Raw genomic sequence first — 123,691 nt, 5'->3', positions numbered from 1 at the left:
TGTTGATTCAGTGACCATTATGAACATGGGTATCATCATGTAATGTCTCATTACTCTCAGAAGTGTGAAGGGACTAAGAATTGGAGTTAAATTTCATATTGTGACTAAAATAATGTCCACAAGATACATGCAACAAAATATGCAGCTTGTTTTGGAAGCAGGTTTCTTCCCAACAGCTTTGCCTTTTACATTTAGAATTTTTCTGTCTGTTTGGTAAGATGCAAGTCCAAAAGTAGTCTAATATCTACACTTACACAAGTACACAACCCCCCACATACATCACTAGTAAATAATCAGACTGCAGACAAGAGATTTGTAAAAGTAATAAAACCCTTTGATGCTCCATATTTTTGCTGGCAAATACCTCTCCTGATATAAAAGGCACTTTGAAAACCCAATATGGTTTGGTTCATTAAGTTTGCAAAGTACAAACAATCGTACAAACATACAATTATATTGAAGCATGTCAGCCATTGTGACATTATCTACAAAACAAGTTTCCAATTGTTGATAACACTGGTTTTATGGGAATGAGCAGTGGTTTCAGCAGCTTTACTGAAGACATGACAGGGTTTCCAGTACCACAATCTTAGTAAGTAAAAAACCCTCAAAACCTTGCAAGTTTAGGGGCCACAAAAAGACAAGACCCAAAGTCCGTAACATTCATTCAATATTTCCTCCTTAGAAGTGAACTCCATGTGTAGCCCAAGGGCAGAAATCTATTCGGCCGATTCCAGAGCGGTGGCGGAGGCGGCTCTGTCTTGAGAAATCAGTTGTTACACCGTTACAGCACAGAAAACTTTGGTCCAACAGCACAATTTCAGAAATTCACTACATGGCTGCGACATCAATCTGAATGTAAAGCTGTCTTACTCCTGCCTACGGAAAAGAGAGGGAGAGTTACAAAAGAGAACTGTAAAGCCAAAGCAGTTGAGCTGTCTTGAACTGCAGTCCACACCAGTAAGTCAACTATCAAAAAATCTTAGCATCTTATTTTTCTGTAATTCATCTTCCATATTTAGCACACCATTCACCAAGATCCTACAAACTTTGAGAGCACTGTATGGATACACAGGTCTTCACACAATCAAGTGCACATAGGTAATTTTATATTAACATCAGCTTTGCTACATTACTTTTTCCTATTCATCCTAAATAGCTGTCACACGTGAAGCTGCACGAAAGCAGTTCTTACTTTTGTACAAGTTTAAGTTCCTGAAAAGCGAGCTGCTGGAAGAGCTGTCAGTTTAAAATGGAGCTAAGCACAAGAGCATAACATGGGATTTGTTGTTAGAACCAGTTCTACATTAAGATTTTAGCAAGAAACAACAACGGCTACAGTGAATTTACATCACGTCATGACACACTAGAATAATTTTTGGTAAAGGTATGTGAATTGTATGGAAGGCCTTCTCCTCTCAGAAGTCCTAATTAATTACGCTTACATGGGCTTGCTTTTATCATAATTCAGTATGAAACAGTATTAAAAATCACTTAGTCATTCATTCTAATGTCAGCAGCAGGCCAGCAACAATGGTGCGATGGTCTCTGGTGGTGCAACGTGAACCCGAAGCGTCAGGCTGAGCACTGACTGCAGAGCGGATCGGCTCCAACATCACCAGCTCGCCTTCAGCTCAGTTCAGGGGTAAAACCAACCGTCATATTAAGATAATGAGGGCAAATATTACTGAAGAGAAAAATATCTACTTGCTCCAACTGTTCCTCTGCTTATTACCATAGGTCACTTAAGAAAAAAGAGAGACCTTGTTCTCCCAGTTCCCTTCCTAGACATGTGGTTCTTGGTACCTCTGCAGCTACAAAGTGGCCAAAGAGCTAACAACTCAGCTGGAAATGCAAACCTTTGGGGACTTTACGTTAAAACTAATTTTACACCTGAAAGAACGTTCTGCATAGTCCTTCCCCAAAATACCCCTCAGTTTCTACATGGTCTGCAGGATAAGCCATACGGACAGAGTTCTACCTGCACCATAATCTGGAGCTGTATGTGATACATCACCACAAAAAGGACCAAACTTTGCGAATAAAGTTTGATTTTAGAATATCTGTAACAACAAATCCTCCTTCCTTAAGTGTCAAACATAACAACAAGTGCGTGTGTTTATTTTTACTGGGTTCTCCATGACTGACTACTTCAAAATGCCTTAAACTTCCCGGAGTTCACAAGAACTCAAGCACTCAGGAGCACAGTGCAGGGTTGGCTTCAGTGGTGAGAGTCCAGAAACGGAGAGAATCCAGTCTGGATTTTCTAAGAAATGTTCTAATACAGTTAATTAGAGGGTGCTTATCAGATGCATAAACAAGTCACTAGGCCATCACATACACAAGCTGCCAATGCCACAGACCAGCAGAACATTTAGCACAAGGGAAATAACATGCATGTGAGCACACAAGGACCTTCCCCACTGTAGAAACCTTTGAGAAAGCACTAAACTGTTGGCAGAAGGGCATTTTTATTTACTGTGTGAAATATACCTGATCAGAAACTCCCTTTCTTACTGTCCAACTGACACAGAAAAGTCACTAATTTACGTATCTCCAAAGTATTACACTCTAACTGACAATATTTTGTTACCTAAACCACTGGTTATAAACAGCAGTATTTGTCTCCTTTTCAGCTACAGAACTCTTTGTAATTCAAAAGCAGAGAAAGGACATTATGAGAAAACATAACAGTTTTTTTTCAAACACAGTCCTCCAACACCATGAATAGAACCAGGATGTTTGGCCCTGGATGGTGTAAGAGAGAGTAAGTTTCCAGCTTTATTCTTTACAAAGTTTGCTTGCTGGACTAGAATTTTCTATTTTACCTTAATAGACTCTAGGCTCTACTTGTAAACCATTCATACCCAGTAGCTATACTGGAATAGGCAGCCAAACTGAATCTCATGTTTAATGGTTGAAAGTATAAGAAAACAACAGGAAAAGCTTTCTCAAATTTGTAAGATTTTAATCATAAGGCAAGAACTATCAACTTCTAATAAAGTTTCTCTCATCCACAAGAATTCCAGCGATTCCTATCAGCTACAAGTGCTATCAAACACCCCACCATCTACATATATATATATATGACAACTGATGGTTACATTTTAACTAGTGATCACCACAGCATGGATCTTACTAAAAGACAACAAAATATGCTGAGATCATGGATTCTTACAAGTATAGAAATGAATGACAAACACAGCATCAGCACAGTGAAAAACTGACGTAGGTCCAGTCTGTGGTCAGCAGCCCTATCTTGAGGGAAACCTCATTTATTTTCTTGGTTCCTCACAGGTCAATATAGAGTTTCAACCGAATTTGATACACCTCAGACAACTACAGCTGTTATTCCCCTTAAGTGGCATAAAAAAACCCTAATGCAGGGTGGTACAGTAATTCCATCTACACTGATGGAATTGTTCCACACAGCGGAAGCAGAGTAGCTTTTCAAAACACACATACCAACACCACAAACATTTACTTTTTCTTGATAAGAATTCAAATGCCACATCACATGACAGGCAGTTTCCACTTTGAGATGTGATCTCCACTGACGAGACGTACCTGAGTAAAAATGTTGTGAGTCTGGCTTAGAATCCACCTCCCATCAGCATCAGGAGCTACTAATAATTTCAAAGTCCCTATATAAACATCAGTACAGAGAGTCCAGAAGTGTGGATCATGTAAACTGTAAACTCCCTGCAACTGCTGCACCTAAAAATACAAGCACATTTTAAAAAATATATTTCAGAAAATATTTATCCATGCTGTTTTTTATAGAAAATATAAAAGCTGATGTATTCTTTTCTTTCCAGTCCATTGTACAATTTGTGATATTTCACCTAAATTCCTTATTATTATCTCAGTAATTGCAAGGAAGGTGAAAACACACCGATTGCATGTATGTGGCATCTAGCTGCATTTACATTCTACATATATTTTACTGAAACCATTTCTGAAAACAGTGGTATCCAAGAAAGAAAAATCAGTTAATAAATTGAGAGGGCATTCAATCAAAACAGCAATTTTTGCAAATGTAGGAATCTCCCCATAAGACAATTTGTGAGAGATTCTAACTATTAACAGAAATGTATTAATATCTGTGTAAATATTTTGTGAGGGCTTCGGTTTGTCCTGTCAATTCATCTGTACAATTTTAGCAAACCCTCCACGCAACGATAACAATCCTTTATCTTCCTGAGCACAGATGGCACTTCTACAAGTGCTCTGTATTATTTTTGCAAAGGTGCTTCAAGTGTTCAGGTCATGACACAGTATTAGATTAGAAACAGGGGTACCAGGAGAGAGATCAAATTCCGAGTAATCTGTGTACTCTAAATACGCTTCCAATGTTACTCCACCTCACTTTAGTAAAGACAGAACTAGATTTTGAGGGAGACAAAAACTGAACCAAACAGAAAAACATTATGCGCTTTGTATTAACATGAAGTACTTTGAGAGGAAAAGCTTCAGGATCTGTTTTTCTAAACCAACATAGCTGATATTAAAATACAAAGTTGAAGCTATATACAACTTAGGACTTCAGCAAGAGAAGAATCAAACTGGTACCTCCACTTATACATCTATGGAACCTTTCACAGGCACTACTGGAAAACCATCACAAAATATCCTCACACACACAGTTCAGGGTCATTCAGTCAGCAGCTTGACCTGAAGCAAAAATGGTCCAAGAGCTCACCCTCTGGTAGCACTGAGGCAGCACTTTTTCCAGGGAAGGAGGAGTTCGCTGCATCAAAATTCCAATGGATTCCCTTAAAAGTGGAACAATACTGGAAAGAAAAAAGGAAGTTAGCTACCATTACATTTTCAAAAGATGCAGAACAAAGAGCAACACAACATTCCTTAATGGTCTTGAAGAATTTTTCTTTAATTGTTTCACCAGAAACTGAGAAAGTCAACATGAAAACCTGTTACAGAAAACGAAAGAACTGACAAAATTGCTATGGTGTCTTACTAAAGAGAAGATTACTTCTCTCCCCAGTTTTCCACAGAGACAAGTAGTGGACATTCTCAAAAGACTAACAGTTAAATCACGGGATCCGACAGCATCTCTCTTAGGGTCTTAAAAGTTATACGACAAAGCAGCTGATGAGTACGGCTCAAAACCCAAACCCTACTTCAATGGCAATCACTCGCAATCAACCATAAAAATATGCAGCTGGAATGGCGTGTTTTGCTTTTGTGTTTGGCTTAACGCATATTTTTCTTATGAACTAAGATAATAATGGGGAGAACATAAAACTAAATTAGTATGAACCAGTCCAGCTATAACAAAGTTATTTTGTCAGAAACAGAAAACGTAGCATATTCTTGAAGGGAACTAAGTGCAGGGTCTCATCCAAGCTCAAGGATTAAACATTTGGAAGCAATTATGAGTTCCCTCTTGGCCAAATGGTCTTGTTTAAGCCACAAGCTAAGATGACACTTAATACCCTCTACTATTATTATTATTATTATTCCTTTCCTTCCCATCCCCCCACCCGCCAAACAGTAAGCCCATACCATGAAGCTACCACTAAAAATTTATACTTTTATTAAGTATTCAGTATGATGATCTTTTCTTTAGGAGTAGTGCATCACGTTTGGCTCAGTAAAGCATCTTAAAATTTTCAAGAGGATGACAAATATTTATAGCTCAATACAGAAACTTCAATAGCAACCTAATTTCAAGAGCATATTAATCACCTAACTCTCTAGAACAAAAGTGTTGATATATTTCAGAAATCATAAGCTGAATTTCAGTGTTTGGCACTGGCATGACAGCTGGACTATAGAGTGACGGGATAAAAAGCAACCAGAAAACGTTTGTAAGAGATTAACTGAGCCACCTGTTCAAGGAAACTGCAGCAGCTTAGTTTAAAAATCTCACGAAGTAACACAGAACACACTGCGTAGACCAGCTGTATATTTGCAGATGGCGAACAGCATGACTGAACCATTCCAGCCCGTTTCAAAAGAGATGGCTCCATGTCCATGTGGAAGCAGCGCTGCCCATCACCTGCTCATGCTGAGCCCGGCGCAGGAGGCAAGTGGAGGGCGCTCGACTCTTGTCTAGTGCACCTCTGGAAAAACAATGAGCCTAAAATTAAGTCTCCTTGGAGGCACACTGGTTACTCCAGCCCAGTTCACTGCCTGATGCACCCCGCACGTGGCCAAACAGTCACACTGCTACCGAGGAATCAGCTCAGAAATAGGAAGAAGCAATTAAGAGGCAGGCAGGAGCTGCCTAAACCAGACCTCTCATGAAGATAATTAAACATTTAGCAATGCAATAAGTGTCAATCTGTCTAAAGGAAGCTTAATTGGAGCGTCACATTCTACAGACAGTGGATTACAGAAGTTTAGGGAAAAAGGTTCTCTTATTAATGGACCCATCTCACTAAATAATGTCCATGTCACAAGCATTACATCAAAGGGAGCAGGAGCTGCCAAAATACTCCATTGCTGAATTGATTTTAGTTTAACTCACTATTTAAAATGCAGGTTTGCTTCTTAATAAAAACCTTGAAGACCAACACACAAGCTCAGAATGCAAACTGCATACAAAGTTTTTGAACGCTGACTCCATCCCCATAAATTTAACAAGGCCCCTCTAAAACATGCATCCAAAGGCTTCAAAAAACACACAAGTACAGGCTGCATATTTCTTCCCAGAGAAAGGACGAAGGACATGGAGAATGTAGGAGCTTGCCTTTTTATTGGAACATACCACTACGAGTGGAGAAAAATAAAATCCACAATAGCAATGTCAGCAAGATAGGTCAGACTGGCGCAACTGTGGCGGATGCACTCGACCCCTCCATTACATTATTTGATATTATTTACATTATTGGATAAAACTGATGTACACAATCTGATGGAATGGAAATGAATTGGCAAGTAGGAGATATGGAGAGGCAGCCTACAGAAATTCAATACTATCAGGTTGGGAACTCTGAAAAAGGATTTGCTCAGTGAAAGTGATTGACTCATTCTGGAACAGGATGCACGTTGAAAAGTGAAAGTTAAAACCCCGTTAGAGCTCTGCAGCTGAACATGAATTTAAAATTAAGATCTGCTTCATTGTGAAAACCTTGCTGCCTTAAGAAACTGATCTTCCAAGTGAAAGTCTCCGCAATCAGCAAGGTGTGTGCAAGCATCAGAGACTGTCTCTCCTTGCCAGTCAATGGGGTGCAGTTTTAAAGTGGCACATATCGGAATCATTAGCTCAAATCAACTAATATACAAAAAGATACATGACAAAATACACTCCACTCTTAGTATGGGTGGTACAGCTTAAAAGATAGTCTCCTTACTGGCAAGATTTAAGAGAGAAACCTTCTGTGCCAGTTTTTGGCAATAATGCTGCACGAGTTGTCCTTTTATCCAAATTACAAAAATCCTAAAGCCATGAAGTTTAACTGAAACAGCAATATACTAAAAGTCCAAAGAACAGAGGTAAATCAGGATGTGGTTTGATAGTGTAGGTGGAATATCAAGCATATCCCAGGTCACCCCTCCCTCCTCTAACTTAGAGAAAGCGTTCAGCTACAAATTTACGTTTTGCAAAGCTGAAAAGGCCAATAGAAAGCTGCAGTGATGCGATATGTCCTTACAGACGCCGTTAGAGCACAAAGCCCCTGCACTCAATTCTGTACCCAAAGGGACACTATCTTACGAGGCAGTCTTATGGTAAGCCAAACTAACACGACAAACTATAAAATCCAGTTTTCTGATGTCTCAGATTTTCCGTTGTTTCATACATACTACTGAAGTACAAAACCTTTAATTAAAACCCAAAACTCCACACAGTATGCTCTTTTCTCAAACACTAAAACACAGTATTACTTAATGACCAGGAGGCGCTAGTAATATTAGTTCCATCTCATATGACTGAAGAAAGCACTAGGAAACATGATGATACCAAACAGGCTCAGAATGTGGTTAGAGAACTTGACCAAGCTTTCCTTTGTTTTGGATTAGTCATTAGTGCAAAATACACGTGGTTGTCTGCAACAGCTATTGCACTGGTACTTCTCCTTTTTTTTTCCTTTATAAAAAGATTAAGGAAAATAAAAAATGCTGAATTCTCACTAAGTGGGGAGTTTTTTTCATGCATAAGCAGTCTATAAGCTTCTCTGCTAAAGCAAACACAGCTTTCCGATGGTCTCTGGTTACCAAGCCCTGAATCTAAAATATCACATTCTTTCACAAGACAATGGAATTTGAAAGAGCACTAACCCACAGCAAGATTCAGGACAAAAACACGTCCTCTATGAAAGCCATAATAGCAAAAGCGGATGGTGTGTGCTAAAGGAGTTAGCAGCACATCCCGCTTTCACATACACTGTTACAGAAGAAGCAAAAGGTCTTCAAACAGATAAAAGCCACTGACGTGAACTTGATAAATCCAGCCTGACACTACTACACATGGCCTGGTTAATATTAAAGAGTGAAAGCAGCAGACTCTCAATCAACTTGCATCACATTCAGATAGTACTCACATCCATTCCAGTCCCATCTTGTTTATGCCACTGTTTTTGCAGGCAGAGCTGGTGAGATTCTGGCACTGTCATGATGTCAGAACTTTAATAAATTTTTTCTATTAGGCAACTGTGATTTTAATCAGATTGCAGGCTTTGCTCAAGACAAAGATCACAGCTTTAATATTTACTTCTCCAATTTTAAATTGTCTCTTCTTACAATAATGTAGTACTTTCATTTACAGGGTAACGGTACCTGCCAGCCTTGCTTGAAAATCAAGGTAGCGCATGCCGTTTAGCAATGACGGCTCGAAACAACGCCAAGGACAAGCATGATAGTTTGGGGGAATTTTGCTATAGAACATTCCTTCAGAATCTTAGGTAACATAGCACTTCATTTAAAGAAGTATTCTTTAATACTGTTATGTCTCAAACATTGTATGGTATATATACACCCAACGTTTCGGGCATGTCCTCCACCCAAGCTCTTTCATATATTGTATCATGTTCAAGCAGCTCTAGACTTCAAGTAAAAATGATGTAACCCATGGAAACAACTTCACTAAACAACCGAAGTAAATTGCCTCTTTTCTTTGACCACTTAATATGTAGTCGGCATGCTCTGTCCCATCTAGTATCATATTTAGTCCACGATGACTTTCTAGAAACATGTGGCTCTAATAGTGGTTTCAGAGAAACTTCTTGCTTTATAATGGAGTTGTGGCTTTTGCTTGATGACTAATTTCACAGAGATGATGGAAATACTAAAGTTGCTTCAAAATTTCAGAATAAGGTTTAGAAACTTAGGGCTAAAAAATAAATGAACATTTAGTTTTAAGTATTAAAAGCAGTTTGAGATTTGAAAAATTACATTAGGAGGAAAACACCTTGGAAGATGCTTGGAGAGTGTCAACCACTACAACTATGAAATGGCTTCAAACAAAATGCTAGTGAAACAGACTTGTCTATTGTAAACATGTCCTATTTGCACTTTATATTTAAATTGACATTTGCATGAGATGGTACAGAAAGTAATCAAAGAAAGATTCATTGCATATTAGTGGTAGCAACCAGGAACACTCAGAGCTACAACCCCTCACCCACACCAGCTTCACCCTCTGCAACAGGCCATAGATAGATGATGCAGAGATTTTAAAAGATCACAGTATACAACCCTTCAATTGAGAAACCGCAAACTACCAAGCCCTCTCCTTGTCAAGGCTCAACAGATAAATACATGAACAGAGAAACGCAACTTTCTACAGCAAGTAAAAGCATAATGGAATTTGCAAGGCGAACAGTATCTGACTTCATGCCTTTCCCTCTATCAGAACAGTAATACGTGGGCTAGTTTTCTTCCTCTAAAAAGATTTGAAAGCATGAGCTGTAATAGGTATTAACAATATTTCGATATAATTCTACTGAAGACAGGCTTTGACTGGGATGTAAACAGTCCCAGTCTGCCAAAGAGAAGTGGCTGATCTTACCTCTGTTTAATAAGAGCTGCCTAAATTCTGCTTCTGCTAAGCTTGGAAGTGTATTTATATGTCCGTGAAAACAACCTCAGAGAATCCCACACCGGATTTTCACTGCACAGCCAGAATGTTCCGTGCTAACTCACGAGGAGTTTGGCAGCAAATACGTCACCTTAGAGCAGCCTTAGCAAAGGACCACAGGAGCGACCGTGTCAGTAGCTGACAATTGCACTAATGTTGTCTACAGGAAGGCTCAACCATTTGAATTAAAATCACTGCTTGACTTCCCAGGAGAGGTGATGCACAACCGCCGTGCATCCGCACAAGACAAAACAGGTTACAAATTGTGCAGCTTTATATTGCAATGATAAATGCTTTAGTCATCCTATACAGGTATTTCTGTGATTTCTTTTGGCAAGTGTTGCCATCATTTCAGAAAACCGAATAGAGCAGGAGACCCACTAATAGGAGCAGGCAAGACTCAACTGCCCAACACTGAAACAAATGCTCAACATAAAATGAACAGCTACTCTATCCAGACACACACAGTCCTGGATTAGGAGCAACGACTCTGGTCTGCACTTGCATGTGACCACTTTGATATTCTACTGGCTTAACAGACACAGTTCCACAGAAGGTAATAAGGATTTGTGTTTTGCCTTTATTTCCTTTGGATACATAAGTATCCTGGAAAGAAAAAGAATTTAAATTAAAAACCAAAACAACAAAAAACCTCCCACCACTCAACAACAAAACAACCTACACACTCTATAAGTCAGACTCAGACCATTAAGCAATAACTTGGGGGATATGTGATTAAAGTCAAATCACTACCAGGTATATGCACATTTTATGCAGAAAAAATAACATATATATATATATATATATATATATATCTCTCCAAAAAAGCCCCCAATCCCCACACTTCATTAAACCCTTAAACAACTAAAAATGTACAAAGTATTAAACACTAAAATCACTGACTGCACAGTGATTTCTTAATTTTAGTTCTTTCATTTTTCATTTACCATTTTCTTGAAAATTTCCTTGTTAAAAAGCAAACTATTAAAATGCTCCTCAAAGAGTCTCTTGAACCTCTAAAAGCATCTCAAACAAACTCTATACAGCTTATGCCTTTGCCTGATACATTTGAACTACAAAATATGTTCTATATACATTCCTACAGTGTATGCATTTTGTATTTAAAAATCCAATGGCCTGTATGAACTCAGCATCAGACCTTCAACAAAAATCACAGCTTACTGCAATGGCATGAAAAAAAATCACAACAGCTAATCAATCACCTTGAAGTACGCTAAAAACGTAAGTGCACTACAATAACCACATTTTGATTAAATATCTGCTTGGACATGCAAAGTGTAACATACTAATGCCGATTTACTGACATATATTTTTAAATTAAGCTATGTTTAATTGTCAGCTTCAGAAAAATGATGAAATTAAATTGCAAAGTATTTATTTTGGTAAAATTTGAGACAAAATTCAGTGAGATAATTATTTTTCCATTTCAAGAAAATTTCAATACATACTCAGTTAACAAAGTAGCTGGAGTTGAGAAACTGAAAGTTCTTGGTGACAGTTCTGTTACTTCACTATACTCGTTTGCTAATTTAAGAAAGCAAGAGCAAAATATCATGTGATTTCATAAACACTATCTCACATCCAGTAATGGATACCAAATTCAATACGTGATAATCTTCCATTCTAATCTCGTTCTTTTCTAAATTACGTTGTACTACTTGCATCACAGTATCTTTACAGGATGTAAAAGCTGCGAGTTGGTTATACAATGGTGCCACATTAGTGCATTACCTAGATCTTCCTATTACAATCCCTCATCGGGCCAAAAAACATGACAATGTAATTTGTTAAAGAGACAGAATGGATTCTCACTAGTCTCAAACCAACATAGCTAACTACTGTCACACCATTATCTTTGCTCCTCCTGCACCTATTACCAAAAAAATTCCTCTTTTATATACATATACCTAAACTTCAGCATCAGGAAATAAACCTGGTTTTGTTGAAAATAATTCAGGCACGTTTCTGAAGACATATTTCCAATAATACCCATCATACTGCAAGAATATAATCTTTCCCAAATCCCAACAGTATCCCAGATTGTTCAGCTGATTAAGAAAATTACTTTTTAAAGTTAAGAATCCAAAGGCTTCTTTAAAGGTACCTTATTGTACTGTTTACAAGAATGCTGTTTATCCTGTAGAAGACTCCTGCCTAGAATTTACATCTATAATTCTGTCCTAATATGCAAGCTCATTCCAGCTGGAAAGCGTACTAACTACTCAGATTAAACACACATCCAAAGTGCCCTGTAATCTAGACTGGTCTGAAGAGCCTTCTCTTAGGGGAGAACACCACCAACCAGCATGAGAAAAAATTCATTTATCAGTCTGTATTTTATTGGGAATTTCCACCTTACGAAAACGATTTGCTCAATGTATACTTTATTTTCATATACAACCAAGCAGAGTTCCTAGACTGTAACATTCAGAATAGTGTATCGTCATTACTTAAAAATTAACAGAAAAGATTCAAGTTTGGACTGCTCTTCCACCATGACTTTAGTTTTACAATCATGTAGCCATCTGCAATATTCACAACTGTTTCCTAAGATACCTTCCTGATGACAGAACAGCACCCATATTATAAGCAAGTGTTATTCCAAGACTGCAATTTGGCATTTGAGAAGTGACGAAGGCCAGCACAACAAGAGCTCAAAGATACACACACATACAGACATTCTCCAAGGAAAGAAGTCTCCCTCCCAATTAACAAGCCCAGAGCAAAAGCATTTCCATACACATTTTGACATTTCAACTGCTTTATTTTAAAGCTTCAGAGTACTCAAAGACATAAAAGAAGATCCACACTCAGGGTTTTGCTTTCACTAAGAGCTGTTGGTAGATATTAACAGCAGTAAGGAGAGTATTGCCTGCTCAAGTTCATCAGTTAATAACTAACAGATTTTATGTAGAATCCAGAGGTCTAAGCAGCTAATTAAAGTGTAAATGGACAGTTTCATATACTTATAATTGGAGTCAGGCAAAAGAGCTTTGGAAGATCAGCAATAAAATACACTACTACTTAGATTTAAACCATCAGCTACCCTAGTAAGAAGAGCCAGCACTTTGGGGCTTTCACACAACCTCGTTTGATAGAAGCAAAGCTTTACAGCCCCAACTTGGGGAAAGTCCTCAGAAAGCATTCAAACTTTTGGACAACTTTATCAGACTGGCTTTTGCTTTCAGACTCAAAACTACGCTTACTTTATTACAGCCACAAAGAACAGATTCCAATTTTGAAACACGCACGGGTCTGCTTGCTGGGGCAGACATGTACTCTTACCCCACTCCGCCTTAGCCAAGTTGGTATAACTAACAAAATGGACAAAAAAATGGGCTACAAGTAAAATTGACAAATATGCCTCTAAAACAGCAGACAATTATTTAAGCTAAAGCCAAATCCCCACCCCCCCAAGTTATTTATCCAGGTTGCAAACAGTTTAGTGTCTTTTTGCAAACCACGTTTTCCCCCTCAAATTTTAAATTTCACAACATTTCAGTATAATATTTTCTCTTGGTTAGATTTAGGTGACTTGAAAAGATTAAGGACAAAACTATTGTAAATCGTATCAATCACCAGTTGGGCGCCTGTATTACTGTTACAGAAGATCACTTTATGGGAAAATCTGAAAAAATCTTTTGCATTGATTTTAGAAAAGCACTTCACACACACAGCATAGTGAAGAGTAAGGCAGAATAAACAATGGGTTTATGTCCAGAAGCATAAATGGAGATAGCTAAAGTCAAACAACACAAAAGGAGACTTCAAGCTCTGAAAGAATATCCATCTGAAATTGTCAGTCATCTTGTTTATAATCACGTTTAAGTGCATTTCAGGCAAGGCCATCACTAGTTAAGTCTATTGGATTGCTTAAAAAAATAATTAAAAAACCAACAACCAACCCAAAGTTGCAATTAGTGTTTGCTCCACTACTGTGCTAGGATATGTTAGTCTGCAAGAAATGCAGGCTTGCTTCTGCTGGCTGTGATGCACTGACTGCACTCACCACAATGACTCTAGAGACCATTTATAGCGACATGGACCGACAAAATAACATTACAGGCTGAGGTCTGGTATCAGGTCAAATGACACACCAAACCGTGAACTTTTCCACCATTTCCAGCACAGAATACAGACCTCAGATGTTCCTCCTAACTGTGCTAGAAGACCTATAAAGCTTTATTATGAAACTTCTATTAGGGAAGGTAGTCTTTTTCCAACCTCTGTATGAATGGGGAAAAAAAATATACTCTAATTCATGTGGTATTTTCTGATCAGCACTCCACATCTGCTTCGCTGCACACAAAGCCAGACCCTTAAAATACTGGGTGTATGGAAACCTATGTTTTATTTAACTATCACCTTACCAATAGTTTCTTTCCCTTGGTAACATGAACATTTTCTCTCCCATTTTTTGAGGTTTCAGTTACAGAATTAGTTTGTAATACTTTGTCCTTTATGAAATTACAGAAGGTTTAAGTGAAAATATAAAGTTGATATTAAAGTGGTAATTTAATAGCGGGCATTCAGTGCCTGAAGCATGTTGCCCATCTCTGATAAACAGGGAGATTCGCATCAATAATTCTGTGAATGCTGCCATGCGTATGGCATAAACACACCATATATGGCGTAAGCATAAGTTGCTGCAGTTTATCAGATGACATTCACCACTGCTGGAGAGACAAAGGTGTTCAGTTATTAGGCTGTAACTGGATTTGTGGCGCTCTGCCCTATGCTGCCATTGAAACTGCTGCCAGAAAAGCCTCAGTAACAGTATCACTGAATGAAATGTTTGCTTGTCCAGCCTAATCCAAATGGCTGCACGTTTGGCTTCACATCGTGTCACAGACCTTGATAAGCAACAACCGGGAAAGCCCACAACTACTTGAAGCACTTCCATCAGATCTTAAAAGGAATAAGGACGTCTCAGAACACAAAGACAAAGGAAAAGACAGTTCTTGCTGGCGGGGGGGGGTGGGGAAATTACCGGCCTTGGTTTGTCAAGGACAAGGGCACATCCTGTGCCAGCAGCGCTGCCCTGCAGCCATTCTGCTCCAGTTACTGGAGAACATGGGCTTACGTAAGCCTGGACTAAATACAGAGAGGAAGCTTTTTACAGTTTGAACCTGAAAGACATTTTTGTAGTATTATGCAAACACGGGTAAAATATGCAGATCAGGAGTGAAAGCTGTAGAAAAGGAAAAGAAACATCTCATGTAAGAGCGCACCAGAACAGCTGCAGAGAACAGAGGTAACATCTCACTCTCGGAAGAAAAGCAAACGTCATAAGCCATTAACACACCAGACAAATCTTTTTTTTCTGAGCTGTAATTTGTGCTGGAACTAGCACCAAAAATACTACCAAATATCAGTGATGGCAACACTTACCTTACACCTATAAGTATTGCTATCAGCATTGAACAAATAGGATCTGCTATCATTAGACCATAGTTCTGCATCAATAGAGCAGATATGATTACACCGATACTTCCAAGCGTGTCCGCAACAATGTGCAGAAATACACCTGTAAGAGATTAATCGACATGATTACAACTTGGTATTCTCAAAGCTAACGGAGTATTTCAAAGACAGTTTATGGAGAAGAGTTGCAAGACCTAGATAACATGACTTATGCTTGTTAAATTTGTGGTTAATTTTTGGTCAAACATACAGAAAGTGATCACAAGATTTCAATGTATTTGTAGAATACAAAGCATTTGAAGAATTTACATTATTTTCTGCACTTAGCAGTAAGGGGTATTTCATGGCATGGCAGTGATTAAGAGATGTTGCTAATTCTTTTTTCATTCAATACTCATCCATATTACAGTGAAGAAACTCATGTTCCCTGATGCCTAGAGACAACAGCAAGTACTGTGCAAAATGGAAAGACTTAACAGGAACAGTTCTGTAAAACTCTGAAAGATGCCAATGTTTTATCTACAACATCTTGTAGAAGTTATTTGGCAAAGAAATATGAAAGAAAATTATTTTGAGAATTAAACAATACTGCAGACATGAACAACTTCACTCTTATTTCAAAGAATAACAGTCTACCTTAATAGATAAAGAAACAAGCACTTTGCAGCTGGCTAAAATTTAGCTTTTGGAGCTCTCTGCTGGCAATGACAGGAATAGTCATTCAGAAACAGTTTTCTGAATACAATCTCCAGATTCAGGTAATCCCTTCTCACAAAAAACAACACGCAACTAGAAATCAGCTCTTTAGTGATTTTTCCAAGTCTACATTTGTACTGGGTCTGGCTGGGATGGATTTAATTTTCTTCACAGCAGCCTGCATGATGCCGTGGTGGAGACTTGTGACTAGAACCGCGGTTTAGCTCTTGCCAAGCAGCGCTTGCACAGCACCAAGGCCGCCTGTTTCCCACTGGGCCCCCACAGCAGGCAGGCTGGGGTGAGCAAGATTCTGGGGGGGCCCATGGCCAGGACAGCTGACCCCAACTGGCCACAGGGGTATTCGCCACCACGTAGCATCACCCTCAGCAACAAAACCGGGGTGTTGTCTGTTCAAAATAGCTGTTGCTCAGAGACTTCCTGGTGGAAGGTGATGGGTGATTATCTTTGCACTGCTTGTGGGGTTTGTTTTGCTGGGTTTTGGGTGTTTTAGTTGTTTTTTTCATGGTTGTTTGGTTGGGTTGGTTGGTTTTTGGTTTGGTGTTGGGTTTTTTTGTTGTTTTGTTTAGTTTCTTTCCCCCCCACTCTCCTTCCCCCCTCCCCTTCACTTACTAAACTGTCTTTATCTCAATTAAAGAGTATTTTTTGCTTTTACTCTTCTAATTCTCTTCCCCATCCCACTGCAGCAGTGAACAAGCAGCTGATGGGTGCTTAGTTGCTGGCCAGGAACCAACCCACCACAGCATTGAAAATGAAACTATATAAAATTGAGTCTTTTAAATACACTTTAATTACAATGTGCCTCTCATGAAAAGACTTTGAAATGTCTTCTACCAAAGTACTGAATATACATAACACAGTATACTTTAGATTCTCAGAGTCAAAAATGTTCCTTTTCCAGGACCATAAACAAGACAGAACATCATCCAATAAGAGAACACAGTATGTACATTTTGGTATGCCAAATAATTACTACCTCTTACCTTACCTAATTTTCTCCCTCTAACTTTTGAGCATTAAAAAAAAAATAAAAATAACCAGAGCTCAAAAGTTATTAATAAATTATCAATAATTTATTTACACTAATGCTCAGGAGATCATGGACTCCAACAGTCCTTCAAGCAATTTAGAGTGAATTACCATCTGGTCTAAACCAACTGTAATAGCTTGATGAAATGCAAGTTTTAAGCTCGGGTACTCTTTCGGCTCCTTTGGTTTCTGCTTTTAACTACTCTTTCCTAGATTATTATTATTTAACTTTTCAACATCAGTAATAGAAGCTGAATCCCAGCTCCTGGGATCTCTCTTTAAAATTGTGTTGACACTGCACCACATTTACACTTGAGGGAACACAGCTCAGCACCTGGCCATGCCCAGAGTCCAGCCCTGCTCTGTTTACAGCTGGAAAGGGACTTCATAAAATATCTCCTCTAAGATGAAATGTAGCATTTACCTAGACACATCTTCCAAAACAGATGTGTGACAAACATGTCACAAGCATGAAAAAACTAATACCGCTATAGTTGTTCTCATCATACCTTGTAAAATTTGTTTGCTGGATCCAGCCATCCCTTCCAGCGAATGGTCATCTGTGAAGACAATCATTGGCACGTTAACCTACACAAAGGCTCTCCCTAGTGGTATATTCTGTTATAGTCTTCCTTGCTGAAATTTCTTGAACAAACAAGCTGCTGGCAGTGACCAGCTTTTACCCTAGCTATTGTTTTATAAAGCACCAATTAAGTCTTAAAACACATTTTTAAAAATAAAATACCACTTTACTCAACAGATTTTATCTATGTACACAAAACGATCAACATTTGTTTTTTTAATGAAAACAAACTGAGAAATAAGGCCTTTCTAGTATTTAGCAAAATAAGGCACTCACGAATACAAGGCACACACACAAATGAGTAAGGTCAAATAAATTTACTAATCAGAAATATTTCACTTGAGCAAGCATTTATACCTAACGTAAAACAAGGATAAGACTTGGAGAAGGAAGAACTAAATCAAAAAGTCCTCTCGTCCAAGCAAATTAATGCCTCTATGGAACATATCAGAAAAATATTTCAAGAAAAATTTGTTAAAGGATAACAAATTACGTCTAATAAAGATATATAATAATGTATGCAAAAGTAGATTTGAATACCAAATTGCACAAAACAGATAGTTGTATTCCCTGTTCCACTGGGGTGGGGGGCACAGACAGAGCAAAGAAGAGGCAGGAGGGGGGAGCTCTTGCTTTCCAACCAAATTCCAGGACAACACTTGGAAAACAAGCACCAATTTTCTACTAAAAATATCAAGGAAGGGACAAGTAAATATGATTAATAGTCTTTGTCACCTCCTGTCTGCAAGCTACCACACTATTCTCCGCCCTGAACACGCACATTTTCAGCCACATCAGATTCTAGTTTATGGTTTAGGCTGAAAGGACTGAAAATCCTGCATTATAGTAAGGCTTTCATTTGTGTTGGTTCAAACAGGTAGCAACCAGTCTTTTCTCCCACAGTGAAGGCTGCTGATCACATTCTGCACAGATGTCTCCCCATAGATAGCTTGCCTTTGTAGAAGACAAGCATAGCTAAGATACCATGTACCTTTTCCGTAACCAGCTTTAAAACAGATTACAACTACTCAAAATCAGAAAAATCTCATATTTGAGATCCCAAACCAAGTACGACATAACAGTCCCTAAGTACCCGAAGTAAAATTGCCTGTTCACCGTTCTAATTATCTTGATCTGTAAAATTGTTCAAATGGAGAACACCAGCAAAGCAGGTTAACTTTGTCTATTGATTTTAATAAAAAATTGAAAAGAGAGTACTTGATAACTGACTTCATTATACTGCTGTAGCATACATCTGCTTTGCCAACACATTACGGTGAACATTCAAAAAACACAAGTAAAGCAAAATCTTTCAAAACTAACACTGAACTTCCTGCAAGCAAAAAATCATTTACCAAAATGAGTCACAAAACATGGCGGTGGCACAGCACACCACACATTCAGTGAAACTATTTCCATGTATGCTCTCAATGAGCTGCCAGCACCCTCTTGTTTTTTTCCAGTAAATCATTATTGGCAAATTTTAATTGAGTCACAATGGTATGTGACATTAGCTAAGTACTTACCATGACAATAACTCTGACCGTGAGAGTGTCCATGGCCGTGATCATGAGTGTGTCCATGGCCATGTTTATGTTCATGGCTGTGACCATGACCTCCGTGACTATGTCCATGGCTGAGGCCACCATTAAATAGAGAATGGCTGTGTTCATGCCCTATAAACAAATATCATTGTCAGAATATAAATTTAAGTGTTGAATAAAAGTGTGCTTACATTTGTTTCTAAGCTACTTGAAACTTATTCATCTTTCACGTCATCTTATAGTATGGCTCTAAATAAGTTAAGAAAATTAACACAAGCTGCTTGTCTTCTAAATCCGTGCTGTACAGCTGTATAATATATCTGATTTGAGAAGTCAAGTGCTTTTATACATTCCCACTTCTGAGAAAAGTTGTGCTACACTTTTAGTACAATTTGAAAAAGGTACACATAATTTGATACAAGCACATTAAAAATAGCTGTTTTAAGAAACCAGAAATCAGCTATCATTCATATATTAAAAATTCAAGCTTAAATTGCTGCTTAAAGACCAAAGTATTTTGTTCCACGAGTCTATATCAGTTTAATACGTTAACCTGAAAGTGACAGCATTTAGCTTTGCAGTAAAAAGCTTACCATATGTATTTAGACAAATTCTACATTTAAATTCCAAAGACACTAAGATGAGAAGCATCTGAAGCTGAATCATCCCATACTTAAAATGTGGTTCAGCCACTGTTTTGTAACTTTTCCAACCAAGAAAGACCTTGCTTAACTACAGCTTAATTTTTTCCAGACGACACTTTGCAAAATCTCTTCCAGTAAGGTGCACAAGAGTGCATGTTCTGGAGTTCTAGGTCTTCCAGTTAATGGATATTAACATGACAAGTACGGTAGTGACAAATCAGGGCTGGTGATAAAACATAAAAGTCAATATTGCAAAAGATCACATACGCATTTGGCTAGGATTGCCACTAAAAAGACATTTAAACTTAATACTGGGGTTCTCACTGGAGGATTATAAGGTCCTGCAACACAAGTTGCCAAGAAAAAAGCACAGTACTGAAAATTCTAGACATCCTACCAGAGCCATGTGAATGTCCATGACCTCCATGTTGAAAAACAAATATCCCTATAAGATTGACAATAAATCCTAGTATAGAAACAGGAAGGAGTCTCTCATGATGCACGTCAGGAGGTTCAAGCGCTCTCTAAAAAAAAAACACAAACACCACAAAACAAAACAACAAAGCAGGAAACAAACAGAGTTTTACAATCTCTACTAAAAGGCACAGAAAAAAACCAACTTAAACACAGAAGCATTCTCATACATGGAGGCATATATAAAGACATAATTAGAAATTACTCGGGACTTTCAGTTTTTGGGATGGTACACAGACTAATTCTTACTGCCTGAAGTCAAAGCTCTGCTATGAAAGCTATGAAAATATAGTAGAGTGTTCTGATATCTAGCTAACTTTTACTGTAGGACTTCATTACGCTGCAGGATGTGGCTTAACACCATATGAAAACATTCAAGTTTGTTGTAGTACATGGATTGCCCAAGTCATCCAAACAATGCCCAAGAGCCTAAAATGTCACTTCTTCCTTTCTCCTTAGAAGTGTGAGAGGATGAGGGCAATGAAATGAAGACTGAGAACAAATAGTGGCATTTTTAGAAATTACTAAAATCTAGATTGATTTTTTTAAAAATTCTTTTTACCCTGTTTTCTTTGGAAGGTTTTTTTTCAAAGAGACAGGCCTAACACAATTTGCATCTGAAGCTAAGTGTTGAAAGGGAAAGAAACATTCACCATCTGCCCACGGGGCTGAAAGGTATAGGCAACAGTGAGACAAGGAAACTTAGATCAGATGTAAAATTTTGGATTGACAGTGCAAAGCGGATACTTAGCATGGGAGCTCAGACCAGGGAAAAGAATGATGTTTCAACACTACCTTTGACCCTTCCAGTAGCAGTTTTTCATTTTTCTACTAAGTTTTGTTGCTGTTTCTAGCTTTGGAGTGGTTTTCCCAAGCTTTTAGGCACTTTTAGCCCAGTTTGTATTGATTTTTAATTATTTACAGGCTTATTCATGTAGACGATCTGTTCCTGAAAGCTCTTCCTAGTTCTCTAATAACTAAAATAAGCCCACTAGAATGTGTTTGGAACTACAAGTCTAAACAAACCTATAGTACCTCTCCCATTAAAAAGTAAAAGCATTAATACGAGCTGATGAGAATCAGTTATCAATTCTTAATTCTACCTCACTTCGGTACAGACACCCTCGATGTCTAAATTTTAATCTTGAAATGATCACCTGAACCAAATCAAGAAAAGTGCCCTTCTAGATATGAAAGCTATTACTACTTGGCATTTATATCAGACTTCAAGATTGGAAGATAATGCTCTTTTTTAAATGACTTAGTCAAACTTCTTTGCAGAATGTATTTCCATTTCTTATGGCTAACTTCTCTCCACTGAATGACTAGTTTTGGCCTTATTTGTCCTTTAACAATGTGAAGATCTTTCTATGACACACTTAGGTGGCAGAAAAAGGATAGGGTAAACCTCATAGAATCTTTACACACAACTAAAATACACTATTTAAGAAGCTAGCACAGCTACACTGAAAAAGCTGGGCTTCTGTGCCACAAAGTAGCAACTTCAGATGGTCCTATTCTCTGTTCACATCACAGATTTTTAAACAATTGTGAACATAATCAATTTCAATAATTCTATCCCCATTAAATATGCTTTACAAATGGAAATGTGACAAGGATACAGCAATATCACATCATACCTCAACACCTTCAGAAAAAATGAAGAATGCTGTAAAGATGAGGAATAAACCATTTACAAAACCAGCAAGTACTTCTGCTCGAACATACCTGCAAGAAACAAAAAGCAATAGCATATATTACCACCTCCATTTAAATGCTGAAAGCTAAAAGTCAAACTTAGAAACTGGAGTACCATCTTCTACATTTCAAGCAGTTGTATCACACATGGATTTGCTAAATGTAAGATTTCAGTATATAAACTAGAGAAAAGTATATAAAATTAACTATGTTGTATTTTGACAGAAATTACCTGATCTAGATTAGCCATTAAGGGATCTACATGGAAGAAAACTTTCAATACATCAAAATCTTCCCATTTAAGATCACCTCTATTGAAAGTTATGGTATAAATGTATATTTGGAAGACACAGAGTAAGATAAACATGTAAGATGTCATCAAATTATGCTAATGTAAAGTTCTGTGTAATATAAAATAGCCATACATTAATTTGCTCCCCCGCTAGTAGGGGGATTTTTAATAAAAGTAGAAATTAGTATTTCAGCTACTAAATTCTGGCAATAAAAACCAGTCAGGTTAGAACAACATATAATTCCAACGTAGCAAACATCAGACTTAATAAATTGTGTCTGTTCTCTAATAAATGAAACACCAGCTGTTTAAATGCATAGTTGTAATTAATACAGAAACTGCTTTCATTGCAATTAGTTCACGGTACAACCAATTCTTCCTAAATTGATTTCTAGGCACACTGGAGCTTCCATCTTAATTAAACAGTGCTTTAAGTTTCAGACTACATGATCCATGCTTAGGCAAGACAGCTGAAAGTAAATGCTGACATTCAGGCCAGTAATGCTACAGGGAACACAAGAACCCTTGTAACACCTCATTTGCTGTTAATTAATCAGTATCACCAATTAATAATACTGCATCACCAGTATTGTTTCAGAGGGCACAGCTGCCGTATGCAATACAACCAAGTCCCTGCCGCAGCTCCAGCTGTGAAGGGCAGCACAGGGTGACCAAGCTCAGCCCTGAGGATCCGGGTTCAAGGCGGCCACAGCTGCTGCAGCTGCTGGTTCTGGAAGTGGGGCTCACATCTCAGGTGCAGCACCACAGAATCTTGGCTCCTTCCAGTTGGAACTTTCTGTTCCAAAGGTGGCACAGGGCACCAGCAACCTGAGATTGCCTGTGTGGCACCTTGCTGAGCTGCAGGGACAAGCCCACGAGCAGCTGCTCTTACTGCACTGGTGCCACAACCACAGGGGAATGCAGCTCTCTGGTGTGTGACGTGGTTCCACTAGTACAATCACAGAGATCTCAGAAGAAATAAACCTACTCCCCAATGGCAATGTCTTCACATTTTTACTATTTCTAGGGGGATATTAACTTTAAAGTTAAAATAACTCAACTTAAAACACCCCCCCCATACACTTTCAATATAGCTTTTTCCATGTTCTGCAAAAAGAGGTTTTGTTCGTGCAGTGAAAAATTAGCACCTAGACATTTACTAAAATACATTAAGGTAACAACTTGAAGTTTCTTACCCATATGAGAAAGCATCGTTTGACCTCCATTTTGAAATAACGGAAGCTGCTAATCCAGCCAATAGAGCAGTACAGTCGAAAAACATATGAAAGGAATCTGATATTAGACCTAAGCTGGAAAAGAACAAGAAAAAAAAGTTATGTTCCATATGCTGTATGTTCAGTACAAAAAAAAAGCAGCATTTAATCTTTTACACACTAGCAGAACACACCGTGTGTCTAAAGCTTCAGGGGTGGTTTTGCTAGCACAGAGGAGAAACTCTGATACAAATGGATGACAAAACAAATATTATGAGAAAACTGCTTTTGTCAGCTGAGGGAAGGCGCTTTGGAAGAGCCCTTGGCAAAAAATCCTCCCAGCATATGATTTCGGTGGTAGCAGGAGGTGGTTTCCACTGACACAGACCAAATCCCCAGGGGTAGATACGCCCACAGACATATCTCTCACCAACATAATTCTATTGGCAGGTATTCGTTCCTATATTTTGATTTATAGTTTGGCCATATGAGCAACTTTGGCTAGAAAAACATATACATGAGTCACATTTAAATGCTGACCCCACAAAAGTCATAAAAGTAGTATTCCACATCTAGTTAAAAAGAAAATTTGGTTTAAAGATACTGCTTTTGGGTATCTATAATACACAGTGTATATATAGGTTAACTATTGCAATAAAACAAATTATTCTGTTGAAAACTACCAATACCACCAGAGTGATGGCACTAAGCATTTACAAAAGCAATATTTTCAAATCCATTTTCAAACTTGATATTTGGGAAGAGTTTTGACATATAAAAAATTGGTCGAAAACTCATGTCTGTAGGAAAGAAAAAAAAAAAAAAAGAGGTGAATCAATGAAATAAAGTTTCCTAAAATGTTGACAAACATATGCCTGTGACAAAGTATTTTAGGCCTGTAAACACTGTAGTCTTCCACTTAAAATTTTAGTTCATTATGTCAAAAATTCCAAGACTGCAAAGTCTACCTCACTATTAATGTTATCCTCTCAAGTATCTTATTTCAGAGCTAACACATCATCAGATAAGAGTCTGTCTTTAACATTCATTCACACTGCAGCAACTTGACACTTTCTATGAGTAGGGCAGGCTGAAAAAATGGAGTTTCAGTACACAGGGAATTTTAAGATCATATTCTCTTTTGCCTGAAATAAAAGCAGACCAGCAAGCCATATACTCCTTAAGTGCTTTTGACTACCACATACATTTTTTAAATAAACATCTTATGTTTACATGTGGTTTTTACCTGAGCAGAGAAGCAATCTTTGTCTTACCAGCTGGAAGGAATTGACTAGAACACACACACTCCCCTTCCATCTGGAAGCTGAAGGAAGCAGAGGCTGAAAAGACCACTTCCTAAATGGTTTATTTCAATGACCAATGCACACCTACAATCTCGATTGCCTAACACAGGATAAGTTTAGCATGCTGTTTTACCCTATGAAGTTCAAAGAACTCAACCTAGTTCATGAGTTACCCAGTCAGCAGAACTCACGAGTTTGTAGGCTGTATGTAAATTGGATTTAACACCACACACAATGGTGGCCAAATTTTACTAAACTACTAATCATAGACAGGTTCTGTAAGTCTGTAAGGAGGTATGTGCATCAAAACACAAAAATTGCTTCATATTGGATAAGACATTCGATACAGGGGTACTGATATCGTTCCAGAAGTTCCATTTTCCCAGTCCTTTGGTTTTCTAAGAACAATTACATATACAATTCAGTTATTGCAAACCTAAAAACAACAGGTTACGTAGTAACAAGTTCTGGAGGACAGCCATATGTTCACATTGAAGTCAAATACAAAGTTTCATTAGCCAAAGTTTGACCTACTTCACATTAAGAAACAAAACCATTTCAGCCTGACTGCAATAAATTTCAAGATTAATCTGAAGCGTTTCAGACAAAACACTCAACTGTGGAAGAGGTGGGTTTGGAGGAGAGAGAACAGAAACCTTGCTGTCTCTATTTATTTACATATATACTCTATGTACACATACAGAGATATATAAACATACAACTATAACACACTTTTAAGGCAGAGGATGATGTAACGATAAATTGTCCTTAGGTGCTGCAGCCACCCAAGTGGGAAACATAGGAAGTAATTCTGAACAAACCTTAAAGGAAGACCAAAGACTTTAGCTGGACGCCTATGAAGCAGTAGAATGGAACCCCTATCAAATTCTTGAAAGGTGAGAGCTTCATTTGACCTCCATTTCATTTTCCCCCTCCCCAAAACCAGGTGACATCCCTAAGAAAACAGCTCATTTTAGGTTTGGTTCTGAGCAGTAAGGAAGATCAGTGGGGAAACAAAAACAAACAAAAAACCCACACAACCCAAACACATCAAACATTCAGTTAGAATTCGGGTGACAATAACAGTAAGTTTGCAGTGATTTAACACCACACACAATGGTGGCCAAATTTTACTAAACTACTAATCATAAACAGGTTCTGTAAGTCAGTAAGGAAGTATGTGCATCAAAACACAAAAATTGCTTCATATTTGATAAGACATTCGATACAGAGGTATTGCTTTTGAAATTGAAGGAATAAGTATGGTTAAATAGAGATAGCTAGTGGTTTCTGAGAGATTTTTTTTGTACAAAGTCTCCTGGGAAAGACTATAAGGACTGTTACCGAAACAAAATCCCACACTAGCTCTAGAACCAGAAATCAAACAGCAAGTTATCACAGTACTGTGCTCACACCTGCAAATCTTCCAGAGGTGACACTTACCATAAGTGCAACAACAAGACTGCTGTGCTGCCATCTCCAAGCAGCCAGAGGCATGTGGATTTATCAACAGGGGTCAGTCCAGACTGTGTCTACAAGGCAAGTCACCCATGGCATGAACACGCTCTGTGTTACACCTACGGCTGTGAGAGATTCGACTGCACAAACCATAGGAAGTCCAGTAAGAAGCCAATCTGATTTTACATGAGGCTTTTTAAAAATGACCTGTAAATTAAAGGGACCTTGAAAAACAGGTGCAAAGTGACTCGTGAAGTAAACAACTGATCCCTTCAACCATTTGCAACATGGGGCATATGCAAGAACTTCCATCAGAACTGGAACACATGATCCAGAGTATAATCCAGTAGAAACCCTGTACTCAACCACATTGTGTCTGAATGAGGATGCTTTAGTGAGGACTTAATAACACAATTTTAACACTGAATTACATAAGTATGCATGTAATAGTGTTTTAAAACAGAACAGCCCAAATAGTAGATTTCAACTTCAAAGAAGCTCTCAGGTAGCAAAATACCACATGCGGTTCTGTTGTCCATGCTTCAAGAACATCAATAAAGCAGAGTATTTGTAAGAGGATCATAAAGATGACAAAACACTTATGTGAGTTCAGGAAATAAATTACTTGGCAAACATAAGCTAAGGAGAAAGTAAGAAGTAAGCATTAAAAAATCAAAATTATTAGAACTGAAGACTTTTAGAGCTTGCTGACAAAAATTTGGGGGGCTGAAATCATTAGATTTGATTTTGAAATAAGCATCAGGCACTGGCCATACCCAAGACAGGCCACAGTGAAATAAAGAAGAGCTCCAAGAAGATACACAAAATCCCCTTTACAAATGTTCTATTTCCAGATCTCACAGATGGAGAGCAAAGGAACAGTGTTTTTTGAACTCAATAAATAATTTTCCCTATAGGGCTCCTTGTTTGCTTGTCACGTGTTTGTTGTTCCAAGGCATGAACCATCTGCTTTCACTGAAGGCATTCCTCACCTCTCTGCTACTCCTCTCTACTAAGAGATGCTTGCTAAGATACTGTTCTATTCCAGCCCAAAATCCAGACTTAACATAAAGATACCTGAACGTAGTGGTATAACAAGAGGTCCAACTGATGACTATTGAGCAAATCCCAATTCTTAATATCTATAATGAACAAAAATAAGTAAGAGTCTTCTCAATTCCAGTAAGCCAAATTCTTCAGTGATGAATTTCTAGAAAGTGTCTCAGTTTCTCTGCTTAACCTTCTCCTATACTGAATGTTTTCTGGCATAGATTTCATTTCTGGTCACGCCATCAAAAAGTTATTACGCTTATAAGAAAGACATGAGAACAAACTCTCACAAACATTTAGTTCTTTATATATGAACCATTAAGAAAAATATTTATGTCTTCTGAGCTCTTAAAAAAAATCTGTTCTTGACCAGACTACACCTACAATAATCCTCAGACAACTGCACAGTGACTCAACATCACAGTCAAAACCAAGCACATCCAAGATGGTCTGCACGTTGTCAAGACAGCACTGAGTTCTCACTAGTGCTACAGTAGCAATTACTGCAACCAAGGTTAAGGATTTTATAGTATGATTTGAGATTCAGAGAAACATGACAAATAGTAGGATACAACTATCTCCAAATCTGCATTGCTGCATTCACTCAAGGCTCTTAGATTAAGAGCACTAGTAATCCCTGTCCATACTGCGGCTTCTGATAAAGACAACTAAGTTCCATGTGGAAGGAGACACTGTTGGGCTTAAATGACATTTCCATGTTTGTCCACTTCAAACTGAAGTACCAACTTATAGACTGAAATACCACCATAAAACAACTCTGTCAAGAATGAAGTATGATGGAGACACTACTACCATTGTCTGTTCTCTACCTGTACACTGTACAGAGTACTAAAGTTATTTTGAATTTCTGCTTATATTTTACTACAGATTTTTCAGTAGCAATTTAGTCAAGTCCCTACTGTTTTTTCCCCCTTTGTGGATTTACGTGCTACATAAAGCATCACTTAGTTATACCATGATGTGTTAATTCCTGCTTCTCACTGCGAGACAAGGATGTTTGCTGTAGCGCTGGTTTTTGCCACAGAGCTATCAACTTACAAATGAAACCACATCCCCAGACAAAGGATCCTGTAGGAAGCAGCAGGCACGAAACGGTTACAAGCCCTGGGTCCTGTACCTTATGCCAAGGCCAGGCTTCCTCCTCAGCAAAACGCCTGGCAGCGCGGCCAGCAAGATGCCAGGTTCTAAAAGCACTCCTCCAGAAAGCGCCGAGTCGCGTCCCCAAGACGGAGCGCACCCCCCGAGACGCTGGGCTCCAGCTGAGGGGCTGTGGGAGCCGGTCGCTCCCCACGGGAGCGCTCCCGGTCGGAGGAAGCTCTCCAGCAGCTCCCAGCGCTCTGCTCTGCCGACCGGCCCCTCCGGACGGCGGGCCCGGAGGCCCGGCCTGCCCACTCGGCCCCGGCCCGCGGCGCCCCAGCCCGGCCCCGCCGAGAGGCAGACGTGGCACTGGCCGCGGCGGGAGGCGCCGCTTCCTGCGCGCTGGGAGCCGCTCCCACCCCGAGCCCCTCGGGCCGGTACCTGTTACTCCAGATGCCGTAGAGCAGCTCCACGAAGGCGAAGGAGAGGTTGAGGCAGAGGAAGAAGAAGAGGTTGCGGGAGGTCTTGTCCGCTAGGATGGACCTGCGCACGGAGCACACAGCGGGTCACTCGCAGCCGGCCCAGCGGGAGGCAGCAGCAGGAGGCCGGAACCGCTGGACCGGCGGCCCAGACGCCCCCACCATCAGCCTTCCCCAGCCCCTCCGCGGGGGCTCGGCCGCGGCCCCGGCCCCCACTGCTCCCGGCCCGTCCCACCCTGGGCTGCTCACCTGAACCAGCCCGACACCTTCCTGAGCAGGTTGAACTTAGGCGGCTTGTACTCATCGTCCTTGATGGAGAGGGGCAACATGTTCCCGGCGCCGAAGCCGCGGCGTGCCCGGCGAGCAGGCGGGGCGGCAGCGCTGCCCCCGGCCGGCCCACACGCCACTCACACTTCCGGCCTACGCCTGCGCGCCGCCGCCGCCGCACATGGCGCTGCGGGGGGCGTGGCGGAGCGGGCGTGCCGCCGCGGCGGCGGGCGCGGAGGGCGGGGCTGCCCGCGGAGGGCGGGGCTGCCGGCGGGCGCCGCCCGGGCCGGGCGCTGTCCGGGCTCCGAGGTGCCGGTCACAGGGCAGAGCGCGCGCTGCCCGTGCTGGCGCGGCCAACAGGAAAACCGAACCAGGCTCCAGAACGGGAATTCTCGCCCGCGCCCCGCTCACCATGCCCGGTGCTCCCGGAACAGCTGCTGCGGCAGCTCTCGGTTCGGGGCTGGGGCGGCGGTCTGGTCCCCCGCGGCCGGGCCCGGGCTGTGGCGTACCGCCGCGCCCTGGGAACCTGTGTGACAGCCAGTGCCGGGCGGCGGGAGGACTCCCTGCCCGCGGCAGCACCCCGAACTACAACCCGCGGCCTGCCGGGAGGAAGCGGAGAGACGCCCCACAGGAAGCGGGATACGGCGGCGCCGCCGTAGCGCTGCGGCGATCCCGCCTGGGCCACCTCTGAGTCACCGGAGCGGCCTGCGCGGGCGGGCCCAGCCGATCTGTGGGGTGCCGGGCCGGCACCTCCTCTGCCGTGCCCTGCCCTGCCCTGCCGCCGTCTCGCTGCTGTTGGCGACGCCTCGGAAGCCCAGCCCAGCTGCGGAGAGCGCCGCACCGGCGGGGAAGCGAGCGGCGGCACTGGCGCCCTCCCGAACGTGAGCGAAACCGCGCGGGAGGGGCGGCCGGGCTGCGCGGGGCGCTCCGGCAGCCGGAGCTGCTGCGGCGCGGCGGCGGGTGATAGCTGTGAAATGCTGTGGGGAGGTGCTGCCCACGGAGAGACGGGAACTCCTTCAAGAGCTCTTTTTCTTGGAAGGAGGATTAAAGTACTGTATTTTGATGAGGGGTTTTTATTTTCGTCAGTTGTATTTTGAAAAGGTCTTCTCTACAGGGGATAGTTTAAGAAGTTTTTAAAGAGGTAAATCGTACAATGCAATTTCATAACTCAGTTGGCAAAACTGATCATCGGTTTCTTACTGGAAGGTGCTATGATGCTAATTCTAAAGATTTTTATATAGATGTTTATTTTAATAAGAGAACAGATAATAATATCCTTACTTACTGTTACAGCCTGTTGAGTAAATACAAGAATCTATGGCAAGCCAGGGAGTCTCATTACCACAGTGAACAACATCTACACTTTCATCTTAACTATGTTTTTAAACTAAGTAATTGTTATGGTAGAATTGGTAAGTATTGTTGTGTCAAGGTTGCAAATGGGGAAAGAGAGTCTAAGGTCCACCTTTTTACTAGCACATATGGCCAATATATGGTATGATTGTTTACACCTATAAAATGAAGCAATCAAAAATTAAGTTCTGAAAATAGTTTCAATGACCTCTCCAGCCTCACAAAGTCAGTCAGTGGTAAAAATGGAACTTAAATTTGGAAGACCTGTATGTATGGATATATTCAGATATCTGGTATCCATACAAGCTGACAAGTCTGTACTTTTAAGAAGTAAGCTTATAGAACCTAAACAAATTACTCTTACAAAATTTCACGTAGATTTGATTATTAAATACAGCTTCTTGCTCTCTGTATTTTTATAGTACCATTGCTACATAAAAAGTAAAAACTCCCTTTTCTTTGTTCAGCTAGTCTTAGAAGAACAAAAATCCCTCCAACAACCTAGGAGCCTTAACAGACACACATTCTTAAGTTGCAGTCCTACATATTGTGCATCCTTCTTTTTTTGTGCTTATGCTCATATTTGCTTTCCCTTCTGCCAAGCTGCCAAACCAGATGGGAAAAACAAAATGCTGTGTCTTAAACCTCTAACACAACTGGTAAGCTTAGTTGAAAGAGAGTGTGAAGGGTATGAGCCAGAAAAGAGTGTGGTAGCCAAATACATATTTTAGTGGTGCCTGGTGAATAAAGCAACAGAAGTTCTGGAGACCTACTTGTATCTCTGTAGTTGACCCACAGGACGGAACACATAGACATCGCATTGGTACAAAACAATAATTTTCCAAGCAGAGACGTATGCTGTGCTTTTCTTTCTAACCAGCTGGTGTAATAACTTCATTCTGGAGTGTTCATTGAAAGGCAGAGACAGTTATTCAACTGAGCAACAGGAAGAGGGATTGGATAATTACCAAGAATATGTACTTCAATCAAGAATTGAGAGGAATGTTTACTTGTATAAGAATGCTGGGTAGCATGTGGGAATAACTGTTAATCTTCAGTTATAGAGTCCCTTTCATTTCCAACAGATTCAAAGATCACAAACAACTGTCCTGGAAAAACAATCCTACCTGGCAACTATGAGGTAAGTGGAGAGGTTTTTTAGACTAAAATAATTTACATTCATATTTTAAGGATGGTATATGCACTGTGGATAAAAAGTGATCAAAACTTGTGAGGGAAAAACGCACAGATACTCTCTTGTGAGAGATGAGGCTGTCCTGGATCACTTAATTTGATCAGAACTCCCTGCTGAAGTCTTAGAACTTACTAATGGCGTACCATGAGTAGTATCTATAGATGAGTAACTGTTTAGTAGTAAGCTCAGAATATTCATCTTTTATTCAATTCATACTAATCTTGCAAGTAAAGGAGGAAGAACACATGTGGATGACACATTTGAGGTGCAAACTGTGGAATGCAGTGGCTGCTGGATCCTGCTCAGATTACAGTTTATGAATGTCTGGAGAACTGGTAGTGCTACCTAAGAGACCTGAATGTCGGGGCTACCTTTGTAGGAGCTGCGTTTTAAGAGCTCCTGTTTGGTTCCAAAAGTGGGAGGATCCAGAAACCCCTGCCTTGCACTAAGGCTGTTCTCCCATTTAGCTGATACATAACACCCAGCCTCTGACATTTCCCATTTCCACTGAGTTCTAGATTTAGCAGACCAGCTGTTACTGATGTTGTTGCATTCCTACATTACCCCATTTAGCACATTTCTTGTGCTCCCCCTGTGCTAATAGCCCCAGTTAGTATGAACAGAATTGTATTTTCCAATAACCATTACTGAGCAGATATACAAACTATTGACAAAATGGCCAGCAAATCAGTGATAGATTGTTCCTTCTGTTTATGGCGCCTGAGCAACGGAAAAAGAAAGAGCATTTAACTTCTTCTTTTCTGCCACAGCTCTTGAGGAGGCACCTTCTCTGCCTTTTGTTTCCCAGCTGAGGCAGAGCTCCTGCAATGCTGAAAATACTAAATCTCTGTACAAATTTGCTTTCTAATGTCAGCTGAATGGGTCTGGTGAAGTATGTAGATGTTCAATCAAAAATGCAGTACTGAGAAAATAAGAGACAATGAACAATCTAGAGTTAAAGAATTGCTCTTGATTCATTTTTACAGAACAATGAAATTCAAAGTTAACAAAAAAAAGGTGAAAAGCAAGTTAACGTAGAAGCTAAGTACCAGAAATATGTGTCTTGCTAGCTGCAAGTAATTGACCCAAGCCCTGAAATCCTCCGTATTTATTACTTAAACAAAAGTCTACTTAACATTATGGGAGTTTTGCTCAAGTAAGGGAGGTAACTATACATGGGATTAATGACTTTTCCTTTCCTGTTACTTGTTTTAAAGGTATTTTCACTTTTGTAAGCTTCCAGGAAGAGTTATGGGAATCCGCCTACTACGCTTCACTTCTGTCGTGATCATTGTCTTACTTCTTGTGGCAGGTGCTTTAACAGCTTTGCTTCCCAGTATCAAAGATGACAAAATGCCCAATTTGAAAAGGGAATCAAAAACCCACAGTCAGTCTGCCTTGGATTCATTTACTCTTATTATGCAGACATACAACAGAACTGACTTACTGCTAAAGCTTTTAAATCATTATCAAGCCATCCCCCACCTACATAAAGTAATTGTTGTGTGGAATAACATTGGTGAGAAGATACCAGAGGAAATGTGGAATTCCTTGGGGCCTCATCCTGTCCCTGTTGTCTTTAAAGTTCAAACTGTAAATCGCATGAGGAACAGACTTCAGAATTTCCCTGAGCTGGAAACAAAAGGTAATCAGCAGTTCATATCACTACTACTAATATTATTTTCACACTTAAAATCTGAATGCTAAAAGAGAGATGGTTTGAGTTATATTATGTAATAAACCCATGGATCTGTTTGGCTACTTAATAGAATGTGGGTAATATAGAATAAACCTATTTTAATGATATCGGATGCACACCACCAGCAGCAGGCTAGAGGCTGTCAATGAAGAGTAAGGAAAAAAGGGATGTCAAATGCGTTTCATGGGTTTTTGCAACTGTGTCTGTTCTGCAGTTTCTTTGTCACCTAAACACAGGTAGTTCAGCCTCCCTTTTGTAGTGTAAACTAAAATTCATAGTGCATGTATCTGTTGAGTCTCTGCATTAACTTGGACTTGTTATCTGATAAAGACTTGATTTAATCCTTTCATTTTAAGACTAAGTTCTCAAGCATGTTCTGTTCTTCAGAGAAGCTTCCCTCTCTAGCTGTCTGGTTTCCTATCTCAAATTATTCATCCTTTTAAAGAATATTCTTCCCAGTCTTTTGGCTATTCACTGAAATAGTCTTCCTAAGCTCTTTCCAGGAGAAGAAACAAACAAGGCTTATTGCTGTGCAAGTGGAAAAAAATCCCAGATGTTGCATTACAGACCTGACCTTACTCATGATTAGTAAAGATAATTCTATTTACTCCCCCCTTCCTAACATGCCTTGCTACTCAAAATCCATGACTTCTAGGAACACTAGAAGTCACTAGAAACTTCAGCTTCCCGAGTGTGTTACTTACTGTAATAGGATTTATTCTGACTATAAACTTAAAAATCTTTAATGCCTCTGGAGTTCTGATCTAAGAAGCTCTTTCCTTTTCCACTTGCTGATAGTCTTTTGCCTAAAATTTAAGGTAAAGATTCTTCATTCTGTAGTTAATCATATTGAAAGTTGCCAGTGCAATTTATTAAGCTTGCTTATTTAGAACTTGTAAGGAGTGAGGAGACGGGTAACATTTTATACTAAGAATCCTGTATAAATCTCATACACTAAAGAATGGTATCTAAGTATCATACACAAAATAATGGTATCTAACTCTTTATTTGAGTTGTATTTTTAAACAAGATCAGTAGAATTTTAAGTTGCTTTGTCAAACACTCCCAAGTTTTCCAACACATATCTGACCAGCTGTCCTACAGATAATCAAAGTTGCTGAGTTTTGTGGCAAATAATCTATAACTTAGGTTTGCTTCCAGTTACCACAAAGCTGCAAACTTGCTTTAGCTTTGAAATCTAAATGTTTTCTCAATCTATTTTCAAGGAGTTACGATTCAGTTCTGCAGTTCAGCTTAATGGTTATAGAAGTTGCATAGCTACCGTGTCAAATACTGTGCTGCGTATTGTGCTCATGTATTTAATCTGTTGGTAAGGTAAAAGTTTTTATTTTTTTTTCCTCCCTTCAGCTGTTTTAATGATGGATGATGATACACTAGTCAGTGCTCACGACCTTGCTTTTGCCTTTTCTGTTTGGCAGGTAATGTTTTGCACCTTCGTAAGGCAGTATTTGTGAGTTACAATTGAGATTAATGGTTTTAATTAGAGTAACATTATATCATAATGTTTTACCATTGATTTTCTAGCTATAAATTTTAGGAGGATTGAAGTAGTAGAAGTTGTAAAAAATATTCTTCAGTAGTAGCTATACCTGTAATGTATAACTTTCAAATTTTTAACTCTTCTTGTACACAGTCACTGAAGTTGCTGACTGCTGAATTTATTTAAATTTATAGCAAGCTGGAAAAAAAAAAAAGTGGAGTTTTTTTCTCTCTAGGAAAAACTGTCTATAAACAATGTTGAGTGCCAAATACACAGCTACAAATAGTGGATAGGTGTTTCTTGGCACTACATGATGTGGAATGAGGCATATTGTGTCAGTTTTGAAAAAAACTGTATTTAATTGCAGCATTTATGCAGATCAAAGGACCATATGCCAACAATTTAATTCTTTCCTGGCAATAATTTTGTGCTCCTCTCATTTAAAAAAAAGCATAAACCTGTATAATGAAAATGCTTAACACACATTTCACAGTGTGGCTTCATTCTGATTTTTTTAAATTTCTTTTTTCTTTCAGCAATTTCCAGAGCATATAGTGGGATTTGTTCCTAGAAAGCACATTTCTACTCCTTCGGGTGTATATAGTTATGGCAGCTTCGAATTGCAGAACCCCGGATTTGGAAACGGAGACCAATATTCTATGGTTCTTATTGGTGCAGCATTTTTTCATAGTCGCTATTTAGAAGACTTTCAAAGACAGCCAGAAGCTGTTTACACCTTAATAGATGAAACTCAAAATTGTGATGATATTGCTATGAATTTTCTGGTAGCCAAGCACACTGGAAAGCCTTCAGGAGTGTTTGTGAAGCCTGTTGATATAAGAAATTTAGAAAAAGACACTAACAGTGGCTATTCTGGAATGTGGCACCGAGCAGAACATTTGTTACAGAGATCTTACTGTGTAAATAAACTGGTTAATATTTATGATGGCATGCCTTTAAAATACTCTAATATCATGATTTCTCAGTTTGGTTTTCCTAATTATGCCAATCACAAAAATAAAATGTAAGCCAATGAATTTAAGGTGTTAGATGTTAAGCAGTACTCAGTGAATTGTAGAGAGTTCAAGGACAGAAGGTGTAATTTGCCATCTTTATTTGTAGCCTCTGAATTTTTTCCATTTGGCTTTTAATGTATTTTTTTTTTTCCTTTCTTACTAATTCTCCATGGTAAGTTCTGAGAAAACTTAAAAAATAGATATAAATGTTTAGTTATGATAAAATCATCCTCTTTACTTAAAACCTGAAAAGCTATTATGATTAATTAGACAGGTTCTTCAGAAACCTGCAGACAAGAATGCACTCCTACCCTTCAGTATGTATGGTTGGTTTGTTTCTTGTATGTTGGTTTTTTGGTTTGGTTGGTTGGGTGGGTTTTTTTTGGGAGGGGGAGAAAAGGGGGAACATTGTGTTTTCTTTTTTTTTTTTTTTTCTTTTTAATTATATGTAATTAGTCAAATGAGGTCTGGGCATATTTTTGATAGTGACATGTTGAGATGCTTCCCTGCCTTCCCCCTCCTCAATTCCTCCTGCACAGTTCCCAGTGCAACTACAGAAGGGCTACAGTGAAGTGTTGGCCAGGCTTCCACACTCCTGTATAAAACCCCTCTGAAGTTTGTATATAAGTTATTCTGTATTGAGATGTTCCTAAAGCTGCTAGGAAGGCAAGCCAGAAGAGAGTACCTCACCTTAGTCTCAGATAGTCCTAAAACCATTGCCTACAATATCTACTACTGCTGAGATAGTAATAAATGATCTCTGATGTGGCTTTTTTTCCTGTTATTAATTTGTCTAGAGTTGCTGAAACACTGCAAGCAGCTGAAAGGTAAAACCTAGCAGTTGGAAATGTAAGAAACATGAATACATGAAATAGGAAAGTTATATAAGCACCCAGAAGAAATGGATGGGATATTACTTATTAATACTCTACTTAGTACTTATTTTTGTGTCATTATTTGCATGGGCATTGTTACAAAAATGTGCCTAAGAAAATCCTCACTTTTAAAAAATGTCTTTTTTACAGTTCCTAATAAGATCAAGTTGTTCTACATTTGCTACATGGTGCATTTTGTAATATTACAGGTCTACTGGGTTTTTTTAGCTACTCTTTCAAATTAATATTTATTTTACTCTTGGTTCCTTTCGTCTTTGTTTTTGGTGTCTATGACAACAGAATTAAAATGTGTAATGAATGGGTAAAGCGTTAATACAAAAAAGTATTTTAAGGTACAGTGATATTTGACAGGGCTGGACTGTTATCAGTCTCTGAATTCCCTGGCTTCATTCATAGCAAGAAACAGAGCTGTTACTAACAGCTTTTGTTAGATTGGAACTCTGTATTTCTGGAGACACTGTGTTAACATAAACAGGACAAACCTTTTCCATTGCAGTTACAGATTTTTTTTCTGGTGTGGAGGAAAGAACAAAACCCAATGATTTTCCTGTATCACAGTGAGTAATCGAATCGGGCATCCAGAGTAGATTTAGTTTCACCTGCATCAGCTTTTAATTGATTCTTAGTATCAGTTCAAAGGTATTGATGGGCTATCAAAATTAGCTTATTCCTAGTACACAAATAGCATCTGCACAAATTGTGTATAATTCTATAATTTTTTGTAATAAGTTAGCTGAACAAAAAGTGGTTGAAAATGTGACACATTCCTTACAGCAGGGCTGATTCTGGGTGTGAGTCTTTGGGTTTCTTTCGGGAAATGGAGGATTCCTTTGCCTTGTTCTATCAGTGTTAAAGGATTTGGCTTCTGTTCAGTGAAGTCTTCCTAGTACTTTTGAAAGATTTAAAGGGCAAAATCTTAAAACGGCAATGTAAAGTCTGCTTAATTTTGTTGTAATAATGAAAAGTAGCTTTTTATTATTGTGCTGTAGTGGTAAGTAGTATACAAACAGGTCTATGATCTCTCCAGAAATGCAACTTTCCTAGTGGTAGTTTACTGCATTTTATTTACTTTACTGGTCTTCTGTAGCTTCTGTGCAGTATCAACTACAATTGTGGGAACTCACAGATGTTGTTTACCTTACTTTTAAAATGTGAAAGGAACTGTCAACTCAGCCAAATCTTAGTATTGGGTTCTTTGTCGGGGGAAGGAGTTGTTCTGGGTTGGTTGTTTTTTTGTTCTTCTGTATCAGTGAAAGAATTAATAGAACAAGCTTTTATTATACTGGTAAATTTAATTTGTACCATTGTCAAATAAATACATAAAACAGATTTGTGATGGATTTATTTTCAGATTATTGAACAAGTTTTTCAGTGTTAGATGGCTAAATTAAACTCACAGTTTGCACACAGATGAGTAGCACCAGGATTTCCTTTTTTTTTTAAATGTGTACTTGTTGGCACATTCACTTAATTTATGTAAGGTCCACTCATGAGGAAAAAGGGCCATTAAAAACCACAGCCTTAAGGAGTTAGGCTTAGATAGCAAAGAAAATTCAAAGACTTCAGCTCTAGCCATAATTCATTGTGTTTAGGAAACAAAAAGGGTTTGTTTGTTGATTTTTTTAAAAGCTGGTAACTTTTTATCCCTTGATGGTTAAAAAAGTGCCTGGAGGTTCTTTAATGAAATGTATTACCGAGAATTTATTTTATAACAAAATAATATCCATGTCATGATTTCTTCTACGAGATTTTTCTAGATGTCATTTGGAAATATTTTGGAGTCTAAACAGATTAATTTCTACAGAACATTCAGAGGTGGTGATCAATGTTTATGCAACTCAGGATTTTTGAAATGGTATCGAAAAGATATATTTTAAAAGTCCTCGTTGAAAAATCAGGATGAAGTCTTAAAACGATGCAATGAGACAACAAGAAAATTGCTTCTTTACCTATAGTTAAAAATTCCACAAGATGTCACTGTAGCCTCGATATTTGATACCATCAAATGTTAAAAATAGTAATTGGAATTGATTATAATAAAATTGTATGAGGTGAAAACATTTTAAAGCTAGCATTTTAGAGGGTGAAGTTCATTAGAAAATTATAGTAAAAGCCATGAGACATAATACTGGAACTGAAAAACATGGAGGTTATTTTGTACATATTTTTACAGGGAGGAAGAGAGAGATTGTTTTAGGTACTTTTTCTGCTCACAGACGTGCTAGCTAACTGCCACAAATGAGAACTTATATGCAACCAAAACAATATTTGTGATCTTGCAAAAGGTATATAAGTGGTGTACAAACAACGTTTGATAGTGAGGCTTCAGTTTCCAGTCATGTTTGCCTCCTAGATTGACCAGCCTAACTATATGGATTTACAAATAATAGGCTTTAACACAAACTGTGTATCTAGAGATTCTAAATACTGGATAGCTACCCCATTGCACTGCTCTATCTTTGCTTCTTTTGCCCAATATACCTTAGTTAAAGCTAATTTGAGTGTGCTCACACAAACTCCCCTCAATTGCAGCACAGGCTTAGAAATGTATGTTACATTGAACTATAGTGAAAGTTTGAGTAAAAAATTGTGCTAAAAACTATGGTTCTGGGGAAAATACATTGATACCTCTTTTCTTACGCAGGATATGTTACCCCTTACAGAGCTGCTTGTAAATAAGAAAATAAATATTTGATTTAAATAAGAGTTAAATATGTGTGAAAGTCATATAGAACAATACAGAAAAAGAGGAATGCATTTATTTCCAGAAAAAGCAAGTACTCTCCAACAACCTTTATTTAATTTGCTTTTTACAGAAGACTATGGTCTCTGTCTTGCAAGCAGCCTGCATGGAATAGCACTTACCATTCAGAAAGGGGTTTCTTACCTAAATTCACAGGACCAGGCCCAAAGAGAGTCATATTCAGCAATATTAGTTCTGGAGCTATGAAAAGAAGGAAAAAAGAGGAATGTAAGAACACAGGTACAAATTATTAGAACCAAAAAAACCCAAGCAACTACAAAACAATTGCATGGGATAAGTACTTTCAGTAGTGCTTCAGCATGTGTGTAAGGCTTCAAAAGGCTATGCAGTGCTAGACACTAGATTAAAAACTGAAGAATCTAAGGTGTTTTATACTCATATTTAGCCTCATCTGCAGACACACTAGAATTAATTAGATTAACTGGTAGTTACAGTAGGTTATTTATAGTGTTAGGAAAGCAGTGATAAAGATGTGGACCTCTGGGCTGCATATTGCTTTATATTACAATGTTTTTAGTGTTTTTGTTTTGGGAAGAATAAAATTTTTCTTTTTTTTTCTCCTGAAGGCCCCTTTACCAACCTTTTGCCTGTTTAGTGGTAAAAATGAGACAGTCTGTCTGCTGTTTGATGCTTACTAATTCTTTGTGGAGAAACAGGTGGTGAAGAAACGCATTTCTAACACTTCCAATGCTTCTGTTTCTTTGGCAGTAAGTTAATTGCAGAGTACAAGCTAGTTCAGCTTTTGCAAATGAGCTACCAGAAAGCCAATATTTCACTTCGCTAAACCATCAAGCTACACGTGATTTTGTGTAATTTTATAACAGCCTTAGAAGCATATGTGAAATCTTCGTCGCTGGATGGCTCCTCTGTAAGAGCGAGATCCCACGGCTCGAACCGTGTTGAGAGAGCTTCGTGAGAAAGCCGCGTGTGTCGCAATCGGCTTCTCCGAGGTCTTGCTCCCTCTCAGTTCTCCCAAGCACACAAAACTCTCCTGAGGGAGCGAGGGTCCCGCAGGTGACAGAAACCCCGGCGGGCGGGCAGGAGGCGCGGCTCCGGGGCTCCGCTGAGGAGAGCCGCGCGCCCGGTGGCAGCCCCCTCTTCACTGCTCGCTCATTGGCTGGAGACGTAGCAAGGCAGCCTTTGATTGGTGGGTCAGTTTGTCTATCAGGGTAAATGGAGGTGCAGACCCATCCGGGCCAGGCCCCGCGCGAATGGGTGAGCAGAGCACTCCGCCTTGCCCCTGAGGCGGCCTCCTGAGCGCGGCTCGCTCACCTGTATCCTGGGCTGGACCCGCACTGCCGAGGTACTCGCTCCGGCCCAGGCGCTGTGTCTCAAAACTCCTATGTCTCTGTGGGGCGTTTTGCCACGGGCCGCCCTCGGGCGGGGGAAATGGAGCAAAAAGGGCCCCGGGGCGGAGAAGTCCGTGCTGTGCCGGAGCGGGGCGTGCGGTAGGGCGGAGCTGTGCGGGGCGCAGAGCCGCTCCCTGGCGGATCAGGGCGCTGCCGCCCCGCTGCTTACAGGCGCTGTGCGGCGGAGGGCGGGGCTGTCGGGCCGGGGGGCGAGGGGGGGCCGGTCACTCGCACGCCTCGGCCCCGGGCCAGGCGAAACAAAGGCTCGGTAACGCGGTTGCTAGAGCGCCGTCGGTCGCCTGGTAACCGCCCGCTGCCTCTTTATCCGGGGGCGTCTGCGGGCTGGGGTGGAGTTTGAGTCCCTGCAGGCGCCCGTCCGGCGGCTCGCCGTGTCCCGGAGCTACTTCTCGCCTCCGCTCCCGTTCCTATGCGGGCTGCAGCAGCGGCGCTCCCAGCAGCGTGGCCCCTGGCGGGCGGCCCCTCTGGGCAACGGGTCGCTTCCCAGCGAGCCCGGCCCCGGCCCCGCCGGGGCTGCCCGGGAGCGCCATGAGTTCGGAACCGCCCCGTGCCTCGCTGCTCCGCGCCCTGTTTAAGATGGAGCCGGCGGCAGCCGCCTCCGAAGTGCTGGGGGGAGCCTCGGAGTTCGTGAAAGGTGAGAACGGGCCGGGGAGCCCTCCCGTCCCCTGGCCACGGGGGTCCCGCTCGCCGGAGCCTCCCTCAGAAAAGAAACCCGCTGGCTTCTTTCCCGTCCTCCCCCGGTCCCGTGGGCTTTGCTGCGTCCCCGGCTCAGCTTCGGCCCCCTTTCCCTTGCGGTTTTCGCGGGCCGCCTGCCCCTCGGCTGCTGCGGGGCGCGCCTCAGCGGTTCCTTCCTCCGCTCTTTTCCGGCGAGAAGCGGGGCCGGCACCTGTTGCTACGTGTTGCCGTGTTTTGGGTCAGAACCCCCCCTCGCTCTCCTGAAGTCGTACCCGAGGGGTACCCGGCCCGTCGGAAGGGGCGGGGGGGTCCTGGCGGGCTGGGCCCGCGGGGGGGCGGCTGCTCCCGCCGCCGCTCACGCAGGAGAAAAAGGCTCCGCGGGGCCGCTTCCGCTCGTGGGCCGTGGGTTCGGTGCCCGTCGGCGGTGACAGGCGCTGGGGAAAGGGCCGGTTGCCTCATCGTCCCTGCACTGCTGCCCTGCTCTGTCTTTCAGATCGGTTGTACTTCGCTACTTTACGAAATAAACCGAAAAATACTGTGAATACCCATTACTTCTGTACCGATGAGGAGCTGGTCTATGAAAAGTAAGTGTTCTGTTTGTTTTGCGTACTCAAAGTCGTCACCTGAGATTCTTCCCAGCACACTTTACTATATAGAATATTTTTTTCCCTATTTAGCTGCTTGCACAAAGCATCAGTATAAAATTAGCCTGAACATATTTATATGTTAGCTGAAAGTAATTTAACAAGATTACTTAAAGCAAACAAACAAAACCACAGAAACCCACCCACAAAAACAGCTACAAGACCAGTTAAATGGCTTAAATTGTGGTTGAGCTACAGGAAGGATGTCTGAGCTTTGTAAGATTTGTTGTAAGGTGGAGAAAATCTCTTAATTAGATGTTATTAAATGGTGTCTTAAATAGAAGACTTATTTGCTATGAGTAGATGTAACAATAGTTTCATATGTATTTTCCTGTATAGGGAGTATGAAGTGATCACCTTTTATACAGAATCATAAGAATGTGAAACTTAAATGTGCTTTTGAAGAACATCTGCAACTTTTTGTAAGTCTGCAGGTTTTGAGATGAGCACTTCCTGTTGGCTTTTGTAGCTTTAGAATAGCAGAAGAAGTATTTTCTGTGAAGTAAGAGCTTCATGTGTTTAGAAGACACTGGTAGCACATAGGTCAACAGTAAAATTGATTGTAGTGTGACTACTATTAAAGGACATAAAATACATTAAACAAATAATTGCTCTGTGCTGTGGTTGAAAAGTAGCTGCTCTACACTGTGTTCCTAGCTGTTTCATGTGTGATAATTTATCTAGCCGCTTGACAACGGGTTTGCTGTAGCACAAGTGAAACAAAAACCATAATTTTATTTTAAATACAACTTTCTGTATGGGTTGAAGAAGTTGTGAATATCAGCCATTCCTTCTTCCCTTCTCCAGTGACTTCAGTACTGCTTCTTTGAAGGTGTAAAACAATCTTCCTTGGTTTCTAGCTTACTTTCTATGCACAGCTTATGATTTTAGCATTTCTTTTCTACATGTTTTTTTGAGTCTTCATTATCTTAAGCTGTGTGTCTTCTACTGGTGTTCCCAATGATTTGTTGCCGAAGTTGACTCTTGTAATTAACTGTGTGGGTTGGGAGTAGGTTCTGTAATGATCATTAACTGACTTAGTTTGGAAGGGGAGCTCAGGAGTACCTTAACGCAAGGTTGACCTAATATTAAAAGCAGAATTCAACTGGAAAAGGTCCAGAGCAACCAGTGTTACAGGAATATGTTCCATTTAAATGACAGAAAAATTTGATTTTGTATCTCTCTTAAAACTTCTGTGTTATACTTGACCTGAGATATTTTTTTTGTTTGTTTCTAATTCTTAATATGCTTCTAGGAAAGGTGAAGGAATCTTACGTGGGATTTGATCTTAGGAGTGGGAAGGGGGACCAGTTCTGTACTCCGTTAGTTACAGATGATTGTACTAAACAAGAACCATAACTGGGGTATTTTGTGTGAGGACAGTGTCATATTTTTTTAAAAAGCACTGAGAAATTTGAGGAGGGAAAAGTAATTTTCTTTAACATGGAAAAAGGAAATTCAGTAACTCTACTCCTTAACCCAGTTACGTGTTGACTGCATACTCAGGTGTAACTTGATATCAGATATAATTATAAGATAATGGTGGGAAGCAAAGGACACATATCAAGATTTTGGACATATAACTCAGTGTATTTTCTGAATTGATAGTTCCTAAGCTATTTGGTCTTTTTTGAAGCTATCATTCTATATTTGATACTGTAATAGTGCTCTCCATTTTGTTCTCTCAAATTAAAATACTAAAACATGATATGAGGTAGAAATTAAGTGACAGTTACCAGGTGGTATGGATAAGTTTTGTGTAATAACCTCGTTTATGTAAACTTCCCCAGATATTTGTATTGCAGCATCCATCACTATCAGTGTATACAATGCTTGGTAATAAAACCATGCCCAATTTTATTTTTTTTCCTCTTTTTCTTCTCCTCTCCAAGGAAGGTTATATTGTCTCAGGGAAGTAAAAGCTAGTGTAAGTAGGGTTACAGTTTTTTTTCCCAATATGTTTCTGAAATTGGAAAGCTAGAGGCAAAATAAGGGATCAAATACAAGTCTCTTGTTTCTTGGGGAAATGCTGATTTTTCCTGTAGCTTCCCTTTTCCTTATGCTGGTCAGTGAGCTTGCTGTCGGTCTGTTGTGTTTCACAGGCTGCACAGTAAAATAAGTGGCCTGACATCAGCGGTTGTCTGTAAGTAGTAGTGGAGTGTGAATTTAATACACCAGATTGGATCTTCTTATTTTCTCAAGAATGCAGCCTTCTTTTTTCTGAGAAGGTGATGAGAAATACTTGCTACATGATGGCAAAATAAACATTTGTGAGTTTTGGAGTGCTGTAGCTCAGGATAGTTGTTTCCAGAGTCTTCGTGCAAAATGGCCTGTGTATTCTGTTCTTGCTGATCGGAATTTCATGACCACTTCTGCTTTTTAATCAAATGAGTTATACAGATTGTTACAAGGAGGGCAGGAGATGTCTACTCAAGGACAAAATCATCAGTACCTGTGAGGTAATTTTGCTACTATGACTGTTTATTGTCTTGATTTTGTTTAGGTGCATCATTTTAGTGAGAAGAGGGATACTTCATTGTGCATGGAAGTAAACTGCTTTGCTTTGGGCTGTTATTCTCCTAACTTTAGTGATAAATTTGTGTAACACTTCATACTTTAAGAGTTATATAGCTGACTTTACTGAGGTATCAGTTTGCTTTCACTAAAGCAATATATGACCTGAAAACCTCGTGAATACATAGGTTTGGGGGTTGTCTGATAACAGAGCATGTTATTGGATCACATAATACTTCAAATCTCACAGCCTCACTTCCTTTATTTTTTTTTCCACCACTCTTGAAGAGACATAAGGAAGTAATAGTGCATGTTAATATTATGTCCCATTTATTAATCAGAATGGCTGTAGTGCTAGATCTGATGGTTTTGGAAGCTTTGGTCTGATAAATGCTGACTTGCTCTTGGAGTTTGTCATGTGGTTTATCACTAAATTGTACACAAAGTGTGGTTATGTAATCTTGAGTACTTCAGCCTTCAGTTTTCACTTAAAGTTGTCAGCTGTTCTAATTAATTCATAACACTGTCTTCACTTTTTTGAACGTTCACGCTTTAAAAATAATAAAGATAGGCTTAAATGCTTTTAAGAACATCTCAAATGCTAGCTGACTAGGAACTTGCTACTAGAACTGTCACTATTTTGGTTAAATGTGCTGCAATTTGATCTTGAACCTATTATGCTAGGGAAATGGTATGTAAATTCCTCAGCTGAGGGAACAAGAAAACTGAATGAATTTATCCAATCTGAATTATTTTTTTGATCTGTTTCTGTAAGATTTTGTCAGTCTCTGAAACTCTGAGGTCCTTCCTGAGAAAGTCTGCACTGCTGCTTATAAGGGAATACAATCTTTCAGGGTAATGTAGTACAGGTGACTATTATTCCAGGAAAATGGAGTTAATGAGAAATAATCCAGCTTGATGGAGACTGTCATTTGGCAAATAGACAAGCCTTGCTTTGGCAAGACCTCAATTAATTAGTTAGGCACTAGTAAGAAGCTTTTTATTCTCTAAGAATAGTGTCTTTCATGTTTCACCTTTCAGTAAACAGATCTGGGTTGAGAATACTACACTTGACTGGTTAATTTGACTTTCACATATTTTCATTAAAGCAACTTTTTATTGTCCTTCTTATTGCTGTTTTCTCAAACAAAATTAAAGCTTAAATAATGGGAAATTGGAATCTCTGATAAGTAATAATGGCAGCTTTCAAAAATCATAATGTTTTTATTCAGTCACTTGTTGTGATTTTGGATCTCTTGTATAAACAGATTTTTGCAGATCTCATCTCTGACATCCTGTGAGCAGCTGTAAAAGTAATTAATATGATATTCCCTGTACATCATATGTTTTACACTAAACTTTCTTTCAAGCCATTTTGTGTTACTTGCCCATTTTACAGCGGTCTTATGGTAGCGACTACTTTGAGTTCAAGCAGCAGTAGAATAAGACTCTCAAATACTTAGCTACAACAGTACTAAATGAGTGCTTTTTGGACCTTGATTTGTAGGACAAATTTCCTTTACTGCATGTATATGCAAAGAAGCAGTTTCTTTTTCCTGTGAGAAGAGTAAGAGTTAACTTGTTTATTTTTACTTTGGCTAAATGAGTCTTTTCTGTGGCTATCCAGTAAGAGTACTTGCATAGGAAACCTGAACTACACCATCATTCTCTGGCTTATATCATTTGAAAGGAAAAAGAAAACTTAAACTTAGCCTTGTTACAACAAACAGAGCAGTCACTTCACACAGAGAACAGGGAGTTCCTTTTCCATATCACTAGGTTTTGAGGACTTGAACCTGACTATCAGATGACCAAGATAACTTAGTAAGCTGAAGTCCACAAAAAAAAATTAGGAGATTTCCCAACTTCTAAATTCTATCAATGTGACTCTAAATACAGAGCTTTGTATACTAATACCGGCTTTTGTATGTCTAATTCTTACAGCTGAGTATTAAGAATAGTACTCCAGCTTTATTTTGTTTTCCATCTTAAAATGAGAGATTTTAAATACACTCCAAACAAGGAAATCAGAAGATCTAGGAACTGAGAGTGTCAGCTTTTCCTTCAGACACTAACTACTGATGTAATTTTATATTTGAAACTTGTAAAGTGCTATCCATTAACATTTATGATGTTCTCTCCAGTCCAACAGTTTCATGAATTTTATACCCACATGTTGCTTTACTAAATCCATCTTCACTTTTTTGTGTGGAAAAAATAAAAGAAATTGCCAAAACTGTTGAGGAATTTTTTTTGTTTGTTTGCAGTAAATCTGTTTTCTAGGCTCTAGTTTTATACTGGAGTGTAGCTTGACATAGGAAACCCCTTAGAAGAAACTTGGTCTCTGTTGACTTTTTTTCCATAGAGAGTAGGTTTTAACATGACCTGAAGATTATTCCAGAGGGAAACCTTTTATGGGAGAACTTCACTGATGTTTTGTTCTTGGTGTTGAGGAGCATTATATCAAAAATATGTGGTTTGGGATAGCTATTTAATTATCTATAAGTTGAATCTATGAGTTCTTGTTAGATTTTGAAGAATTGGGAGCCTGAGGAAGATTTGGAACATTCAAAGGAAAATGGAGTGAGTACCTGTTGTTGTGTATAATCCAGAGCCTCTGCATTATTCCATTATTCAGATGCAAGCGGTGAGGTGATACTTCATTTCTAGGGTTGTATAATATTTGCTGTGTCATCCTTTGTCTATTCAGAAGCATGCAATCCCTAATTAGCATTAAGTGTTAAGGATTGTGTCTCAGCCCGGATAAGAAGGCTTCTAGCAATTGACGTGTTACTGGAATTGGTGGGGCTAGAGCAGGGACACGGTGCTGTGGAGCAGCCAGCCTTTGTTCCTGTGTTTGGGAGGGAGGAAGGATGAACATGCTCTAGGGAACAGGAGCTGGAGAAAGATGACTGAATAGGTAGGATTTCCTGAACAGCAGTTAGTAATGAGTGTGTGGACTGGTCCTCTTGGCTTTCATCCAGAAGTTTTGTGGCATATTCAGCTTATGATTTGAAGCATTTATCTGTAGTAGCCCCATGGCCACTTCTGCAGTAGCTGGTTCTTGTGCTGCTTAATGGCGAGATTCAGAGCACATGCAGTAAGTGCCTTACAGTGACCTGAATGTTGCAGCAATCCAGCCTAGTAAAGGAGAGGAAAGCAAGTGGAGAATGTTTTCCAACTTGTTCTGATTCAGTCTCATTGCTTAATTTTAATAGTAAGATGGCTCTTTGTAAAATGCTGAGAAATTAGTGTGATTTTTTGCAGTTAGGAAGCTGTATTTCTGCTAGTTCCTGAAGTTCTTGAGGTTAAACTTCTTGACTTGAGTAATTGCAAGCCTTTGGTTCTCCTGTTTTTGCAGAAAAAAAAAAGATTTAATGTGGTTGATGGTCTCCAAGAATGCAAGCTTCCTACCTGAAGGAGAAGTTATACTTCAATTCTGGTGTACATACTGCAGAAAGTCACTGCAATTGCTAAACTGTGCCTCCATTTTCAAGTTGCAAAACCACTAATTGAGTAAGCTGCCATGCAAGTAATGTCATCCCCTCTGAGCATTATTGCGTTGTTAGGAACTGATCCACCAAGCCAGTTTTATCCCCCACACACACCATATGGTAATTAGGCTTTAGACCATATTCAGACTATTGGAAATGCCTATGGTAAGAATGCATTCGTACCCCCATGTTCAGTGTAGCAATAACACTGAACTCACACTGCTCTGTCATGAAGAAAAGAATCCTGAAATAGCTTTTCAGATGGGAATTTCCTATCCTTTCATCTGTACCTCTGTTTCATTATCACAAAACTGCTAAGTGAATGGCAGTATAAAACCACTGCTCTGATGTATTCATCTGTGGGTAAAAAGTATGAGGCTTGTGGGGTAAAGTAGAAGCAGTGCAATTTACCTTTGAAAGATAACTTGATACCTTGACTGTAAGTAGATTAACAGTGATGTTAATATGGAGGTTATAAATTCATTTCAAAGTCTGCAAGGCTGTAGTATTCCTTCATTGACCATAACTAGTCTCCATCGAATAGTTCAAGATGTGAAAGTTGTTTATTGTTCTAGTGCTGTACTAGGATCAATGGTATTCAGATGCTTAGTGAAAAGGGACTGGAGCATTCAGAAGAGGTACCCAAAGCTTGAGCTGACTCTGATACCTTCACATGGCTTCTCATGGAACTGTGGTGAGAAACAGCTTGTGCTATGGTCCTAAAGAGTTGTGGGCTACATTTCTTTGACCAATAAATTCCGTGAAAGAACATAGAGTAACTGCTTGCATGACAAAGACCAACAAGCTCTTTATGGGCTGGCCTTTCTAGGTGGATGACCATTCCTATGATACAATACAGCAAATAACTCAGATGTTAGGCTGTAAGAACTGGTAGGAAGGAGTGGCTCTAGGAGCCTCTTCTGTGGAAAATACAGATACAAGAAAGCGATGTTACTGCTTCCAGGTAGCATTATGATAGTATTTTTGAAGTATTTAAATATTCATCTAGTATATTCTGGGGTTTTGCTGTTTCTTAGTTGGAGAAGCATAAGGATAGCAAATTTCCATTGATGAGCTGGAAGAATAATTTAAGCCGTCATCTAAATACTTGATTAAAACAAAATATAATTAAATGTAGATTAATTCCGTACTTGCCTTCTGTTCCTCATATCTGGTTCCCACATCCATTGCAAATGACTGTGTCTCTTAACTGGCTTAGGCTTCAGAGGCATCCTGACTTCCTATTATGTATAAAAGCTTATTAAAACATCTAGATACAAAGAAAGTGTATAACCTGTAAAAGAGGGGGGAGTAAAATAATATTGGGTAGATTATCAGTAACTATCATATAATAAGATTTTATTTCTTTTACGTTTTGTCTTCAAGTACTGTGAGATAAAGTTCTTTATTCAGACGATGACTTGGTGTGTCATTTCTTCCCCATAGCCCACATATCCCATCTTCTGCTTATATTTAACTCTATGTCAAAATTCTCTTCTTAAGAAGAAAATCGTCTGGGTGTGTGAGGGTGAAGTGTCTCTAATTCAAGTATAAAAATGGCCAGTTATGCTAAAAGTAATGAGGGTGCGTAAGATTAAACCCTTCATTTTAATCATGACAGAAACAGTATTTAGTTCTAAGGTTATAAATTGAAGAAGGGTTTTGTAGATCAGAGTTCATTGACTTCAGTACAGAGCCTTGTGCTACCTTTCAGAGAACTCTTTGGAGATTTGTAAAGCACTGTTTCACTTAGGACATTCAAGCTGATTCCAATTTAGAGGTTTTAAGTAGAGAAAGTTAGACTTATATATGTAATAAATCAACTTTCTCCATTCCTCATGGATCTACAACAACGTTTTCTCAATGTAGCCAGTGACCGGCTTACGCTGCCTGCATGATGTTATGTAAATAACCTGGCAATTGCCAGGTAATAATTCTGGTGCAACAGTGACCTAAATGCCTTTCACTTATGATTGTGTTTGGTTTCTGAGAAGTACCTTGTTTCTGCAGCATAGACAAACAGTGATAGTACCAGAGTCTTAAACACTGATACTCCCCCCTGCCTCCTCTGTTTAAAAGAAGGACAGCATACTTCGTGGTAATGAGTGATGGAGGAATAGTCAGTCTAAGATTGTAACATCTTAGAGTTCAGCAGCTGAGAGAATCTGAATGGCGTTATTTTGTAGAAACAGAATAACTTCATGGACAGACTAAATGCATTTTATCCTTATCCCCGCCAAAATAGTAAGTAATTTGTCTGTTGTGGATAAAATGATTTGTAAATTAATTTTAATGAGCTTTTCCTGTGCTTCTGTTTGAGTTTAGTCATGTGTGAAAGTAGAACCGAATGTATGCCTTCATATCGATGTACTTCCAGCAGATGAATAGTAATAGAAACTTATTATCCTAAAGCATGCTGTAGTTCTTCAGTGCTCTAGATGAACTATGTGTTCACTTACATCTTCCAGCAGATAAAAGCTACTTTTTTCACACTGGTTTAAAAAAAGTATCCTGTATTCTAGTAATCATCATATTCCACACTTTTTCACAATACTTTAAAAAGTATTTTTCCCAGAATCTTAAAATCCTAAATTCTACTCTACTATCACATATTTAAGTGAAAGAATGCTCTACAGTTAAGGGAACAAAGTTTTTAGATTTAGAGATGGTGTTGGTGCAGCAAAATGGGAGGAAATGTTAGTAAGCCTTTTATATAGCTTTTTTAGAAGCTACTTTCACTGTAGTATTGTTAGAGCTCCAGTTTTAACTTATTTGTCATAACTCCTACTTGTCCTTCTTAGAACATTTTTTTTCATCTTGATTAAAAACTGTGGAGGGTTTAATTTTAAAAATAACTATTAACTGTTGACCATATCTGGCAGATTTATCTAAGAAAAGGTGAGGAATTCCAAAGTCAAACCCTGCTTTACTGCTACTGCAATTTCCCCTTCAGTTAGTTAACTTTGGTGCAACCTACAAATGAAGTCCTGAGAGCTGGACAGCTTAGTCTTTGACACAGCTAATGAGTGTTATATTTTGTACTGAAGCGTTGAACTGAATCTCAACAAACGTTATTTGACGTTGTAAAGTAGATGATATTGAAAGAGCACTGGTGTGGCAGGTGGGCTGTCATTCTAGATGGTGATCAAACTAATGTAATTCTCTTTTTGCACTGCTTTTGGCTTTGTTTTCTTTGAGAGAATGTGAGGAGGAGGATACTAATAAAGTTTAAGCACCAAAAAGATAGGGGACTCCTACTTCGTTTTTGTATCCATTTAGAAGAATGGCTGAAGCTGGAGGGCACCTCTGGAGATTGTCTACTCCAACCCCTGGGCTCAAAGCAAGGTCAACAAGAGCAGGTCGCTCAGAGTCTTGTGCAATTGGCTTGTGGTTCCACAGCCTCCTTGAGCAACCTCTTCCAGATGTTTGACTGCCCTCAAAGTAAAAGTTCCCTTCCTTTGTTTAATTGGAACATAATTAACTTTCCTGAAAAATAAACCCTCTGCCAATGGAGAAGAAAGCTTGAAAGGTACTACCCACCTAATCTATCATCTGATTTCAGTAAGTTTTCACTCTTCAAAGCCCAGAAGTCATAGAGTAGAGTTAACTTTTCTGTTGTCATTCCCCAAATAACATGTATTGAGATGCTGATGGCCTATTTTATTTGTCAATAGACAGGAAGTGCCCTGTCTCTTGTCAAGGCTTAAGACAGAACTTATTAAAACAATTTAAGTTATAGTCCATTCTCACTGTAATTTATAAGCTGTACATCAACAGATTTTCTTAGACGAAGACAGACCTTCTACAGACAAAAAGGAAAAATATTGGAGAAAGCTTGCAATGTAAATTTTGAGCAATTTTGCATTATGGGTGGGGAGGGAGAAAACTCTGGGAGGTGTCACTCTAAGTTGCTTGCATAAAGGCTCCTATTAGTTGTAAAGGCACCAATGTGAAAGGTTTGCTAGGATGGACACTGTGAACCCCTACCAAGAGCTTTTGTTGTGCAATGATTTTCCTGTACAGACTACTGCTATTAGCTCTTACCCTAATGACAGTGATTGCTGCTTCAAAGGTAATATGAGTGTTTAAGAAGAATCTGAAAGAGAGAAACAAGAACAATCACAAGACATGAAATTAATAAATTGCAAGAAGAGCACAGAGACAAGAGGATTGGGGGGACAGAGGGAAACATAATTATATGTGAAGTGTATATGTAATATGTAACCTCTGAAATAGTGGAGAATGGGATAAAAAGAAATAAGTTTAAATTTTGGGCAGAGATTGAGACTGGACATTATTTAATAAATTTTACTACCAAGAAGAAGTTCTGTTTAGTGTATTCTTCATAATATCTAATTAGGTAGTCTTATCTTAAGCAGTTGTAGAACCTTTATCTAGGGTGACATCAGTGTGGCTTAAAGGAGATTAGATCATGTCTTGAAGTTGTTCTCTGTAGCTTTGTCCAAAACCAGAACTGGTTATTATGGGACGGAGAAAAAGTTCCGTACTTAGTGTGTGTATATAATGGAAAAGGTAGTGACCAGAGCATCTGAAGCTGAAGCTACAAATACTTTCAAAGTAATTGTAGCTATTCTTCTGTTAAATTAATTGATAAAGGGTTTATTGTTGCTCCATATATATTGGCTACTCAATATCCTCCTGAAGTTACTGATTTGGCAGCTTTAACTTTCAACGACATGCATGTTGAAATTTGCTTAGCTCTTTTATATAAATAACACTTTTTCTTGTTCTTTTTCTCCCAGTTTCTATGGAGATTTTGGCCCGTTAAATTTGGCAATGTTATACAGATACTGCTGTAAACTAAATAAGAAATTGAAGGTAAGCTTTGTTTAAAAACAATATTCTTTTTTTGTTGTTGTTTGTTTGTTTTGAAATTCGGCTAAGATGTATTATCCAGTTTGGTTCTTAGGTGCTCATTCTAGATGGTTACTACTAAGCTTCAAGGTTGTTCTTTGTTCTGAATTATTTTCTGTCTTACTCATGGAAGTGTCACTTGCTGTCAATTAATTTGTAGAAGCTTCCTTATTTTCTTGCTTCCATATAATGATTGTTGATTCAAGGCAATTTTGAGTTGCTGTTCACTGGAGAGAGAAAATTTTAGTCTCTTGTTTGGATACCACATTAGCTTTTTTGTTTGGCTGAAAAATGTTGGTCCATCCTTTATAAAGCTGACTAGAATCTGTAAATGCAGCAGTCAGTTCTGAAGATCACTGTGACTGTGTTTTGTTGTAACAACACCGTCTTGTCATGAAACCACAAGCCTGAGCTGACTCTGGCCAGAAACTGAACCCCTGGCAGCAGGAGACCCTTCACCAAATATTACAGATTTAAAATCTTTATACAATAGTAGACCTGTAGGGGAAAATGGGACAACAGATATGATAACTTTGGCCACTGTTAAGAGGATTCCTGTATCAAAAATGACATTATGTTGTGACTAATGTTTGCTGCATAAATGAACCCATTATGCAAGTTGATTCACTCTCTCTGTTACTTCCAGAGGCACACTGACTTTAAGTCAGTTTTAAGAGGAGGTTTTGCAAATTGATGCATTTGTAGAGTTGCTATAACTTTTTTTTTTTTTAAAGTGTTTCTAGTGAAAACTAACTTTGCTTCTTAATACAGTGAGTAAGGAACAGCACAGAGAAATCTCGTGTGGATCAGCTGCAGTCTCAGCTGGGAGGAGGTGCTGTTTGCTGCTGCTGCCTTACCAGAGGCTAATTCCGAATAGGTTAATTTAAACTACTAGTGCATAATAGAGTAACCTGATAGAGCAACCACTTGAAAGTAATACCTGATTCTAACAGCTAAAGCATGGAATACCACCTGAGTGGTACAGAAACTTAGACATGAATAGATTCCAGTCTGGCACTACCCCTGAGGTAGGTCACTACCTGCTAACGTAAGCTTTGCTCTTCTGGTAGTTAATATATATGCCAGCCCAGGTTCTAATGTAAATACTATATGCAGTGGCTGAATAGGCTTGTAAGACCAAAGGCCAGGGCTGAAGTGTGCACCTGATGTGTGCTATAGGCCTGGCTACCAAAAACTACTGCTGAGCTTCACTAGTCAAGAATGATGGATTCACAGTTTCTACCCTTCCACCCCTCACCTTCTCATGTCCGTCCCTTGCACCTGTCCCTGAGAAGATTCCTGAGGCCTGAACTAGTGTGTGTAAAACAGAAGTTCTTGACCTGTGACTTAGCTGCCAGCAAGGCTTTGATGCAATGAGCAACTGCAGCAGAAGTGTGGTAATTCTCACGTGGCATCAGGGGACACACAGGCAGCCTGTGAGCAGTGTTTTGGACACGGGGAGCACAGATTTTAATAATGACATGGAGAAAGAAAGAGTCCTGTTTGACAGTCTGGTGCTTGCATACCCATGCGGGAAGGGTGGCCGTGCCCAGCAGCAGGAGCTGGCTGATCCCAGTCAGGAAAAGGCCCTGCAGGTTGTCCTGCTCTGCAACTCCAGCCTCTCCTGCGGGGTGATTGCTGCTGCACTACAACACTTTTGGGACTATGAGGCAATCCCAGTGCTTAAGCTCAGATGACTCCTGCCATGATTTGGTCTATACCTGGTTGGGTATGCACTTTATGTACTTTTCTTACATAAAGAGCCTTTAAAAGAAGCATGGCACCAAAAAAAAATTCACAAGCCACAACAGTTTTTATGTGGCTGTGGTGTTCCTATTTATAAAAGTTTTAAACTTAGTAATTAGAGTATAAAAACTCATTAAAACAAACTTCACAAGCTTCTTCTCAAAGGCTTTCAGCTGTATCTGGTTTTGTTTTGAGAGAAGAATTAGATATGGAGGCAATTTTCTGCTTTCTTACCCCCTTTCTTGGGGCAAGTGGGGAAGGAGAAGGGTACCAGTTGAAATGTGCTAATAGCAGACCAACATTTTAAAGTAAGCTGTTGTAACTTCGTGCTGACTGATGTTAAGAACAGTAAATAGTTCTCTTCTGAAGAGCTGAACAATTTAGTCAGATATCTGTTTGCTGAGAAAGTCACAAGTCAAGTCCTAGTTATGCTTTACAGGAAAACCTTTCTGACCTTGTTATGTTTGTAATGTTTTGATTACTGTGGAGATGATCTTGACTAGCCAAGTCAACAGCAAGAAAAAATGCTTTGCCATGCTATCTTTCTACTTGGTCTTTAAATTCTGTTTGAGGGAAAAATGCCTGACTAAGCAACTGTGATTAATTTATGAAAGAAATCTTTTTTCTTCTGTTTAAATAAGTCTCATTTCATTAAAAACTACTTTAAAAACCCTGTGTTTTATGCATACATAGCCTTACACAATCTCAATAAATTCAGAAGGAGGGGTAATCAGAGAGAGAGTGCTGAGATAAATGATACAAGTACAGAAGATCAAAGGCAGGAGAGGGAAGGTTCTGGCCAACGTATGAACTATGCGGTTAACATTTCTTGTATGCTAACTGTATTGCTGCTCAATCACAGGAGTTGGTTTAGTATAAGCAAACTGCTGGGCATTCACATGGCACTATAGTAATTGCAAGTATCTCCTTTAAGACAGCTTAGATTTTTAGGCAGGTTTCCTTTACATGTTTGAATACATAATTTTCTATGAACAGCTTGCCAGTCTTGTAATCACTGCTATTCATATGTACAGATTACATATATATACACATGTATATATTTAAACAGTATTTGTGTTGGTCCAGGCTTATTAAACACAGTGCAGTAACTTCTTGCTTGAACAATGCAAGTACATTAAGCCATATCCATTAAATAAAACACCATCAAATACTTTGATTCTAAACAGGTGTCAATCTAGTTATTCTCCACAATAGCACCTTCTAAGGCTGTGGAACCCTCTCATAAACCAAATGAGTTAGTTTTATCACCTAAAACAAAACCTGCCACACTTTTCATGTAACCTTTGCTTTTAGTTTAAAAGATTGAGTGTAACTCCTCTGGGATGTATCTTGACAGTTACTGTTCTGTTATATTGTTACATTGTGTCTTGTAATGATGTGTGAAACTGCTATAATTTTCTTACTGGTAAAGAAAAATATCTTTAGTGCTTTATAGTATGTCCGTTAGTTTTGTTTTAGAAAAAAGTTTATTTTCACCTATGTTTTCTATATCTCCAGCTATTCTGTAGACTGAAAAATTTATCGTTGAGACATTTTTGGTTCTTCCGAGTTGCGCAGTATCTAAGGGAACTAAAGCCAAGAGCCACTCAGGTAGAGCTTTGGAGCGTAAAACAGTCACCTCAAAGAACTGTCTTTAACACTTTTTATCATTGTGCTTAGCCAAAGGAATAGACTTAACTTATTAATCAGGGTCAGAAAATCAGTATTTTTTAGAAATAGATCATATGGCTTAGTATTGATATGGAAAGTGTTGAGAATTTGTGTGTTAATGTTAACGGAGGCATTACACTGACACTTCAGCAAACACTGTAAAACTTTATTTGCACATGAGTTAGAGAAAATCAAGACAGTAGTTTGGTTTATAGGCTTCTGAAAAGTAAAACCCTGATGCAGTTTTCCTCTGGTTGCTATGCTGTAAGCTGTTAATGTAGGTTTTCAATTTTGTGTTAAAGCTTTCATCAGGATTCAAAATATATTTGTTTCATATAGCAAAATGGTTTGTAAGAATTAAACCCTTATATTTTGAAAACGAAACAATGAAAATGATCTATTTCTTTCATTTAAAAGTTCTGGAAACTTTTAAGCTGAGCTGTCCCTTTTTGGCTACTTCAGGTACAATTGTGTCTCAAAATCTGAATGACTTCATATACCCGTATGATTTAAAAAATCCATTCTGTAAAATAAAACAAGAAACATGGTCCTTTTCCGTAGAACTTACTTCTGGCTCGGTACATGCTTTTTGCAGTTTAAAATAGTATTTCAGGTGAACTGTAAACTGTTGCAATGAACTTCACTTTAAAATAAGTAGTAGTCAACAAGTTATAATTGAAGTTCTGTCACTGTTGCATAACTAGTGTAATCTTATCCCACCCACACATCATGGGTGGAATTGCAGTTAGAGAACACTAAAATTAAAAAATTGAAGAGGGGGAAGAAAGGAGGGATCTTAAAATACTGGGATTAATTTTGTCAAGTTTTAATAATAATTGAATGCTTCACTAATTAAATAACTACTTGTGCTTTGTATGTTTGCACATACACTGAAGGAGATGTTGCTGTTGGTCTCAAGATAAAACCTCTTCCAATCAACAGCAACCAGCTATCTTAGGAATTACAGTCCTTTTTAGAAATACTCAGTTGCATTAACTCTCACTCCTCCTACCTATGGAAGTTGTGAGTAATAAAACCAGACTAGAATGTACAGTTAAAACTGCTAGTAAGGGTGCTGCTTCTGGGGATGTGGGAGTAGGAAGCTGACCATGATATTATACGTACATCGGTTTTCTCCTGAGTTTATCAGCTATTTGGGGTTTTTTTGCCAAATGTGATTCTGTGGTTAAAGTTGTCCTAAAATTTGCAATAAGGTTTAAGATGAGAGCCTGCATTTGCAGGTTTCTGGAACTGAAATACAGTTGGCATGAATTAAATGAAACACAATTCTGCAGCAGTTACCTTATCTCCACACACCCAAGTGTCATTAGTGCCAAGAGTAAGAAAAGTAAATTAAAGTTGTCCAATTGGAGTTAAAAACCTGAAGCTGAGTAACAGGATCACTGGTATAAAGGCATTTTATAAAATGTGCAGTTTTTATGAATAGAAACACACCTCAAATATTTAGAAGCAGAATCCAGTATGTTTATCTGACTTCCTCAAAACTGTACTAGTACTGCAGAAAACTGTCAGGAAAAACATGTGCAATAGTGCTGCAGAATATAATAAAGACGTAGCAATTCATGAAGCTAAAAAAATAATAATAATAATGCAAGAAACCGTCCAACTTGTCGTTTTTAAGTGACAATTTTATATCTTTCTGGCTTTAAATGTTTTGCTGCAGTTTGCCATTATTGTTCTTTTCTGGTGCTTGTTGGTCTGGTTTTCAATGGGAGTTTTGTGCACAGGATTCTGACAGAGGCTTCTTTTCTAACTAAAGAAAGAAGAATTGCAAGTGTTACTAGTTTAGTCTCTGCATACCCTTTTTCAGGCTTTTCGCTGATGCAATAATTGAATTTTTTCTTGTATAAATTCTTGCCGTTGAAGCTTTCTAAAGATGTCTGTCACCGCATTTTTAGGTAGCAGAGATGGAAGATGGTGTTCAACTTATAAAATGCCTGTAAGATTGATTGCTTCAGTTTTTCCACTGTCTTCTCCACAGAATTATGCGCTAAAGCGATGTAGCTCATAGGAGGATGTTTTAGTCTGAAAATTTCAATCTCCTTAATCAACATTCATAAGCTGTTGTTCAAATATTTAAAACTTGGAAATATAAATCCAGAATTTTGTACTGAACATTTTGGTTCAACTGCATTTTATAGGATATTTTTGCACAGCAACTAAGAAACCCACACTGATACAGTGGCTGTTGTCCTGCACTCTTATCTATTAGTTAAGAAGATTTTTTGTGGTATTGGTAATTTTTTTCTCCTTTAAGAATCTTCTCTGTAAGAATTTTTCGGACTTATTTTTCAGTTTTGGAAAAGTGACTTTTTAAAGTATTTTAACATGTATTCTCTCAGTAAATATTGTGTGTTTTGTTTTTTTTAAAAACAGTATTTCAACCTATCAAGAAAGAAGATCGTGTACTATACCAGTTTTGACCAGCGGAAACGAGCAAATGCAGCATTTTTAATAGGTGCATATGCTGTAAGTATGATGATTTATCGCATGAATACTTCTATCCTTCCTTAAGAGACATCTGCTGTGTATAAAACAACATCTCAGGGGATGGTCCTTTGGGGACACGGGCAGGTTGTAATTTGATTCTTCTGTAAGCTGTCTTTGAAAGTTCTGCTGTATGAGTTTTAGGGACACCCTGTCTTTAACACTTAACTTTCATTTTCTTGCATGTCAAAAATGTGAAGCACAAACTTAGATCTAAACTTGGCTGTCTTAGAATTGATTGCTGCTCATGGCAGTGGTGAGATTCATACTGGGGAGGAGAAAAACTCACAGCCTTTCATGAAGTTATTATACCAAAACTGTAGTGATTATTGAATGAAATTATTTTCTCAGTTAATTGTCAGAGCCTACCCAGGATAATGGAAAAACAGAGATACTTCAGCCTTCTGTTATTGCAGATAATATGCAATACACAAGCCAGTCTGAGTTACTTAAGCCTAATTTATTGTGAGTTTTGATCATGTAAGTTTTGATAGTCCCAAGCTGACACCTTGCACAGCTGCTTTTGTCTTCATAGCAGTGTTGCCCAAACTTCAATTTCACCATCTGGCTCTACTGTCCAGAATTGGAGCACACTACTAGAAAACTCAGAGTTTTTGCTATAGCATGTTTTGCAATGGTAAAGTATTGGAACTGAGGAGATCTTGGTCCTGAGCTGACACCCATGTGTTCAGCTGAACACAGAAGTCTCTGTTAAGTCGGGCTTTATGGTGTGTTTAAGCTGGTGGTTTCCTTTCAGGCCCGAGGTCACGCAGAAAGCAAAGATCAATAAATGCAGATGATAATGCTGAAGGACTTTAGGTTGCAGATTCTTGTAATTAAACATGTTTTACTGCAGGTGTGGGAATAGTGTGTAAATGCTCTTGACAAAGATGATCTATTTAAATTTAAAGATTGAAAAAAATAGAGAGAAATTCAAATTCTAAAAATCTTCTTTGGGTTAGATTTTTAACCCTTGGGGGTAAACCTGATGAAACAACTCTACAAAACGAATAGTAAGAACAAATGAGTTAGCATGTTCTAAATTTGTTAATGTTTTTGACTGTATAAGGCTATATTTAATAATGCTGGAATTAATTTCCAATTCTGTGGTTTAGATTCTGTTTAAGGAGCCTCCAAATTCAATAGTGTATAAGCTTCACTGCCCCTTCAGGTCCAAAATATGTCTGAATTGTAGCATCTTCAGTAGTTATTCCCATGCTATAGTTTAAAGAAGTTTCAGTCATTCCATTCAGATTGCTCTTTTTCTGTTTGCATCATTATATCTCCAGTTCTGTATTTAGAAAGATTCACTTCTAATTAAGCCGGTAGCTAGAGAGCACTGATCTAGTACATACATAGATTACAGCATCTAATTGCCTTCACTGGATTGCCCTTGTCTGATCCCACCTTCACCTCTGGTACATCTCAGAAGCCTCAGAAAGGGTAGGACGCTGGCATTCTGAAGAGGATGAGATTTATTTTTCTTTTTTTTTTATTCCCCTTATCCAGTCCTTGTTACCTGACTATCTCAACTAAGTAGCATCTCTGTGTCTGAGGAGGGGTTAAAAGGCCCTTATCAGTAGTGTGTAGGCCCAAGGAGAGGGTGCTACTGTTTGTGAAGAGAACTTGCAAAGCCAGGTTGTAGGAACAGAAAGATAAGGAGCTGCATAAGATGCAAGTCCTCCAAGCAGAGGACTGATCAGCTAAGTAAGACCATGCCAATTTTACAGTATCTAGGACTTAAATATGGGAACAGTCTGATATATTTGGTAGTTCTTATTTGAAGGAGCCTGCTTAGCACCTAAACCTGGGGATAAGAACATACATGGTGGGGAGGGCAGCAGAAATCCCTCTAAAGAAATTCAGGACAGAGAACGTGTAGTGCATGTACCAGGGTGTGTCTGTATATGTATCGATAACGGATATCAGGTGGCACATTACACATTGGATGTTAGCTTATGTGTACAATAAGGTGAATTAGTGTGCCACAACTACAGGCACATTTAACCCTTGCCTAGTCTGTTTTAAGCTTCTTATAGCTCTTAATTGCTAGCATATGCAAGTGATTTACACTGGCTTTGATACTGTTACTCTTGCCAGGCTAATAGGTGTTTTAAGTATCTTCTGATTATTGAAGATATTATGTACCAAGAATTCTTTACTAATACAGTGTTACCATTACAAAAAAGTATTCACTCTCTTGTTGAAAACACCTTGTAGTCACCTTACAATTCCTCTCAAATCAGTATAGCATGAGAAAACATTTTGCATAAAGATATCCAATATATTACATAAGTATGTCTTCCCAGAGTTACATCTGTAGACACATATTCCTGAACTTGCAAGTGCTATGGGAGTTCATTCACCTTCTTCTGTAACAGTTGATACTAATGCCAATAAATTCATAAAATGAATATTTATTCTAAAAATATATTATCTACTTAATCTATTTTGTTTTGTGGGATATTTTTAACTGCAGAAGCTTATCTTCTTTAATCCAGGCATATTCATTTTACACTCAAGAAATAATATTTGCATTTTTTGAGTGACTTGCCTGTAAATGTTCAGTCAGATGCAGTAAATGTACACTCTGAGGTTATGTGACAGAACATTTCCTGACCTGAAGGAATCTAAGCATATCCTTCAGTAAAAGAACTGCCAACTGCCAGTTTGCTGTGTTGCAATTTGAATATCCAAATTGTGACAGAAATGTATGTACTCTTTGATTTAAGGTCTATCTAGATTTTTTTTCTCTTCTTCGATTCTACAAGCTTTTTAAGACCAGAAAGTCTTACAGTGAAGAAGGCTACCAATGTGTGAAAGTTAATTGAGAAGACTTGTTTTATTTGTCGTGGTGTTAAAATATTAAGTGTAAAATGAAACGTGGAAAACAGTGGATCAGGTTTTTAGGAATGTGTTTCCAGTGGTGATTATGCAACTTAGATTGTTCCATTAAACAGCTTCTTAGACATATTGAACTGAAATACCCTATAGATATTAAAATATTTTAATAAGAGAGCCATAAGTTTAAGCATAAGTCTTGAAACCTTATTGGCAGTGGCTTGCCTGTTGTAAATTGCATCTTAGGAAGTTGCATTTTCTAAATTTCCGTTTTTACAATGGACTTTCAATGCATTTGGGCTAATCATGTCCAGTTGATAAATTATTGTTCTTGCTTTTAAGGATTCTGTAAAGATTACTTCTGTTATAAAATTCAGATTAAGAAGAGCTATTTAAATAATACGAGTATTTAAAGTTTTCGAGAACAGAACAGCATGCCAACTTCTCTGATCTTAGAGAAGTTCAGAGTTCCTCCTGAATGGCCAAGTCTACACCACAGGCTGTTCAGTGATGGCAGAAACATGGCGCTACCAGGTTTTGCAAAGTCTTATCAGATGCTGCACCCTTCTTGAGACCGCTTTAGACTGGCTTCACAGAATTCTTGCGGTAACTTCGTGGCTCGAGTGGATCTGTTCCATAGACTTCTAATTAGAAAATGGCAGGTGTGGGTGGGAACAAGATGAATCCAAATTCTATTTGAAATATTGTGGGTGAGTTTTGAGATGGACTTGCAAAATACTAATTCCCTTTTTGTTCTGTAAACTTTTTAGAGTGTATGGTATGAAGTTGTGGGTTTTTTTGGCAGTGTGTATGTGGCCAGTATTGCTACATGTCATGTGCCTGCATAGTGTCCCAGCCATGGAGAGCTTTGTCTTTCAACCACATCATTCAGGAAGTTGAGAACATAATAATGGAAATGTCCCAGAAAACAAAATATATATTTGGAATTTTTCAATATTTGCTGAATCTGCTTTTTTACAGATAGCAGTGCCACATGATACAAGTTACAGCAGTCACAGGAGGGAAAGGGAAGAGAACCTTGTCTCTTGTAAAACAGTTATCGCAAGAGAATAATCACTATCTGGAAAGTGAATTCTTTTTTCAAGGCTTTTACTTGCATTACTTCCTAGATACATGTTCAGTTTATACCAGCTATTCACAACAGGCTCTGTGTGTTGCTTTTGTTTTTCTTTAACTTGTGTATGTTGCAGAATGAAAGCACTCAGAAGTTTCATCATATTAGATCTGACAATGACGCTAAGTTTCAGTTGCTGAGTTTTCATTGATAAAGATGAATCAGAAAACAGTTTTCTTGATTTTCCTTAATGGATATCACTACTTTTTAAGTACTGAAGACATGTACTGTAATGTTTCCTTCTCCATTTCATTATCCTTCCTCCTTCAGTTATTGCATTATTCTTGACATCTGCAATACTATTTATTTTTCTTTTCAGGAGCTCTGTTCAGTGTTTCTTACTCTCTCCTTCCTTCTGTGTTCTTATCTTTTTCCTGTTTCCATTGTGGTATCTTTATTACGAACTTTGTGGACAGACAACTAGCAGTGTTTGGTTCAGAATGTCATGTGTACATGCCTTTGAGCAGAGACAGCTTTGAAGTACTGTAACTTCTGTGAAATAAAAACTACTGCATTGGAAAATATTAATATGATACAACTTTGCACCTACTTCAGTTTTATGGCTTGCTAACTGTGTAAGATGGAAACTCATCTTTGCCTGAAGTCCTCTGAACTACTTTCTAAACATCTTTTGACTGCAAGGAGGAATTTAGGCTTTAAATGTAAGCTAATTGATGTGATTATTAATATTAATTGGGATGGATAAAATCAGTGTTTTTTCTCTGAAATACAACTGCCACTGAAATCTAGTGCACAGGATGTGTTGTTCTTAAATGCCTAACCTTCCCAGTGTGAAGGACTATAAAGAAAATATAAAGGAGACTTATTTCACACACTGAAAGAATCTTGCTAATGGCTGTGAAAACAGAACGACATCACTATGCTGCAGGGGTTGAAAGCATAAACGTGGTGCCGTTATTTAGCAATCATGGCTGCAGACAGGCCATTAAAGCAAAAAATAGAAAGAAATGGGCCCTTCACTTGTTGAAATAAGTACATACATATATCCATTAAGTAATGTTTCAATATTAGTAATTACTGGTTTGACCCCAACAACAAAGAGTCCAGTAATTGAGTTAGAAGTAACTGTTCTGATAATACAGAATAAATGGAATGGTTTTCATATAGAAGTATGGTCTGTTTTGATGGTGGAAGGCTTCAGAAAACCTTTGCTTTTAGAGTTTCAGGAGGGAAGTTTGGCCAAATACAGGGACATGAGTTTTGAAAAACATGTAATTTGGGCACTTGCTAAATGAAACGGCAATAGATACAGTGCCGCGGTATTGAGATTTGACATGGAAGAAAAATAGGGTTTGTTCTTCTTTTTGGATACTGGTCATACTGATCCGTGCTGTCAGTGTGACCACGGTGAGTGGAGCCGCAACAGCAGAGCCTGAGGCTGAAGTACAGCTCCGTGTCAGGGAACTGATCTTTTGAAAGCAAATCAATTTTTGTGGAGGGTTTTAGTCCAAAATTAGAGCAGTTGTTCAAAGCAGTCAAACAGGTGGTAGATGAAAAACAGATGATTCTGGACCCTCTCTTTATTGGAACATGACAGAGTTTCTCAGACTTTTTTACTTGAGTCAATTTTTTTGTTGTTTTGTCCTGATCTTGTCTTTTCTGTGTGTGGTCTCCATGCTTGAGGAAGAAATTAATGTAAGAAAATCTGCCTACCATGTTGACTGCTTAGAGAATGCTAAGAATCCTATTAACTTGAGATATGACTCCAGACGTAAAGCAGATGGCAAATATTCTGGAGTGACCACCACTTACCTTCACTCTAATGTATTCAAGGTCAAAAGCTGAATAAAGCTTTTATATCAGGAACTAGCTTATGTCTTGGTTAAGAAAATAATTATTAGGATAGCTTGTATTCAACAGTTAAGTATGCATAGAACTCAAAAGTAACTGCTGATTGTGAGGTGGGGGAATGTCTAGGAAAATTATGTGGTTTGTTTACGAAACATATTTGTACACAAGAAATATGTAATTATTAAATATTTTTTGATTAAATATTTTTGGATTAAATATTTTTGTAAATAATGTCCTTGTTTAATATGTATTCCAAGTTAAATTTATTTTAGGAACAGTTTTACTGCACAGATATGAATTGGAATGCAACAAGCTGTGGTTGTATTCCAATTTCTTAAGCAAGCTGAGCTGCTAGCGCTCAGCGATAGCAAAATGAGCCTTGGCTTAGGGTGTTACAGTAACTATATGTTGGTCTCATAGTAACAGGTTCAGCTGGTTGATTTGGATATTTTTTGTCAATTAGTGGTTTAATATTGATAATTACAAATTAAAAAGTGTTTATGTTGCAAAATCTCCCATTGAACTGTCATGGAGGAATGTTTCCTTTGTCAGCTGCTGTGATAATGTTTTGACTCATGTGAAGCTGGACAGAAACCTCCAGGCATAGATGCCTAGTTTTCATCTTTGCACAGTGTTGAGTCTGTCTTAAAGTCTCTCAGTTGCAGAAATATGTGGGGCTTTAATTTTTATTTTTAAAGGGGGGGAATGACACAAAACAGAAATCTCTGACTTCCATTAATTTCTGAATCTCTTTAGTGTCTTTTCTGACATAAATGTCATGGGAGTCAGTCACAAAGGAGTATAGTGTACAAGAGTTTAGTGGGGTGAGGGAAGTATACGTATGGTTAATGCCTTTTCAGGCTCAATGCTTATTTTTTTTTTCTCTCTCCTCTCCTGCTTTAGGTAATATACTTGAAGAAAACACCAGAAGAAGCTTACAGAACACTCTTGTCTGGATCTAATCCACCATATCTTCCATTTAGGTATGTGAACATGAGAAATGGGCCTGACTTTTCTGTGTTGGAATTTGCTAACCATAAATTTTTCAGCTTTCCTTCCCAGCAAAGGGTTTCATGTCTGTACAGATGTATGGAAGTGACCCATCTCCATAAAAAAATATTTTTTTACTTCTGGTGGAATTACTTGCTCTGTGTTAGAATAATAAAGCCATTTAGACTGGTCTTGAAAACTGTCAGGTTTAGAAACTAGTTCTTAGCATGTTTGTGACTTAGCAATTAAAAGTTTTCTTTATGTTGTATCACGTTTTACTGTTTGGAAGTCATTTAAATCTTTTATATTAGATAGTACATAACCAGCCAAACTTCCATGAATGAAGGGTGTTTTATGCGGTTATATTTTTCTCTATTTTAGAGAACAAGTACTGATGTTCTAGTTATTAAACTGCCTTTCTGTTTTCAATGAATCATAGATAAGTTCTATCAATCTGTATTTATTCTTAGTACCAAAGTCATATCAAGACTTGAATCTGAGGAATTCTAGCTATCATGCCTATCTAATGAAGAGATTGCTGGATTTTTTTTCATGGTGTGGATCATGAAATGCCCTTGTACTCTCTGAATGGGAAGATCTCACACTGTTTTTGTGCAAACACTGGCAAGAAAAGGCAACTACAAGAAGTTCAATACCCTCTTTTTTTAGGAGAATCAGTATTTTACAAGTAGTGTTCACTGTCAGCTGATGCATTTGTGAATGCAGACCTACTTTGTATATATCAAATTCATCTGATTCTGCAGCCACTCAGCAAAGGAAGATCAGATTCTCTCTCTTATAGCCTTTACAGCAGCCAGATGCAGTATAAAATATCAGGACAGTACGTTTGTATGTGAAGACCAGTTTGACTTTGAAATCTTAAACCATCAAACACATTTTTTAAAAAGGTATCAAATCAGTGATAGCTTTTATTGGCAGGGAGTTTATACATTAATCTGGTCATCAATAGCTCTCCAAAGCCCAAGAAGTTCACTGAGCTGTTGATATCCATATTTTTTTCAGCTAAATATAAAACATATTTGGTTCAATGCATTAAAAATAATAATTTAAAAAACCTTGTTTTTATCATCTCTAAATTCTCTATAAGGTACAGGAGTGATGATTTAAGTTAAATTAAGAATAATGTATAATTTTATCCACCTTTTAGGTTATTTCATTCCTGATCTTTTCCCAGTTTGAAATAATTGCATTGGTCCTTTCCATTCACAGATAGTTCAGCTATTGAAAAATTACTACAAGAAGGTCTTTAAAGCAAACTCTATTCGGAGCACAGAAACAGTGTCAATACATTCCTGTCTCCTTGTTCTTCTGGGAAACAAACAAGTGAAATGTTTCCCTGCCATATTTCCCTTCCTTCTGGAGATTACTGTGTAACATTTTAGTGGAGTCTAAAATCTCAGTGGTTCAACTTTGGCAGGAGTATTTCTTTCATATAAGAGTTTTTAATAATAAAATGACTTAATTTTTTCAGAATATTAAGCTTAGTTTATTCAAAACTTGCTTAGAAAGCAAAGCTCTTAGTAGTGAAGGATGTATTTTACCTGAGAATAGCTGTATCTTGTTCACCAGATAAAAAAATTTACTGTTTGGAATTAGAGTAAATTGCTGTGTCTTCAGGTAGTAAAGATTAAGGTGTATAGAAAAAAGGTTCTGACAAAGCAAAGAACCTTAGTTGTCAGATCCCAAAATTGCAAGACACAAAACTTAGGAGAAATAGTGTTTGCAGAACAGTCTCATGACTGGGGAATCTGATAGGGAGGGGATATTTGTGAGGTGGATTCATAGGAAAGTGCTGGAATAATACATAAGGAGCTTAAGAATGATGAAGGCTGAGAGAGGGGCAAGTAGATTCGATGAGGGCCTGCGGTGGGACAATCTAGACTAGCTGGGAATAGGGAAGAAAGCCTTTGAGATTTTGTTCCCCCTGACCACCCTAAGACATTGAGACATCTCTGGTGCAAAGCACAGCATGATGCAGAGGAACCTGTGCTGGAAGCAGCAGCGCTGCCCCAGGTAGATCTGCTTGGCATCAGGCAATGCTGTGAAGAAACAAGTTGATGCTATGAGAGTTTCTGCTCCTTCCACATCTTTAGTGTCTTGGAAAGGACTAAAATGACTTGTGTACAGTGAAAAAAAAATGTATGCCTTACCTCTTCCCACCTCTTCTAAGGTCTAGGAATGAAATAGTTTGAGATATTAATCATGGTATTCAGGACTTACTGACTTGAGTTTATTCTTGGAACCTGGAACTTAGATGTAACTTCTGTAGTAAAGGTAATCTCAATTTCAGTAGGTTCAAGTGCAGGAGTTTACCGGTGAGCAATGATCAGTTAAGTGTTACAGCTAGACCAATTAACAAGTTTGTTCATTTGATATGTGCAGTGTCTTCTAATTGGAAAAAAAATAGACAGCTTTCAGTAGGTGGAAGCTGCAGGATTGTCAGATTCTTTATGATGTATTGAGATATGTTTACATCAAGTGATTGCTGGGAAACCGATTGACTTCCATCTAGCTCAGTGACCTCAAAAAGCCTTAATCGGCTTAGATCTTCAGCCGCTATTTCATTTGAAGACAGCTTCAGCAAATATTGCTCGGGGTAGAAGGAAATCAGAATGCTGTTCTTACAAGATATGTGGATTTTTTGGGGGGTGGTGTTTTTGTAATAGAAGAAGCTAAAGACAAAGCAGGAAGATAAGGCACTACTATCTCTGAGATACTTTCACCTTATTTTTGGCTGATTTGCTGTCACTTAATGATGCTCTGGTGTCTTGAAGATAGTGTGCTGTATCTTCACTTACATTTAACAAAATGGTGCTAAGACCATTTTAAATCATCATAAATAGCAGTTTTCTATTGTGAAACTAAGTTTTAGATTTTTACTTCAAACTACTCTGTATTGACGTTTTAGTAAAGAGAAAAAACAAATGCATTTTAGTATTATTGTGTTCAGTCTCTAGATATGACATGAATTTCAGAGCTAGATTTTGTAGCTTTTGGGTTTTGTTTCTTTATTGCCAAGTGCTGGGGAAATAAACTGTGTTGTTGTTGACAGTGGTTAGAGGTTTGGTGAAAGGAAAAGCGTGCAGTATTGAGGTCAGCCACAATAACTGTGAAATTGGATGTGGGATTTGCAGCTCTGTAATGCCGACTCAGATTCATACTACAGCTGTGTCTCATGGAAATATTCACATTTTGAAAGCAATTAAAGTACCATCAGGTAATAGCTGGTAAAACCCTGTTTGAAAATCAAGGCGATTATGTATTTGGCCTTAAAAGACTGGAAGAATACTGTAATGAAATGTGATCAACAACAGAAATCCAAGCACCTGCACTGTAGAACTGTGCAGGTGGTACCTGTATGTGCTCTATTCTATTATTCTGACATGAAGCGAAGCATTCCTTTCTCTTGTATGCTTTTTTAAACAGAGTTCTGAGCTGAACACAAAGGTATAATATTTGAAATCCAAATAGCTTCATTTCCACCAGTAATAACTCCTAAATGTTTTTGTATATGCATATGTAGCCCCAGTAGGTTAAAAATTACAAAAGCACATGCATTAATTTTCCCTAGGATAGGATGCTGACTGTGTGTGGTAGAGAAAGGAAGAATACGTTTAAATAGGAAGTGTCTGGAATTAATTGTAATTGTAATCTTCCTCATAACTGTTAGTGCTTGCATTTGGTTTTACTGTGGTACGAGGTGTGGCCCATTGAGAACCGATTGCATTTTATGCAAGCTAAAATTAGTATTATTTATTATTGCACTAAAACTTTGAAATATATCTGTCACTGGTAAAAAGAAAAGGCATGCTGATGGGTTTAGCACTGTATAACTGACTTCTCAAGTCAGTGTGATATGAGCATAACTATATTTGTAACAGTTTTTTTTTTTTTTAAAGTTCTGGCAGTATCCAGTGTTTATCAGCATGATCTGGAAACTTATACATCAGTAGGAAGGAAGACAGGTTGACACAAAGAACAGTGAAATTGAACTAGCTGTTCTGCATTAGTTTTTAAATATTTATTTTTTCCAGTAAATGCATTAATTCAGGAGGATGCAGAAAATAAGATAAAATTTGGTTTCTAAATATTTACAAAGCTTCTTAATGATTTGACATGACTTCTTAGTGATTTCTCTGGGCTGGAAAAAGAACTTGATAACTCAGCCCCAGCCTGGAGGGAGTCCTCTAGGTGACTGTGGGGGAGATTTGTTTTGCTTTTGCTTTTAACACAGTAAGAATCAAACTAATTAGTGATTTAAAATACCTCAGACAACTCCTCTAAACAAAAATATATTTTACAAGTAATTTATTTAAAATGTTCAGGAAATCAAGTCACTATAAACTCTTAATCTTTGCATTTTGAGTATTTCAAGGCCTTTCTAGACATGAAATTGGTGATAAGATGGGCATTAAGTGCCTTTCCTCTAATATTTCTGCAAAATACTCTTTGACTTCTCTGGAATAATATTAGATGATATATTTGATAAGAAGATTGAATATAAAAATGTATCACTTCATAAGTATGGTGCAACTTTACTTCATAAATAAACTAATTTTTAATATTTAAAACAGCTCTGTAAAGTGCATTTTGTTGCTTGCTGTCTGTTCTAAACTTCAGTTTCATCCTCTGAGTCCACAAACACCTTCCCTGTACTTCAGGTATTGCTTTACTATATCAATGGATCCAGCATACACAGTTCCCATGGATTATATGTAAAACTTCTGCCAGATTAATTTCCTTGTTCTTATACCTAAAATTGAATACCTGTGGATGGCTTAGCTTAAAATTCTGGAGCATAAAGCAGTTTCAGAAAGGGATGTGCGTCTGGAATTGATTCTGATCAGCCAGTTGTACTTTTGGAAACTAGGAAAACAAACAAAAACCAAACACACAAAAACCACAAACAAACAAACCCTACAAACCACAAGCAAACAAGCCAAACCAGGTATACTCATGGATTTACCTTGAGAAAGTTTTGGAGTGCTAAAATGAAAATGGCTGTGGCTTTAAGGAAAAGTAAGTACGTAGATTTTGTTCCAATTTTTGTGTTTTCCAAATTATGGTAAGAGGAACTTTCATAATTTGCTTGCGTTTTCTTACCAGAAGATACTTGAGGAGCACAGGTAGAGAGAGATGATGGCAGGTCTGATGTCATATGCTCAATATTTGCCATGGTTCATCAAACATGATGCTTTCCCTTGAAGCGTTAGGTAACATTAAGCCACAGCTTCCTGGTGTTATTTCACTGCTGTGCTGTAGTGTAACTCATGTCTAGCGTTTGTTTATGGTTTTGTTACAATATTTTCTTTTCCCACAGAAGATAGATGGGGGTGTGAGTTCTTCAGATCTTAAGTCAGTGTGTTACATTTCTTTAAAAAAAAAAAAAAAAAAAAATCATTAGAATACTGCTATTCTTTGAGTTTATCTTAATGTGGGGATTTAAACAGCTTTTTCACTTGTTCATTCCAAAACTTGGCCCATTTGGAATTTTTCTGGGTTTATTATTTCACCGTGCGCGGATGGCAGGTGTCAGCAGAGCAGTTTCTCTGGTGCACGTGCACCTACTGTGATGGTTACATGCACAGCAACAGCAATGGGACAGGTGTGGCTTGGATTTGGGGGCAGTGGGTGTGAGCTGCAGGTGTCCACGTGCACTCAGCTGTCATAGCTGTCTGTGGGAACAGAGCTAAGAATACACCTCCAACTGTGATCGGCTTATCTTGTACATCTAGGTCAAGTTCAGTGTCCTCCCCCTGCTCTCCTTTCCCTTCTCTCTTGCTCTAACAGTGCTTAATGGATTAGAGACTCTTTTCCCAGTGTTGTTTTTATGTGCTGCAGTATCGGATGCCTTATCAGTTAGAGAAGTAGTTATCATTTTTATTTTATCTCTCTCTATATATTATTGTTTTTGCAACCTAACATGTAATGTAGAACATCTGCTACAATCATATCTTCTATTTATGTTTCTCCGAATTCTTAGTTGTGTGGTTTACATTAGCTTAGGTTTTGTTGTTGTTGTTTTTGTTGTTTCTGTCAGTTCCTTCAGAAAACTGGTACAGCTTTTAAAGATTTTCTGCTATGTATGTGTTCCCACTGGGGCCTGAAGATTTTTTTGCTCAGAAGACCTTTCTGTTTGCTAAAATGCTTTCATGCTAAAATGATCCATTATTCAACTTATCCCTGACAAAGCATATTGTCTGTAAAGTTTATATTTTATAGCTTTAGTGTGTTTTGCTTATCTAAGGTAATGAAAATACTTTATGGCTTTTCATTTTGAAAAATGTCTTTGGATTTGGTTATTGAAGGTTTATTCACACTTTAAAGTTCTCATTCTAAAGCATTGTGGCTAAGTACTTTGCAATAATCTAATGACTTGAAAGCTTGTCTAGAGTAGCCTGCCTGTAATATGACCCTACCAGAATTATAGCTTTTAATTTTCTTAAATACCTTTTCTATGAACAATGCTTGCTCGAAACTGCTATATTTATTCTGTTGTAAAAGAATGAGTGAGAATATTCTACTTACTTGGGGTTGAAGGAGCATATCAATATAACGAATTTCATACTAATAGCAAGTAGGCTATCAAAAAAGGAAGGTTTTCAATGAGAGATTGAAATTTTGAGTCAATTATAGATAAAAGATGTATCTGTCAGAAACCTAAAACTTTGATATTCTGAGAAACTACGGTTCTTAGCATTCTGGATAAGATAGCTCAGAGCAACACTATAAAAGATTTCTTTAATTGAGTGAGTGAGGAATAATCTTCCCAGGTAGAATTTTGTTCAAACACAAACTGGTCTGAAGCAGGCCTTCAAAAATATTTTTTCCTTTACCATAATATAGTTATTGCTGTTACTTTCTTGGTGGTGGTGTGTTTTGTGGTTTTTTTTTTTAATGTTGGTGTCACTTACTACTTGAATATGTTTTGCCTGAGGGTATCCTGTCATCTTCTAAAGAGAAATTGTTATTTTCATAGTGGCAGAACCAAGGTCAAGTAATTTAAACTTTAGTTATATCTGGATAATTTTTAATCATATGTGTAATCAGGCATCAAAATGAGAGACTGTAAAAGAAATATGAACTAGTAGTCTAGTTGCCTTTCTTTATTAGACAGTGTAACTCAATTAAGACTTGAATAACGGTTAAAGCAATTTTTGCTTTATTTGCTACTACCCTTAAACAGTTGAGAGTACACAAAGCTTCCTGTTCCAGGACACCCTAAGTGATTTGGTAAAGGACATGTAGTTAGATGATGTAAAATGTGCACTTAAAGTAATTCATAGTATCTCACTGCATTTATACTGCGCTTCATCTTTGGGAGAGGAGTGCTTTAGCCTGAGCAAGCTTCTAGAAAGATGTCATCTTCTAACTTTAATTCAGATTTCTCAGTGGGGATTTAATAACTTGAATATACTCTGTGTGCTGCCCTTCCTTGAGTATTAAAATTAATTCTGTGTATATTCATTTGTATTAAATCTATAGGGATGCCTCATTTGGGAACTGCACGTACAATCTTACGATCTTGGACTGTTTGCAGGGAATAAATAAGGTAATAACACTTTTCCTTGGCAAAACAGATTTAAAGTGACAGATCTAAAATGTAAAGGAAGGTACTGTTAAACCAAATTTTCTAATGTATTTTCAAAGCACAATGTGTGTGAATGGGTAATACGCTGTCATGAAGCCTAAGGTACTGAGGGCTGTGGTTAAGCAGTGACACCAGGAGGTTACACTTCCACCTGGCTGGCCTGGCCTTTGACAGCTTTCTGAACTTTACCTTCTGAACTGGAATGAGCAAACCCACCAGGCTTGGCTGTGGACAGGTCTTACCAGTGCACTGGGACTGCTAATAGAACATCTGTAGCCATTGGTAAAAGGGAATAACATGGGTGACAAAGTGAGACAGATACAGAGGTATACTGTGATTTAATCTGGGCAGGTTTTGCATGAACTTGGCCCCAACTTTCCCCCCAAAACACTTAGTTCGTTGTTTGACACTAATATTTTCAGAATTGTTTAGAAAGAATGAAAACTAATATATCTTTCTAATGTTTTGATGTGTCACTTTCAACAGTCCTGGTCTTCAGGAATACTAAGCTCCAATATAGTGGTTTTTTTATGTTATGTCACCTTTTAATTGGCAACCTTGTGTTATAGTGTTTACTTCATTCTATAAGCAAGGATTAAATTTTGTTCATTTCCCAATGATCTTGATGAAGGGAGCAGGCTGTAGAACAGTTCTGTACAAACACTTTATAGACTATTTGTAATTCTTAAAAGTATGGTAGAACAAGTGTTTCTTAAAATTGAAAAAAAGAGATTGAGCTTAATATTTTTAGTTCTCTGGGGGTGGGAAAGGAGCTGTCAGTTAACAGAAAGACTCTAATCTGTGTGACATTCTACAGATCCTAAAGCTCTGTGAAGCAGTAGGTGCAGTCACTGAAATTTATCTGCAACCAACATACCAAAAGGACTTTGAGATCAGTTTTTCCTCCTTTGTTCCCATAAATTTTATTGAATTTTTGTCCAATTTGCCTACAGAGATAAAAATACTTGGAGCAGAAACCAAATGCCTTAATCTAAAATAAAATCTTAGTCTATCTGGGTAGATTTGGTGTTTACATGCACATATATCATACACATGTCATCCAAGGGTCCTATGAATACTGGAGTGCAGCCAGCCAACCATGCTTAAACGAAATATGTTTTTCAAACTCAGCTGTTCAAATAAACCTCTTGGTATCTTATGTTTTATGACAGGTCCAGCCATTGAGCTTACATTGTGTATGACAAAGCTATTTTTGTTTTGTCTTAAAAAAGGTATATATGTAGCAAATAATGGCAGACTGGGTATTGTTTTTTTAAATCATAGATCCTGTGGTGTACTTCTTATCACACCTAAACCACAGAATATTGTGTAATATCTATACTTCTTGGAATGCAATAGATTCAGTATAAATATATGCCGCAGAACTCTCTTCCACCTATTCCTTGGAAGACATTTGGGCTAAGAATTCCTCATTTGTAGAATAGTTTTTAATATGGTATTATACACAAATCTTCAGTACAAAATTGGCATATTTAACAATAGTACAGTAATTAAATGCAAAACTTGACTTCTTTCAATGCTGTAACAGACACTGTCTAACGTAGTCTAGTGAACTTCAGTCTATCAGAGGAATGTGTATTAAAAAAAAATTTTAAAACCCACATAAAATACAGGGTTATACACGGTACTGTATTCTGTATATGCCATTTTGCCTGGGTATTATGGTGGTGAAATCCGAGTATCAAGTATAGAAAATCAGTAAACCCTAAATGTTTTATATTGTGTTATGTCCAATGGCACAAAATATATTCAGCATAGAAATAATGTAATGAGTGTATGACAAAAAGGGAATTGCTTTTGAATTTGTCATCTGCCTTAAAGAAAAAAATATACACAGTGGGGTGGGGAGAAAAAATTTATTATTAAGTGATATGCAACCACCTTATGTTCCACTGTAATGTGTTTGAAGAGGAAATAGTGAGCCTGACATGTTTTCTTGACTTTGTTGGAGTTTTTGTTGTCTGTGTTGTTAATCTGTGCAAATGTAATGTTGTCTTCATGTAGAGGCTTCAATAAGCTGGAAGCACAAACATGTAGTAATTTAGTTTTGATTCTCAAAGTCAGTATTATAAAGTGAGATTATATATAATATTTCAGAATAAACTGACACCTTATTGCCTTTTAGGCCTTGCAGCATGGATTTTTTGACTTTAAGACATTTGATGTGGATGAATATGAACACTATGAGGTTTGTACATTTGATAATGAGTTGAACATGTTTGGTTTACTTAAAATAAGTTAGAATATGCCATATCACACAACTTTAAGACATACCGGAAACCCACTTTAAGTAAAACCAGTGTTCAAATGTAAGGTATGTACACCCAAACCTGTATAATCTGTGTGAAAAACATGCAGGATGAATATTGTTACCATTTCAGTTCATCAGATAAGTTGTCTACTATTTTTGACTTGTGGGGACTCTTTCCTGCTTTCCCAGCCTTCCCCCAGGATATGATCCAAGGTCTCTCAGCTGCCCCACAGTATCTGTTTTCTTTCAACACACGTTGAGCTGCTTCTTGAGATGCTGTTAGTTCCAAATATATGACTTTTTTTTTTTTTTTGATAGCCACATAGATTAAGCAAATTTTGAGCTTTATTAGTAAAGATGCACTATGTGAGGATTCTAGTAATGAAAATGCATGCAAAATATTTCCCTAATGAAGTTCCAGAAAGCTAACACATGTAATTCACTGTTACGCCAGCTTTCTTACAACTTAAGAATAGATACTCTAGATGCTTCTAGGGCTTTGTTCTGTAACATACACACCTTTATCTGCCAGCAGTAGGCAGTTCTCTCAAGCTATATTGCTGCAGAGAACCTGCAAAATATGCCTGTCCTACACCATGAACTGTGCAGCGTATAGAAGAAATTGCAGGCACAGAAAGTGAATATATTATATACAGAATAGTGACGTGATCTTCGTCTACCATTTCCCACACCCAAAGGAAGAGAAAGGTTGGGTTTTGTTTTTTTTACTGAAGTCAGCATCAACCATGTGGTTGTATCGGACCTTGTCTTTGGAACTCCCTGAAGTTCCTACATTTGCATTGGTTAAGGAGAAAGATATATAAACTGGAGGTGTAATAAACATTTGAATATATATTAAACTCTTTTTAGAGTTGCTACTTAATTGTACCCAGTATTCTTCCACACAGCCCTCTCTAATGCAATTTTCAGAAATTGTGGAAATGATGAGAATAAATTTGCTTAGTCTGAAAATGTCCATTTAAAAATGTATTATTTTAAGTTGAATATTTCTAATATCAAACAAGTTTTATGGATAATTGCTTTTTAAGAATCTCTAATGTTTGATAAATAAGTGTTTTGTTTTACAAGCGGGAATATAGGGGTGTCTCAGTACATATCTGAAATACATACAGCTTTAGGAAATGCTTCATAAATGTTCAAGAAAGAGGGTAAACTCAGGAGAGGAATAAACAGTGGCAAAACATGATTTACGAGACAGATCTATACAGTTGATGTTGGCTGCAGAAGGCACACTATAACAGCTGTTCACAAAACATAAAGAACTTGTAGAAGGATTTCTGTATCCTGTAATGCTACATAATGATTAGATTAAGAAATTGGTCCAGCTTTTGGTGAATTACTGAAATTAAGAGTAACTAAAATTTAAAGTGTGAAATTGCTGCTCTTTTACTATATGTACAAAAGGAAAATATTCTAAAAACAAATGATGGTCACGAATTCTTAGGAATCTGTAGATATAGTAGGCATTAATCTGCCTGAAAAAGTATTAAAGTAATTGACTATAGCTATCACATTATCTTGTTTAATACGTAACATTATGTTAGTTTGTGAAAACTATGTATGTTCAAATGATGTTTAAAGTGTGCTGCCCCCTGTCTGAGTTTAAGCAGCAGGAACTTGGAATCATCTTTCATTTTTTGTCTATTTTTTGGAATGCCGTCTTTTATTTTATGCATCATGGTCAGCTTTATATGTTTAGATACGTCCTGTGCTGTATTTCTAAAACTTTCAACGTTCCAGGTTTTTGCTGTGTTAGGTTTTCAAATGTGTAGTTATGTGGAAGAAAGTTGCATAAGACTTAATGGGAGCAGGCTAAAGAAAATTCTATTTCACGTTTATAGTTCTTTCATCTTTCTACATTATCAAGGCAGCTAATTCCCCTTTTGTTGGACTAGATGTAAAATACTCAAGTTCTCTTTTTTCATAATAATGTTGTTTGCATGTAGCGTTGAGTATATATACACACATAGATACCTGTAGTTGAGATTGTTTAAAATTATTCACAGTAAGTCGTGTAACTATGAAGAACTACTGAATTCACAAATAAAGCCAGTAATACAAATCTGAAAATACTTTTAAGCTCTTCCTTGAAGGGGTAGAGGTGCTCCAGTGTTGAGCCTGCGGTCTGTGATACAAATTTGTGGGGCAGGGGGGTCCTGACTTGGCCCCAAGGTCAGTTCGCTGGTCCTTATGCAACCCTGTTAACTTACAGGAGTTGTTGCTGCGTGAGGACATTTGGAGCAGCCTAATGGGCTCTGCTAAGCAAACAGTCGGTGAATTGATTACAGTAATGCCCATTATCAGAACCTTTCACTCATTAGGATGTTTTGATGAGCTGAGCGCTAAAAACACAAGCTTAATAATGCAGTTGAACTGAGTTCCATGTCCTTAAAAGTCATGCTGAGAATAACTGTGTGGCCAAATGAGGAGCAAGCACCCTTCAGTTAAAAGAAAGCGGAGTTTTGAACTTTAGCTATGCATTTCCAAAGAAGCCTTCAGTTTTCTTGCTGTCAGAATTTGAAGAGCCTTTTTAAAGTTTTTGTTTTAAAGTGAGCAAGAAATTCTTCCTTATCACAGTTTGAAAGTTTTGTTGGTTTTGGTTTTTTAGTCTTTTTATTTGAGTTCTGCTTTGTGACTATGATTACTGACTCATCAGAGCTTATACCAATATGTAAATCTCTGTTTCTACTGGGAAAGGATAATGGGTTTTGAAGGCTAATTGGTTTTTAATTTATTTTCTGTGAATTGGGTTTTTTTTAGCCAGTGCCTTATAGGGAAGCATTTTTCCATATTGCATTTCATTTTATTAAGAAATTTCTGCAAAGCAGCTTGTGGTAAGTTGGTTTGTCCTATAGTGGTAAGCTAACTAATGACATTGAAGGGGTTTGTTTTAATGCAGCAAGAACATAGTCAAAAGTAAAAATAAAATCTTTTTTTTAACCTTATATGTACAGATATTCAAATGTTTTTCTCTTTCCCTTCTGAAATTTCTATAGCGAGTGGAAAACGGTGACTTCAACTGGATTGTTCCAGGAAAATTTTTGGCATTTAGTGGACCACACCCAAAAAGCAAACTTGAAAATGGTATGCTGTATATTTTAATGCTATTCTATAATCCTTTTTTTTTCCAGTATGTTAAATAATCAGAGCCAATGAGCAGAAGACAGAGGTTTATAGATTATCATCCTCAGAAATAATCATACAATGAACACTTTATATACTATCATAGAACTTAATTCTGAAGACTATGGAATTCTTCTATTAAAGAAGAATTCCAGATCTTCTAGTAGTCAGTGACTTTCATTCAGTGATGAATTGCCTGAGAACTTCGGGCCCCTGACGTTTTTCCTGGAACCTGACACCTGGTACGATAAGTATACAGAATTAAAGATGAGTTGCAAAAGCAAAGGAAACTATATGAAGAATTTTGTAACAAAGGCCAAGAAAGACTAGAAAAAGAAGCTTGTCTTTACTTCTGAGGATTCTTGGGATAATGGGAAGGACCTATGTGATTCTAATGGAATAAAAAAGAGACACTTGACCAACAGAGGGAAAGTAGAGATTTGGTCCTACTAAAAGGAAAAGGAGTCATTTATAAACTATAATCAGATTTTTGCTGAATTTCACCTTGTACTTTGTTCGATGTGGCTTTATGTGAGCATGTTTTCTGAATATCTACTTTGTCTTTTCACTTCTGTTCTCTCATGTTTCCTTTATGACTGGAACGCTGCTTGTTGCATAGTGTTCTCCGAAGGTTTAAATGAAATACAAGGAGAAAATATTTAGATTGGTTTGGGTTTCTTCCCCAATCACTGTTACAGTCCCTTCTTGCAGAATTTTTTCAAAAATTACTAAAATTGTTCCATGCAGTTTGGAAAACCTATGCTTTATTTTTAACATGTATAGAACTGAAAATTACCAAATAAACACCAGTGCTTAAAATCCAGTTTGGAGACTACAAATAGGCCTCACCCATGGGAGCCTAAGTACACATAACAAAGCTATGTTTTTGTCATTATATTGTGACTCTAATCACATTTATTAATGCGTATATGACTTGTGGAAAAGATGTGTGTTTTGTGGGGAAGCTTTTGGACTTTATTTGAACAGGAATAAAAATTCTGGAGATAAACCAGTGTATTTGGTCAATGAGAGGCCTTCTGATTTGTGTGGTAGCTATGTTGGTCCTGTGTTTGTTTACAAGACGTGATTGTTAATATAAAAGAATAAACTACATTTTACAAACATATATAGACACGTGTGCACGTGTTCCCTCACACCCTAGTCAGAGAACATCTATTTGGTGAAAGTGCCCTAAACAGGACACTCCCTGCCCCCCCTTCTTCATCTAGAGGATCCTTTTGTTTTGAACTGAATCGAGGGACTAAAGCTTTATTACTGCACAGTGGAGCAAGCGTATTTCTGATATTACAGTTTATTCTTCAACCATTCCTCTCGTCCATAGTATAGATCACCGATCTATTTTCCTGATAAATGAGTGTTTCTTCTTAAAGTGTGTTCTTGTTCTTTGATCTGCAACTTGACTATAGATGAACAGCTGTTCTGAAATGCTATATTCATATATGTGCCTGACTTCATATATAAATCCTACTTGTAGAGAGGAACGGGCTAATGAGGAGACAGTACAGTGTTTCACATATGCTGTGCTTTAATTCTTTTTCCTAGCCTTTTTTTAATTATAGTTGTCTTCATGAGAATTTTGTGGACAATTTTTTTTTTTTTTTTATATCGCTTAATGTGTTCATTATTCTGAATAAAATAGTCAAGCCTTTTTTTCATTCCAAAAAGTTTTGGAGGCAATTTTGATTAGGCGGACTTTGAACTTCATATATGACATTAAATGATTGTTGCTTTATTTTTTTTAATAGGTTATCCTCTTCATGCACCTGAAGCCTACTTTCCCTATTTCAAGAAACATAATGTCACATCGATAATAAGACTAAACAAGAAAATTTATGAGGCAAAACGCTTTACTGATGCTGGTTTTGAGCATTATGACCTGTTCTTCATAGATGGAAGCACACCAAGCGACAGTATAGTTCAGAGGTTCCTCAACATCTGTGAAAATGCTGACGGTGCTGTTGCTGTACATTGTAAAGGTATATGCGCTTAGTTATTTCAGATTGAAGCTCAAAATAAGTCCATTAAGTTTATTCCAGACATAAAGCATTTAAAAAATAATGCTTTCTGGTTGTGAAAATAATATCGCTTCATGATTCTTGGCTTAAATGAATGACAAATATTTGTTATTTTCGTGCACATACGAAGTTCCTTCATCCTACACGACTGCTTACAGTAACTGACAATCTGTTGTTCATTGTTCTGTTTATTCTTAATATCACTTGAAGGCATGAATTTTACTTGATGGAGATTTCACTTTTGCGTTATGCTTTCCCAGCATTATGATAATTGACTAGGAAATGCAAAAGACTGAAAGGCTTTCTTTGTGCTTTTGGACTGTTCTACATTTTTCTGTGGGGCATGACTTCCACCCTTCAAGTTAATGTGAGTTATTGTGATGCCAGCATTTCAAACCAGCTTATTTCAGCAAATCAGCCAGAAAATACATAAAACATGCTTAGTCAAGAATGATTAACAAAGGCTTTGAAGGGTTCAGCTTGGTTTATGTTTAGAGTTTTGTAAGGACATTGTGGAGACGAATGTCTTGCTGATTTGAAAGAAGAATAGCACTATTCATAATTTTTTGCATGAACAGTAAACATGCATATTAAAGATAAGTTTATTTGCTAACAAGTTGTTAATGTGGCTAGAACCCAGAAATTCTGGCATTTATAATCTGGACATCTGCTAAAAGACTAAAACAGGAGTAGATTGTTGTGTTCTAGGTTTAGTTGCCACAGGAATACAATAGACTTTTTTAGGGACTTGGATACGCACTTGCTAAGCTGAAGTACTTTTGATCTTTTGCCTGACAATTTAATAAGCAAATCAGTCTGTGGTGTAGTTTTGTTGTTTGGGTTGTTTTGTTTGTTTGGGTTTTTTTACACCCTTCTAAATAAGCTTATACAGAGTTAAATCAGCAGTTAACTCAGTTAATATCTTGTCTGTAGTTTTCTTGTACTCACTGCAGAAGTATTCCAGCCACAGCTTCCACACTAGAAATTGCTTGTCCCAGAAGTTATAGAATGGTTTAATGCAAAACATTGCTATGGAAAGATTGTACATTAGCGGGAACTTCCCCTTCTTAAATGAGTCTTCAGAGCTGGTCTTCCAGTATCCAGTTAGCGAATCTCACTATTTGTGAGCTTTAGCTGAATCATCTTAACTTGCCAAACAGTCACAGCACGATTTAGTTATTGGTTGAATGTAAGGAGCTTGTAGTTGTGTGTAGAATTGTCAGCAGGAATGTCTGGCTGCTTAGAGAGTTTCCATTTAGATAGCTGTTGGTGCATAACAATAGCTGGCCACCACCAGACTGTAAACTTCAAATATTGTATTTGTGGGAAAATAAGGTTTAAATGGGGAGACACTTTACTAGTAAATAAGACACAAGGCTAGAAAGGTATTAATTCTTACTCTATAGTGAGAGATTTGTCTGGTGGTAAAAGCTAATTTTTGTGTCACTCTATTCTCCCCTTAAACACGGGATTAGTTTGTCATTTGGGGACCAGTGGGTTAAATTTTTTTGAGCTATTGATGTATACAGTTATATGCTGGTCAACATTCATTGCTGTTTATATAGATAGCAGTGAATACTTTTATAGGTTGGTTTTACAACAAAACTGATTCAAAAAGAAAATGCCACTGGCTGAGAAGATATTGCTATCTGTTGTGATGTGCATATATATTTGCACATTGATTTGTAAAGTATGTGTGTTGGCACCTCAAAGGTACTTTGATTTTGTTCTTTACTGGTTTTATAAAGATGAACTTTGCATCCAGGTTGGTCATGGCTTTTTTTAAATATCAGACAAAAAAAAAAAAGTTTGAAGTGGAATTGTGCAAGGGTGATCACTGTTGCATGCATTCTTAAACACTCAGCTTTTTATAAGTATGAAATATATGTTCTTGCATCTACAGCATTGAAATCCAATTATGTGATGAATGGGATATTGAATTGGAAACTTTCTTCAAATATTAAGGTGGTGAAAAACATTGCAGAGAAGTCTTCTCATATTCCACACTTTGATAATTATGAAATGCTGATGATTTGGTATGTGAACACTGGTATTTGTGTTTCTGCAGCTGGCCTGGGGAGAACAGGAACACTGATCGCCTGCTACATAATGAAGCACTACAGGTTCACACATGCTGAAGCTATTGCTTGGATAAGAATATGTCGACCAGGCTCTATTATAGGACCCCAGCAACACTTCTTGGAAGAGTACGTATTATGTATAACTTCCTTGCTGCTAAGAATCAACTGCTTCTCTATATCCTTACCCATCTTGCACTATTGATAGGGTTTACTCTCTGTCTGCTGATGTTGTATATTACTGCCTGTTGCAATCAGTGTATTTAAGGCTAGTTAATTTGGGATTGAAATCAAAGTTCGTAGCAATCATCTTCTCTGGAATGCTATGCATTTTGTCACCTTGCAGGGCAGAAGGTCTGAAGACTCTGCACGTTTAGGAGTTACACAAACGTGTTGGAAGTGTAAAATCCCTATGTGGACAAAAGATTAAATCAACAGTAAGGATTTATTAAAAAATTAACATATTATAGAAAGGATAGACTTTATATACTTTATATATAGCCAATTATGATGCTTCAAAATTCATCTTACAATAGTAGAAATGATATGGTTTTTAATTTCTTGTAGCTAAAGATTAAATAAGTATGTGCTGGACAGCTTATGATCTGTCAGATTGCTAGCATAAAGTATGAAGTGTTTCTGATTTGGACCTAATAGTCATTAGCAAAACAAATATATGATTTTAATATAGCTCCTTCTCAAAACTAAGTGTATACTCCGAGTTGAGAACATTTCATTTAGAGATAATTTGAATGAGTGATTCAAGGTTTGATCCTGACTGGAAATTAATGGCAAAATTGCACTGGCTTCAGTGACGTAGACAGTAAGTTTTAATTTCATAGTGCTTTCTACATTGTACATCACTATTATAGTGGTTATGCTCATATTTCAGTGTGGATACCATGATGTTATTTAGTTGGAGGCATTTTCACTGTTATGAGAAAAAACATTTTGAGATAATCCATCACAAATTATCTTTTTTCATAAAAAGACAAATGTAACAGCTCTTCTAGATACTGTGTAAATACAGTAAAACATGCACTGAGCTTGCATGTTAAAATCCATAGGATATCAGAGACAAAAGAGTATTACTGTAATTCATGAGAGAAACTGAGCATGACTGAGGATTCCTATGCACCTTCCAGTGCAGCTGAATGGGCACTCCTTTATTTGAGAGGTGGCCCCCTGTTATTTAAAAGACTGGGAGTCACACACTTTGAAACCCTGTGTTCACAGAAGCTGGGGTATAACTTCTTCACCTGCGGCTGATGCCTGGATGATGCACTTTTAAAATAACTTGCACAACAGAGCAAACTTGAGAAAGGTAGTAGGTAGTGTGATTAGTAGGTGCTGTTTACTTGAAAGGTAAGAAAAACAAGGCCCATGTCTTTTCTGTAGTGGTGTGTACTCGGCTTGATTTTATAGATAGAAAAAGATCCTTCACTTTTTTTAATTCATCTGTACGTTATTCACAGCTAAGAGCTGTAGGATTGTTCAGTAAGAATTTTCTGCTGTCCTAATGGCAATAGATACCTGTTTTGACAATTAGACAAAATTCAAGCAATGTCACCACTAGTGTCAAAATGGGATTGAGAAGGAAGGAGCCAACATCAGTTGCATCATTCTAATATAAAATATCTTGCCCTCAGGGCTGCAAAGTTGCCTGTGACACAGAGGAAAAATCTTGCAACTTTGATCTGCCAGCCTTCATAAAAGTCAAAGCTCCATCTCTTTGGTTCTTTGAGGTTTAAGGGGGCTTTGAGTAGTACTTTTGTATAGACACTCCCACTCAAGTATGTAACAAATCAGTTTGTTACTGTGAATGCAATTGATCTTGAAAGATCAATTTAAAGGTATTTAAATTCAAGCATATTTTCTAGGTTACTTCTGTTAGGTGAAATAAGTGGTGTTCCCTGTCCCTGTGCCCTTTGCTTCCTCCTTCTCTTGTTGTATTCTTGGGGCATAGTGAAATTTTTCTGGAAGTGCTTACCTTTCCCATTTATTATTGAGCAAGTTTAGGCAGTTGGCTCAGACTACTTGGCTCTTAAGCCTTGCTGTAATATTTTGCTTTCAAACAACGAAAAATTTCCAGTGAAAGTGTATTCTGATTTAATTCCTCATTCTTTAATTCTCTGATTAGTATAGAAATTTAATTTTGTTGCAGTAATATGACCTCAGTTCTTGGATGGAACTAGCATGACAGGCACCTACCCAGCAAACTTCCTTATTGAAGAATAATGCAGTCGCATCAATAAAAACCTGCTTAGCCCGTGTATGTTGTAACTTTTTTTACCACCTGTCTGAAGGATATAATATTTTCTGAAATACTAGAGTCATGTTCAACTTTACATGATTATGACCACTTCCACTGTGCAGTATCACCACTTCTGGTACACATTACATATATAAAAGCATTACTTCGTGAGTTTTTGTTTTAAAAGCCTTCTAAATACCATCGCAAATTTCTGTTTAGTTCGTTTCTTTTCCCAGTAGTATTTTATAAAACGAAGTATTAGTATCTGTATGATTTGTGATGGCTGCAAACTTGTTTGGTGATTCCGGGGGTGATTTTGTTGTTTTTAACCATTGTGGTTTGTGTGGCATTTTTTGTTTGTTGCTTTTATTTAGTTTTGGTTTTTGGGTTTGTATGTTTGTTTGTTTTTGATAGGCGTTTGAATTTTTTTCCACTTGAAGATGTACAGAAAGTTCAAATGTTGGCAATCTCTAACAGTAGTATGTTCTCATATTGGCTTTTTATATGTATTGAGTTTTGCTGATATGAATTGATTTTGTTTTGTATCCTAAAGGAAGCAGGAAATGTTATGGCTGGAGGGGGATCTTATCCGAACAAAGCAGAAACAACAAGTGGCTGATGGAAACATGAACAGAGTTCTTTGTGGCTTGAATGACATTTCCATCAGTGACGGCTTGAATAAAGTACAGGACTTGGATCAATACAGGGAGGTAAGAGTTCATAAGAAAACCTTCAAATGAGCAGAGATGGAGCTTATAACTAGCTATAGATAATTTTTAGGTGTGTTTTTTTTTTTTAGGCTTATATTAGTACTAGGTTTTCTTTTTATGGGTCATGATTAGAACAAATCTTCCCTTTATCAGAAATAAAAGTAAAAAGCTTAGGCTATGTTTAAAACTGCTATAGCTAATTTTGCAAACTTCAAAAGGTTTGCATTATTTCAAGTCATTCTTTCAGGGTTTTCAGTTGTTTATTGGAGAATGGAGGTAAAAATGATCAGTGTTCTTCCTGGAAATCCATTTATTCCCAGTTTCTAGCTAATAATGCACAAGTGTATAGCTATCTATCCCTTTATCGCAGTGTTATGGATTACTGATGTCATGTGTACACTTGGCGTAAGGACCTTTTCAGTTATGTAGTAGAAGTAGGGACATGAAGTGTGGACTAAAGTGAACATACTTCTGCTTCTGGACTTGTAAAAATCTTCAACTGTAGTTGCCTACAGTATCTGTGAGAAGCAGTTTAGAGGAACCATGCATTTGATTGATCCTATCTTAGCTCTGTAATAACTGAAGCGCTTTTATGTTGCTGATGGAATCCTTTACTTGATGTAAAAGCCCAGGGAGGTAGTGGGCACCTTCTTCAGATAGTTATTAGTGTAAATTAAAATAATCATCTATCATGTGATCTATCATAATCTGGAAGAGCAACTTGAATAATTTTCTGTAAAGGTACTGTTTTCCTTTATGGAAGTTCAGTTTGTGGCTTGGAATATGTAAAGTTAAATATCTAGATCAGTAGCTGGAGAACATAACTGTGTGGAGATGATCTCTGTGCCTAATAACAGCAGCTGGCACACAGCCATGTGGGTAAAAGTCATGGTTTTGAATCTCAGCTACTACTACAACTTTACTGCTTCTAGTATCAAGGCAATTTACTTGCAGCTAACTCAACTGCCTGTACGCTGTGCAGCAGCTAATGTATAGTTTCACAGTATAAGTTCACAGTGCTGCTTTTTTCTGCTGTAGCTGCCTTGTAATATGTAAATTTCAGTTTTTTACAGATCTCATGTTAAAGCTGTTTAACGTTGTTTTCAAAATATTTAACTTATCTCTCTGGGTATTCAGTTACTTTTCAAAACCTCATTATACTGGGCTCTCTAGAAGATCAAAACAAATTAATGTTCCCAGTCCCAAAAATGCATGGCGTCAGAGGACAGAATAGCTACATGCAGTAAATGTTGGGCAGGTAAACACTCTGAAACAAAGTTTATCAGCATTGAGGCTGAATGATAGGTAACCATGGCCTAGCATATACTTTTCAATGAAATCTAGCTAAAATATTTAAATTTTCCTGTAAATAATGCAACATTTAGACCATTACATCATTAGATTAACTTCTGTTACCTTACTTCTTCTGTCAATCCTTCATCTTGGTTAATGGCAGAAAATATTGCTCTGTTTTACGCAGAGCAATGAGGTCAATGAGGCACAATAGGAACTGCAGTACTACAAACACATATTTGATCTGAGATCAAATGAAGCATAATTGGTGTAAGTTTGTTTTTCATTTGGCAATTTAAAAAAAACCCAGTTCTCTTGCTTTGTGCTTCCTTATTCCTCTACTACTTGATACCGTCTATACTTAATACTTGAGTCTTAAGAGAGTCTATTTTCAGATCAGTCAGAAATTATAAACAGGCATTTAAACAGTGTTGACATACACTTTTAATATTTCTTAGAGTTTATAATATTTTCTAAAGCTAGCAGAAGTAGATAAAACTCTGAGATCTGCTCATCCTGTATTCCTCATTAAGTTCTCATGGGGAATTTTTTTTCAAAACTGTATTTTTGTAGAGGTCATGAGAACTTTTTATTTTGAAAAAAATATAGTAATTTATGGAAGTTGATTTTTAGCTCCTCTTGCAGGACACACAACTTTAAATTTCTTCCTTTTACATATCACAAAATTGTGTTACTGCTTCTCTTTCATACTGATAACTTTAAAAATACTGATGGAGGAAGGAGTTGGAGTTTTAAGTTCTTTGAAGTAAATAAATACTGGTGTTAGACTTAAGCATCTTGAGCTGATTTTGAGGTCACATTTCTGCAAAAAAGCCTCTGTGAATGTGCATTTGTACAGTGACACATTTAATTTACTGGAACTATGCAAAGACGGAGTAGTGTCCTCTGTACATGGAAGACTGTAGTTGAGCCTTTTAAATTATAATCTTTGTGAAGGAGATGTTCAATACTATGAAACTGTGCTACTCCTAAGGATTTGATGTATTTCCTTGCTTGAATTCTTTGTGTTTCCCAGAACGATTCTGAAGATAAAGCAGGTGTGGAAACTCAGAATGGCATGACACAGGGAGACAGGCTTAATGCTTTAAAAAGTCGGAGACGGCCATGTTCTGCTACAACTGGAGCTCTGAGGTAATTAATTCTGAGGTAATTTGCGGTTTTAAATTCAGTCTATTGCTATCAGATCTTGATGGCAAGTACGTGACCTCATTTAAGGCAGTGGTACTAAATTTATTTAGATATACATCTATTCATTAGCTGCAGATTTGGTTTATTTTTTTCTCTGTGTCCCTGTTCAGGGTACCTACTTACTATGTAGCAGTAAAAGACAAAAATATTTCAAAACTTTCAAATTTATATCTAACTAGCATTTTTAAACATATGTCTCAAACAAAATAGTCTTCAATCAACTTGGTTATCTTTCTGTAATTACTTTTCTGTACTCATTATATAAATCTTAAATTTTTCAGAAGCAGTAAAAATGTGACATTTGAAAAGAAACCTGAAGTACTTATCTGTTTAAATTTAAAATAGTGATTGTTAATGATTCTTAACTCTTGCTAGTCTTGTACTTTAAAGCTACTATGATACATGCAAGACAGTTTTGAGAGAGGGGAAGGGCTTATTTATCTTTTGATTAAGATTCTGCTTTTGTTTCTTTAGGCTGCAAGACATGAAACTGCACACCAGGTCAATATCACAGCCTTTCAGGTATTAACTTTAAAATTATAGTTCTAAATGTGTACCACCTAGATCTTAAATTTTCAGTGTTCTGAATGACATCAGGACACTGAATAGAAATGGCAGAATTGAGTCTTGGTTTTGTAACCATTGCATCTATAATATAACATATAAGACAAAAAAGCTTTCATTTTAAAGCATGAGTATGGAAAAGAACACATTCTCTTCAGTTTTGTGGCCACCTAGAGTTTTGAGATGGATTATTCTAGATATCTAACATTGAAAATGTATTTTTACCCTTTCTTGGTGTAAAATTAAAACTGCTTCTGCTCAATGTCATTCCTTCTGTGCTTGTAGTTGGGAGACTCGTATTCAAGGTCTTTCATCCTTTAAAAGCTGACCCAGGTCATATCCCCTGCTCTAAGGATGGGGAGAACTTCATACTACTGCAACAGCTATTTGTTTATCAGTTTTTAATAAACTGATATAGACAGCTCTAATGCTAACCTTTTGGAGTAGTCCAGTGTACCATGCTTACAGCTCATCATCAAAATATGAAGAATTTGGTCATTAGAAGTCCCCTCCTAGAAAGAGCTGTATGTTCTGTGCAACTTTGTAAAAACGTTCTTGCTGTCATTTGGAAATGATGATGTTGTTCTCATGAAAGCTACAATGTTGGGTGTTTTTTCTACTCATACTGGCTTTGTTGCAAACACAGAATTATTCTTTCTCAAATTAACAATGTTTAGAACTTACAATCAAATTTACAATAAATTTGATACAAAATGGACACTTAGCTTTCACAAATTATCAAGGTGAAAAGTAGCCTCTAACTGTATTATACAGTACAGCAGGGGAAAAATCTTAGGAATGGGATATTTGAAATGGTTTTTTTTTTTAAATATATTTGAAAACAGGCAAACTTGAGGTTTTGCTGTGGAGTTCTCAGTACTCAGACTTGAGAATTCCCACTTTTTAAAATACTAGTCTATGTATTAAGACTGTGTTTCTGAGATGTGTATTTCAATTATAAAAAGCTTGCTTCTCACTAAAACTCTGCTCTCCTTTTAGACTGAATACCTCAGGTAGCACAGAAGGATCCATGTCTCCTCTGAAGGCCTCCAAAGTGATGGCAGCTAAGTCACCATCTGCAGAAAGAATCAGCAGAATTCCCATATCCTCAGGCTCTAACCTTAAAAGGTTTTCTGCTTCTTATTCTCATTTTGATACAAATACTTACTTTATGCTACGATGGTTTTCAACACACATGCAGTCTATGAAGTGCTTGCTGTTCTTGGGTAATAAGGCTTAAATTTACTTAAAGTTCCACTAGCCAAGCTTTAGTTGCCTGCATATGAAAAAAAAAATCACCGAACCTCAAAACCTATACTACTGGTATGAGGGTTTTCGTGGGATTATGTCAAGTCAGAAACAGTAGTACATTGCTCAGGTGGGGTTTTTTACTTATCTGAGTTTATAGAAGTTTTGCAAGTATTCCCACAAGTCTATTCTCAGAAGAATACTGAGTGGTAATTAATGTTTCTTTATGAACCCTTGATTTATTGCTATTTTATTCCATTATTATACTAAGTAATTATGGGTGCTAAATTAAATTTAGAATGATGCATTTTTAATAACTTCCAGGCACAAATATTTACTTGAAGAAAATAACTAACTTAAAGATATTACAGGACACTCTCTTTTTATTCTCAAATTTTATCATATTAATTCTTGGTTACTTGATTTTGAGAAGTGGAAGAGGAGTTCTTAAACCGTTATATGTACACAAAGTACTTCAATATAGATCAGCCACTGGCTAAACCATTTAACGCAATCTCCTGCATGTGCAGATGGTTTGAAAGAGATGAAAGCTAGCCGTAGTGGTACTTTAATAAGCAAAGGTTAGGAACTCCTGACAAAGAATTTTGGTTTTCATTATTTGAGAGCTGGAAGATGAACCTGTGTACAAACATGATTTAAGAATCGTCTAGGTTATTCATCTAATGTCTTCTGAATTGTCTTTGTTCTGTATATATTGATACATACCTTGTGTGTATTTTTTTTCCCCGCATGTGTTTTTCATTCAGCGTTTCCATAAACTCCAGACTAGCCAGTTCTCTAGGGAACCTGTATGCCGCTTCAGATGATGATGAGAGCAAAATGACATCATCGTGCTCTAGGACAGGTTTTTCTGTAAGCCAAATCTCCAGCCACTTGAATAGCAGCTTGCAGCTGCCTCACAGAAATAACCATGAACTGAACAACAACTTATACAACAGAAACAGCAGTAGTGGCAACAACCTGAGCAGCCAAACCAGTTTTCACAGCGCTGTGACAGATGAGTACGCATCAGCCTTCCTTTATGGGCCTTACAACTCCTCCAGCACGATACCAGAGTCAATCAATTCCTGTAAGTTTGTAGTCACAACAGCACTTTCAGGCATCTGACCGATGCTTATCTTCCTTGCTTCTGTGAGAACAGCTGTCACAAAAAATCTTAACCCAGCATAATTCTCCAGCTTCCTTTAATGCTTCTGAACAGCACCTTTGTCTGTTACCTTTTTAAGTAATTATCATTTCAGCTGCTTTTTTTCCATCTTTTTCAAGAATCTAGATCATGGAGGGTTCGTGAAAATAAATCAATCCTGAACTTGAACTAACGCCTTTTCTCATAATGTCTCTTTTCTGGACCTTCTTACCCTTTAGGTGATTTTATATGTGCTTATGTATCTTAATCTTCATGTAGTAACAGATTTAAAGAAGCCTTTGTATGTATCATACTAAATGGAAGGTATCATGTTCTTAAAGGTGGGCCCCACTTGAAAGGTGAGTCTACTTGACTTGAAACCCAGTCGTTTTCTAACACCAAATGTGAAGAGTATTTTAGAGCAAGATATTTCTGGTGGTCTCACCATTTTAGCTTTCATTCCTCAACAACTTTGCTGCCTTGGGCTTATTTTGTGCCCTTTTTCTGTGTGAGAGCGTCTGTATAAAAAGGTTGCACAGATAAATTAATGCAACTTGGAAGTGATTCTGTACAAAATTCAGGGAAGAAAGACCAATAACTTCAGCTATTTTAGGGAAAAAATAAACATTTACCACTATAAAGACAATTTAAAATATCTGGTTTCCAAAGATTTGATATCCTACTAATCATAAAATAGTGCAATGTTTTAATATAATATATTGCCTACAATTAATTGAATCTATCAGCCTCTTTAGTAGTGCCAACACTTCAGATTATTTTTAGGTGCTGCAAATAAAATTGCCTTCTTACAAAATTAACTTGAGAATATTACACCTTTTCCATTTTCTTACCACTGAGAAATTATTTCAGTATAAAGAATGTTTGTGTTATACCCGCTACTGTTTCTGAGCATGGCGAGTCCCCTGTCTTAAAAGAGCTAATGCCCACATTGCATGTAACTAGGATGTCAGCCAAAAAGATGGCTCATGGGTTGTGTTCTTTTTCCTGAAGAAATGGGGGATCTCCCTTCTTATTAACACCAATTGTAGCACCATTTACAGCTCAGAAGCCACCATGTGTATAGCTTGGGGTATGAATTGCACTTTCTGAAGACAGTAGGAAATAAATTCTCATTGTTCCATTGTGAAATTAAATTGCATGTGTGACTGAAACCTAACTAGTAAAATGAAGTTAGTTGAGGGCACTTGATTCTGTATTCTCGTAAATTCAATTGATATTTCCACTGGAAAAAGAGTAGAGTTACTGTGCTAGGATGTGCTTGACCTAAAGCAACTCTTCAAAATTCATGATGCTTTCACACTCCTTGTGTGCAAGTACATTTAGCTTCTTATCTACTACAACTGGAAATAAATGTTAATATTCCATGATCTTAGGATTACTGAGTATTCTGCATTGAGTTTAAATTTTACTTCAGACTTTACTTTAAACATCAGCAGTAACATACTTATAAGGGACTTCTTGATCATTGCCACATCCTTTCAGGTCTTTGAAGTTGTTTAACCTCTTTAGTTTGACTGTGTTTTTACCTGCTACATGGGATTGAGGTAAACTATGTATAATTGAGATTTTTCGCAAGCTGGATATAGAAGCCATTCCAGTTTTCTTATGATGAAACCAGTTCTAGAACAAGAGAACTGTTTAACTAATTTGGTTTAATTCCTCTGGGTGTAGAGATGAGGGGAGAGGTGAAAAGGTGTGTTGCGAGCTGAGGATGTTTGATTTGGGACATGTCCACAAGTCCTTCATTTGTTTGTGAATTCTCATGATTCTGGAAAGTCAGCCTTTTTAGGTGTTTTTTAGGGGTGTTTTAGGTGTTCCCATCCAACACGCTTGCAGAAATTCAGTCCTCAGGAAGGCTCCAGTGGAGTACACTGGAACCCAAATCAATACACCAGCAATGGTAGACAGCAATCATTCATTTGAGGAAAAAAAGTGGTAAAGTGGTAAAGTGTCATATATATATTCATATATACATATATATATATTTATTTTTTTTTTTCCTTCCTCTCACCTTCAATATTGTCTCATATTTAATGTATTTGAACAGTAATTCTTTGGAAGGTCAACCCATTCCCACTCTTTTCAATTGTACTTTCTGTAAATGATATTCTGCCAGCAGCAATTTAAAAAGTTTTTTCCATATTCTAATTACAGCTGTATATTATGCATAAATATGTAAACCTACATGCAAAGCCTGAAGGGGAAGAAAATGCAACTCAGTCGTGAAAATAAGTTGACATTGTTCACAATAGGCCAAAAGTTACAAGAGTACCACATGATAATAAAAATTATTATAGAAACAAAAAGCACATTTCCTCAAACAGCTTAAAAGCTTGAATGAAAATGGAACATCTTTAAAACTAAGAACTGTCATCTCCTTTGTAAAGATATTATAGTTGCCAGACTTCTATGCTTTCACTGTTAAAAATTATTTGTAGCAAAGTTAGTAGGCTTGTTCCATAAGCAAAGGCTAAGAACTTAAGTAATGGTTGATGCTTTGTTTCTTGTGTCTAGATATTTACAGAATTCTAGGTTAGCATTATGTTTAGATTTAATCTCATAAACCCTCAAGGTTCAACATAATGGAATTGACACAAAAATTCCCCAAATATATCTGGGAAGAGTGGCTGGGTTTATAACGTCACTGTCTCTTCTAGTATTGTAATACACATTTCTTTCTTAGATAAGGGTGACTAAAATACTTAAGGGAGAAGAGCAAATAGTGTTGATTCTTGCTTAATTTAAGGAAGAGGATAAGAGCAATTAATGAACAGGTGAACAGCCATCTTGACATCAGAGGCAGACTATAGCTATGTGCATCTTGGAAAGTGGGAAATTAATTGTTGTTCCCTTGCAATAAAACTATTAAGTGCCTGAAAACAGTCATTTAAATTAAATAGGTTAGACATAGTATAAAGTTTCAGGTTGAACAGGAAACATTTTTGCAGAAAAAGTAGCTTTCTAGAATGCATGTTTCTACTATTTTAAGGTCTTTATTCTTCTCCCTACCTATCTTAATGACCGAGTAATCCATGAAAGGATGTGAGGGTGTAATCTTTGAACAGTGCTTGGATTTATAGCATTTGCTGATTAGGAGCAGAGGATATATACAGTCAAATATATAACAGCAATACCTTTAAATGAGATGCTATATCCAGTCTTTGGAAGAGTGAGGTGAGAGAAAAAGTATTTTATGTATTGTCATGTGGGAAGCAGCATTTCTTAGGAAAAATCATGCCATACAAAGTCTGTGGTAGCAAAATACAAACTCCTGACTTACCTGTAATCTTTTTTCAATATAAAAATGGTTAAAACGCTTTCCTGCTTAGAACATGTTTTTCCAAACGTGTCCTGAATATTTCACGTGCTTCTAAATATACCATATGGCCCTGTGCCTCTGTCACAATCACAGTGGAGTGCACTAAATGGTTATGTGGTTTATGCACAATTGACTGAGTTGAGTGCAGTTACTGTGATGCCACAGTGTTTAAGATGAATGGATTATTTGATCATTTAGTCTCTGAATGCTTTTTGGCTGATAGTGAGCCTCTGACTTACTGGCTAATACAGATCTATCTCAATGGTGATTTATTTTGAATACAACAGAATTTTTCTTGATAATTGGTCCCTCTGGTTGAATAGAGTCATGCTTAAAACCATCTCACTTTTAATCTGAAGCTTGCTGTATCTCTTTATTATGTCACTGTTATAGTCCTTCATTACCTTATTTTCTTGTCATGATGATGTTTCATGCTAGTCATCTCAACTTGATTGTCTTTCAATAAGCTAAGTTGGCTCAAAGATCAAACACTTTACAGTTTTTGAAAATCCTTTTTTAATAAGTAAATACAACACTCTAATTGTCATCTTTCAGGCCCAGAAAGCTGCTACTCGATGCTGTCCTGCTTATAAATAATCTGTAGCTTGTGTTACTGCTTTAACTGTAATGTGTTGGGAATTTATGAGGAGAAGAGAAGAGTTCTTCCCATCCAAGATACTGACTTGTATTTTAGTCCAGTGTCCTGCATCCCCTGTTTTTTTTATGTGCAACTCTGCATTTGGCTCTGTAAAAGCATCGGTTTTTTTCCTTCTCTCTTCTTAATAGGACTGATTAGCCAGCCAAGGAAGGTTATTTTGTCTTACCACTTCAACCACTGACATCCAGCTGTTTGGCTTTTGGTGATGTTCATCAGTGGTCTTAAGCTCATGAGCAAAATATGGAGCAGCATCAAACCTTAATACCACTTCTGGCAGAATTCTGTTAGAAGCAGAATTCTGTTTAATGATTTCTACTTCAGTGTTTTAGATGCTGAAATTACTTGGAAATCTTGTCAGCTGCATCTTAGTCTTGTTGCAATGAGTGTTTGTATTGCATTGCACTTTTTGATAATTGGAGCACCTGAGACAGTGTACCTGACAGAAGTCTATTACATATACAGGAGGTTATGATTATTCATTTAACTTATCAAAGAACTCTTGAATTATATTAATTATATTCATCATCTTTTTATCAGCAGCACCTCACTTACCTGAGTTAGATGTCAACCTAACCATCTATAATCGTATAGGTGCTCTATTTTAGAAAACCACCTTATCACTCTTATTTCTTTAACTACTGACACAAGTGGTGCAGGAGCATTTTTAAGACTCTTAGGACAGTAAATATTCAGTTCTAATTAATGTTCTTTAATCTCATGAGTGAGGAAATGGGGAATTTCATTTTTATGGAAAACAAGTACTTCTCCTCTGCCCCCAGTATGGAAGGGAAAGTTATTCAGTATTCTTTTTCTTATTTTGTAATGAAATAATAATTAAAATATATTGTTCTGCATATCACTTAAACAAAAACAACCATGACTATGACTTTCTGTTGTTGTCAGTCATATATTTTTCCCTAGTGGTTTTAATCCTTCATCAGTGTAAGTTATAATCCACTTATTGTGTTTACGCTGTTGTATGCTGATGAACTAAAAGTACAGACATAGGATAGACAACCTGCTATTCTAGCCAAATAGAATAAATATTTTATTTGCAAATTTTACAAATTGGATGTTTTGATCAAACAATTTCTTATGATCAGAATTTGCAGAAATATTCTTATCAGGTATCACATTAAAGGTACCACAAGAGTTATAAACACAAATATCACTCTTTAAAATTTCTTTTTTTTTTTAATTGAAGAGTATGTAACTGGGTAATCTTAAGATGAGTCACCTTTTGCTTCTATAGCTGTCATGGAAACTGGCAAGATGGAAAGAATTTCAGCAAATTGAGAAGTGTAGCAGTATTTTAAAATTCATATACATGATCTTTATACTTGTAGAATAGTTGTTCTTAATAAGAAATTACCATTAATGAACATTGGACAGCCTTTGCAGAAAGCAACAAACACTAGTGCATCTTACTGATTGGTAAATCTAGCAGACTCAAGGGACCACTTCAACTGCGTGTGAATTTTCTATAATATATCCTGATTTATTTTAGTGGATCTTGTGTATTCATGATAGTTCTTGCCTGCTGCAACACTCCTGTTGCAAGAATGTTTTGGGAGAGTTGATGCACAATTCAAAACACTTGAATTACTTTTTTTCAGTTCTATGGAAAAAGTGCATCTTCAGGTCCTATCAGGCAGCCCCTAATGTGACAGGCTTGTTCTGTCTGAAGGGTTAATTCACAGCTGACTTGGTCCTGAAGTTGAATTAATGCCAGTATAGGTCTAATGCCTAGAGGGATCTCTGGCTTATTTTGTCTTCCCGGAGGCTTTCGGTGCCTCCTATTGAAGAAGAAAAATGATAGTGATCTAAGCAGTAGCTTCAGCATGAACTTCATTAGATACCATTTCCTGAAGTGAAGCTGTCTAGTTCTTAGTTCTTTGTTTAAATGTCTGATACTTGGGTATAAAATGCCAAGCTTGATACTGCATGGGACCACTGTAGGACTAAACTTTGCAAATTCTACTCAATTAACTGATTTTATACTCTCACCATTGCAATTCAGCAGTCAATTTTCTTTTTTTCCTTCTATTTTTACCTCTATTTTAAACAAGATTTTGTTAAATATCAGCATATGACTTGTAAAGATGGATTGAGGCTTTTTGTTTTTAATAAAGCTTTCAGAATCACAGGCCATACTTTGAGTCACTGAAAACAGAAAATAGGAATGTAAATTTTAAAATAGAAAACTCCTCAAAAGATTAAAAAAATCACAATTACAGGCTTTGAAACATTACAGTCAATCTCTTTGGACAATGTGAAGAGATTGAAGAGTAGGAATTACTTAACTGCAGAAGAAAAAAAAACCTCCCCAGCTATGATTTAATTTTTCAAAATGAAAAAGTACTCAGTATACTTTACAACAGCTCAGTTGTTATGGCTATCACCATGTTTTTAATAACATGAACTTTATGTGAATAATGTCAATTAATATGAAAAAAAATGCTGCTTAGATCTAATTATTCCCAGTAATCAGAAAAGGCTTTGAAGCATTAGGAAGAAATCGTTGCCATGTGAAGTAGAGCTACGGTGAGGGTGGGAACACACTGAAAAACATGTTTCTCAATTTGAAAATAAATAAAATAAACCCTGCCTACCCATCTGTAATGAAAATTAACAAAACATGCTGTCTTTTTTCCAAGCAATCTGTGCTGCGTGGATATTTGTTCTTTTTATATGTTGCCATTAATATTTTTCCATATTTTTATAACTTGGATTCCTAACAACTTTAAGAATTTTAGTTTAAACTTCAGTGTCTTTAATGTGTGGTTTGCTTGTTTGTTTATTTAAATTATAAGTTAGAATGCCTGGGTATTACTGTCTCTTCAAGGGCTGCTGTTCGTAGTTCTTTGTCAACTAAGCTCGCTGTTCCCAAGATCACCAGAAGTGTAGGGTGCTGTCTGGTCATCTCTCATCTGTCCAAGCTTAAAGTAACCAACCTATTACTGTACAACACATGAGAGTACATTATTAAGTGCCATGCATTTTTAATGTTTGTTAATCAACTTTACTTGGAATTCAGTTTTAAGGGATCCATTTCAAGTATTGCTCTGGTTAACAATCAAAAAGGTCATTACCTTTAAAATACGCTTCTGAAAATGTGAGAGCTTTGAGGCTCATTAAGAGAGCAGAAGTTTCAAGTGCTCATTATTGAAAGGCTATTCCTTCTGTCTGACTCTTACACATGTAATAAATGGCCTGACAAATGCTTTCACCAAAGCTAATAATCCCAAATGATTATTAGAGAATAGAGTGGGGAAAAATAAAACTACTATGATTACATATTCCATGGTGATTCTGAGCCTATAATTTTAAAAATACTTGTTAAATCTCTTTAGTTTTATTATAAAATATTTTCTATTAAATTATATCCTTCATGTTGAATCCTTTCAGTACTAAAAACAGACCCTTTTTAGTCAGTGGTATTCAGATCTTTCTATGCTGACAGCACTTCTTTTTCAACGTAAGGAAAGAATAGCCACATGGTCTCAGATCTTAAAGATGTGAAAATACATTTAAAAGGCAACTTTGGAAATATACACTGAGAGTTAACATACAGGAAAGAAAAGTGGTTTTGCGATATTAGTTAGAGGTCTAAAGGTTTATGTATCTGTTATGCACCACTTCTACCAATAGGTTTCACTATGGACTCCAAACAGCATTTCTATAGTGACTAGTTAGGGATAGTGGGAAAATGGAAGAGAAGACTGCAAGGTTCTGAGCTTTCTTGGGATTCATTTTGTTCTCCAGTAGTTCTCTCTAATTCTGATGAATTGATGCAGTTTTAAAACATGTGGGTTTTTCTTATTTGCTATTTGTTTATAACCATACTAGTACAGTGAAGATATAAGACTTTCCATTCATCAGAATTACTTCCTGAACACATTTGTATACGAGGCAATAAAATGTTCGGATGCTGCCTAAACTGATTAAGTACTTTAAAATGAAACCTTAGATTTCAGCACCGGCAGAAATGTAAATGAATAGAGTAGACCAGGTGATGCTTTCCTCTTAATTATACTGACTATTTGCTAATGCAGATGAACCACTTGCAGTGCTTCATTGGCATCTGGTTTTAGTAGTCATACATAAATTTATTCATGTCCATGATTGTATGGCTGTAGTTTTTTTTATCAATAATTAGCTATACCATATGTTTCTTATGATTCTTACCTGAATCAACATCTTTATTATGCTGTATTTTACAGTAGCACTTTGATTTTCATTTAGGATAAATGGAAACAGTTCAGTTACAGTAACTGCAACCATGTGTTTTTCCAATATTGTTTTAAGGTAGTGTTTTAAAGAGCTTCTAACAACTTCTTCAATTATCTCTATAATTTGGTTTGGGAAAGTAAGCATAGATACAGGAAAGCTGATGGACTTCACTGTATCCAGTTTTTGAGTTTATTTTATTCATCTTTACCTATGCAGAGATTCAGATCCCCCTCCAACTATATTTTCCTTCTTCCTGTCCTTCCTCTACTCTTAACCTTTAAGTGCAAAATGTGTATTATATACAAGTACAACCTCCCCAGTGAATTCTAATCGGTTTTTCTTCTCTGCACAGTCCCTTCAGTCTGAATGTGTTCAGTACTAAAGCCTTGCTGCTTTGGTGAATCCTGTTGAGCTCTTAAAATTGAAGTTGTTCATGAAGGAGAAGAACTGAAGGAAGGAAGCTGCTCACTCAGAGAAGGAATCTTCAATACAAGACATATTAAAACCTTAACACCAAGAGGAGACTTCCTAACAGGCAGAAATGTCTTGTTAATGACTACTGCAGATGCACTGATGTTGAATTTATGGAAATTATTTTACCCCATGTTATATACAGATTTAAATTTTTAATGTTAAGACAGCCTGAATATATTTCTAATGAGTTTCATTAAGACTTTTATTAACTTGTGTACAGTGTTAAAATATAAAAAGAATATTTTGGTAAGCAATATATATATATATATACACAAATTATGTAAAAAAAAAAGTATATATTTTAATTTAGTGTTGTTTACCTCTTTGCTACGAAAATGTGTATTTTACAGAATTTTTGTGTTTATCAAAGATGAAATTTTTTTTATGGACAAGATAGTTTTTCTTGTTAATGGGTCCACCATTATGGCTAAAAGCCTAATCTAATTACTTTTTCACTAATTGGTCTTCTGGTAACTTACTGGAAGTCCGACTAATGAGGGGCTAGTTATCCTACTATCTACTGAAAGCACTTGATACGTAGTCTACTTTCCACTTTCAGCTGCTAATGTTTCATAAGGAAACAATATGAAAGAAAAAGGGAAAATATTTGCTGAGATGTAAACTTACATCTTACAGGTAACTTACATCTTCCATTGCAAAGAGAAAATAATTTATCTGATGATTCAAGTGTACAATTAGTGCTTTCTTTCCATTTGTCTCAAAGGAATGTTTTAACTTTTTCTTTGAAATGTAGAAGGTTAAATTGCTATGCAATATATACTGCAAAAATGAAAGCAGACCAAATTTAAGTTGGTAAGACTGTGTATGTACAATGAATTTGGCAGTGCTGCATACTTACATGTTTTTATCTTACATTTGGCAGTATATGTACAGTTTCATTAGCAAAGCATACTAAAGTAAATGTTGGAAGTTTATGAAATTTTCCCTTATCAACTGGACACTTCATGAACTTTAACATTAGAAAACTATTACTAAACATACAGCTAATGTAACCTCCTGTATCACAGAATATTTTTATCAGTAGTAAAGATACTCTTTAATGTATAGTTTAATCAGGTGTGATTAGGAATGAGATGTAGAATGAAGTGGTATTACAATGAAATACTAGAGATCATGTGTAAAATTTTCAGAACTCCGCAAGTGCACAGTAAGCAACAAAATGTAAGCAGCTGTGAGGACTTGATTTGCCACTGATTTCTAAGACACAAACAAAAACATATAACCTATGAGTTTTTCTGATATCTCCAGAAACTTGAAAATAAAACTTGGTTGAGTTATGTCACTCTTTGTTTCTGAAGACTTGTGAATGCCCTGCATTTGCTCTACAATTGAAGTTAAGATGAAGTGCCACATTATTTATTTTTTAAAAGATTAGATGACATACTGCTATGGAAGGTTGTACTGAAAGTGTTAATAAGCAATACTGAGAGCAGCTATATAAATTGCTGAATAAAATTTACATGCAATACTGTACTATTTTCACAACTGTGTATATGTAACATATACACACACAAAGTAGCATATGTGTGTGCATATATATACAATATACTGTATATGAATTATAGATTAATGGTAAGGTAATTCTACCTCTTATAAATAATTTTGTCATGTAGTTTGTTATAGTTTCCTTAATAAAATTGTTTAATTTTGAAATGTAGATATATCTACATACAGCTAATTGACAATAAAATGCCTATTATCAGCCAGCTTCTTTGTTTCATAGTTTTTTTTTTTAACTTACTTTTGATGTAAACTAGTACGATTAGATCTTTAATTGAAGAGTAGCTCCGCAAAATAGCCTGCTTTCTTCTAAGAAACATAATGTATTTATAAAAAGGTGATGTTGCAAAAATATGTTACTATGGCAGGTTTCTTTTATAACTTTTAAATCTTCTTGGGTTTGCTTTGTATAACATCAAGTATTTAATCAATGTGTTGATGTTATGATGTAAAGCATATATTTTAAAATACCATAATTTAAAAGGTGTGTCTGAATTGAGGAAACTTTTTTCCCTGGATAGGGACTCCCAATAGAGGTGTAATACACCTTCTCTTTTTCGTATGTGCAAGAGGTTTCTTGGTCTCACCAAGAGCAGGGTCTTTATAAGAACCTAAAAGATCATGCTTTCATTTAGCTTTTTATCCTTCCTTTAATTAAAAACTAGTCACAAATAGTTCTAACACTGTCTAACTCTGCTGCTGATTGTCAGCAATTTTGTGTGTGCACGATTATTTATCTATGGTGTTTAATATTCCTGTCAGACAAGCCTGTACTGCAATAGATGACGTGGGCCGGATGGAACTGCTGCACGGCCACTCTGAAGGAATGGCACAGCCAGGAATAGCGTGGATGCTTTACAAGTTGCCCAAAATCTACAGTGAGTCTAATCTAAAAACACAATAAAAGGCTTCTGCCACTATGCTCAGATAATTAATGGATGTTGAGTTGGATGTGTAGAGTAAATATAAACAAAGAACAGCTACTTAAGTTTCTAGTATGTAGGAATCAACCTCTCTCTTACACCTTTTTCTAAACTTCTATTGATCTATTATACAAACTACAGTAAATGCCAGCTAATGGACAGCATATTCTTTTGTTCTTAAAAACAACTTCTAGCCAGTATTCTGTAATAATCAGCTTCTTAACAACAAAAAATTTGGGGACAGTGAAAGGTCAGGGAGGCCTTTAGAACCTTGTAGTTTTTAAGAAATACCCTGAAATTTGCTTCATATCCTCTGTTCACTTATCCGTGAACTTTACCATTTATGGTGCTTCATATATAAATATATCTTCTTATTCTGGAAGAACAAGCTCTACCACACGAGATCTTTAAAAAGAGGTTTGATAAACATGGATGGATGGATTAAATACATATAGAGGCCTCTCCTGGACCTACAGTTCTGTGGCTAATGCCTTATTGAAACTTTTAATCATATCTTTATGCTTTATGAAGGTTTTTGGTTAGGAAGATATTCTTGTTAAAGACTTAGAGAGTATTTTTCAATTACAGTACTGCAGAAAGAGGAGGATTTTAGTTTCTATAATAACTGTTCTCTACTGACAGCTAAACAATGAAAGGCCTCAAAAGGTTTGACACTTGATTAGATCTACACTGTAAAGTGCAGCAGGCAAAAAATATGGTAATTAAGGGCCTGATCAAGTAAATCACTCAGGTATGTCTTTAACCTTAAGCACATGAGTAATCTAATTAATTTAAAAAGAACATAGATATTCATGTTTGTAACAAATCTACATTTGGATCAATAATCAATTGCAAGCATATCAGCCTTCATGTCAAATAAAAGATGTGCTATGTTGCAACAAAATAATCCATTGACCCACACAAATTAACTTCATTATCTTAAAGAATGTATATTGTAACTATAATTACATCCTACTATATTATTTTGGCATTGTCATTTGTTAGCATTGTGAGTTTAACAACATCCAAATGCCTTATAAATATATCTTGGGTCAATATACAGGTCATACCTGATGAGCTGAGATTTCTTACATCTGTAGGCCACATATAAACCACCTGTAAAAGCAGCTTTTCTCCTAAAATCACCAAAAAATTAATCAGCATTCCTTTTCTGGAGAGCTGCTGAGAGGAAATGTAAGTTCTTTCACTAGTTTCTTATTAAATCTTGTCCTGGGTAAGGGCATTAAACATTTTGTCCCTATTTGAGTAAAGCACTGTAGAGTTCCTAGAAGAATCCCACTAGTAACTCTTCTCCTTTCAGGAGGGACTGTTAAGCTTTTGTCAAGGTTTAAACGCTATCTAGTAATCAAGACCAGGATGGCTGCTCACTCACTCCCCCTCCCACCCCTAAAGAGGGGAAAGAACCAAAAAGGAAGAGAGACATTTGTGGGTTTAGATAAAAACAGTTTAATAAGACAACAAAATAAAAATAGAAGATAAAATAAGTGATAATGCAATTTCTCATGAACTCTCTCTGTATCAAACAGCCAGTCCCATGGAGAGAGAGCTAACAGGCACAAAGGCCCAAAGGCCAACTGCAAAGGGGTAGAATGGCAAAAGGCCGAACTAACACCAAACTCCAAACAACTCCCAAATGAAAGGGAACTGAACCGGAATGGATATAACGAGCTGGAAAAGTTGACTCCAATTATTTATAGAGCATGATGCTAATGGTATGGAACATTTCACTGATCAATCTGGATGTCAGTCCAAGTGCTGTCCTTCCTGTGGCCGCCTCCTACCAATTTGCACCTGGAAAGTCCTTGGTTCCCCTGACAACCACCAAGATATCAGCGAGTTCTTACATTCTCTTCATACCTACTCAAAAACACAGCTCGCCACTGAAAGAAAAAAAGCAGCTCTATCCCAGAGAAAAGCGGTGCTAGCTCATTATTCTTACACTAAATCCAAAACAAAGACTCTGCTAGCTACAGAAAGCTTGTAACTGCATAAAGAAAATTAACTTCATTTCATTCAAACCAGCGCAGCCCTACTCTTCAGCTTTTAGTCCACCTAAGAACCTGTCATTCACCTCTGCAGGATCTTGTGCTCTGAATTAATTTTGGTGCGAGACGATTTCTAACGCTACGCTGGTTGTTTTATCTGTGCGCTGACACCAGCACCCAGGTCCAGCAGGTTGGTGATGCAGGATTTCCTGCGCACTGAGACAGGCTGAGTTTTATGAAGAAATGTAGAATATGTAGATTGAGGATCAGCTTCCTCAAATAAGAAGTACTGTCTTACCAAGGAACTGTGTATCATGTTTGAAAGATTTAATTTGGAAAGTATATTATTATTATTATAGGCCAGCTCTAAAATTAACTTGAAGCTTGCAGAAGCATAGTGCGCTTTCTTTTAACAAAAATAAGATCAGAAAAAAAGATCAGTTTAAGTCAGTATCTAGCAGAGGAGTTTCCACAGTAAATGGACTGTATTTTAGACAGAAGTGACTGACACTGGTTTGAAAGCTTGCTGCAAATCAAAGTTGTGTAAACAGATTTGAACCAGGAAACTGGTAAGGCAAAGAGAAGAGTCAGCCTGTAGTTGCAGTATTTCTGGAGCATGATAGGATTTCGTTGTGGGTTTTTTTTTTTTTCCCCTCGATTTAACAAGTTGAAAATCTGCTGAATAATTCATGAAGAGTGGAAGGGCTGAATCTTCCTGGAATGATATACAGTGTGCATACTGTGGCACAGGAGAAACTGCAAAGCTTTGTATCAGTTGCTGCCGTTCCTGCTGCTGATTGCAAGGTGCTGCTGCTTTTGGCATTTTCACAGCTACAGAATCCTCAGTTGTGCTCTGGTCTGCTAACAGCTATCTGCTGCCTATGGACCCACCTTCACTAGCTACAGCCCGTGGGATCTCTTGCTGCCCACCTGCTTTGGACACTGCTGTTCTCTGGATTGTCCCTGCAAACTGCATTTTCTGGACCTCGCAGCTCGTGTGACTGAAACCTGCCGTAGAGTCCCTCAGCTGCACATCCCCCCTTGTGCTCAGTGGGGGACTCGTGCAGCAGGATCTTCAGACCCAGACAAGGATGGCATTTACAGGAAGAAGTCAAAACTGAGCTGCATTCAGCGAGATGCCCAACGCCTCTTCCTGGAGTGCCAGCTCACCTCTGCTGCTGCTCTGGGAGGACTCCTCCGGGACCCGCATCTTCCTGTCGCTGCTCTACGCAGTCTTAGCTATCTCAGGGACTTTATCTAATGTGATGGTCATCTACTTAGTCTTCTCCTTCAAGAAGCTGCAGACAACCAGTAATGCCTTCATCGTGAACGGCTGTGCGGCAGACCTGAGCGTGTGCGCCCTGTGGATGCCCCAGGAGGCTGTGCTGGGGCTGCTGCCCCCCAACTCCTCCTCCCTTCGCTCGCCGGAGTACCGGCTGCTCCGAGGGGGGCTCCTCGGGCTCGGCCTCACCGTCTCGCTGGCCTCTCACCTGCTGGTGGCCTTCAACAGGTACGTGCTCATCACCAAGCTGCCCAGCGTGTACCAGGCCCTGTACCAGCGCAGGCACACGGGATGCATGATCGGGCTCTCCTGGGCGCTCGCCCTGCTCCTGGTCCCGCTGCTGCCCGGGCTCTGGACGCCGGGCTCTGCCCAGCAGCCGCCCCCGCGGCAGACGGACGGCAGCTCCCGCTACACCGCGCTGCTCCTCGCCCTGGCCGTGCTGGGCCAGACCGCGCTGCTGCTCCACTGCTACCTGGGCATCGTGCGGCGGGTGCGGGGCAGCGCCAAGCGGGTCAGCGTCCTCAACTTCCACCTGCTCCACCAGCTGCCCTTCCCCGCCGCGCCGCCGCCGCCCCGCCGCGCCCAGCGCCGCCTCAGCAGCGTCTCCGTCCTGCTGCTCTGCTGCGTCTTCCTCCTGGGCACCCAGCCCCTGGTGTGGGTCAGCCTGCTGGGCTTCTTCCTGCGCCCGGCGCCGCCGGCGCTGCAGGCCGCCAGCTGGCTGCTGCTCTGCGCGCTCTCGGCCCTCAACCCCCTGCTCTACACGTGGCGCAGCGAGGAGTTCCGCCGGGCGGCCCGCTCCGTCCTGCCCCGCGCCGAGGGCTCCGCTGCCGCCCCGCGCCCCGCCGCCGCCGCCGGCCCCGCCGCCGCCCCACCATGCCCGCAGCTGCCGCGGCGCCGGGGGACGGTGGGCAGCGCCGGGGCAGCCGCCGCCGCGCCGCGCTGAGGGGCCGCGCCGAGCGCCGGGCAGTGCGAGCGCCCCCGCCGGCCCGGGCCCCCGCCCCGCCGCCTGGCGGCGCCCGCGACCCCGTCCCGCGCCGGGCGGGCGCGAGCACCCGCGTGCCCTCCGGCCGCTCCCGCCCCGCCCGCCGGCCGTCACCTCACGGCGGGGCCGCCTCACGGCGGTGTCGCCTCACGGCGGTCACCACCGCTCCGTGCCGGCCCCGCGCACCGCTCTCCCGCTCCCTCTTTCCCCGCACTGACAGGAAGCCCGAGGCTCCGGCTGCGTGTATGGGGCACCGGGACGGGCGCTGGGTGCTGGTCTCCCGCCCGCCCGGAGCGCGGCCCTCGCCGCCCCCTCAGCGCCGCTCCCGCCCCCGGCGCCGTCCGGGACTCCAGCCAAAAGCCGTGGATTTAGAAATCTGGGATAACTGGTAAATATGGCAACGTACGTAACTGTTGTTATGCTTTAGAGGTTTCAATATGAGACAGGCACCTAGACAGAGACTTACTGCAAATTTGTTTTTATAAAATTATGTAATTCTTAAAGCATTTGAAGTAATTATTTCAAGTGAGCTCCCTGGACACGAGGTTCACTTGTGAAGAGCTGGCGAGTTCCTCACCACACACACACAAATCCACCAGGAACTTTCCCAACAAACTTCCATATGATGGTGTCTGTGGAAACTGGTAAAAACACGCATGCCTCTGTGGTGATCTAGTTTGGATGTTTTGTTTTGAAAGCTCTTTATATAAAGGCCTGTTTTGACAAAGGCCTCTGCCTATGGTAAAGCACTTGATAAAATACAATGCAATATGGAGACTGGTGGTATCCATCTAACCTTGTGTCCTGTTCAGTTACCAGTTTATTGTGTTTCTATTAAATGCGTTATTGCTGAAGTGCAATTTCACAGCCTGTGCTAAATATAAAATTACATTCTGTGAGGCATATGGAAAGGCAACAGCTTCTCGCACTGAGGGTGGCAAGGGAAACCAACTGCTGTGGTGAGTGCTGCACCCTCATTCCTCTGAGGAACGCACCTAAAATCCTTGTTTCCTTGCCCGTTTCTTGACCACCTCCCTCCTCTTTTCCAACATGTTTGCTGTTGTTCTCTTAGTGATGATACTTACGGTTCTGTTTGCCTTTTGGCACAGAAGTCTGGAAGAAGGTAGTTGTTTTCTGAGTCTGTGAGCATCCACAAGCAGTATTACCTAAACTGTTCTGTTTTGAGAAGAAGAATGGACACATGGGATCATAGGAAATTTCTTCACAACCAGTGTTTGTTGCACTGGATGACAGGTATTAATACAAGCTTGGCAGCTCTCATGAGGACATTTGAACAATGAGACAATAACAAGGAAGCAACAAGCATGATAGGTATAATGTAAAAGGCCCTATGGCCATATTTTATAATGCTCCACACTTTGCTTGCCTTGCCTGATGGGGTTTGATTTTCAACAGAAATTGCTTTAAGAGGAAGGGAAGAAATTTGTTTTTTCCCAAGTCTAAGACCTGTTAGGCATCTGTGATAGCGTTACATATCTAAAATCCTTATACTAGTATTTTATTTTTCTAAATAAAAACTACTGTCATCACAGAAAATATTCTTCTTGAGTTCAGGATTTGATAACAGCATCAAACCCAGGCCTCAAAAGTAAAATGAAAAAAAAAAAATCTTGACATACTGAAAACGCATCAACATCTTGAAAACAGCTTTAGCCATTTGTAAGGACCTGTGGAAAAGCAAGAGAAGTTTCCTAGAGTCTGAGGCTTACAGAGAGCTGCTTCCTCCATCTGGGGGATAGTGTGAGAGACAATGTGCCGCTGTGTGATAGCATCAGAAATATGGAGAAGGCTAGTGAGGAAACACGAACACACAAGATATGCAAGATTTATTTTTGTCAACACTGCGCACATATCCTGGAGAGTGGAGGAGCCACTATATCTGTGTTGTAATCTCATCCTAATCACAGCAATTGTGCTTTTGCTAGCTTTGTGCAGCAAATTGACAAGGAAAACTGTTCCAACCACACCTGTACCAATTCTGGAAAATATTGCGGATCACTGCAAAAATAAAGCTAGACCAAGGGCCACTTAGGCATGAGACCCTGTTCTCCTATAAAGTAATCCTTATGCTGGAACGCACAAAAGGATCCACATTGCCAATTCCCACCATGGCTAAAGGAACTGAAGGCGCTTGGTAAAGCTCAATACTGGGCCCATAAGCAAAAGAACAAACATTAAAATAAAAAATTAGACAACATCCCCCTTGTTTTCGACTATGGAACTTGTTAGTCTGGAATTAAAGCAATAACCTGTTTCAGAATTCAGTGTGCAAACATCAGATAACTGGAACTTCTGGACTTCTTCCCTTGTAAAATAGCATGCTAGTCAAATCTGAAATGCCTGTATTTTATATAGACTACATTTTACATGCAAACATGTAAAAAATGCTGTCATGTACAAAACTCCAACTATCCTTATGCTATGCATTAATTCCAGAGAACAGCTGGAGATCCCGTGGAAAGTTTGGTGTGATTACATCTGACTGTAGATCTTTGACTGTTTTAATATACTCAGGTGACCTAAATAGCATTACGCAGAAAAGAATTTCAATTTAAAGTAATTAAGAAAGAGCAATTGTCTCAAGATCAGTTTCTCTGGGAAATTACTGCTCAGAAAAGTCCTGTATGCCTTGTTCTATAGCCATATTCTTTGTATTTCCACACTGTAAATACTCCATGATAAATTGCAATGGAAGCTCGGCTTAGCTCAACTTCTGCTGGCGTGGTGGTACTGCTTCTTGGTCGAGAAAACTGATCTGACTTGCAGTTTTTGGTATCTATGCTTTACTTTTACAGCTGATTCAAATGTATCCACTGCTACTTTAATGGTGACTTTTCTTCAATATAAATTTCTGTCATACTCAACTAATTTACAGATGCAAGGGATATGTTGCCAATTGACCTTTAAAATGTCTCAACCAAACAATCTTTCAAGAGGTGTAAATGAAGATGGTGGGAAATCCCGTCTGCAATTCAGGCGAGTTTTGCTTGAACTGAATTGCTCCTTTGCTCTGGTGTTGTGCCAAGCAAGTTGTCTCAGCATCGCCTGAAGTTACCCTTCCTAGAACGGCTGGTCAGCTGGCTTCACATGTGCTAGATGAGGGCTGTGATCTCATTAAAGCATTGGATTTATTATACAATAGTTCAGCTGTGTTGTTCATGTGCCACAGGTGCCTATTCCTTTGCTATTTTCTCAGGGCTTCTGGAAACAAGAGTAGCTAGGAGTTAGTAATGGGCTGGATGGATTGTGGCCAGTTGTATTGTTGTGGCTTAAAACCAGCCACTTGGTGTATTAGGGCCTGAGGAAATCTGCTACTCAGTTTGCTCTTTGTCCATGCAGAAATACACGTGGGACTGGCTTTTTGAAACTGAAATTGTGGTGCCTCAGAAAAACACCCTAAGGCAGGAATATGGTTGTGAAAATTGCTGGCAGAGGGTGTTCATGAAATCATAGTTTGGATTAAATATTTTGAAATTACCCTTAATTTAAGACAGTTGTAAAAAGCCATTGAACTGCTTTGTGGAATCAGGTAGCTACAATAATATGTGCCTCCACCAAAACTGGACAATCACTGCCCTAAACAAAGGTGCATTAAAAAGTACAGACAGCAAAGTGAAGCTGGGAAAATATGACGGGGAGATAAAGGTAACAAGACAGGGGCACTAACAGTATGATTCTGAGGAACAACACAGCAAAGAGTCCGAAAGCCAAAAGAGGCCTGGGATTATGATGAAATAAACCATCTCAAATGATTTGATTCTTTATATATGTGAGGAAATAGAATTCTGTGCTCTTCTTAATAAATAAAAACATGAAATTGTATTCTAAATTTCTTTTTTTTTTTTTTTTTTTACAAAGCATTCCATACACCAACAATTTTTCTTTAATCTCTGGAATCAAAAAAGACTAAAGGTATGAGTTTCATCAGGGCCCTTATGGACACTTAATTCAATAGCATTACTGGACTTAGAAGCAGGGATAACATCTTAGCTAACCTCCAGATTCAGTCAGCCATAAGCACACTGTAAACCCTTTTTTCTAACTACCAAATTGATGCTATTTTTAAGAAAACCCACATACAGATTATTTTCAAATGAAGACGTTTAAGTGTAGCATTTCATTAAAGAAAAAAGTGACAACATATACTTTAGCTTTCCATTTCATCTTAAATCACATATCTAGATTATTGCAGTATTCTTTAAATTCAGAAGTCCCTTTCCCAAATGGCAGTGAAAATAGCTTTTCTCGTGACTGTTTAACTTCTAAGAAAGCTACCTTTTTTTCTCTTTTATGTCAATCCTTCCCATGCACTGTCATCATTTTATCAGGGTAATAGTCTATTTTCTTTCTTTCTTTTCTCCCTTTCTTCAGTGTTTCTGTCATTTCCTTCACTAATGGAAAAGTACTTGATCCTGCTGATCAGGCCATGACTGCTAGAGCCATGTAAATTTTGGGTGACAATTGTAAACCAAGACTAAAGAACTGAGGGACAAATTCCACATACTTGAATTTCTACCTAAGACTGAGTGGGTTTTGAAGGTGGATTGTTTCCTGCATAGAGTAGTGGACAAATGCTCTGTCTGTAATTACAGATACTTGCATTTTATTAAGCCTATGTAAAGAGCAGGGGTAATATAGAAAAAAAGTCACAGGTAGTTTGAAGGCTGGAGAAAAAAAACTTTCTAGCTGAAGATCTCATGATTAACTTATCAAAAGTTATCCTTACAGAATACACACCCTTTCCATAGCTTTTGCTGTGGTTATCAGCTTTTTTGGTATGGTGTTGAAACAAGAGAGTAGAACCATCTATCATTTTAAAAAAAGAGATATAAATAGGAACACTAAAATTATTTATCATCTATGATGAGTAAATGTAAGTTCTCTTGATTCCACAGTAGATAACTTGCTTGGCTCTTTCCTGTTTGTTGTAACTGCTACGTACATGCTCACAGCATTAGGAAAGTCACATACAAATATAACAAATTATGGCTCTGAGCTGAATTAAAGGCATGAATTAGTTTTCTTCTATCTCATGCATCATGAAATATTGCTATTTTACTGTCTACTGATTATCTATATTATACCTGTCACCTGATAGCAACCACGGTCGTTATGGTAATGTCAAGATTATAATTATAGTCCCTTCTGCAATGTAGTCATACTATGCTAAAAATCGTCTCTTTGAGATGGTAGTGTCCCATGCTTGGTCTCAGCCCAAACACAAATACATTTTTAGATTTTTGAGAGGAAAAGTATTTTGTGTCTGAGTTAGTAACATTCAAGGAAAATTATATACTTCTATGTACATACGCGTGTATATATTAAATATATATAGCCTTTTAGTAACATTCAAGGAAAATTACATACCTATGTGTACATATATGCTTATTTAATTGAAAAATATGTAGCCTTTTGAACTATGGTTTAACTTCATTTGAAATAAACAGAACTTATCAAAACTTCTTATCACTTGCTCAACATCCCTTCGGCTGAGTTTGGGAATCTAAGAGTATAAAAACATGCAGTTATTACCCAGAGATCAAAGTAATCATGTAGGCTTGTTTGGCAGCGTGTGTCAGTGTGGTAGGTAAACCCAGAGCCTTTGTGGTACCAGCCATGGTGCTCGAGGTGTTCTGGCTGCACCTCCTGAGGTGTCTCTCGTGGCAGAGGCTGGTGACCTCTCATGCTCAGAAGCTGATCCGAGAACCAGAGCCAGGGCTCCTGGGAGACATGTGTTTACAGGATAGCAGGTTGTGGGTGGCAGGGAGAGAGTGACTTCCCAGAGAATAAAATGCATGCTTTCAGAGAGTCATCTGATTTCCGTAGAATGTAAGGGCAGAACTCTGAGAACAAATTTTAAGTCTATATCTGGTATCTTCTTCAGATTTTTATTACTATCATTGGTCTGTTTTATTTTAGATTTGGGAGGCAATTGTTCATTTAATTCTAAAGAAAAAAATATTTTCTCATAAGTATACAAATGTATAAAACAATTATCTTCCCAAATGTAAAAACATTCCAGGGAAACGATATTGAAGAATCTGTATGAATGCAACTTGGGGAGCAAATAATTCAAAATAGAAACCCGCTACATGTAAAACTAAGGGTCTTGTAACCATTGTCACATTTAGTAACATCCAACACCATAACATTATGTTAACCTAATTAATAAAATAGCTGAGTATATGTTAATCTTATCTGTAATTTGAAAATAATTATGATCACCATAATCAGTATAGAATGGCACATACAAGCTTTTATATTTATATGAGAAATCTGTAGAAATACAGATTTGTTGTGTTGTTTTGTTTCCTATTCTCATCACTTACACAGTACTGTATTGAAATACTGCTTTTTATTAATTGATTTTAAGAACTAAGATGCTGAGTTTAATATATTTTTGGTAATATTTTGACATCAGTATTTGTTTTCAAGCAAAAGTATAGAAAGCTGTTTGTATACCAGCCATTCCTAGGTTGGCATAGATACCTATTATGTAAATACTTTTATTCAGATAGTCTGTGAACCAACTATCGCCAAGAATGATTATTAAAACATTCAGTGGTCATTCGATTGTCTGTAAATGGCAAGCCAGTGTGTGTGATGCCAGTGGGTGTTGTCGGCAGTGTGACAGCTGTCTCTGTGCCCCTCAGGAGCAAGCAGGATGAGGGCGCCAGCCTGAGCCTGCTCCTGTCAGCCCCCAGCCAGGGGTCTGACTGAGTCATTCTCCCTCGTACAAACCAGTTGCAAAAGGTTGCAACTACTGCAGGCCTCTAACAGCTGCACGTATATGCCACCTTTACACTCTTAGTAGCAGATTTATCCTCATATCCTCACAGCCTTAAACTGGTTTATGTGAAAAGGAATAACAGTAGTGGAATTTCAATTAGTTTGTTAATTATTTAAGGATTAAGGCCTTATTATATAATAATATTTTATGAAGTTTGGTTGATTACTAGAAATTCGTGGAATATCTTTATCTTACCATGGAGTCTGAAGTGGGAGTTTGAAGACTCAACTGGGCATTTGCAGCTAGAAGCTCGTGAATTGATGCCAGTTGATGGAAGTGAACCATGCTTATGAGGTACAGCAGGAAATAACCCTCCTAGCAGTAAAGAGCACAGCTGTGCATGAGAAAGAAAGTTTAAGAAAACTAGATTGGATGTTGTATAGTTCTGGCTCACCAGAAGCTGCCAAGAATGTGAGCCAGACCCAGATGTAGAAGAGACTTTACCTGGTCTTCTGCTGCAGCCTTTTTTATGAGGTTACACCTTTGTTAAGGGGACTGGATTTGTTGTATTCTTGCATATAGGTAGTTCCTACATATATTACAAAAGAAAATGCAGCCCAGGCATCTTTGAGTAAGTCTTAAATTCCAGGTGTGTACACAGAAAACCATTACCCAAAAAGGGTTCCCATTTCATATAGCCTGTTACAAGGAGTTGTGGAGGACCATTTCATGTCTGCTCTGCTATTCTCATCAAAAAGCCTTTGTTACTAAAGGAAGACACCTCCACACACACCGTGTGAATGAAAAATATCTTTCGCTAGCTTTTTTCCTTTCTGGGCACCTCAGGGAATCTTCCAAGCCTTTTCAAATACTGCTCCTTTGAGAGCAGGGATTTTTGTTAGAGACAAATGCCTTCAGCAATGTGAGAGGATTTAGCCTTGTTGTCCTTGATGTCCTGTGAAGTGTGTATTAGCACTGGTCTAGTGCCAGAGCTTTCGCAAAGGCACAGCTAGCTTGCTTAGAGCATCAGCATGGAACTTGACTCTCCATTTTGGAGGGAAGCAATAATACCTATTCCAAAGGAAAATACATACTTTTTTTTTTTCTCCCATTTTTGAATGAATTATCAAAGGAGGAGTTTATTGAGAGGCACAATGAGTAATTTCTTCCCCTTATTCAGCTGTATGTCTAGATAAATAGTCAAGACTAGCTGGACAATTATATTAATAGCAGCTGCCTGGGCCGCCTTTTGCTACATCACACAATTGTGTTCAGCACACAGAATTACTGAGGTCAGGAAAAGAGCAGCTAGATGGCACTATGGTCCAGAGAGATTATGTGCTGCTGGTAAAGGAGATGAAGCTGTGCAAGTCCTCTCGTCTAAACAGCCTCTAGAATTAGATAGATAGATAGATAGATAGATAGATAGATAGATAGATAATCAGCAAAACCAGGGTCAGAATTCCTGAACTGGAATTAGGGAAAGAACAAACTTGCCATTGCTATAATTATTTAGCTTTTAGTGTGGGGGGTTTTTGTTTGTTTTATGGGTTTTTTTGTTTCAATATTAGCAGGCTTAAACTTAAGCATATAGACATGAAAGAGATTACAGATGTAAAATGGCTTTAAGGCCACCTACACAGATAAAACTGTAAGAAATAGGTTGTGCATCCTTGCCTCAAAAATCTTAAACATATTTGTGCTTTTTAAACATACATTCAGATACTTCTGCTCAAATATGATAATAGGTATGGAAGTAGATAAGCAATGAACCACATCTGTGCAGTTAGAGAAAACCAATCTTACTGGGTCCAGGGAGCTAGAGGGGGAAAACTTGCACCCCCACCTACTCATGAAACTTTTCTTTGTTGATTTTTTAAGGATAGACACAAAGATAACTGCACTGCCAAAGTATAAATTTTGTATAAGCAAATATCTGAGGCAGTTATAGTAGGACACTTATTAAGTTATCTTTATATATGTATATTTCAACTTTCATATGTCAGTTTTCCCTATCTCTATTCTTAGAAGAAAATTTGTTTTTTACCAAGTTATGCTAGTTTTTAGTTAACTAATAGAGGTAATTCATCCATTTGTATTTTTATCAGAAATAAAAGTCAGACAAGAATGTATTAATATAGTTTTTATTAAAATTATAAGGCCAGTCAAGCCTTTACCTCATCTATAGTTAGTATTTAAGAGTACAAGTACGCAATTTAAGCCTAAGAATTCCTTAGAAGAATGTTGAAGTTATTCAAACATAAAACAAATCAACAAAAATATCTCTAAGCTTTCGAAGTCTGGGGAGGTCTTAGTTAATAATGAGTTTAAAGAAGGTCTCAACATTTGGAAGTACATAAAATCCAGGCAGCCAAAGAACTTTGAGTCTGTGGTGGAGTCAGCCTCAAGGCTTTTTCATTAGTGTACTTTGCTTACGCAATGGAGGGGCCTGCCTTGCGGCATGCTGCACTTGAACCAAGGTCTGTTGCAAAAGGAAGAGGACTTTTTTTAGAGGAGTTCAATAGTTGTTGGTTTAGGGGTAAGGTGTTGCAATACAAAGTCGCAAGTTACAGAAACATGCATCTGTTACAAAACAGATGCTACAAATTACTGATTTCGTAGTGGTTTGTCATGGCAGAAGGTAAGTGTGGAATACAAAACTATTCCTTCAGGGTTCAGTGTGTCATTAACGTGATAGTATGGGTTATGGATGGGCATGTAACTAATCTGGAAATGGCAGAAAAGCTTCAAGGTTAGTAGCTGGTAGGTAGGCACTTGAGGAACTTCTGGGGAACTTGCAAAAAACACTAACAAAATTAAATTAAAAGCTTCATATAATTACGGAATTTTAATGCTTACACAATTGCAAAATTGCATATGAAGAAGGTCAGTGAGACAAGTTCATAGAACTGCAATCCTACAAGGACAGTGTTAACAAACTAGCAGCTGGAAAAGAAATAGAGCCAATGAGTAGGAATGAAATTGAGAAAATAGGATCGGGAGGAACATGAGAACAAGGCACTCCCTTGGAAGTGAAAATGAGGTAATGGACATAGCCAACATGAAATACTGGGGGGACTAGGAAGTTTATCAAAGATGGTTCAACAGTCTAAAGAGAGTCAATCTGTAGACAGAAGGCATAGTAGAAGAAGATCAAAAGTTCTATAGAAAGTCTGCAGAGAAGCAGGTCCATACTAATTGGCAGCAGAATTGGAAATTTGAAGAATCAGGCTATTAGAACAACCATACACTGGAGTGGCAAAACAAATTACCCTTGGACTAGCAAAGAGCAGAAAGTCAATTACTTTTAACATGGCACTTTCTTTAAAAATAAGAAAAAAGTGTAAGGAATTTCACAGCAGTTATTTTTGAGATCTTCCTACCATTTCAAGATAAACTGAATTTGTCAGCTCCTGCTTTACTGTGTATTTGATAATTCAGGAGTCCTTGCCAGCTCCTGTGTTTAGTGTCAGAATGCTAGGAGGACCTACTTCAAATGGGAAAAATGCTGCTTCTCAAGGGATGGAAAACATAAATGCCATCCATGACCAAAATGCCTAACTAGAGGGATTTAGGAAGAAAATTCATCATAAATTATAACAAATTATAAAATCTTTTCCTTCTGTCTACAACATGGGAAAACTCTAATTCCTGTTAACACCTTTTAGGAACACCACCTACTAGCTGGTCTGCCTCCATTTGCATTGAATGAGCAACTGCCATAGATTGCCCAGAAAACTGTAGTAGTATCACTCCTCCAACTTACACTAAGACATGGCAGATCATGAGCCTTGTTCTTAATTAACTGTGGATTACCGCTGCTTTATTAAACCACCAGTCTTTATTTTTTTATTTATTTTTAATCTTGTGGCAATCATACACAGTTTTTTCTTTATGGGGATCATACTGTGCAGTTTGCCATTCAGCTGTGAACTTCTGAGAACTGACTGTAGGTTTCAGCCTTCAAAAGCCCTAAGAAATACGGTAGTGCTGATACAGGACTTGTATAGCTGTGAGTTTTGCTTTGTGCCACCTCAGCAACAAGGAGCAGGACTGTCCACAGAGTACTGTCTGACCTAACGATACTTCTGTTCTTTCCTTTTTTTGCCATTCAAGTGCTTTCCCCCTAGAATTCAAGGAAACTCACATTTTTTTTTTTCTGATGATGTGTCAAATCCTTTTAAAGTAGCGTGGATGTTGGCTGAACCTTCTGGAGGTTCAGTCTATAATGGCTAAACTGAATGAAAGCCAAGAAGTTCTCTTATGTCTGTTATAAGTCAAGGGTCATGTTGTATATGGAGCAAAATACATGTATGGTGACAGGAAGCAGACTTTTCCCTATGTTTTAAATAAACAATAGCAGGTCCAATTTCTAGTTATTGGTGATAGGAAGATCTCCTTGTTCCATCAGATTTCTGTTTCCTGTGACACTCTATAAGGTACATCTCCTTCATGTTTGCTGGCATTATTTGTATTTTCTAAATGTGTGATGCAGCAAATTCTTAAAAATAACCATCAACTTTGTATTTGTTTTCAAGAAAATGCTGACACTAAATAAAGTACTAATTTTGGATTGCAGCAACTACCCTAAAATAAGCACAGTCAGCAAGAAATCCAGCATGAGTGCTTTTTTAATTTAGTGTCATAGGTGAACTGAAAAAGCATGAGCTGCTGAATTCAGTGTACTTTAAATCTGTGAGAATGTTTAAAAGTAATTATTCCAAACACTATTATTTTTTAATTGCTTACCATTTATTGAAACTGCTTATTTTACTTCAGTATCCCTGGATTAGTTTATCTACCAGATGGTTTATCAAACCAGTATATTTTAATGGAAAACTGCGATATATTTGTAAAATACTAGAAGTTATAGGTTAAATATATTTTGGCTGGTGACTCTTCACAGGAAGTCCAAACAGGGCCTATGAAACAGGTGTAGAGCATTGAGTCTTCTAGCAGGAGACACAGACAGTGCGTGAAAATATTAACATTTCTCATCAATTTTAATTTCTCTGGATTAACGAACAATTATTTATTACATTGAAAATAATTTCTGAGCAATACTAGGAATGCATTAGAAATATATGACATTATAATGGAATTTTGAATAGGGTCTTCATTGACATAACATTGTGCACTGTACTGATTTGAAGAGTGGATTAGAATTTCAGATATCATTATAAAGGCATTTTATACTGCAACAGTCTGCAATGGGCTGCCCAGGGAGGTTGTGGAGTCTCCTACCCTGGAGATATTCAAAACCCACCTGGACACCTTCCTGTGTAGCCTCATCTGGGTGCTCCTGCTCCGGCAGAGGAATTGGACTAGATGATCTTTCCAGGTCCCTTCCAATCCCTAACATTCTGTGATTCTGTGAAAATCGCTCTTCCACTTAAAAAAACTGTTTATTGTAAATTAATTAGTGTAACATTCTTGGAAGGTGCCAAATTAATTATGTTTGTTTATTTCAATCTTCTGTGAATATTTGCTGCAACATCCATTGCAAATTACATGACAGATTCCCAGCCCTGCCCCAGTTATTCCCAGAGATGCCCTGGCATAGCTGCAGTGATTCAGCTCCCATGTGTCTTCCCGGCTGCCTGCTGAAGAAGGCAGGCTGGAGAGCAGGACAAGAGCTGAGGTTGAAAGACCATTTCTCCGCAAGTGACTCCTGTCTGTCTGCCCAAGCATCTCTTCCCTTTACAGCCTTGAAATTGGCTGCAGGTTCCGCAGTTGCTCCACATCCATGAGACACCTTCCTGGGAGCAGGAGCCTTCCTTCCAGGGCCTGCTGCATGAGGGAAGGACAGGAATTCCCGCTTGGTTCTCACTCATTCTCTGTTTTCACCCTGACTGTAAGCTCTCTGCAGTAATGTGGCTCTAAACTACAATATTTCTGTTGTGAGCAGAAATGTCTAAAAAAACTTGCTCCAGCACAGGTGAGGTCTAAAGAAGAAAAGACAAGAACATTCATAACCAGTGGAAGAAGCCAGAGAAAAGAGCCTCGCCTCCATGCCTCTGCTCTGCTGTCTGCAGCACCTGAGTGAAGTGGGTACTAATTTGACCAGGCACATTCCTTTTCCTTTCTGTTCTAGTCTAGTCTTGTGATACACAAGAGTGATTCCAGCAAAAAATAAAGAAGGGGCCAATATCTAACAGTGATGAGGTGACTTGGAGGTGACTTGGAAGGAATAGCTATGAGCAGAATATTTTTTGGAAAAACAAAGGGCCTTGCAGATCTCCACAAGATACCAGGAATGCAGGAAAAATTTTTATATTCCTAAACATTCAACTTCTTACACGACCGTGATGTTAATTTTATATAAATACATTATTGAAGAAATAATGACATGTGGGAGGATTTCCATTTCCTCTCTTTTACAAGGGTATTTCTAAAGCTTTCAAACCCTCATTAAACAGCTGTCTGCTCTTAGTACATACGTACAAAACGTGTTAAGAGCTATTAAAATGTGATTGCTACAGTAAAAGTTTTTTAGAGTTTTTTTTACACAAAGCCTATAAGCCTTTGAGTTCATGGGTTCATGCTCTACCAACTAAGGGGAGTATCTTCTAGTACACTTCTTATGTAATGATAGTAAGGGGTCTTTAGGCAAAACTAGTAAAGCATATATGAGACTTTGGTTACATAGTTAACTGGACCTAATGCCTTCACTGATGTTATGTATATTTTTCAGTATTTTGGAGAAGTAATAACCAAAAATATATTCTTGCAGGGTAACATCTAAATATTTATTTTTTCAGTTTTGAGAGTCTGCAACGTGCTGAGAGGCTACATGGAACTTAGTGTGAAGAATATTAATTTTTTAAAATACTCTTCTGTTTTGTTTCACAAATAAGAGGATTTTTTATATCCATTTTTTCTTATTTTTCTTTATTCTTCTGTAGAAGGTTTCAGTTTCAATATCTCAGAAATTTTTTCACATTTCTAAGTTGGTGGGGCATTTCCAACAAGATAATGAAAAGAAAGAATAGTAGGAAATCTTAATCAATTTGATTCTACTATTTTTGTACAAATGAACTAGCTGCAATGACAGAGCAGGAACTAGGTGGGAAAAGAACAATAGCATGTTTACGCAATACTAGCGAGTAATACGGGCCTAGATTTGGGAAGGACTTGGAAGCAAGGAGTTTGAGAATTCAGCTAGTATGGGCAGTTATAAGAAATGCAAAAAAATTAAATACCTGCAAATGTTATGCTACAAAATTTCTTACAGTTCTGATAGTTTTAGCTATCAGAGCAATTGCAGTCTACATGTGATAATGGCTTTAACAATAAATGGCATGTGAGAAAGTAGTCAGCTGAGTGATCTTACCAGCTCTTCTCAGGTACAAGTGAGAAAATGTTTACAAAGGAGCAAGAGAGATGTTCAGCATACTCAATAATAGATTCGCTGTAATTCAAAATGTTTGAAGCTGACTTTCAGTAAAGCGTATTGGAAAATAAATTATAATATTTAGCCTGTGATCTTTACAGGACTGGAAAAAGGCACAAGGACAGTTATGGTGATAGAAAATGTGAGAACTGTCAGTGTAGAAGAGCATCTTTAAAGAAAAGGAATAGCAGGTTTTTGAAGTTACCCTCTGCAGAATTAGGAAAAGAAAATAAATATGCAAAGGGAAAGTGGATGTGCTGAAACAAGTGTATAAAGTTGCAGATGATTTTATAATTAAGGAGAAAGATGGTCAAACTGAAATCCTGACAATAAGATGAAACATGAATTACCAGCAAGAAGAGTTTCAGGATAACCCTTAACTTACTGATAACTGAAAGGAAATTGAAAGAGGGCAGCCCAGGTACTTAAAGAAACAATTCTGCAAGAAAGGTTCAAAAGTTTCATATACCTGATGTGAATTTTAATGCTAGCGCTTGCAACTGTTCTATCACAGAACAGCTAAGGTTTGGTGTTGTACAGGCTCGTAAGGATAGAATGACAGAGCAAGTTACTTTTGTCAGCAGATTGTCTTCATCGTTCCAGGTTATTGCTTATGCTTGGACAAAAGTGCCGAACAGTTACAGGGAAGCAGAGGCTGCTAAGGCATGTGATAATCAAGAAGGAAGTGTAGTCATGTGATAGCGAAGGAAGTATTTTAAGTTCCTTTGGGTCTGAGAACGATTTTGTGTATGTGGAGAACTATATGGTTGTGAGAAGTGGATCTTCCAGATACTTCTCAAACAGTAGTGTTTAAAGTGCTTTTCCCAGTGGGGCTTCCCTTATCTTGAACTCATCAGAACAGTTTGGGGCATTTGCCATTGCAGTGCTGTGAAACTGTTTGGCAGGGAGGCAGCTTTCTTCCCAAGGGTGAATTTCTCCTTGTATCTATCTTTTAATAAGATGCTGGTTCTTTACATGTTTGTACTCATCACACTCTTCTTTTTTTTTCCATGGTAACTTCCTGCTACAAGTGTTACATCACACAAAATCCCCCAATGTTATGAGTCATTGTTGAATCTAAATTCTGCATTAGGTCTTTCTCTCCATAGTCCAAATGTTGTTCTTTGGTTGATGAACTATCTGGATAGATTCTTCATGCTCAACTTTAAGACTTTCTTGTAGGCGCCCAGAGAAGCTTCTGCTGTGGAGGGGCTTGCAGCAGACACCACAGACTGCTTGGGCACCTGGGTTTTCCACAATGCTGGACTGTTATCTGTGAGTCACTCCTCATCCAAACTTCACTAACTTCACTTTCTAAAAAGAAAGTGTTTTCCTGATGTCACTGAATGACTCTGCATATGTCCTGCTCCAGGGAATAAAATCTTGGTCTCTGCTCGGGGGTGTTATTTCCCTGAGTTCTCTGGAATTGAGGTGCACTTAGTACAGACAAAAACGTGAACTTCTGGCTAGAGAAACTACAGTGAGAACCTGGGTCTTGCTTGGTGTTCTTTCATTGTAGAAGTGGATGTGTTTGTAGGAAATGGGACAAATGAGTGTCACTTCCTAAGTAAAAACTGTCTAGAAGCTGTATATACCCTAAAGCTGTTTTTTCAATTGCTTGGTTTTGATGCTTTCTCATTTTCATCTGTAATCTCAAAGCATTTTCTCATAATCATGCGGATATTACAGCAATTCCTGTTAGTAACAGGATTTTAAAACCTTCCGTTCCCTTGCAGCTCATTCAGAGGATAGTAGATGTACTGAATTAAACACATGTGTTTTTGTTGTACCTATACCCACATAGCTGTAGATTACCAAAACATGAACAATAACTGCCACTGATTATTATTTTTTTCCACCCATTTCTCTGGAGCACCTTAACTTCATTAACTTTGAATGCCTAATTTGAGCACCTGAGTTTTCAGAGTAACAAGCATTCCTCACTACTTTAATTAGGCAAAATATAGTTCTCACTAACTTTAGTCGTGCTAAATGAGGCAAAATTCAGGTACAAAGAGTCTCCCTTGTCCTCCAACTCATCATTCATTCCCACAGCCAACCTATCTTCTACAGTAAAGAAACTGAAGGTTTCTTGGCAAAAAAAAAAAAAAAGTATGTGAGTGTGTAAGTAAACTTTAATTATCTTCTTTCACATTTTATAGCATGTGGATTTGCAACCTTAATGTCATTGTTAAACATCATATCGTATTGCAGAAATTCCATTATACCGGGTCATACTGACAGAAAACATGGGAATGCCTTAAACTTACAGCCCCACCACATCAGCTGTGCTGTTGAGCTCTGATGTCTGTGCATTTAGGACTGTCCTGAGTACATGCAAGCAAGAACTGAAACATGTTTATTTGCTCTGACGGGATTATATGTGTATGGTCTGGTCATACACAATAGTCATAAGAGGATAATACGTCCATTTGGAAATAGCTGAACTTGTTTGTTTGTTTGTTTAATTATTAAAATTAGTACAGTAGTGTTTAAGGAATACCTTAAAATAAGTAATGTGAGCAACTAT

At 38.0% G+C, this 123,691-nt stretch overlaps 4 protein-coding genes across 6 annotated transcripts; 3 read left to right on the top strand and 1 right to left on the bottom strand.

Moving 5' to 3' along the window:
• Positions 1-226: 226 nt before the first annotated feature.
• On the bottom strand, positions 227-29,519 carry SLC30A7 (solute carrier family 30 member 7). 2 transcript variants are annotated; one of them, XR_013922426.1, is made up of 11 exons: positions 29,318-29,519; positions 29,031-29,132; positions 23,662-23,775; positions 22,116-22,203; positions 20,399-20,525; positions 19,340-19,489; positions 17,740-17,790; positions 15,455-15,590; positions 4,675-4,793; positions 3,568-3,717; positions 227-879 (listed from the first exon to the last, which is right to left on the bottom strand). XR_013922426.1 is itself a non-coding variant. In XM_080348571.1 (11 exons), exons 1-11 carry the CDS (start codon positions 29,395-29,397, stop codon positions 832-834), a joined length of 1,137 nt encoding a protein of 378 aa, XP_080204697.1. In that variant the 5' UTR covers positions 29,398-29,519; the 3' UTR covers positions 227-831. The 2 variants fall into 2 exon arrangements, 1 of the variants encoding a protein (XP_080204697.1); XM_080348571.1 differs by having other exon boundaries at positions 4,703-4,793.
• Positions 29,520-30,193: 674 nt separating this feature from the next.
• EXTL2 (exostosin like glycosyltransferase 2) lies at positions 30,194-36,491 on the top strand. Its single transcript, XM_080349119.1, has 5 exons — positions 30,194-30,216; positions 31,774-31,829; positions 33,101-33,528; positions 34,951-35,021; positions 35,620-36,491. The coding sequence occupies exons 2-5, from the start codon at positions 31,825-31,827 to the stop codon at positions 36,109-36,111; spliced, it is 996 nt and encodes a 331-aa protein (XP_080205245.1). The 5' UTR covers positions 30,194-30,216; positions 31,774-31,824; the 3' UTR covers positions 36,112-36,491.
• A 5,075-nt stretch (positions 36,492-41,566) lies between these two features.
• Positions 41,567-100,630, top strand: CDC14A (cell division cycle 14A; the record flags this gene model as incomplete). Of its 2 annotated transcripts, XM_080348983.1 has the most annotated exons (16): positions 41,567-41,760; positions 42,295-42,385; positions 53,217-53,292; positions 59,143-59,235; positions 65,945-66,024; positions 73,538-73,604; positions 75,790-75,852; positions 78,933-79,020; positions 80,826-81,056; positions 83,164-83,302; positions 85,981-86,137; positions 88,467-88,582; positions 89,114-89,161; positions 90,203-90,331; positions 91,219-91,541; positions 100,182-100,630. In XM_080348983.1, the coding sequence occupies exons 1-16, from the start codon at positions 41,655-41,657 to the stop codon at positions 100,193-100,195; spliced, it is 1,821 nt and encodes a 606-aa protein (XP_080205109.1). In that variant the 5' UTR covers positions 41,567-41,654. The 2 variants fall into 2 exon arrangements, with proteins under 2 accessions (XP_080205109.1, XP_080205108.1); XM_080348982.1 differs by lacking the exon at positions 100,182-100,630 and having other exon boundaries at positions 91,219-91,579.
• Positions 100,631-105,889: 5,259 nt separating this feature from the next.
• Positions 105,890-106,978, top strand: GPR88 (G protein-coupled receptor 88; the record flags this gene model as incomplete). Its single annotated transcript, XM_080348712.1, has 1 exon — positions 105,890-106,978. One exon carries the CDS (start codon positions 105,890-105,892, stop codon positions 106,976-106,978), a length of 1,089 nt encoding a protein of 362 aa, XP_080204838.1.
• Positions 106,979-123,691: the final 16,713 nt, after the last annotated feature.

This window comes from Nesoenas mayeri (genome assembly GCF_963082525.1).
Source record: "Nesoenas mayeri genome assembly, chromosome: 8".
Classification (NCBI taxonomy): Eukaryota; Metazoa; Chordata; class Aves; order Columbiformes; family Columbidae; genus Nesoenas; species Nesoenas mayeri.
The sequence above is the reverse complement of the archived record's forward strand: the minus strand, read 5'-3'. Positions and strand labels throughout refer to the sequence as shown.

Excerpts from the sequence above, each read along its gene's own strand:
- SLC30A7 (XM_080348571.1), bottom strand. The coding sequence starts at position 29,397 with ATGTTGCCCCTCTCCATCAAGGACGATGAGTACAAGCCGCCTAAGTTC. Across the intron at positions 23,776-29,030 it reads TACGGCATCTGGAGTAACAG|CTTAGGTCTAATATCAGATT; the intron begins GTACCGGCCCGA and ends GTTCTTTTCCAG. Across the intron at positions 22,204-23,661 it reads AACGATGCTTTCTCATATGG|GTATGTTCGAGCAGAAGTAC; the intron begins GTAAGAAACTTC and ends TGTTTCTTGCAG.
- EXTL2 (XM_080349119.1), top strand. Across the intron at positions 33,529-34,950 it reads CCCTGAGCTGGAAACAAAAG|CTGTTTTAATGATGGATGAT; the intron begins GTAATCAGCAGT and ends TCCTCCCTTCAG. Across the intron at positions 35,022-35,619 it reads TTGCCTTTTCTGTTTGGCAG|CAATTTCCAGAGCATATAGT; the intron begins GTAATGTTTTGC and ends TTTTTCTTTCAG.